Source organism: Crinia signifera, chromosome 5 (assembly GCF_055691185.1).
Source record: "Crinia signifera chromosome 5, ASM5569118v1, whole genome shotgun sequence".
In the NCBI taxonomy this organism is placed as follows: domain Eukaryota; kingdom Metazoa; phylum Chordata; class Amphibia; order Anura; family Myobatrachidae; genus Crinia; species Crinia signifera.
In genome coordinates this window covers 157712290-157851227 of record NC_139221.1, presented here as the reverse complement: position 1 = coordinate 157851227, position 138938 = coordinate 157712290, and the positions used below count along the sequence as shown (strand labels likewise).

Genomic DNA, 138938 nt, shown 5'->3' with positions numbered 1-138938 from the left:
AATATAATCAAATTCAGTCTAATCACTAAGGACCTAACACCATTATCATACTTAAATCTACATATCAAACTAATAATCCCTAAGGGAAACGCTCTATAAATAATAAATAACACAGGGGTCGATTTTAAATCTTTATTATAGATATATCTCTATTTCTTTGTGATTTTATTATATATTTTGCTTAAGTTAACCCTAATAGCCACTTTCTGTGCAACAAAAAGAATAGGATAATTCGCCCTTAATCCATTGTATTATAACTGTGACGACCCCAGGCTCATAATGTGCATTACTTTTGCCTCATGTATTTTCCGCCTTGAGAAAGGCAGCGTTTAGAGCTTTGCACGGGTCCTGGGGCCACACACGATTCTGCGATCACACAGAAAGCACGCAATAGCAAGGTCCAACGGAACCTTTATTACATAGAGACTAAATAAACATGTAAACCGTAACCACACTATGTACATATATATACAGGTAGCATTAACATTAAACACAGTTATGAATCGACCAATATGACTAGAACCACACAAAGCAAGAACCCCTGCCCCAATACCGGGAATATGCACCTCAGGGAATACTTGCGTCTGCTGGATGTTGGTTGCTGGGAGGGCGATGATGGTGTCCTGCTGATCTTGGCCTGCGCCAATCACTACTCCTGGGAGTAGGGCACCCTGCAAAAGTCACCCAGCTCCTGCTGGCACACTTAAGCCAGGCACCTGTGATGCTCTGGTGGGGGCAGTATGCTTGCCTGTGTCCCCATCTACCAGCACCAGGCGGACAGGCTTGGTTCCTGGCAGCCGCCTCTCTCTGCAGTCTCTCAAACTCAACAACAACCCCCACCCCTGGTGCGTGCCCTCTTCAAAACTTCCATCCTCCCAGAATGCTCCGCTCCCCTGGTGACCTCACGGAGTGTCCTGATTGGAGGGATTTCAATCCTGCTCTTTAGAAGGTGTCTCAGAGCTATGTGGAGACCTCCTGTGGTTTTGGAGACATGTAGTCTGCAATGACTGCCCTTAGAACAAAGGCCAGGTAATTATGCTGATAAGGAAAATGTCCCCTTTGGGATTGTATAATGAGCCATGTTAACCCCTTGTAGTCATTTGTGATGTCACAGCCCCCTCAGCTGATTGCTGCTTCCTGTGCAGGGGGGTTGTGAGCGCAGGGGGAGAGGGGGGGTCAGTCCTGGCTTTCCCACGTATCACTCACACACTGGATGGCAGGAAATTGCACACATGCAATAAACAGTACATTACGGAGACAGACATCTATCAGGCTCAGGGGTATATGCCCTGATAGGCACAACACTTATAAGAACAAGGGACTACTTCCCGAAACAACTGGTATCTAATAAAGTCACATTTTATTACTATAGAACACACAGTCCTGTGGATAGCTCCATTAGTGTGAGAGGCACAGCTCCCAGGAGGTTGCAGTCTATGAATTCAGCTAAGAGGGTGTCTGTGTCTCTGGGCTGTATTTAGGAATTTTGGGGTGTCTACCCCCTCATGATCCAGGTGCGGGGGTGCCCAAATAATGGTTCATGACACACCTCCCCCTTCCTAAATCCGGTCAGAGGGGCTAGCTCCGCGATCGGAGCCAGTCAGGATGACCGGGCCCAGAGATCGCATGCGGGCATGATCCCGCTCATCCTGTCGGGACAACCCACAACCCTTTGGGTGTTCCTTCTTCCTCTTGGGTTTGGCGAATCGTCCCAGGGGCTGCGGGTCAGGTATAACCACTACCCCTGTGGCCTGGGCCGACATCACCCCTTTCCCGCCTGGGTCACCCCAAGGTGTGCATATGTTACCCTTGGGGAGGACCGGCTCCTGGTCCGGGTGAGTGGGGTCTGAGGTCAGCAGTTTACCATTTGCAACACACCTTCCCGCATCCCCGTGACCGGGTTTTCCCCTGTCATGTGGAAAGCTTTCCTCCTCGCCTTCCCTTTTGGTTGTTCCTCCTCCCTCCGCCTCTGGCGCAACTGGGAGGGGCCTGATCTGCGCACTCAGACCAGCATCATGGAACCTGGCCGCTCTCAACAACAGTGCTGATGTTGGCTGTAGAGGAGTGGTGGGTACCGACAATGTTCCTCCCTCCAACGCCTTCACATCCACCCCACTTGGGTCGGAAACCTCCCCCAGCCCCGGAAACTGCTGGGCCTCCACTGGGCAACCTTCCATCCCTGTCTGTTCATCCACCTCGCAGGGCTTCCGCACACTCTGCCCCCACCTGCCCCTAGCAATAGGCAGTGGCCCAGGGAATTCTCCTCCACCCCATGGCTGCAGAAGAGCAGGGGGTATCCGCATTCCTTCTCCTGCTCTTCCCTCAAAAGCTTCCCCCTTTGGGCCGAACACCTCCCCCAGCCCTTGGAACAACAACTGCTGGGCCTCCCCTGGGCAAACTTCCATCTTCCCCAGGGTGCACTGGTTCCCCAGCCTGGCTATGAGAGGGACTGGTGGGGTGGCCTTGTACGGCAGCACTGCTGGCATCTCCCACACAGCCCCAGGTGCAAACTCACATTCTCTTGCTCGTGCCATGCTGGGTGGTGAGGTGTCTTCCTCTGAGGCGCAGGGGGGTGATGAGCTATGCCTCTGACCATCCCCTCCATGTTTGCTTGCTTGGCTGCCTGTTTGCTGCAGCGGCTCCCCGGGCACATAATTACAGTCAGTCACTCTTGCAGGGGACTCACAGTAGCGCTGCACCCCAGCCTCAGCTCCCTGCTCTGGCACCCCGGTCACATACCTGCCTTTTGTCTTCAGATCCTCCTGGCTCTGATGGCTAAGTGGGAACAGTCCTGGATAATCCTCCTGGGGGGGTGGAGCGGCGGAGCACACACCAGACACATTTCCTTCCATCTCCCCCTGCTGAATATGCTGGGGATCCTGTGGCAAGATGCCCTCATTCGCTGGGCCGCTGGTGGTCCTGTAAGGGAGAATTACTGCCCCCTCGGCTGGGGCACAATCATTGCAGACCCCCTGGCCGCTAGTTTCAAAGTCTCCATCTCCCACATCTGCAAAAGGGAAGATGTACTGCCATTCTTCCTGGGGTGCCATTTTTGTGTGCACCCCCATCCTTTGGCTAGCCGCTTGGAGCAGTGGCTGATCGCCGCTTTGTACCTCCTGTGGCGAGGACTCAGCAATCACAGTCCCAGCCTCCGAGATCTGCTCTGCTCTGGGGCTATTCTCGGAGGCAGCCCCTGCACTGTATACTGGCACTGCTCCATCTATCACGGGCTCCGTGTGCACCAGTCCATCATCACCATGTGGGGCCACAGTGCCCAGCTCCGCCACACTACTTGGCACAAAGCAGGGGGAATAAATATCGTCTTCCCGATATCCATCTGCCACAATCACAGTCCATGATGTTAGGGCTCCTTTAGAGTCCGGGGTCCCTGGTGCGATATCACAGGGACACTCCACAGCTAGTTCCTCATTTCCCAACTCACTGAATGGGAACAGTTCTGTGATTTCTCCCGGTGTCAGAGGGGAATTTAGTTCAGTGTCTCTGTGCGGATGCACAAGCTGCAGCAGCCGACGTTCCTCTGCCTCTACCCTCTGACACTGGTCCAGCCACTCTGGAGAATTCAGCTGCCCCTGTGCTAGGGCGACTCTCTCTGCATTCTCATAGCAATGCAGGAGACACTGCAACTGCTCCTGGACACTTCTCAGTTCCCCTGGACACAGGACCCAGTTTCTATACGCGCTGAACGCATGTAGCGGGTCCTCTTGCTGCTCGTACACCCATCGAATAAGAGTGCAGTGTGAGCGGCCTTCAGGGGGTGTGCTGCATCGTAGCCTCCATTCCGCAATTAGGTCCTCCAGACTCATTCTTGCTAATGGAGCTCCAGATTCTGCAGGCCACAGATCCTCCGCCTCCCCCCCTGGGATCCCGGTAGTGGACCCCTCGGTCATCCACCCCGGTGGCACCATCAACTCCTCCTCCCTTTGCGTTCTCTTCGCGGGCTCCTTCCCAGGAGCCGCTTTACCCGGTGCTGGCACGCTGGCCTCAGCGACCCGGCTTCTGTGCATTAGCTGATGCGTGGCGTTACTTACTTCTGTGACAAAAGCCTTCCACGCCACCGTATGCAGCAGGTTCCCTGCAGCAGCCTCAAATACATACTGCTCAAATTCATCGGTCAGGTAAGCTGCTTTCTCCTCTGTAGTAGCTCCTGTCCACACATTAATCCACCGACATGCTGCTTCCCAATCATCCCAGAGGGGCTGCATCCTTTCGGCTGGACTGCTCAGGTCCCATTCCTCAGCCAGACGACTCCATGACGATTCCTCATCTATGAGCCTCACTGCTCTGGGCGACTGTGGGCACCTCTTGCCTCTCTTTAGACGTTTCTGTCCTTTTCCTGGCCCCATTCTCCAAACGTGCTGCACTAGTAGGGCTTGGCCAGCGTCACTTGCTGAACCCCCTCACTTCAGCTTCCGTTTCTGGGCCACGCACACTCCGCCGTTCCCACGCTTGCAGGGAAAGTCCCCTGGACAAGCAGGCACTTAAGCGGAATTCTTCCCTCGCTTAATGCCCTCGCACAGGAACCTTTTTCTTCCTCCCCGGTGTTCCAGCTAGGTTTATAAGAGCTCTGCTCTGTGTGGTTCTATACTACTGGGTTACGGACTATTGCGCCTTTAGAGCTTGGCCGCATACCGATACGGACCCCTGGCTCTGCCCGGACGTCGGGCCTGTGTGATCCCCACTGCTTGCCACCAATTGTGACGACCCCAGGCTCATAATGTGCATTACTTTTGCCTCATGTATTTTCCGCCTTGAGAAAGGCAGCGTTTAGAGCTTTGCACGGGTCCTGGGGCCACACACGATTCTGCGATCACACAGAAAGCACGCAATAGCAAGGTCCAACGGAACCTTTATTACATAGAGACTAAATAAACATGTAAACCGTAACCACACTATGTACATATATATACAGGTAGCATTAACATTAAACACAGTTATGAATCGACCAATATGACTAGAACCACACAAAGCAAGAACCCCTGCCCCAATACCGGGAATATGCACCTCAGGGAATACTTGCGTCTGCTGGATGTTGGTTGCTGGGAGGGCGATGATGGTGTCCTGCTGATCTTGGCCTGCGCCAATCACTACTCCTGGGAGTAGGGCACCCTGCAAAAGTCACCCAGCTCCTGCTGGCACACTTAAGCCAGGCACCTGTGATGCTCTGGTGGGGGCAGTATGCTTGCCTGTGTCCCCATCTACCAGCACCAGGCGGACAGGCTTGGTTCCTGGCAGCCGCCTCTCTCTGCAGTCTCTCAAACTCAACAACAACCCCCACCCCTGGTGCGTGCCCTCTTCAAAACTTCCATCCTCCCAGAATGCTCCGCTCCCCTGGTGACCTCACGGAGTGTCCTGATTGGAGGGATTTCAATCCTGCTCTTTAGAAGGTGTCTCAGAGCTATGTGGAGACCTCCTGTGGTTTTGGAGACATGTAGTCTGCAATGACTGCCCTTAGAACAAAGGCCAGGTAATTATGCTGATAAGGAAAATGTCCCCTTTGGGATTGTATAATGAGCCATGTTAACCCCTTGTAGTCATTTGTGATGTCACAGCCCCCTCAGCTGATTGCTGCTTCCTGTGCAGGGGGGTTGTGAGCGCAGGGGGAGAGGGGGGGTCAGTCCTGGCTTTCCCACGTATCACTCACACACTGGATGGCAGGAAATTGCACACATGCAATAAACAGTACATTACGGAGACAGACATCTATCAGGCTCAGGGGTATATGCCCTGATAGGCACAACACTTATAAGAACAAGGGACTACTTCCCGAAACAACTGGTATCTAATAAAGTCACATTTTATTACTATAGAACACACAGTCCTGTGGATAGCTCCATTAGTGTGAGAGGCACAGCTCCCAGGAGGTTGCAGTCTATGAATTCAGCTAAGAGGGTGTCTGTGTCTCTGGGCTGTATTTAGGAATTTTGGGGTGTCTACCCCCTCATGATCCAGGTGCGGGGGTGCCCAAATAATGGTTCATGACAATAACTGATACAAAACTCAAGGATTTATTTTAATATAGATTAATATATTTAATCTATAAATAAAGTATATATTTAAAAAGAAAAATAATTCTGTGAAGGGAGGAGTGCATCCTCTTCAAATTGGTTTCCCTTGCTTTCATATGATTAAATTCATGTTTTTAAAACCTTTGGATAGCATCTATTATAAGTGATATTCTTTGATTGCAACACATATATCAAATATTTATCTCTCCTCATTATCATAATTTCAAAAGATTATCCTGGTGTGGTTGTCCTCTATCTCACAGAAGATAAAAAGCATTAACATAGGATCTGGCTAGGTCACAAGAGGTGTCCAAGATATTAACACAGGCTCCACTCTGGATAGGGGTCTGGTTGAGAGGAAGCAAGCCCTCTGTGGTAAGTGTCACTTCGGATAAAGGTAATAATTAAAACACATTAAGTGTGACTTTTACTTTGGACACTTACCTCACAGAGGGCTTGCTTTAGGTCGTATGGGTTCTACCTCTCAACCAGCTTGTAGGTGTCACCAGTTCATTAACTTCAGTTACAGTCTAATTGCCTTAATCTCTACTATTCCAATACCTAACAGTTCCAGTCTGCTAAATACAGAGATTCAGTATTCTAACACCTGCCCAGTTCTAGCCCACTTACCACTTGGGTTCCAGTCAGGTCACCTCTCTGATTCCAGTCCGGTACATACTCTGGTTTCAGTCCTTTCACCTTTCCACTTCTAGTCTGGCCTCTACAGTCACTCCATTCCTGTCATCAGTCCAGTGCTACCTACAAGAGTTTCTGACTCCAATCCAGTTGCTGTCCTGGATACAGTCATGTTTCATATCCAATCCGGTCTACAAGTCTCTGAGATACTTGTGTATTATCAGGGTGCCCATTGCATACCACTAATTAAGGTATGCGATGGGAGCCGATTTCAGACTTTCACCGGGCTGAGTGTGTTAGGTTTCGGGTGTGACCCCACCGCCGGGACTGCTGTTTAGGACAGCCACGGCCAAACCCTATACTACCTCTGTTGTACCCCCCAGGCTGGGTGACCGACTCCTGCAGGTGTTACTAGGCTTCGCCTGTAGCCGCCACGTTTGAATGGGTAGGTTAAGCCCACCCAAGCTCCGGTGCAGCCAGGTGTTATGAGAGGACAAGGAGCCGGGGACCCCCCTAGGGTACGGTCAAGAGGAAAGCTGACTGAGGGGCCTAACTGAAATTAACAAACGGCGACTTGCCGGGCCCTGGCTAACGCAACTAAGCGCCCGCGACCTGGTCGCCACAACCCGCGACAACCGTCGCCCAGGGAACCATACAAAATATAAGACACAATACCAAAGTATACGAAGAGCAGGAGGGACTGGAAAACCCCAGAAAAACTGGGAGACAAGGGGAGAGAATGAGTGGGAAGCAATGGACCTTCCCAACATAAATGACCTGCCAATGCGGCAGACAGAGAACACAGGTAATGAGTAAGGTAATGACAATAAAGAAGGTGTGAATGAAACTACCCCAAAGGGGCAACTCACGACACAGGAGGAACCAATGGAAGAGGAGACCACGAAGGAGCCGCTGGGAACAGCAGGGAAACGGACCGGAGAGCAGCAGACAGATAGGTCCAAACAGGAGCTATCACCGGCGAGGACTGCAGGGCTGGCTTCCTAGATAAGAAGGCTAGGAGCCAATGAGAATGGAGGCCTGAGTCCCGCCTGTCATAACGAGTCCTTTCCGACACCTGCGGCCTGTTGAATTTCGCGGCTTTTCCTCTCTGCCTAGCAGCGTCTGCCGTTGCTAAGCAACGGCGCTGCCGCGTCTCAGGCGCTGAGAGACGTGAGGAGGGAGGACGGGCGTCACGCTCCGACGCTGCGTCCTCCGGCGTCCCTGGTTGCTAGGCAACCGGACGTCAGAGCCGGAAGGACAGGCGGCTAAGCGTACATGCCGCTCTGTCCTTCCAGAAGCGCTCCCACGGCGCCTAACAGTACCCCCCCCCCTTGAGGAGGGGTTAAAGAACCCCGAAGCCTTGTTTTCTGAGGGAAATCCCGAAAGAAACTTGCTTTGAGGCGTGGGGCGTGCAGATCCCTATCGGGAACCCATGACCTCTCTTCCGGGCCGTATCCTTTCCAATGGACAAGGAAACATAAAGAACCTCGAGAGACCTTGCAATCCAAGATTTTTTCTACAAGAAATTCTGACTGTCCATGGACATTAACAGGTGGTTTACCTAGGTCTGCCTTTCGAGGAAATTTCCTAGACGTGAAAACGGGCTTGAGCAGAGAGGCATGAAAAGTATTGGCTATCTTTAAAGCCCTAGGAATTTGTAACCGAAAGGCTACAGGATTAACTCTCTTAACAATGGCAAATGGACCAATAAATTTTGGACCAAATTTAGAAGTTCCTTGTCGCAATCTGATGTTCCGAGTAGACAACCAGACTTTATCGCCTACTTTAAAGTTGCATGGTCGTCTTGACCGGTCAGAAAAAACTTTTTCCTAAAGAGCAGCCCTCTTAAGAGCGTCGTGTACCTCCTTCCAAATGACCTTTAAACGGGCAGTAGTGGAAGAGCGAACTACTGATCCCTCTGGAGCCAGAGCAGTGGCTTTAGGGTGAAAGCCATAATTGGCTACAAAAGGTGAAGTCCGGGTAGCCGAGTGATAGGAGTTGTTATATGCGAACTCGGCAACGGGGAGGAACTCCGACCAGTCATTCTGAGCTTTGGACACAAAAAGGCGCAGATATTGCTTCAAGGATTGATTAAGGCGTTCCGTCTGCCCATTGGATTGGGGATGATAAGCGGAAGTTAATCTCAACTTGATCTTTAATGCATTGCAAAAAAGTTTCCAAAACCGGGCAATAAACTGCGGACCTCGATCAGAAACTATATCGGTTGGAAGACCATGAAGTTTGAAAACATGAGCTAAAAACAATTTGGCCAACTTATTGGCTGATGGCAACTGGGGCAAAGGAACAAAGTGGGCCATCTTACTGAACCTGTCAATAATCACCCATACTACTCGAAAACCTGATGATAGGGGTAGGTCGACCACAAAATCCATGGCAATATGTGACCATGGTTTGGAGGGAATTGCCAAGGGGATAAGTTGTCCTGTGGGCGACACTCTGGGAATCTTGTGTCTAGCACAATCGGGACAAGACTGGATGTACTCCTTGGTATCTGGAACCATGCTCGGCCACCAGACGCATCGGGAGAGAAGATCAAGTGTCTTCTTGATGCCGAAATGCCCTGCAATCTGGCTGTCATGGAACTCCTCTAAGACCCGTTTTCTCAAGGACTGCGGCACAAATAAATGGCCGAGAGGCATCTGTCTAGGTGCCTGACCCTGGACCTGCAGAAGTAGATCCTTGAGGGTCTGAGTAATGCCAAAATGGATAATTGATGCCGGAAGAATGGGCCGAGGAGATTCCCGCAACCTTTGTTTGGGTAAGAAACTCCGAGACAATGCGTCTGCTCTTACATTTTTAGACCCGGGACGGTAAGAGATAATAAAGTTAAAACGTGTAAAGAATAATGCCCACCGGGCTTGTCGGGCATTCAGACGCTTTGCTGATTCCAGGTATTGTAAATTTTTGTGGTCTGTGATAACCAGAATCTGATGGTTGGCCCCTTCCAACCAATGCCTCCATTCTTCGAATGCCCATTTTATGGCCAACAATTCCCGGTTCCCGACGTCATAGTTCATCTCTGCAGTAGAGAATTTTCGAGACATGTAGGCGCAAGGAAAAAAAAATAAGGACTCAGGATCCTGTTGAGACAGGACTGCCCCTGCCCCTACCTCAGAAGCGTCGACTTCAACGACAAACGGTAGTTGGGGATCGGGATGTCTTAAAATGGGAGCGGACACAAAAGCTTGTTTTAAGGCCCGGAATGCCTCTTCTGCCTGGGGAGGCCACTGGGATGGATCTGCTTCCTTTTTTGTGAGCGCCACGATGGGAGCTACCACATCAGAAAAAGAGCGGATAAACCGCCTATAGTAATTTGCAAACCCTAAAAATCTTTGGACAGCTTTAAGGGTCGTGGGCTTGACCCAATCTAAAACTGCTTGCAGTTTTTTGGGTTCCATATAAAAGCCTTCCGAGGAAATCACGTATCCTAAAAAGGATACCTTAGTAACTTCGAATTCGCACTTCTCAGGCTTAGCAAAGAGACGATGTTCTCTAAGCCTTTGAAGAATTAACCTGACCTGATGGCGATGTTCTTCCAACGAGCTGGAGTAGATCAAAATGTCGTCTAAATAGACCACAGCGAAGACTCCCAAGAAATCTCTAAGGATGTCATTGATGAAATCTTGGAAGACCGCTGGTGCGTTGGACAAGCCGAATGGCATTACGAGATATTCGTAGTGCCCTGTTTGGGTACTAAAGGCAGTCTTCCATTCGTCTCCCGCTTTTATGCGGACAAGGTTGTAGGCACCGCGCAGGTCGATCTTAGAAAAGATCTTAGCGGTGCGAAGCTGGTCAAACAACACAGATATTAATGGTAATGGATACGTGTTTTTTACCGTTATCTTGTTGAGTGCCCTGTAATCTATACAGGGTCTTAAGGAGCCATCCTTTTTGGAAACAAAAAAGAACCCTGCACTTAAGGGAGACTTTGAGGGCCGAATAAAGCCTTTAGCCAAATTTTCTTGAATATAGGTATTCATGGACTGCGTCTCAGGTCCAGACAAGGAATAAAGTCTGGCTTTGGGAAATTGTGCCTTGGGAATTAGCTCAATGGCGCAATCGTATGTGCGATGAGGGGGTAAGACCTCAGCTTCGCCTTTAGAAAAGACATCCTGGAAGTCAGCGTAGGCCGCTGGAATCCCCTCCACGGAAACCATTGCCCCGAGTATAGGCTGCCCTAGGCAATGACTGGAGCAATGATTACTCCAACGAGTTATTTCCCCTGCCTGCCAGTCAATCTGTGGGTTATGAACCCGGAGCCAGGGGTGACCCAGAACGATCGGCACAGTGGCGCATGAGATAAGAAAGAAAGAAATTTTTTCTGTATGAAAAATGCCCACACGTAGGGAAACTGGCGGGGTCTGATGGCGGACCACTCCGTTGACCAACGGGCTGCCGTCCAGGCCTCGCATTATTACAGGTTTTTTCAGAGGGAGCAGGGGGATGGCCAGTCTTTCAGCCAGCAAAATATCTAGAAAATTCCCGGCTGCCCCGCTATCAATAAATGCAGAAACTGACATCTTCACCTCTATACCCTGAATCTCAGTAGGGACTAATAATGCATTGTGAGGGGAAATAAGAAGAGAACCAAAGTGAATCCCCTCTGCATTCACTTGGTTTTGGCGTTTCCCGACTTGTTGGGACAAGCGCGGAGGAAATGCCCTTTGCTCCCGCAATAAATGCATAAACCGGCATTCATCCGGCGAGCTCTCTCATCTGAGGTGATGCGGTAAGCACCAATTTGCATTGGTTCTTCTTCGTCCTCTGAGGGTACAAAGCCGAGGGAAGTAGGCCTCAAACTAGGTCCTCTCTCAGACCTGCGTTCCCTAAGACGCCGATCAATTTTAATCGATAACTCCATAAGTTTATCAAGGGATCCCGGGACGGGATACTGGATAAGGCTATCTTTAATGGCTTCAGAAAGCCCTAGCCTGAATTGGCTACGTAATGCCGGGTCATTCCAGCCACAGTCATTCGACCACCGTCGGAATTCTGTGCAATATGCTTCTGCAGGGTTCCGGCCCTGCCTGAGAGAGCGCAGATGACTCTCGGCAGACGCCTCTCTATCAGGGTCATCATATAGAAGTCCTAATGATTTAAAGAAAGCATCCACCGACGCTAAGGCGGGATTATCGGATTTTAACCCAAAAGCCCAAGTCTGGGGATCCCCCTGAAGCAAAGACATAATTAAACCAGAGCCGGATGACCGGGGTCGCAGCTTGAAATAAAGCTTACAACTTTCTCTAAAATTAAAGAAATCCTTCTGGTTACCCGAAAACCGGTCTGGAAGATTAATTTTGGGTTCTACCAGAACCGGCGGATTTCCTCGTACACCCTCCTCCTGGGTTTTCATCCTAAGAGATAAATTTTGAACCATCTGTGTTAAACCTTGTAATTGACTGGCAAATGCCTGAGCCTGACCCTCAGGAGTGGGATTCATCTTAATAACAGATCCACACCAGAGACAACAAAGATATACACACCCAAAATGCTATCTGTCCAGAAAAACGGGAGAATAAGAAAGGGGAAGGGAGAGAGGGAAAAAAAAAAAAAAATCTTTTTTTTTTTTTTTTTTTTTTTTTTGTATGGCCGGTGATAATGTTAGGTTTCAGGTGTGACCCCACCGCCGGGACTGCTGTTTAGGACAGCCACGGCCAAACCCTATACTACCTCTGTTGTACCCCCCAGGCTGGGTGACCGACTCCTGCAGGTGTTACTAGGCTTCGCCTGTAGCCGCCACGTTTGAATGGGTAGGTTAAGCCCACCCAAGCTCCGGTGCAGCCAGGTGTTATGAGAGGACAAGGAGCCGGGGACCCCCCTAGGGTACGGTCAAGAGGAAAGCTGACTGAGGGGCCTAACTGAAATTAACAAACGGCGACTTGCCGGGCCCTGGCTAACGCAACTAAGCGCCCGCGACCTGGTCGCCACAACCCGTGACAACCGTCGCCCAGGGAACCATACAAAATATAAGACACAATACCAAAGTATACAAAGAGCAGGAGGGACTGGAAAACCCCAGAAAAACTGGGAGACAAGGGGAGAGAATGAGTGGGAAGCAATGGACCTTCCCAACATAAATGACCTGCCAATGCGGCAGACAGAGAACACAGGTAATGAGTAAGGTAATGACAATAAAGAAGGTGTGAATGAAACTACCCCAAAGGGGCAACTCACGACACAGGAGGAATCAATGGAAGAGGAGACCACGAAGGAGCCGCTGGGAACAGCAGGGAAACGGACCGGAGAGCAGCAGACAGATAGGTCCAAACAGGAGCTATCACCGGCGAGGACTGCAGGGCTGGCTTCCTAGATAAGAAGGCTAGGAGCCAATGAGAATGGAGGCCTGAGTCCCGCCTGTCATAACGAGTCCTTTCCGACACCTGCGGCCTGTTGAATTTCGCGGCTTTTCCTCTCTGCCTAGCAGCGTCTGCCGTTGCTAAGCAACGGCGCTGCCGCGTCTCAGGCGCTGAGAGACGTGAGGAGGGAGGACGGGCGTCACGCTCCGACGCTGCGTCCTCCGGCGTCCCTGGTTGCTAGGCAACCGGACGTCAGAGCCGGAAGGACAGGCGGCTAAGCGTACATGCCGCTCTGTCCTTCCAGAAGCGCTCCCACGGCGCCTAACAGTACCCCCCCCCCTTGAGGAGGGGTTAAAGAACCCCGAAGCCTTGTTTTCTGAGGGAAATCCCGAAAGAAACTTGCTTTGAGGCGTGGGGCGTGCAGATCCCTATCGGGAACCCATGACCTCTCTTCCGGGCCGTATCCTTTCCAATGGACAAGGAAACATAAAGAACCGTCGCCCAGGGAACCATACAAAATATAAGACACAATACCAAAGTATACAAAGAGCAGGAGGGACTGGAAAACCCCAGAAAAACTGGGAGACAAGGGGAGAGAATGAGTGGGAAGCAATGGACCTTCCCAACATAAATGACCTGCCAATGCGGCAGACAGAGCAATGTTCGCGAAAACCCGACAAAAAAGTGGGTCCCGGGACTCCTCACGTTTAAAAATTGGGGTCCTACCTGACCTTTTCTGGGTCCCAACCTAAATGAAAATTCTAATATCATCTGACAACTATAGAAGCCTCCTCTCCCCCACCCCCAGCAGAATATACATAGTATTAGTGTTCCACACACCACAATGCCCAGTACATAATGTGCCACACACCACAATGCCCAGTACATAATGTGCCACACACCACAATGCCCAGTACATAATGTGCCACACACAACAATGCCCAGTACATAATGTGCCACACACCACAATGCCCAGTACATAATGTGCCACACACCACAATGCCCAGTCAGTACATAATGTGCCACACACCTGAATGCCCAGTCAGTACATAATGTGCCACACACCTGAATGCCCAGTCAGTACATAATGTGCCACACACCACAATGCCCAGTACATAATGTGCCACACACCACAATGCCCAGTACATAATGTGCCACACACCTGAATGCCCAGTACATAATGTGCCACACACCTGAATGCCCAGTACATAATGTGCCACACACCTGAATGCCCAGTACATAATGTGCCACACACCTGAATGCCCAGTACGTAATGTGCCACACACCTGAATGCCCAGTACGTAATGTGCCACACACCTGAATGCCCAGTACGTAATGTGCCACACACCTGAATGCCCAGTACGTAATGTGCCACACACCTGAATGCCCAGTACGTAATGTGCCACACACCTGAATGCCCAGTACATGGTGTGCCACACACCACAATGCCCAGTACGTAATGTGCCACACACCTGAATGCCCAGTACGTAATGTGCCACACACCTGAATGCCCAGTACATGGTGTGCCACACACCACAATGCCCAGTACATAATGTGCCACACACCACAATGCCCAGTACATAATGTGCCACACACCTGAATGCCCAGTACATAATGTGCCACACACCACAATGCCCAGTCAGTACATAATGTGCCACACACCACAATGCCCAGTACATAATGTGCCACACACCTGAATGCTCAGTACATAATGTGCCACACACCTGAATGCCCAGTACATAATGTGCCACACACCACAATGCCCAGTCAGTACATAATGTGCCACACACCTGAATGCTCAGTCAGTACATAATGTGCCACAAAGCACAGTCAGTACATAATGTGCCACACACCACAATGCCCAGTCAGTTAATATTGTCACACCATAATGCCCAATATTGTTCACTCTAGAAATCACATATCCCCTTCTGCCTGCACCTGACTGCCTTGAAGTAACCTTTACTTTTCCCCAACTCCACCACACACCTCACAGCATCCACATTAGCAGTCCCCACACCACAGGCATTTCCCCACTTATCTGGGCAGATGTGCACCGCAACCAATAGAGTACAGGAGCGGGTGCTGCTGAATAGAGGAGGAGAGCATTGCCCGCACTCCCAGCCCTCTGTTTCCAGAGCCGGTTCCGGCGGGCATATGCTGGCGTGGGGAATAGCCGACAGAGGGGTGCGTATACCCGGCTTAGTGGCGCCCCCCTCACCCGCCAAGCATTCCGCGCTGCAGGGCTAAGGAGGACAGGACTACTACACTGTCAGTCACCGCGCCTCGGGCTGAGGAGGGCGGGACTGTCAGTGCGGCTGGAGACTGCAGGGCTGAGGGGGAAGAGTCCACACGCTGCCGCGCTCAGCAGCGGCATACACTGTAAGTGCAGCGGTGGGCATAGAGTAGACTAGTCTCTGCGCCAGGGCTGAGGTGGGCGGGACTGTCAGTCAGCGTGGCTAGGGGCTGAGTTGGGGTAGTGTTCACACGCTGCCACGCTCAGCAGCATACAAGACTGTCAGCGGGCAGGGAGGAACAGGAATTTGTCAGCGCCAATTAACTGTGCAGGGCGCGTAAGGTACTCACATGTCACGTCCCCATGCGGCAGCCTTCTCCTCCAGCCAGCGCCCGACTAGTCTGTGATGCGTGAGCACGTTCCCTCCTCTGCGGCCTCATCACAGAGGGGGAAAAACAGATCCCTCCACCCTCGCTACAGTTACACAGCGCGCATACCGATGTAACCGGAGCACGTCCCAGGGGACGCAGGCAAAAACCAAAAGTGAGTCCCTGCTGCTCAAAAGCGGGTAAAATACTCGCTATAGCGAGTATTTGCGAACCCTGCAGAGAACACAGGTAATGAGTAAGGTAATGACAATAAAGAAGGTGTGAATGAAACTACCCCAAAGGGGCAACTCACGACACAGGAGGAACCAATGGAAGAGGAGACCACGAAGGAGCCGCTGGGAACAGCAGGGAAACGGACCGGAGAGCAGCAGACAGATAGGTCCAAACAGGAGCTATCACCGGCAAGGACTGCTGGGCTGGCTTCCTAGATAAGAAGGCTAGGAGCCAATGAGAATGGAGGCCTGAGTCCCGCCTGTCATAACGAGTCCTTTCCGACACCTGCGGCCTGTTGAATTTCGCGGCTTTTCCTCTCTGCCTAGCAGCGTCTGCCGTTGCTAAGCAACGGCGCTGCCGCGTCTCAGGCGCTGAGAGACGTGAGGAGGGAGGACGGGCGTCACGCTCCGACGCTGCGTCCTCCGGCGTCCCTGGTTGCTAGGCAACCGGACGTCAGAGCTGGAAGGACAGGCGGCTAAGCGTACATGCCGCTCTGTCCTTCCAGAAGCACTCCCACGGCGCCTAACAGAGTGTACAATTTTAACATTGCGTCCCATCGCATGCCATTATAATGGCATGCGATGCTATAAGATCATGCCCGATTTGGGCTTATTACCATGTTAAATGCCCCCCCAGACCCTATTTTTAATTGTATCCCCACCCTGATGGGTAATGAGTATGTTAAATGCCCCCCCATTGTTAACGCTACCCCACTATCAACGCCAACCCGAAGCGTGGCGAGCGGCGGCGGTACGCGTCCTCTGACCTTTTCATACCAACACTATCCACGTCGGCGTGGAATTGATTTTATATAGTGTGGTGACCCCAAAGTGTGGCGAGTGGACGCGGAATATGAGCCCGAAGCGTGGCGAGCGGACGTGGATTACTTAACCTGTATTCCGCGTCCCCTCACGGGGCTCGCTACGCTCGCCACGCTTCGGGCTCGTATTCCACGTCCGCTCGCCACGCTTCGGGCTCGCCACACTATATAAAATCAACTCCACGCCGATGTGGATAGTGGGGGTATGAAAAGGTCGGAGGACGTGTACTGCCGCCCCTCACGGGTTCGCTACGCTCGCCATGCTTCGGGTTGGCGTTGATAGTGGGGTGGCATTAACAATGGGGGCATTTAACATACTCATTACCCATCAAGGTGGGTGTACAATCAAAAATCGGGTCTGGGGGGGGATACAACTTAAATTCGGGTGCAATCGCATTGCATCGCATGTGATCATATCGCGTGCAATGCGACGCAATGTTTTGGTTGTACAATGCCTTGCGATGGAAATCGGGGGCGCCATGATAATACACAAGTACCGTCTCTGATATTCCAGTTGCTTACCCAGTACCTGCTACTATAGTAGCTGACTCTATTTTAGTGCGTTACTTGGATTCAGACAGGCCTCTAATGCACCCAACTATTCTGACCAAGCTCTTCCAGCCTGTTCCTGTATCAGCCTCTGCTTCTACTGGGAAATCAAGTTAAAGCCTCACTGTTAAATAACGTTACTTCTTTATATCATTTATGCCTGAGGTTCAGCAACTGCTAGAGCTCCAACAATATTCCTAAAGTCTACTCACCTTTATTCCCTATGGTGCCCACTGCAGCAAGGCCACCCCTTCTTCTTCTTCGTGTCCTTTCAAAAATGTCTAGGGGGTGTTACATTTGCCGCATGTTCACACTGGGAGCCAGATTCCTGGCCCTAGTATGAGATATTGTAATGTAACTTAAATGTGTTCATTTGAGAGGATCCTTCTGATTGGGAGAATGGATAGGTTGTGGCAGCAATATGGGTGACAGGATGTTAATAATTTTGGAGGAGTAGGAGAGAGAGAGAGAGAGATTGATTTTACATTCTCACTCTCACCTAGTCATCCCAAGTCAGATGAGGCAGGATCTGACAGATGGTGTCAGGTCTGGGTTTAGTGATGTTCCCGGTGTTGGTGCTTGTGGGTCAGTGGTGGAAGGAAGGATTAGTTGTGGAAGCGAGATTAAGTTTCTGCGCATGTGTGCTGGTATTTATTATTGAAGGTGCAGACAGATAATTTGGCAATAGAGACAATAAAATAATTATAGTACAAGCAAATGGGAATAATCAGCGTGGAAGCAGAGAGTCCGAGCAGTAAGGTGAACAGTATAAGTCCAGTAAATAACACAGGGAATGCTAGTAGTGCTGCAGAAATATAAAAGCAACCAGGTTTGAAGGCTTCCACTTCTGGATACATGCAGGGAGCAGCCTGAGACACACTGTTCCGCTACAGGAGCCACTAACCCGCTACCTACACCGACCACCAGCCCACCCAAACCGCTTGCCAGCAACCATTACCTTCTCACCCCGCATGGAGAAATTCCTGTCCCAGCCGGGGCGCTGATGCCACAGCAGCAGAGAGTAGACACGCGCCAAGCCGAATCCAACATGGCGCCGGCAGCTGATACCGTTCCACTCAACCCTGCTAGCAAGCAGGAAGATCACCGGGTACCATTGCATATACGCAACCCTGACTCCCCCAGTGACCTACAGAGACATTGTAGATGCCATCACTGCCACTATTTCCCCCATGCTTTCTAAAGCAGTGCCGGACATTACACAGCAGCTGCAGCACCTCACCAATAGGGTATCAGACAATGAAAACAAAATTGGGGCAGTGTGCTATGAAGTGCATAAAGGCTCAGAGAGCTATAACTAAACTCCAGAGGGAAAACTTCCAGCTCTGGAACAAAATTGACAAAATGGAGAACAGATCGACAAGCAATAATATCAGATTAGTGGGTCTCCCTGAATCTGTTCATGGAGAGGCCCTGACATCTTTTGCCACAGTCTCCCTACCCACATTACTGAGCATACAGGAGGAATGGAAGGACCTAGTCATAGAGAGAATACATAGAGTGGGTCCACCACCCTGACCAAATGATAAGCTTCCCAGGGCAGTCCTATTTCGGTGCATGAATTACCTGCACAAGGTAGCGTTCTGGAGGGCCTCACGGAAGATACCAACCCTAATGTGGGAGGGACACCGGATTCGTATATATTCCAAGATTATTCTGTGGAACTCTCTAGAATGTGAAAATCTTTCTCGCCTATCTGCTCCAGATTAGTAGCTGAAAATAAATTTGCTCTTATATACCCTGCTCGACAACGTATTTTTACTGCAGATTCTCACTATGACTTTAATACATCAGAGGACGCTCAATCCTACCTAAAGGAAAGCCAGGATGCCGCACAAGATGACGTTTCTGATCCTACACAGGGATAATAGACTATTTGGTTTGTTCCCCACAATCCACAGGTGCACAACCCCAGAGCATCTAAGGGCTGCAAATTTGCAGACATATATTATACTTTTTATTGAATACTCCCAGACACCCTTGCCCCAGTACTTGTATCCGTATACAATTCTATCCTTCTAAACAAATCGATCCCTTCCCATTTTAACTTAGCTTTAATAAAAGTACTCCCCAAGGCAGGCAAAGATCGCTCTAAACCAGGATCATGTAGACCCATTTCAATCCGTAATCCGGACTACAAAATCCTCACCAATATACTAGCCAACAGACTTAACCCAGCTCTACCACATATCATACACCCGGACCAGACGTGTTTTATCACTGGAAGACATTCCGTAAGAAAAATACTGGCAGCTTCTCAAGCGACTTATTCCAATATACCTTCAGATTCTCCAAACTTCCTTTTAGCACTTGACACTGAGAAAGCCTTCGATTTAGTACTGTGGTCCCATTTGCTTGACACTATGAAACTTTTGGTATCCCACCTCTATTCATCTAATTTATCAAAACTTTATATACCTCTCCCACCTCGCAGATTGCCAGCAATGTTCCCAGAACAAGACAGGGATGCCTCCTGTCTCCTCTGCTCTTGCGATTGCCATTGAACCTTTGACCATAGCTCTCCGAACATCTCAAACTTTCACTGGCATATCAGTTGGGATCACGGAATTAAAACTGGCACTGTTTTAATTATGGAATTAAAACTGGCAGGGTTTGTGATAAATAATGTGATATTATTTATCTCAAACCCTCTCCAATCAATGCCTACCATAATGTCAATCATTAACTCATTTGAACCCAAATCGGGATATAAGATAAATATTGATAAATCAAAAATACTTCCAATCACCCTCCCTTCGAGACATCTCTATACTCACCCTACTGTATCCCAATTCCGCATAGAAACATCACAGATAAAATACCTGGGCATAATCATACCTAGAGATCCACATCAAATATACAAATCTAATTTTGCCCCATTACTTTCCAAAATCTCGACCATATTAGAAACCTGGTCAAAACTCCCCCTATCTCTATTTCTAGGTAGAGCTGCTGTATTAAAAAGCGTCATCTTCCCTAAAATCTTTTACTGTTTACAACTGATACCCTGCATACTCCCTAATACTGATAATTTACTATTAAACAAAATTATGTCCAGATTTCTATGGAATGGGAAGAAACCCAGAATGATTATTCTCAAACTAATGAAAACACGATCTGACGGAGGACTACGTATACCCAACTTTCAGTTCACATGCGATATGTCATGGACTGATTTCATGACACATCGAATTTTACAGATAAGAACATTGACAAGGAGATTTTTTTCTCCTCTTTCTCTGGGAGCATTGCTGCACACCCCTATTCACCTAATCCCCCCGCCAATTTTAAATCATATTCTTTTCCAGAGTACTTATGATGCATGGATACGTATTAATAAAAAGATATATAGGAACCCCAACATTACACCATTTATCCCACTATGGGGCAACCCATCATTTCTGCCTTCATTGTCTAATCACACATTCTCGAGATATCTCAAAATATTTGACCCTGGGGGACATGTTTTATATTTTTCAAAACTAAAAGCCACTTACAATCTTCCTAATTCTCAATTCTACATGTATTTACAGGCTAGACAAGTTTGATCAAGCCTATTACTTCAATTTCAGATCCTGACCCTATATTGTCCATATTCACATTATCACACACACAAAAGTTTAAAACAAGCCATATCTATGATATATTACTCATCACCCTCCCCTTCTCCCCTGATTCAGGCTTGGATTCTAGACATTCCAGAGATCTCACATACAGATGACATATTTAAAAATGTTGACCGCGCACTAAAATCCCTCCAATCAGCATACCTACAGGAGGTTCACTTCAAGGACCATTCATAGGATGGATATATATATATATATATATATATATATATATATATATATATATATATATATATATATATATATAGCGGGTAAAGAAGATAGCGGCACTCGCAGTCTGGGTGAAAAAACTGTTCTTTATAAAAGCATCTCACGTGCAAAAAGTGACCGACGTTTCGGGGACAAACCCCGTTTTCAAGGTGCAGAATATACAACAACAGTTCTGCACCTTGAAAACGGGGTTTGTCCCCGAAACGTCGGTCACTTTTTGCACGTGAGATGCTTTTATAAAGAACAGTTTTTTCACCCAGACTGCGAGTGCCGCTATCTTCTTCTTTACCCGCTATCACTTCAAGTATTTGAGGGCACCGCAGCAAACACTTCAAGCAAGGAAACGAGTGCCGGTCCGCTTTTGCACAGTATCTCTTATATATTTAGCCAGATCTGTCACTCAACCCCTGTGGAGAACGTTCCTGTGTAGAATAGTTTCACTTTCATGTGTCTGACGTTCCACCCCCTTGACATCACCTCTCCCCGCCCAGCCAGGGCTACAGTACACGCCCACCATCCACCATTACTCCACAGCCACCATCCACCATTACTCCTGCACATCCCTACCCTCTGCCAGGACCCCCGCGACCCCCCTCCCGCGATTCGCGGGACCCCCCGCGATTTGCGGGACCCCCCGCGACCCCCCTCCCGCGATTCGCGAGACCCCCGTGCCCCCCCTCCCGCGAATCGCGGGACCCCCGTGCCCCCCCCCCTCCCGCGAATCGCGGGACCCCCGTGACCCCCCCTCCCGCGATTCGCGGGACCCCCGCTTTCCACCCTCCCGCGAGTCGTGGGACCCCCGCGACCCCCCCTCCCGTGATTCGCGGGACCCCCGCGAACCCCCCCTCCCGCGATTCGCGGGACCCCCGCGAACCCCCCCTCCCGCGATTCGCGGGACCCCCACGACCCCCCTCCCGCGATTCGCGGGACCCCCACGACCCCCCTCCCGCGATTCGCGGGACCCCCGCGACCACCCCGGTATCCGGACTATTGTTAGACAGCACTTACATCGACACCATTAGTTCGACAGCTCAATAGGTCGACATGGTTTTAGGTCGACATACCATTAGGTCGACATGTTATTAGGTCGACAGCTCATTAGGTCGACAGCTCATTAGGTCGACAGTTCATTAGGTCGACATGTTTTAAGGTCGACACTGCCATTAGGTCGACAGTGTCTATGTCGACAGTCAAAAGGTCGACATGGGTTTTTTCACTGTTTATTGAGCCGACATGTGCCGACAGGCGGTATTTCATGCCCTACTATCCACTAGGGCGTGGTGGGAGAATAAAATAGTGTGCCCGAAGCATAGCGAGCGGCTGCTGGGATACACTTCAAACTGTGTCCATGTCGACTGTGTCGACATTTCGGCCAAAAAAACTGTGAAAAAACCCATGTCGACCTTTTGACTGTCGACATAGACTCGGTCGACCTAATGGCAGTGTCGACCTAAAAAAAATGTCGACCTAATGAGCTGTCGACCTAATGAGCTGTCGACCTAATGAGCTGTCGACCTAATGAGCTGTCGACCTAATGGTATGTTGACCTAAAACCATGTCGACCTATTGAGCTGTCGAACTAATGGTGTCGATGTAATGGCTGTCGATGTAAGTGCTGTCTAATATCCGTCCCAGACCCGACCACCCCCTCCCGCGATTCACTGGACCTCCGCGACCACCCCCTCCCGCGAAACGCGGGACCCCCGCGACCCTCCCGCAAATCGCGGGACCCCAGCGACCCCTCCCTCCCACGAGCCCCCTCCCGTGATTCGCCGGACCCCTGCGACCCCCCCTCCCGGCATTAAAAGGGCCCCCCGCGACCCCCCCTCCCGCGATTCACGGCACCCCCCCCCTACTGTGATTTGCGACCCTCCTCCCGCAATTCGCGCCGCCCCCTCCCGCGAATCACGGAACCCCCCGTAGCGCCCCCCTCCCGCGATTTGCGGGCCCCCTCGGCACTTCTCGCGATTTGCGACCGCCCCCTAATTCACACATTCGGGGACCCCACCTCCCGCGATTCATGCCCCCCTCACGCAATTCACGGCACCCCCCACACCCCCTTCCTGCAATTCGCAACCCCCCACGTGCCCCCCTCCCGCGATTCACGAAACCCCCCCGTAGCGCCCCCCTCCCGCGATTTGCGGGCCCCCTCGGCACCTCTCGCGATTTGCAACCGCCCCGTAATTCACACATTCGGGGACCCCCCCTCCCGCGATTCATGCCCCCCTCACGCAATTCACGGCACACCCCATACCCCCCTTCCTGCGATTCGGAGCCCCCCACGACCCCCCCCTCCCGCGATTCATGCCCCCTCCCGCGATTCACGGACCCCCACACCACCCCCCTGCGCCCACCCTCCCTTGATTCACACCCCCCTCATGCAATTCACGGCAACCCCCCACACCCCCCCTCCTGCGATTCGCAGCCCCCCCCACGACCCCCCCCTCCTGCGATTCATGACCCCTCCCGTGATTCACGGACCCCCGCACCACCCCCCTTGACTCACGGCACCCCACGCGCCCCTCCCGCAATTCACGGACCTCCGCATCCCCCCCTCCCGCAATTCACTAACCCCGACAACCCCCCTCCCGCAATTTGCGGACCCCCCTTCCCACGATTCAAGCCCCCCCGCGCCCCTGCCCACGATTTGCGGACCCCCGCCCCCTCCCGCTAACCGCGGATCCCCACACACCACCCACCCTCCCGCAATTTGCAGACCCCCCCAGACCCCCTTCCGGCAATTCCACCCCCCCAGCGGACCACCGCGGCCCCCGCTCCCGCATTTCACGTACCCACGTGACAATGGGGGATCCTGTACCACCACAAGCAGGTACCGCCCCTAGGTGGGAAATCCGGCCCTGGCTGCCGCACTGCAGGTTTCCCCACTGCCCTCTGCACCAGCGCCACAACTTTTATCAATGTCTTGCCCACATACCACTATTATACAGCCTCCTGCTCTCATGCACGCTCACTCCCTCCCAGTGGGAGGAGACGCTCACCCACTGCCGGGAGCTGCATACTGTCCCCCACCCTCCTCCAGTTCTAGGGATGCCCATCGACCATCAATGATTTTCAAATAATCGATGGTTTATGGCCGAGGTTGAATACTTTTGCCATCAATGTGGGAGGACACTGCCCTGCCTCCTGTTCTCCTGCCCCGTAACTTCCGCCAGTGGAGACCCGCTCACCCTGTGTTGCCCACATTCCCCTATCATGCTTTACCGCCCAGCCTCCTGCTCTCATGCACCCTAACTCCCACCCAGTCGGAGGAGACACTGACTCCTGTATTTCTGTGCTGCCACGCTGGACCCTCACCCACTGGCAGAAGCTGCACAGTGTCCACCACCCTCTTTAGTCCCCCGTATGCCCACACACCCCTATCACTACCCAGCTTCCTGCTCTCCTGAACCGTAACTTCCACCACTGGGTAATCGCTGACGCTGTGTTGCCCACATACCCCTATCATGCCTCATATCCCAGCCTCCTGCTCTCATGCACCCTAACTCCCACCCAGTAGGAGGAGACACTGACTCAGGGCCACCGTCCGGTACTCCTGTGCTGCCACGCTGGACCCTCACCCACTGCCAGAAGCTGCAATACAGGGCATCTTTCATACAATTCTAACCATATTTCTCACAATACAAATGTTCACAAATTAAGGGGCGCAGCCCCTTACGCCGGTGTGAAGAGCGCCCGTAGGGCGCGATGAATCACCTAGTATATATATATATATATATATATATATATATATATATACTGTATATATATTGCCCCAGCTCACAGTAAATATATGTTCCCTGCAGCAACTGGAGAATACCCAAAGTGCCAGATGAGCAGTGCTACATTTTTCCACTGTATGTGGTCCTGTGGCAAGATAAGGAAATTCTGGCGTAAGATATTAGTTTATCTCAATTCACTATTTAAAGCTTCATACCCCCCTAGCCCCCTTAGCATGCCTTTGCTTAAATTTTAAAAACTGGACACAGCCCTCCCCTCGCCTTGCTGCTGTACCCCTTATAAACATTATCTGTACACTAGCCAAAAAATTTAACTCACTGGACCGCAAGAATGATGCCAACATTGTGCGGCTTGAAAGATCGACTATTACAACTCCTGCTATTTGACATTCGTACTGTCTTGACCTCCTCAAATCTTTGGTAGACAGATTACTGCAAAAATGGGTCTTTTATATAGACTCCCTACCATCAAAGTTCACATATACTTAAGCAATTGAGAGTGGGTGAATAACGTATGTGAATAAACTATTGAAGTAAGATGACTATTACTATTTCACCACAGACACTTGTTTTTATTACCTAATTATGTTCATTTTGGTTTAACCAAAAAACTTTGGATTTACCTTTTAAGAATAATCCAATAGAGCAATTATCCCAAGACGAATGTGTATACCACTATACAAACTATTTCACTGATGGTTTAGGCCTAGGAGATTAATATAACAGGACCTCTACTATAATTACCATTATTTTCAGTCCGCTGCCCTCCCCCACACCCACACCCTTTTTCTTGTCTTGTCTTGTGTGTCATATATACTTTTGAAGTGTTTGAGAAGTTTACACAAATTTAATAGATTTATCCTTACTTTACTTCTGAAATAACTGCATAAACCTTGGATTAAGATATTATTATAACTGGTTGTTTTAGTCTAACTAGACAGATAGACAGAAGTATACCAACCTAAGACTAAAGGTGGAATATATTGTACCGTATGATCACCCATTCTTGTGTCCATAAATATACCCTATGTACTTTGTATCATTAATAGTTGCTAATTAATAAAAAAAACTTTGAAATCAAAAGCAACCAGCAGGTTTGCTTGACAGGAGACTTAAGGTGCCCATACACACACCGATTCTGCTGTGCGTTATGTGCTAAATTAGCATTAGCACAACGCATGCAATGCGATAAAAAGACAGTACAAAAGTATGTGCAGCACATACTTTTTGTACTGTGTGATGAGATGCCGCGGGAGCGTGCACCTCATAGCACAAATCGCATTGGCAGAATCGGTACGTGTATGGGCACTTTTACAATGATAATCTTCAGCACCAGATGGGTTAACAGGCTGGAATGCACAGGTTGTCGCTCAGGTGCTTGCTGGTGATTGCACCTGCTCAAAGTCTCTGCTGCACTTAGTAGTGGTAGCTTGTACTGCAGCTTGGAAATGAGTCTGATCGCTGGGAGCAGTAGTTCCACGGAGGATAACTGGAGTAGAGACTCAGGCACTTGGAAAGGAACATGAGAAATAGCCAGCAGGAGATTACTGGAGGAATCACACTGGGAGAACTAGGGAACCGAACTGAGACAGAGCCAGGATACTTGTAGCTGGTAGTGACTTGTCGTCCAAGGCAATGTTATCTTGGAATAGCTGATCTTTATATCAGAGGGTTAGAAAACATTGGATGAGTGTAAGAGGAGAGGCGTGGCCATGCCCAGGATTGAACAGCACCTAAGCAGCAGGGACACTAGGAAGCAGGCAAACTGGAGTGTTCCAACGTGAGAGAGGGAACAGTGCTGTATGCCGGTTCATGACAGATGGTACCTAGCAGTAAAATATTTAATATCACTTAGAAAATAGACCCTGATTTCATGATATTATTGTGTTCAGAAAATACAGAATTTAGAATTTAAATTTTTGGAGTGTGTGTGTGTCACTGTGATACCAATATTAAAGCTCTCCCACATTGGTTAGGCTAGTGTTACAATTTAACCCTTTGAGTGCCAACATCTCTGTGAGAGATGTTCAAAATATCCACCAAAAATGCCAGCGGCGCTCACATTTGTTATATAAATTCAAATAAAAAATGTTGTGTAAATAAATGTTATATTTCCTGTATAAGGTAAAACATTGTTGGTCATTATGATGAATAAAAATGTGTGCTTAGCAATTTACATACCTATTTTGACAAATTCAAAGGGTTAAACCTCCATTGTCTTCACTTCACCTAATGACTAACTTATTATGAAAAGGCTTTTTTATATACACACAATTTCTTTGCAATAAGTAAATATATACAAGTATGAAACTACAAAGTGAACATTTTGGACACCTTAAAAGGGGAAAAAATCAGATGTATTTCAATTTATATATTGTACTTGAAAGAAGTTTTGCTGTGCAGTTGTTTTTAGTTTATAAAATTAAGTGTTTATTTTATGCCTTATCAAACATGGCATTTGACAGCTTTACATATTTGGCATTGGTACTTGACAACCCTGTCCCTATTCTCAATCCAATTAGACTTTATATTCTCCAGATGAAAATTGCAGCTACTGGTGTTACACATGACAATGACAGCTATTGATTACTTGTCACTACAGCTAACACATTCTCTTGTAAGGCCATTCTATCCAAAGCAAACATCCCGAAGTAGTCAGCATTTTATGTACCCTTGAGGCCAAATGGCATATCATATAAAGGCTAATGAACAATATAAAACTAATCTGTTCATAACATTACAATATGTTAAGCGTTCCTGTGTTGTCTTTATATTAGACCTGTTTTTATTTCTTTCTCGACCTGGTTTTTTTTCTCCTTTCTCCTTTCTCTTTTCACCTGTCATCTGACTGGAACCAAATTAAAGGCCAGAACAAGGAAAGTGTTAGATAAGACAGCATGTATTACCCAGGGACACAAATGTCAATGGCTGAATGCAACTGGTCAATATACTGTAAACATTCCAATACCAATGATTCCGCCTTTGCTTTCCTGAAGGCTGCACAATAAAATAGAAAGATTTGAAGGAAGCAAAAAAAAAAAAAAATAATATTAACAGGTTTAAGAAAATAGTAAAATCATGCATTGCAAGTTTTCCAGCTACTGACAAAAGAATTATTAACTGAATAAATGGTTATATGCTGGAAAACGTTACTGTAAGCCACTGCAATTCCTTCATTAAGTGTCCTCAATGCATAGCTAGGATAAGTTGCATACTGCATTACAGTCTTACTTGTTAGGGTTGTTAAAATAAATCATGGTAACATTATTACAGAAATTTAAGAACTACAACATTATCTGCTTTTAATGTCCCTGAAACTGTATTTCTGCTCATTGTTGCCTTCTCAGACTGTCCTTTGGATTCTTTTGTTTTCTCCTGTCTTGACCTTGGCCTGTTTCTGATGGTATCTGGACTGCAGATCGACTGACACCTGATCGACAATACCATGGTTGACCACTAGAGGTTAGTTAGTCGTGTACCTTGGCTAGATAAACGTGTAAACTTGGTCATCAGGCTATAGACAGACAGGGACGGGAGATCGACGGAAGGTAAGCATCGACAGAAACCTGGTCAATGCGGGTTTTTCGCCTTTTTTTTGGTTCCAGTCCATTTGGTTCCTACTCTACTATCCATGTTGACATAGAGTAGGAATATAATAGTGTACTGAGCATAGCAAGGCAGCAAGCCTGAAGCATGGGGAGCGGACACTGTGCACATCAGCTTTGATTTTGAAGTCTATAACCAATATTGTTTGTGTGCTACCACCAGCCTTCACTGGAGTGCACTTCAACAGTACAATCATACAACATACACTTCCAGTCTGTGTAACTATTTGACAAATAAAGAGAGTGATGGAGTAATGACGGGTAATCATCAGGTGACGGGCTCCACAGTCAACTGACGTAAATCCAATAGAGCCAGTTTAGGATGAGTGAGGAAAAGTGCTCAATATATATATATATAAAGGAGGTCATTCTGGTTGACATGCAAAGCTGCTAAATTCGCAGCTTTGCGTGTCATTATAACGCATATACTTAGAAAGAAAAGAAACGGTAGTCCACAAGGGGTGGGCAGCCGTTCACAGACAAGGATTCCTTTTTGGAGGCACACTTTTAATTTGTCGAGAATAATGTATAGTGAATGATTTAAAAATTAACTTTTAATTCCGATTGATCTAAAATAGTGATAACTCTATTAAATCATATGAGGCAAAATTAGCCGTGTAGAGTTAAACAACAATTTAACTATTTCATGTGAACAAAAAGATGGCTACTGATATATTTTAGTATATTCGTATCAGAATCAGTGGCAATTAGTGGTGTTATTCTAAATAGACATGTCGCATAAATTATGCAAGTCTTAATTTAAAAAAAAATTTAAAAAAAAATTAAGACTTGCATAATTTATGCGACATGTCTATTTAGAATAACACCACTAATTGCCACTGATTCTGATACGAATATACTAAAATATATCAGTAGCCATCTTTTTGTTCACATGAAATAGTTAAATTGTTGTTTAACTCTACACGGCTAATTTTGCCTCATATGATTTAATAGAGTTATCACTATTTTAGATCAATCGGAATTAAAAGTTAATTTTTAAATCATTCACTATACATTATTCTCAACAAATTAAAAGTGTGCCTCCAAAAAGGAATCCTTGTCTGTGAACGGCTGCCCACCCCTTGTGGACTACCGTTTCTTTTCTTTCTAAGTATATTGGTACTTGATTCCTGGAGGCACCTCCAACGTTATAATTGTTGTATGTCATCAAATATACAGTTTCTCTAGTTGGTTCTTTAACTACATTTGACCCTCTTTTTGTCCTGTGCAGGATACTACTCCTACTTGTCTCTGTGTCATTATAACGCACCTGCTCCCCACGCGTATGGCCGACCCCCCCCACGCCGATTTGTACTCACGCTTCGAATGGATGTTTAACATAAAGGTGCAGGGACAAAATTATTCAATGACCGCCAACCATCTAATGATTTTGCAGGCGCTCACAAATCTAAGACACCTCTCTGGTGCCTTATGTCTGTGGGCACCATGTACGGGAAGCAGGCAGGCAGCTGACATCAGCTGCCCGCACCCATGTCACCGGAGCATTAGCATGGAAACGCCCATGAAACACTGGGCGCTTCCATGGGTGCAACCCATCACCAATCCCCTTGCCTGCTAGATGTAAACGGGACTGCAAACTAGCAGTTTTCCGTGCCTGCTAGCACCAACCGGCTGCACATGTGCATAAAAGTTTATGCGCATACACAGTTGCTCACCATGTCTCCCCTACTCAGAATCACCCCATAATCTCCATCAAGTCTGCTGAAAAACAACACAGACTTCAACTTGCATGGAATAATAAACATTGTTTTTGGCAAAGGTTCTGACAATTGAAAAAGTCAGCACCACTTTTAACCCTTTGAGCGTCAAGTAAATTTGTCAAAATAGGTGTGAAAATTGCCAAGCAAACATTTTTATTCATCATAATTACCTGTAATTTATACCTTATATAGGAAATCGACAGGTGAGAATATGCAATTATCACGGCAAATTTACCCTATTAAATTGGCTATATCAAAAAAACTTGCGAATTCTGCCTTTTTTGGACTAAAAGTTGAAATATCTCATCCTATTAAAGGTCACCCATAAACTTTTTTACGCAACTTTATTTATTTGGATTTACATAAAACAAATGTGAGCGACGCTGGCATTTTTAATGGATATTTTGCATATCTCTCACTTAAAATGGTTATTTAGATTGGCCACTCCATAAATAGCAAGCCAGGGAACAGATCCTCCATGCCTTGATAAAGGGATATCTATCCCGAAACGTGTAGGAAAGAGGACTTGCTTTCTGACACCTTCTTTGCTGGAAGATTCTGGTATCGTGCCACACCCCAGGAGCAAGGTGGGACTCCCCTATTTTTAAGTGAAGTCTGTGGAATCGGTCTGCAGCTCCGCACTTGGATCCCAACAACTCCGGGGGATGCGAATCGACCCTCTGTCAGCAAAGGGGTTCTTTTTTAAATAAAAAAATCTGCACATTACATGCTATTAGGATTTGCATATTTCATTTTTTATACACTTTTAGAAATATACTTTTTTATAAATATAATACGCTTTTATAAATAAGAACTAGAGCGACAGGAGCAAGAAATTGAAAGCTTGTGTTTAAGCTGGAGCAGCACCATTATAATCACTAATCCCCCTTTTTTTCCCCAAAAATGTTTATGCCAATAGCTAGATTTAAATTTAATGTATCAGTGTGTCATCCATATAAATAGAAAATAATATGTAATACAAATACACAAAATGGGGATTATACAAAATGTAAAGTAGTAACCCCCAAGTATTGAGCAGCGGTAATGTCACAGGTCAAGGTTTCGTGGACCCAGATGCGACCACTGTATTCCAGTGGTGAATGCTGGGTGGTTACCTGAAGGAGTCAGAGGTATAACTACTCGTGTGGCAAATGTCAGGATAGTTGCTCGCACCTGAGAGTTGAGGTACTAGTATGGCAGAATAAGGTGGCACAGATTGATAGGACAGGTTGGGCAGGAGGTGTAGATCCGGAAATCATGGGATGAGTCTGTAATATCCTGGAATGCACTGAATCCTGCACTGGATCCTGGAATGCACTGAATCTGGGTATGTTGGTAAGACTCTGCAAAGTACTGAACCTGGAGATACCAGAATATATCTGTAGTATATTGTTTCTGGGGACCCAGACTATATCTGGAAGCTGGAGATGCCGGAATGTCACTATAATATCCTGAATCTGGGGATGCCTGATATGACTGGAATCCAGGGATGCTGGAATGTCTCTTTAAGATCTTGAATCCGGGGATGCCAGAATGTCTCCTTAAAATACTTAATTCGGAGGTGCAGAATAACATAAATATGCCTCCTTAGCAAAGACAGTGACAGGGTACCGGAATAAATAAGGATGGTCTCTTTGACGATTAACTGGAACAACTTAGGAATGCCTCTCTGGCTATAACTGGAACTGAAGATTTCAGAAAACTTAAACAGGCCGAGCTTGGTGACAGGAAGAGACTCTGGGATGACTGGGGTACACAGCACTCTGAGACTAGAAGGCAAAAGCCCTTGGTACTGGATGGTAACTAGATACGGAGTTGCTTACAGCGTATGGTAAACCGATGTCCAATGTGCTTCGGGATAGGGGCTGAATGGCAAACAGCATCTGGTTAGCTGGTGTTCACTGTACTCCAGAGTAGTGGCTGAATATCAAACAGCATCTGGATAGCCGGTGTTCACTGGTAACCAATAGACTTCAAAACTGAGGGTGACTGAGAAGCTGTAACAACCTGGAAACTGGGCAAAGATTGAAGGACCGGTAGTAATTGGAAGGTACAGGCACAGATTGGATATCAAGCTGTAGTGTAGCAACACAGTAGGTCACTATGGAGGAAAATATTGGTATCAGGAAACAGAATTTGATCATGACATTGCTCAAGGCAATTTCCAATTCCTTGAGTAGAGGTTTAAATCCCTTGCCTTGCGCTGATTGGAAGACTGGCTGAATGGTGCCTGGAATATCAGGAATGGACTCAGCAGCTACTTGATATTGGAACTCTGCAGCTAATTGATACTTGGAGACAGGGACTGCTGTCTGAAATTTCTACAGGTGTGCTATTGGTAATGCAGTCTGTGAGAAACAAGACTGGGGAACTCAGAAACACTGCATACAAGGTAAAGTGCAAGGCATATTTGCCTACCTGACCCTCTCCTTGCGGGAGAAAATGCTCTGCTCCTGGCCTTCCCTGGTAATGCATGATTGCCATCACCTGTGGGGAGCTATGTAAAGGTGTCTCACCACAGGTGATGGAAATCATACATTACCAGCGAAGCCCAGGAACAGAGCATTTTCTCCCGCATGGAGAGGGTCATGTAGGAAAGTATGGTGCAAGGAATTTTTTTAGAATAAGTAGGTTCATGACAGGTAACAGACCAGAGCAAGTGAAAATGAAATAAAAAAAATGATAGAATTGAATTTAAAATAATAATAAAATGAAAGACAATATAAAACATGGTTGCCTGCCTGAGCCTCTCCTTCAGGGAGAAAATTCTCTGGTCCTGGACTTCCCTAGTAATGTATGATTGCCATCGGCTGTGATGAAACACCTTTCTTATCAATTACCTAGCTCCCCACAGGTGATGGCAATAATACATTACCAGGGAAGTCCAGGAGCAGAGCATTTTCTCCCTGAAGGAGAGGGTCAGGTAAGCAATCCTGATATAAAGATCATAAATACAGACTGATAGAACACAATAGACCTGATTCAGAAGTGGTCATTGTGGCAGCATCAGATGCAGGATGCTGATATTTTCGGGTCTGTACATGTAACAAAGCTGCACTACACATGCACCTGATATGTACCAAGATCAGATGCAGAGTGCAATTATATGCAGATTCATTCAATTTTGGTGGATGACCATACACAGACAGCGATGGAATCCAAAGATGACGTTACAATGACCCCAGCATCCATGTTTCAACAGACATTCAGCAGCTTTATGAGGTGATATCTAGAAGTGTGACCGATGGTGTGTCTTTGTTTGCACAGAAGCAGATGAGCAACAGTCAGTGGTCGTCGCAATAACAAAACGATAGCTGTGGCATTAGCAAAAAGAGGCTTTCACGCTGTGGAAAAGACTCAGTTACGGTTGCAATTGTGTGCACCTCTGAATCAGGCCCAATGTATGAGTTATAGAAATGTATATTTCACAAACTTTCATAATAATTTTTTTTTTTTAAAGAAAAGTTATATAGCAGGAATACATTTAAACAAAATGCAATATTGTATTTGCTACCAAATTTCTGTTGCATGCAATATTTACAGTAAACACAAGATGGCACTATTTTATTACAACAGAAAGTAGAAGTTATACTCTGTACAGGATAATCATTATATGCCAAGGCGTTAGATTAACAGAACAATTTCCATTACTTGGACCATGGGCTATAGTAAATGTTTTTAGTGATATGTTCAAACCTTTAGTATAAAAATACATCTTCATAATTTGTATTGGTAATCAATGTCTTTCATTGGGCTTGGGGTCTAATTCAGACCTGATCGCAGGACAAATTTGTTCTCAAAATGGGCAAAACCATGTGCACTGCAGGTGGGGCAGATGTAAGAAGTGTAGAGAGAGTTAGATTTGGGTGGGGTGTGTTGAAACTGAAATCTAAATTGCAGGGTAAAAATAAGCCATTATTTAGATCGGTAACAGAGAGTTAATCGCACAAGACTAGGGTGTTAGCAAGTATATTCAATTAATTTCTTTATAATATATTGGTTCCTAAATTGGTCCTTTTCATGGGTTTGTGGGGGTGTGCTACCACTGCACAATGTTTTAAACAATAAGCATGGAAAGAGGAAGAATTGCCACAGAAGAATTATACTCGTAAAATATAACTTTTATTGTATTATGGTTTATTGATAAGAAATGCAAAGTATAAAAAACACACAAAACAGATAAGTGTGATCACAATGGGGATGTGATTAAAAATGCTGGCGTGGGCGTTTGATTGTGTTAGTTTCTTTATTAAACCTTTCCTGTCCTCTCTTTCATTGTGTCTCAATCACTGAGTTATTATATATAGTTTCGTTCGGTGGTTCCCAAACTGTGTGCCGTGGCTCCCTGGGGTGCTGTGGGACACTTGCAGGGGTGCCGCGGGCTGGTGGACCAATACCAATTCAAATTAAGTATGGTCAATCATTTATGGACAAAACCAGTGCTGGTTACTGATAATCCTAAATATTTGTACAAACAGAAGCAAATCCTGTCCTTTACTATATAACTGAACCTAGGAACACAATCTACTTAATTTAAGATTTTGGGTGACATTCTATGGACTGCGATTAGCGTTTTTTTGCGTTAATTAGACCACAAAATGGCGATATCGCATTTTCCCATTAAATCGTTAATTTAATGGGATGCGCTAAGGGACTGAAATCGCATATTATGTGCGATAAGGTATGCTGATTAAAATTGCGAGATTAATTCGCATTTTTATCGCATCCAGATGTTTTCGTATAGAAAAGTATACAAGTCGCTTATTTAATGCAATGCGCATTTGCACATCCCATTTTTTAGGTGCCTAATAATCGCACTTATTTCAGACCAGGGTCTGTTTGGCGAATGAGCCAGAACCCTGCACAGATCGCAATGTTCTGTGCAGGGTTCTGCTGTAAAAAATAAAATAAAGGGTTAAAATAAAAAAAAAACGAGCGCGGGGTCCCCGCCAGAGCATAACCAGCCCCGGGCTCACTGAGCCGGTGCTGGTGACATAAAATCAGGGTCCCCGACAAATAGGGGTCCCCTTGATTTCATGAAACCAGCACCAGGCTCAAGGTCCGACGCTGGTTCCCAAAATACGGGGGACAAAATGACTAGGGGTCCCCCGTATTTTAAGAACCAGCACCGGACACAACCAGCCAGCAGGGTAATGCCACAGGAAACTTATTATATAAGCTCCTGCGGCCAAAGCATTAACCCCCTGGCTGGTCAGCATGGGCAGGGGTCCTGGGGAAGTGGGGACCCCCCCAATGAAGGGGTCCCCCCCTCCAGGACTTACCAGCCCATGCTGATAGTCCTGGGCTGTCTCCGATGCCCCTGGGCGGTGGGCATCGGGCTGATGGCTTGTGTAAAAAAAAGAAGTACAACTATTGTTTTATACTGGCGAACTATGAGTCCCAGCAAGCCTACCCCGCATGCTGGGACTTGGAGAACCACAAGTCCCAGCATGCGGGGCATTAAAGGGCCCGCTGGCACTTGTAGTTCTGCAGTACAAAAAATAGTTAACAAAATCACACTGACACACTGTAAAATAAAAGTTTAATACACACAAAACACACACACACTGATACTTACCTACCTTGAGCCCGTAGGTCGGTCCCCCGGCTGTGGCATTACCCTGCTGGCTGGTTGTGTCCGGTGCTGGTTCTTAAAATACGGGGGACCCCTAGTCATTTTGTCCCCCGTATTTTGGGAACCAGCGCCGGACCTTGAGCCTGGTGCTGGTTTCATGAAATCAAGGGGACCCCTATTTGTCGGGGACCCTGATTTTATGTCACCAGCACCGGCTCAGTGAGCCCGGGGCTGGTTATGCTCGGGCGGGGGACCCCGCGCTCGTTTTTTTTTTTTTACTTTGCGCTGTCCTGCAAACGTGCGATTTTCAGACATGAAAATCGCACATTTTCAGGACTAAATACAGCGCACCACTTCGCCGCAAATCGCCCCTCTTCGCACTTTTCAGCCTCCAATGCGCATCACATTAAATATGCGCATTTTGACTGAAAAGTGCGAATTGAAAAAAGGCGATTTGCGGCGATGTGGTGCGCGAATAAAACATGTGCATTTAGCGCAAAGCATAGAATGTCACCCTTTGTTTCTAAAAATTCTGATAAGGTGCCATGATTCAAAAAAGATTGTGAACCCCTGGTTTAGTTGCTTCCCAGCAACAACTTGGGAGGGTTCATGTTTATTGTAGATAATGCCTTTTTTTTTGCTTATTAAGTTGTCTGCTGTTGTATCTGATAGATGGTAACAGTAGAAGTTTTGTTGTTCCACTTATATTATCTTGTGAAAATACTTTCAATTAAAGGACACTTCTGCCTCTGTATATGGGATGCTCCACGTCCCCCCCTTGTCGGGATTTCGGGGGTCGGGATTCCAGCGTCGGGATTTTGAACGCCGGGATTCCGACCGCTGGGTACTAAATCCCTGTATATAAACCAGTTGGTAACATATATGTTGCTCTTAGGGAATCCCACACTGTTAGCGAAGTGTTAAATAATGTCCTTGCATTGAAGGTCATGATATGATTGATAATGAAATATAAGGACCTTTGTGTCACCCAGAATCTGATGGCAGCTATCAAATATATTGGTGTAAATACACAGTGCGAGATGTATCAAACGTAAAATGCGGTAAAACCCCGGTTTTATAAAAAATTATATCGCATTGAAGGGTATCGCCACATTTGGGTGGCGATACCCTATAGAAGCCTATGGGCTTCTTTCCGCCGACGCAAGCCCGCCGCCCCGCCGACCCCCCCTCTGGCTTACCTTCCTGAAGGGTCCTCTTGGACCCCGGAAGGTAAACCCCTCCTCCCCCTAGTGAAGCAGCCGGACATCCTTCCGGCTGCAGGGGGGAGGAGGAGGCACCGGGGACAGCCTGCTTAGCTGTCCCCAGCGTGAGGGGAGAGCCAGGCAGCAGGGAGGTGACGGAGACCCCCCGCACACCAGAGTACAGGTATCGCGGGGGGGCTCCGTCACCGCACCGCGATGCCAGCCGCATATGTTAGTACATATGCGCTGACATTGCGGCGCGGGGGGGGGCGCGAAGGGCAGCGATATATTTTAATACATCCCGCCCACAATCTTTTAGGTTGTTTTAGCCAGATTGCAGTTTTAAATATTAGGTGAACAGATTAATTGGATATGAAAAAGTCACTGTATGTCAGTACGAGGTTCCTTTGTGTTAGGAATTTAATTGTGCGCTCTATGTCTTAGTTTAAACTGTCCTTGCAGACACACCGCTGGTGAGAGTGGCATGTTACTGCCTGTCACTTGGCCGGGCAGATACTCAGTAGGTAAGTCTATTCACAAGCAGCATTAGTAATATAAATGTTACTCTTATAAGAAAAGTGCAGGCATTTCAAACATTTAATATAGATTGAGGCACGTGGAATGTCGCACGCCGCTAGGATGGCTGGCACGCGCTTCGCATATGCCTTGAAAAAGCGGCATACTTACTGAGTTTCAAAGCTCTACATGACCAAGGCCCAAGGTATCTTAAGCAGCTTCTATACTGTCCCACCTGATTACTGCGATCTGTCAATTACATTCATTCTATCTATCTGTTAAGCGCCTTGAGTCCTAATAGAGAAAGTGCGCTATATGGATACAATTTTTATTATTATTATTAATATTAAATGTAACTTTCTCAAAACCCTTTACTCCAAAAGGCTGTACACTGAAATAAGAGCTATCTTACTAAACAAACCCATAGTATTTAAGTATGAGTTATAAGTTTTATGCAGACATGATAAATTTCACCTTAATACATCCACTAACTTTTGATATGCAGTCCCTTCAAACATCATGACCCCGCTCACAAAATATTTATAGCATAATGCAGTTAATTTGATTCAACCATCAATAATAGAACATGACTGTGACCTTATATATACACTGTATACACATGGTACAAACATACAGAATATACTGTATACTGTACATGTGATACCTGATTGTAATCGGTATAACCAGAGGAGGTCTGGCTCACGCTACACCAAGTTGCTCCATCCGTACTAGAGCAACTTCCGGCCGAGCGCGGCACACTTGCAGAGGTCCGGAACACGGCATGGAGGAAGACAGAAGGCCAGAAGACCTAGGTAAGCTTAGGGACAGATAGGGCTACCAGGTCTCCGCAAATAGTGCCACTCCATCACTGCCTCAGCACGGACCAGCAACCCCACCCACCAAGAAAGGGCTGTAAACATTGCTTTTACTCTCACCTTATCTTTTAAGCGGCAAAGCACTAATGTCATGTGACATCAGCCCCCACCCCAAGCAGGCAATGCCATGCCTGCCATCCCCTACTCCAGCCCCTTGTTCTCCCCCACGGCTTGAACGGCGCTTCGGCAATGAAACTTGCCGAAACCGTTTGCTCCTGAGGTTTGCACATTTGCATAAATGCGCATACGCAAACCCCCCCACCATTGGACATGGGGCCGAGTTCATCCCGTTATGAGCAGATTTGAATTGGCCCCTCTGTGCTATCTCATCCTGGACATGAATAAATGCCTACTTCTTGTGGAGGTTGTTGTTTGTTGCATACCTCCCAACTGTCCCGGTTACCGCGGAAACGTCCCAGTTTTTGGGGACATTCCCGAGGCCAGCGGTGGTGGGGGGGACAGTTGGAATTCCCCCCTGTCACCATGAATAGACACTATGTGCATAGTGTCTATTCATGCCCCACAGTGGTGGAAATGGGGCGTGGCCTCACGGGATCATTGGGAGGAATGTGGTTGTACTTATCTTTGTGGTGGTTGTCAATGGTTATCCTTCCAGCACACCAGGATAAGCAGTTCAGACACCGCATATGGGGACAGATGCACTAAGCTTCAAAAGGGATAAAATGGAGACTGATGGAAAACCAACCAATCAGGTTGGTTGTTTATCACTCTCCATTTTATCCCTTTAGAAGTTAGTACCAGATGTACTAAGCTTCTAAAGTGATAAAATGGAGACTGTCCCCATATGCCCATGGACCTCTTTGCCATATTTATTGCAGAATTTATAACCGGCATAATTTGTGTTTTAGGACCAAACTGTTGCAGGTTCAATTGATTCCTAGGCAAAGTGTCTTCAAAATGTGTCTCGTAGAAGGTTCCAATAATACAATAATATAGATACAAATTGACAAAATGTAAATACAATATGTTTTGTTTCAACTTTAAAACACCAGATGAAATGCATACTTACATTATATATATATATATATATATATATATATATATATATATATATATATATATATATATTTATATATATATCAAAGTATAAAGTGCAATGTGCCTGACAGTGGGCCACGGGCCAACGTTTCAGTCCACCTTTGGACCTTTCTCAAGGCCCCCACTCTCACCTCCTAAAGTGCATGTATATATATATATATATATATATATATATATTACATTGACAAAAAACCTTACGGTTTCACATGTCCCATTAAGGCTTCTTACACATGATCTGGCATTTCTGAAACCTGTTGTAACTCTTCCACTCAAACGCCAAAAAGCAATGAAATTACGATCATTAAGGCTGACGCCTTAATGGACGTGTTCCTTGCGCAATACAGATATGGTACGCCATCACAGCCTGTGGATAAGTGCAGATTCAGCACTCTCACAGAGTGAGATTGCTGTCACTCACACAATGGTGGAGCTGCTAATTCACAGATTGTGTGCTCATTGGAATACACACATGCAGTCTATGCAACTGAAGGTCTGAGCAGTAAACAGAGCCGAGAGGATGAGGTAAAAGTGGTGTTGATTGGGGTAGGAGGCAGTGTGGTGCAGATGGGGAGGAATAGAAATGCGTAGATGGTAGGAAGGCTAAGCAGCACTGATGGGAGACTAACAAAGCAGATGGGTGGAAAAGAGTGGCACAGATTGGGGAAGGTAAGACAGAGTGATGCAATTGGGTGGGAAACAGAGGAGCAGTTGGAGGAAAGACAGCACTGATGGGGGAGGGGGTTCGGAGAAAAGGGGATAAAGGGAAAACAGAGCAGCACAGATGGAGGGAAACTGTGTCATGGATGAGGCGGGCAGAGCAGCATGGATGGAGGGGGAGACAGAGTATCACTAATAGAGGGGAAGCCAGTGGCACAGATAGAAGGAAACAGTGGCATCTGTGTGGAAAGACAGGGCAGCGCAGATGGGGAAAGACACATTGGTTTGGATGAGGGAATACACACAGCAGTTGGTATCGGGGAAGACAGAGCAGGATGAAGGCGTATAGGAGAAGAAAGTGTAGATGCATAGTAGTTGGGAGTATTATAGTTTTTGCAATTATGAAAGATGTTTCTGGTAACTGTATGTGAATACTAAATGAAATGGATATAGGTAGTGAGTGTGAAAGATGTTGGACCCTCAGTGGGATAGTTTTAGTAATAGTGTTTATTCTAGCACCCGCTATCTTTTAAAACCTAGGCAGTTCCTCTACCCTGTCTGGGGTGTTGCTGTCTGCTGTAGTGTTTCTAGCAAAGGTCTGGTTTGCAGTGCTGATATACAGATCACACTGTGCTAGAAGCACTACAGTAGACAGCTACAACCCAGGCAGGGAAGAGGAACTGCATGGGTTTTCAAAGATGGCAGGTGCTAGAATGAACACTATAGTAATTCAGTGGGCTAGACAGTTTTAGATGATTGCAGGTACTTATTAGGATGAGTGCACCACATAACTGCTCAGACCTTCAGTTGCATAGACTGCATGTGTATATTCCAATCTGTGAATTAGCAGCTCCACCATTGTGTGAGTGACAGCAATCTCACTCTGTGAGAGTGCTGAATCTGCACTTATCCACAGGCTGTGATGGCGTACCATATCTGTATTGCGCAAGGAACACGTCCATTAAGGCGTCAGCCTTAATGATCGTAATTTCATTGCTTTTTGGCGTTTGAGTGGAAGAGTTACAACAGGTTTCAGAAATGCCAGATCATGTGTAAGAAGCCTTAATGGGACATGTGAAACCGTAAGGTTTTTTGTCAATGTAATTTCATAGCTTTTTTCAATTTATTTTTATTTTATTTTAAATTTCAGTGTAAGAATAAATTTTAATTTTTTTAAATGTTTAATGATAACACACCCCTGGCACTGAGACAGCGTACACGTGGGGGGCACTGGGAAGGGGACAGCGTACACGCGGGGGGCACTGGGAAGGGGACAGCGTACACGCGGGGGGCACTGGGAAGGGGACAGCGTACACGCAGGGGGCACTGGGAAGGGGACAGCGTACACGCAGGGGGCACTGGGAAGGGGACAGCGTACACGCAGGGGGCACTGGGAAGGGGACAGCGTACACGCAGGGGGCACTGGGAAGGGGACAGCGTACACGCAGGGGGCACTGGGAAGGGGACAGCGTACACACGGGGGCACTGGGAAGGGGACAGCGCACACACGGGGGCACTGGGAAGGGGACAGCGTACACATGGGGGCACTGGGAAGGGGACAGCGTACACATGGGGGCACTGGGTAGGGGACAGCGTACACATGGGGGCACTGGGAAGGGGACAGCGTACACATGGGGGCACTGGGAAGGGGACAGCGTACACATGGGGGGCACTGGGAAGGGGACAGCGTACAAATGGGGGTACTGGGAAGGGAACAGCGTACACATGGGGGCACTGGGAAGGGGACAGCATACACACGGGGTCAGGGATCAGTGTACACACGTGGGCACTGGGGGGCAGGGAACAGCGAACACACACAGGGCAATGGGGGGCAGGGAACAGCGTACACACGGGGCACTGGGGGGAAGGGAACAGCGTACACACGGGAGCACTGGGGGGCAGGGAACGGCGTACACACGGGGCACTGGGGGGCAGGGAACAGCGTACACACGGGGGCAGGGAACAGCATACACAGGGGGCAGAGAACAGCGTACATACGGGGGCACTGGGGGGGCAGCGTACACACGGGGGCACTGGGGGGGCAGCGTACACACGGGGGCACTGGGGTGGACAGCGTACACACGGGGGCACTGGGGGGGACAGCGTACACACGGGGGCACTGGGGGGGACAGCGTACACACGGGGGCACTGGGGGGGACAGAGCACACACGGGGGCACTGGGGGGGACAGAGCACACACGGGGGCACTGGGGGGGACAGAGCACACACGGGGGCACTGGGGGGGACAGAGCACACACGAGGGCACTGGGGGAGGAACAGAGCACACACGAGGGCACTGGGGGAGGAACAGAGCACACACGGGGGGCACTGGGGGAGGAACAGAGCACACACGGGGGCACTGGGGGAGGAACAGAGCACACACGGGGGCACTGGGGGAGGAACAGAGCACACACGGGGGCACTGGGGGAGGAACAGAGCACACACAGGGGCACTGGGGGAGGAACAGAGCACACACGGGGGCACTGGGGGAGGAACAGAGCACACAGGGGGGCCCTGGGGGAGGAACAGAGCACACAGGGGGGCCCTGGGGGAGGAACAGAGCACACACGGGGGCCCTGGGGGAGGAACAGAGCACACACGGGGGCACTGGGAAGGGGACAGCGTACACACGGGGGCACTGGGAAGAGGACAGCGTACACACGGGGGCACTGGGAAGAGGACAGCGTAAACACGGGGGCACTGGGAAGAGGACAGCGTACACACGGGGGCACTGGGAAGAGGACAGCGTACACACGGGGGCACTGGGAAGAGGACAGCGTACACACGGGGGCACTGGGAAGAGGACAGCGTACACACGGGGGCACTGGGATGGGGACAGCGTACACACGGGGGCACTGGGATGGGGACAGCGTACACACGGGGGCACTGGGAAGAGGACAGCGTACACACGGGGGCACTGGGAAGAGGACAGCGTACATATGGGGGCACTGGGAAGAGGACAGCGTACACATGGGGGCACTGGGAAGAGGACAGCATACACATGGGGGCACTAGGAAGAGGACAGCGTACACATGGGGGCACTGGGTACACACGCGGACAGTGGGGTGGGGGCCGGGTACACACAGGGACAGTGGGGGGACGGATTTACCTGGATGCAGCTGCTCCTCTGATGGTCCGGGTGGCTTCTTTCTGCCTTCTCAGTGGCGGAGGCAACTCAAGGAAGCGCCTGAATTTGGTCCGCAGGCTGTGGAAGCTCCTCAGTCCTGGCGGTGGCATGGGGAGGTCAGCGTCTGGGCAGGAAATATAATAAATAATAATATTAAAGGGCTCAGCGTACACACGGAGGAAGGGGGGGCACAGCGTACACACGGGGGGGCACAGCGTACACACGGAGGGGGGGGGCACAGCGTACACACGGAGGGGGGGGCACAGCGTACACACGGAGGGGGGGGCACAGCGTACACACGGAGGGGGGGGCACAGCGTACACACGGAGGGGGGGGCACAGCGTACACATGGAGGGGGGCACAGCGTACACACGGAGGGGGGGGGCACAGCGTACACACGGAGGGGGGGGGCACAGCGTACACACGGAGGGGGGGGCACAGCGTACACACGGAGGGGGGGCACAGCGTACACACGGAGGGGGGGGCACAGCGTACACACGGAGGGGGGGGCACAGCGTACACACGGAGGGGGGGAGGCACAGCGTACACACGGAGGGGGGGGCACAGCGTACACACGGAGGGGGGGAGGCACAGCGTACACACGGAGGGGGGGGGAGGCACAGCGTACACACGGAGGGGGGGGCACAGCGTACACACGGAGGGGGGGGGCACAGCGTACACACGGAGGTGGGGCACAGCGTACACACGGAGGGGGGCACAGCGTACACACGGAGGGGGGCACAGCGTACACACGGAGGGGGGGGCACAGCGTACACACGGAGGGGGGGGGCACAGCGTACACACGGAGGGGGGGGCACAGCGTACACACGGAGGGGGGAGGCACAGCGTACACACGGAGGGGGGGAGGCACAGCGTACACACGGAGGGGGGGGGAGGCACAGCGTACACACGGAGGGGGGGGGAGGCACAGCGTACACACGGAGGGGGGGGCACAGCGTACACACGGAGGGGGGGGCACAGCGTACACACGGAGGGGGGGGGCACAGCGTACACACGGAGGGGGGGGGCACAGCGTACACACGGAGGGGGGGGCACAGCGTACACACGGAGGGGAGGGGGCACAGCGTACACACGGAGGGGGGGGGCACAGCGTACACACGGAGGGGAGGGGGCACAGCGTACACACGGAGGGGGGGGCACAGCGTACACACGGAGGGGGGGCACAGCGTACACACGGAGGGGGGGCACAGCGTACACACGGAGGGGGGAGGCACAGCGTACACACGGAGGGGGGGCACAGCGTACACACGGAGGGGGGGGCACAGCGTACACACGGAGGGGGGGGCACAGCGTACACACGGAGGGGGGGGCACAGCGTACACACGGAGGGGGGGCACAGCGTACACACGGAGGGGGGGGGCACAGCGTACACACGGAGGGGAGGGGGCACAGCGTACACACGGAGGGGGGCACAGCGTACACACGGAGGTGGGGCACAGCGTACACACGGAGGGGGGCACAGCGTACACACGGAGGGGGGCACAGCGTACACACGGAGGGGGGCACAGCGTACACACGGAGGGGGGCACAGCGTACACACGGAGGGGGGCACAGCGTACACACGGAGGGGGGCACAGCGTACACACGGAGGGGGGCACAGCGTACACACGGAGGGGGGGCACAGCGTACACACGGAGGAGGGGGGCACAGCGTACACACGGGGGGCACAGCGTACACACGGGGGGGCACAGCGTACACACGGGGGGCACAGCATATACACGGGGGGGCACAGCATACACACGGGGGGGCACAGCATACACACGGGGGGCACAGCATACACACGGGGGGGCACAGCATACACACGGGGGGCACAGCATACACACGGGGGGCACAGCATACACATGGGGGGGCACAGCATACACACGGGGGGGCACAGCATACACACGGGGGGCACAGCATACACAAGGGGGGGCACAGCATACACACGGGGGGCACAGCATACACACGGGGGGGGGCACAGCATACACACAGGGGGCACAGCATACACACGGGGGGCACAGCGTATACACAGTATATGCAGTGAGGGGGGACGGGGGACACACGGGGGCAGTGAGGGGGGGGCGGGGGACACACGAGGACAGTGAGGGGGGCCATGCACTGACATGCAGCAGCTGCGGCTCTCATGCCGACGCTGCATCACTGGCACATACAGCGCTGGGTCCCCCCACCACCAACCCCAGGACCAGCCTTGCTGACACAAACCCCACCCACAAGAATACTTGCAGCCGCGGCGCTGCAGACACGGCAGGGGAAGCATCCTTAGTTTGTTTGCCAGTGTAAACACGCAGCTCCCGGCCGCCGCGCGCATACACACACTGACATGAGCGCCGCAGCAGCACGGGCTCATGTCAGTGTGTGTATGCGCGCGGCGGCCGGGAGCTGCGTGTTTTAAACAGGCAAACCAAGAAAGCTTCCCCTCCCGAGGAATTATTCTTGTGGGTTGGTGGGTGGGTGTTAAGTGTCAGCCGCCCATAGCAATCGCGTGCCGGGTGGCTGACTGCAAAAATAAGTTTGGAACCTTTTAGCTCCTGTCTGTGTTGCGCCGACGGTGCTCTCCCCTTGGAGGGATTGCGGGGCTGCAGCAGCGGGACCCCTGTAGGCAGCAGGTCTAAAGTTCTAGCCCCTCGCATCTCCATCGGCCATCTTGGTACACCCAAGTGAGGCCTGTCTGTACTCCCCCTGCTGGCCACACACTGCGCATGCGCAACAAGTTGGAGACTCCTATCTTTATAATGGGGGACATTTCACTAAATTAAAAAAAAACTGTACCTATCTGAAAAATCTAAACCCCAAAAGGCACTCCACTGGGACAATATCTACCTAATAAAACAAACCCCAAGTCTCAATTGTTCCCCTACCCCGAGTTATGCCTTCCCAAAAAAACCCTCATAGACTAACATGGGTGACAAAGTGTCATTTCGCGAGTCTCAGAAAAAAACTGGCAGTTGGAAGTTTAGATCGCTCCCAATTGCTCATTTTTTTATATTTCGCCCTGAAATTTGTCACGCAGCACCGGTTGACGATTCTACGCGAACATGCCAAATTTCAGCTCAGTACGCCCAGTCACTTTTGAGGTGCAGTCCCTCAAACACCATGCCCCCATCCGAAAAGTTCCCTATGGGAAAAATCCGTTCGTTGGATTCAGCCTTAATATAAGGGCACTACCGTGCCCTTATAATATATATATATATATATATATATATATATATATATATATAGACATTGGATGGGCTCTGCACACACTAAATTAACTGATAATAAATAGTGGAGATTTGGTTCATGAATTGATCAATGCATTTAAGCCTGCAGCCCCCGTCAAGGGACCCCACTGTTCTGCAGGTCCTACCACTATCGCTGAAAATGGCTGCAATACACATAGCTATCACATCAATGTTTGATGCCTGGTATCAAACATTGATGTGATAGCTATGTGTATTGCAGCCATTTTCAGCGATAGTGGTAGGACCTGCAGAACAGTGGGGTCCCTTGACGGGGGCTGCAGGCTTATATGCATTGATCAATTCATGAACCAAATCTCCACTATTTATTATCAGTTAATTTAGTGTGTGCAGAGCCCATCCAATGTCTGTTTAAACAATGTGGTCACAAGCCATAGGGCACCCCAAAACTAGGAAAGGTGAGTGCCGATGTTAAGTGTATATATATATATATATATATATATATATATATATACAGACAGGGACGCCCGGCACTCCCAAACGAATAAGTAAGTTCCTTGCTCAGGTGCCTTCTTAGGTCGTTAGACGGCCAATACAGGAACAGGGAATAAGCGGCACTCAGGAGACTTCTTTGCAGTGAAAAAATAGTAGACTTTATTCAAATGTCCAACATGTTTCGGGTACAACCCGTCGTCAGGGATAAAGTGCAATGAATAACATACATACATATATACCCGTTCCAGGACACACCCAGTGATTAAAATTTGACTCACAACAGCCTTGACAAGCCCCAGCCTGTGGTACTTTCAGCCAGCAGCAGCTTTTCTGTGTGCAATTGCTGATGACCTCACCTGCAGGGCGTCAAGTTGTTTATTAGCATCACAGCTGCCATGGTAACAGCAAAACAGCATGGCTTCTGGATTTAAAAAGACATATTAAAAACATTATTACAAATCCCAATACAAAGGTACTGTGCGGCAGAAAAAATCATTAAAGTTATAAAGTATCGGTACACTAAGCCCATGTATCCATCTGCATGGTTGCTTGAAATTTTTTTTTTTTTTAGATATACATATGTGCAACAATAATGGATACAGCGTAAAGCAATAAATTGCAATCACCAATTTTGAAATAGATCACAGGAAACAATTCAACCCCGCATACTCATTTAACCCTTTTGGTGATAGACTGTCCAATTTATGAATCCACATACTTTCACATTGCAAAAGTCTTCGATTCCTGTCACCCCCCCGTATGCTCTCCGGGATATGATCAATGATCTTTGACCTGATGCTGGCAATGGAATGACCAGCCTGTATACAATGTCTCGCTACTGGATGTTCACTGCTTTTGGATTTCAAAGCAGCCCGGATGGTACTGCGATGATTCGCCATTCTTTCCTTAAAGGTAGTGGTGGTCTTACCCACATATACATATCCACACGGACAGATTAATGTATATACGATAAATTTAGAAGAGCAAGAGAGTACATGTTTAATTAAAAATTTCTTCCCGGAGTAGGGGTGATTAAAGGAGTTACCGGTTAACAAGGAGCTGCACGTAGTGCACCCCGTACACCGGTAACACCCTGGACTTTTAGACATGAAGTGGGGATTGGGAGCTGGTTTGTTAATGTTGGTGACATCCAACTTCACCAACCTATCACGGAGATTTTTGCCTCGTGTATAGGCAGGCATCAGATGAGTGCCATACAGTCCTTTTAACTGTTTATCCGTATTAATTATAGGCCAGAGTTGTTTAATGGCTTTATTAGATGCACTGCTGGTAGTGGTGAATTTGTTGACCCATGGTATTATAGGGGCGGTCTCTTCCCTAACAGTAGGTACCAGTGTTTGGGATCGTGGTATATTGAGCACTTTGTGTTTAACCTTAAGCAAATCTTTCCTGGTGTATCCACGTTGCTCAAATTTGTCCACCATATTGTTGAGTGCTGGTTCAATTTTGTCTGGATGATTAACTATCCTTCTCACTTTCAACATTTGTGAATATGGTAGACCAAATTTGAGTGCTGGTGGATGAAAACTGTCTGACCGTAAGACAGTATTTCTGTCGGTGGCTTTGACAAATAAATCTGTGTCGATGTTGCCGTCGACTACCCGAAACATGTACCCGAAACATGTTGGACATTTGAATAAAGTCTACTATTTTTTCACTGCAAAGAAGTCTCCTGAGTGCCGCTTATTCTCTGTTCCTATATATATATATATATATATACAATTTGTCTTTCACATCTCTATAGTGCATGAATCTGTATAATTAGTTTATTCAAAGTACACACAGGTTTACAGATGGCTTAAAATAACGTACCAGACAATGCGGTACTAAACACCGCAGATATAAGGCATAGGCGTGCTGTCTCAGCAGCCGGGTGTTGGAGAGGTTACACTCAAACGGCAATCCGACTTTGCAGCAGCAGCAGCGGTGAAACTCCACACGTCTAAGCGGCACGATATCCCCACAGGTAACTCTGGTCAGAGACGACACTAGGCCACACTCCAACGCGTTTCGTCATAGACTTCGTCAGAGGGCTGGCCTAGCGTCCGTCTCTCACACATTATAACAGGCAACAATCATGGTAACAGCTGATAATTTAACCCATGGTGCTAAACAGCACCATCCGAGTTCTGATTGCACTATGGCCTGTATCCGTGCAGAGTTCTCTGCAGGAACTGAAGACATTTAAATTATGTAAATGGATTGTATATCCTGCGTATATAGTTACAAATTATTTAAAAATAGACATATATATATATATATGAAAACGCTACCATGATTGTTACTTCTAAAAAGGCAACTTTATACAAAAAACAAAATTCTATACATATAATGGAAAAAATACATTACAATAGACAATATAAAAATGAGCATAAATTTACACAATAAAATATAAAAAAAGGATGGTACATTCTTTTTGTAAAATACATCCCCCAATTGATGAAAAAACTCACAATATTCACAACCGCGGTCACAATGCGGATTTTAAAGCAATACATACATACAAAAGTGCATACGTGCAAAGGCATATATAGCATACTTCACAAACCACAAAAGTATAAAGTGGGGCAGGAATCAAAAACGTACATATATAAAAGTGCATATATGCAAAGACAAATATAAATTATGCAAAACTATACCAAAACCTATATTTTCGATTATTCGGCCGATGTTGATGGCTGAAAAACATATAAGGATGATGAAAGCAGAGACGGTTTATCAAAGCAAAACCAAATGGCCAATGTTGATGGCTGAAAAACATATAAGGATAATGAAAACAGAGACGGTTTATCAAAGTAAAACCAAAGGTCAAATATAGATCAAAATAAAAAGCAGAGGTAGATACAATGATACTGGAATGGGTATAAGTCGATACAAGGACACTTTAGAGATGTGCCAATATTACAATTAATATTGATCAGTGGGAACATAATTAATATGAACATCAATATTATCGAGTTGATCAAAGATTATACAGGAGACAGATGTCAATCTAAATAGAGAAGGACTTCTTATTATCCAATGAATGCTGTGATTTCTAACCCTTCATTGAGTCCTTCGGGGCTCAAGGTTCCCAACTGGTACATCCAGAAGGACTCTCTCTTAAGGAGCATCTTATCTCTATTTCCTCCTCTGATGTCCGTGGTGACCATCTCAATCCCTACAAATCTCATGCCAGACGGGTCCCCGTTTTGGCATTTCAAAAAGTGTCGTGGAACACTGTGATTGGATACCCGATTTTTAATATTACGATAGTGTTCCAATATGCGGATTTTGAGGGCCCTTTTTGTTTGCCCCACATACCTCATACCACAAATACAAGTTAGCAGATAGACAACATGCGTGCTGTTACAATTAATCAGACTTTTTATTTTCCATTTTTTGTCTCCCTTTCCACAAATTTCTTTACAACCCTTAAGGCTGTGTTGACACATCTTACATCTGCCACAGCAGAAAAAAACAATGGTGGGTGACATTTAAAAAGCTGAAGGGTTAGTTATGTCTTTTTTTGATTCAATAGGCAAAAGGCTAGGTGCTAGTCTATTTTGTAACGTAGTTCCCCTTTTAAAAACTATATCTGGACGTGGGCCCAGAAAGTCCTTCAAAAGAGGATCCAGTTTAAGGATAGGCCAATGCCTGTTAAGGCTTTTTCTTATTTCCACATTTTGTACATTGAATTGTGTAACAAAGGGACAAAAATTGGTAACATCTTTTCTCCTGTCCTTATATTGTATTAGCTGTTGTCTATCAAGGCATCTAGCTTTAGACAGGGCACAGTCGATCATATTCTGTGGGTATCCCTTGTCCTGGAATCTAGAGACATAAACCAGAGCCTGTTGCTCAAACATGTCCAGGTTGCTGCAATTTCTACGCAGTCTTAACAGTTGCGAATATGGAAGGTTATCCTTCCACTTTTTATAATGGCAGCTGTCATACTTCAAATAGTTATTGCTGTCCACTTTTTTAAAAAAGGTACACGTTTCAATGTCATTAAATCTTTCTCTTTTAACACTTAGTGTAAGATCTAAGAATTCCAAACTTTCACTATTGAAATAATATGTGAAAGACAAATTGTAACAGTTAGCATGTATGTATTCCACAAATTTTTCAAACAGATCTTTAGACCCACTCCACACCAATAGGAGATCGTCTATATATCTTTTAAACAAGACGATGTTTCCTGCAAAGGGGTTATTTTGAAAAATGGATTCATTTTCCCACTCCCCCAAATAAAGATTAGCGAACCCCGGGGCACAAATCGTCCCCATAGCTGTCCCACACAGCTGGATGTAGTAATTACCTAGAAAGGTGAAATAATTGGATTTGAGCACAAAAGTTAGGCAATTAATAATAAATGCTCTTTTGATTTCCGAGATTTCTATATCTCTAGCCAGTACCGCCTCTATACACTCTAGTCCTTTTTCATGAGGGATAGATGTATATAGGGCATTTACATCGACAGTAGCCCAACTGTAATCATTTCTCCACTCCAGAGTCTCGACTGCCTGCAACACAGCTATCGAATCTTTGGTGTAAGAGTCCAGTTTAGGAACGTATATTTTTGCAAGAATTTATCGACATAAGCTGATACCCTGCAAAAATACGTCGATCAAATTCTGTGGGTATCCCTTGTCCTGGAATCTATGCCCTATATACATCTATCCCTCATGAAAAAGGACTAGAGTGTATAGAGGCGGTACTGGCTAGAGATATAGAAATCTCGGAAATCAAAAGAGCATTTATTATTAATTGCCTAACTTTTGTGCTCAAATCCAATTATTTCACCTTTCTAGGTAATTACTACATCCAGCTGTGTGGGACAGCTATGGGGACGATTTGTGCCCCGGGGTTCGCTAATCTTTATTTGGGGGAGTGGGAAAATGAATCCATTTTTCAAAATAACCCCTTTGCAGGAAACATTGTCTTGTTTAAAAGATATATTAACGATCTCCTATTGGTGTGGAGTGGGTCTAAAGATCTGTTTGAAAAATTTGTGGAATACATATGCTAATGCTAACTGTTACAATTTGTCTTTCACATATTATTTCAATAGTGAAAGTTTGGAATTCTTAGATCTTACACTAAGTGTTAAAAGAGAAAGATTTAATGACATTGAAACGTGTACCTTTTTTAAAAAAGTGGACAGCAATAACTATTTGAAGTATACAATATAAGGACAGGAGAAAAGATGTTACCAATTTTTGTACCTTTGTTACACAATTCAATGTACAAAATGTGGAAATAAGAAAAAGCCTTAACAGGCATTGGCCTATTCTTAAACTGGATCCTATTTTGAAGGACTTTCTGGGCCCACGTCCAGATATAGGGGGTTATTCTAGTCCATTCTTTCTGACAAAATCCTTCTTAGATGGACAAAAGCATGTGCACTGCGGGTGGGGCAGATGTAACTTGTGCAGAGAGAATTAGATTTGGGTGGGGTTTTTCTTCAAAGTGAGATCTATATTGAAGTGTAAAATCATGCAGTCAGTATTTTCCCTGCACAGAAACAAAATAACTCACCCAAATCTAATTCTCTCTGCACATGTTACATCTGCCCCCCTGCAGTGCACATGGTTTTGTCCATCTAAGAAGGATTTTGTCAGAAAGAATGAACTAGAATAAACCCCATAGTTTTTAAAAGGGCAACCACGTTACAAAATAGACTAGCACCTAGCCTTTTGCCTATTGAATCAAAAAAAGACATAACTAACCCTTCAGCTTTTTTAATGTCACCCACCATTGTTTTTTTCTGCTGTGGCAGATGTAAGATGTGTCAACACAGCCTTAAGGGTTGTAAAGAAATTTGTGGAAAGGGAGACAAAAAATGGAAAATAAAAAGTCTGATTAATTGTAACAGCACGCATGTTGTCTATCTGCTAACTTGTATTTGTGGTATGAGGTATGTGGGGCAAACAAAAAGAGCCCTCAAAATCCGCATATTGGAACACTATCGTAATATTAAAAATCGGGTATCCAATCACAGTGTTCCACAACACTTTTTGAAATGCCAAAACGGGGACCCGTCTGGCATGAGATTTGTAGGGATCGAGATGGTCACCACGGACATCAGAGGAGGAAATAGAGATAAGATGCTCCTTAAGAGAGAGTCCTTCTGGATGTACCAGTTGGGAACCTTGAGCCCCGAAGGACTCAATGAAGGGTTAGAAATCACAGCATTCATTGGATAATAAGAAGTCCTTCTCTATTTAGATTGACATCTGTCTCCTGTATAATAATCTTTGATCAACTCGATAATATTGATGTTCATATTAATTATGTTCCCACTGATCAATATTAATTGTAATATTGGCACATCTCTAAAGTGTCCTTGTATCGACTTATACCCATTCCAGTATCATTGTATCTACCTCTACTTTTTATTTTGATCTATATTTGACCTTTGGTTTTACTTTGATAAACCGTCTCTGTTTTCATTATCCTTATATGTTTTTCAGCCATCAACATTGGCCATTTGGTTTTGCTTTGATAAACCGTCTCTGCTTTCATCATCCTTATATGTTTTTCAGCCATCAACATCGGCCGAATAATCGAAAATATAGGTTTTGGTATAGTTTTGCATAATTTATATTTGTCTTTGCATATATGCACTTTTATATATGTACGTTTTTGATTCCTGCCCCACTTTATACTTTTGTGGTCGTGAAGTATGCTATATATGCCTTTACACGTATGCACTTTTGTATGTATGTATTGCTTTAAAATCCGCATTGTGACCGCAGTTGTGAATATTGTGAGTTTTTTCATCAATTGGGGGATGTATTTTACAAAAAGAATGTACCATCCTTTTTTTATATTTTATTGTGTAAATTTATGCTCATTTTTATATTGTCTATTGTAATGTATTTTTTCCATTATATGTATAGAATTTTGTTTTTTGTATAAAGTTGCCTTTTTAGAAGTAACAATCATGGTAGCGTTTTCATATATATATATATATATATATATATATATATATATATATATGTCTATTTTTAAATAATTTTTAACTATATACGCAGGATATACAATCCATTTACATAATTTAAATGTCTTCAGTTCCTGCAGAGAACTCTGCACGGATACAGGACATAGTGCAATCAGAACTCGGATGGTGCTGTTTAGCACCATGGGTTAAATTATCAGCTGTTACCATGATTGTTGCCTTTTATAATGTGTGAGAGATGGATGCTAGGCCAGCCCTCTGACGAAGTCTATGACGAAATGCGTTGGGGCGTGGCCTAGCGTCGTCTCTGACTGGAGTTACCTGTGGGGATATGGTGCCGCTTAGACGTGTGGAGTTTCACCGCTGCTGCTGCTGCAAAGTTGGATTTCCGTTTGAGTGTAACCTCTCCAACACCCGGCTGCTGAGACAGCACGCCTATGCCTTATATCTGCGGTGCTTAGTACCGCATTGTCTGGTACGTTATTTTAAGCCATCTGTAAACCTGTGTGTACCTTGAATAAACTAATTATACAGATTCATGCACTATAGAGCGCTCGCTCTCCTTATTTCTTTGTAGACAAGCACCTGTTGGATCCAGGATTACCTCACCTGAGGTGGAGAGCTTGGAGCTGCCGGGTTAAATACCTGAGTGCCTATCATATACACGTGAAGGAACACTGTGTGGTACACTTTGCCCAATTGGACATAAATTGACATTTATAACTCCTTATATTTTTTTGCGCACTGTTAGTTTGTTATATATATATATATATATATATATATATATATATATATATTTCTACACAAACACTAATACCCCTTTCAGATTGCATCTATTTAACAGGTTCATGCCGGTTTGTTGCCGGTTCGACCTGGTAATAGGTGCAAACTAAAAGGGCTTACCAGGTCCAGCAACCCGGCATTACGAATCGGTTAAAAAAGAAGGGTTCTTATCGGTTGTTGCCAGGTTACTGTGCAGTGTGGACAGGTTAACCGGGTTGACCCAGTTCCCATTCACAGTGATGGAGGAGGCAGTGCTTGGAGCAGCTTCAAGTGCTGCCTCCTACCCCACTCCCGATGCTGCTCCGCCTCTCCATCCAACCCCGCATGACGTCAGCCACACGGCAATATTGCTGGGTTATTGATGGGGACAGAGTGAGCAAAATTCAGGGTCGCACCGGGACTGAACCACTTTAAAGTCCTGTGCAACCCTTCATTTTGCGATCTTAAAGCAATATTAGAAACTGCCAGTGGCATAACTATAGAGGGTGCAGGGGATGTAGTTGCTATGGGGCCCGGCGGCTGGGGGGGCCCGGTGCCAAGCAAACATCCCCTGCACCCTTTTAATTTTTAAGTAATGCTGCGGGCAGTGGCAGGCTGCCAGCGCCGCTGTCCTGTGTCCCAGGGACAGCGCAGCACTAGCGGTAGTCTAGACTCCAGACTCCAAGTAGTCGGCCCTGGGTCTCATCATCACTCTGTAGTAGTGACCAGCCCCAGTGGGGATGCAGTTAAAATCCCGGCGGTCGGGATCCCGGCGTTCAGAATCCCGACGCCGGAATCCCGACGGCCGAAATCCTGACACATTCTCCCTCCATGGGTGTCCACGACACCCATGGAGGGAGAATAAATTAGTGTGCCTAGCGTAGCGAGGCACCGGGCCCGCTGCGTGGCGAGCGCAGCGAGCCCGCAAGGGGGGGGCGATCCACGTTCCCCCCTTGTCGGCATTTCGGCTGTCGGGATTCCGGCGTCGGGATTCTGAACGCCGGGATCCCGACCGCCGGGATTCAGTACTGAATCCCCCCAGTGTGACATACAAAAGATGTGCGCCGGTGTGCAGACCAGCGCGGTGATGAGGACTCGGGAGACCCAGCGCCTGTGCAGTTTCCAGCACTGATGTGCAGTGTGGAGACAAGGCGCGGGAGACACAGCGTGGGTGCATCTCCCGGCTTATGATGCAGAGACCCGGCGTGGTGGAGATCAGGTGGCGTGCTGTGGAGCCCCGACAGTGCAAAGACCCGGCAGGGTGAAGACTGCTGCCAGAGGTACCGTCATCTGCCCTGGGGGCTCTACACAGCGGCACCTTTACTTTGTTCTGGGAGGGGGGGGTAGGTAATGGGGTAAAGTAGCAGTTATATAGCGCCATCTTTAGGGGGGGTTGCCTGTCCTGCTTTCTCTCCTGTCTCTTTCTCTCCCCTCTTTCTTCCCTGCTCTCTTTTCTACTGCACATTAGGGCAGAGTGAAAAAACTGAAATTGAGAAATTCAAAATCGGCTAGTGTGGGAAAGTTGTGACTTGACCTGAATAAGAAACGTGCAAAAGCATTTTGATCTGAGTCAACATCTTCTGTTCTGGCAAGAGGCCTAAAGTTTCACTTTTTAGGTGAAAATGACGAAACCTATGAAGATGCTCCAATCTAGTTATAATTATGTCAGGATGTCTTAGAGTGGTTCATTAATATACTTTAGCATAGTAAAAAACAGTACGAGCTTGTCCTAGTGCAAAGTGACTGACTGGCGGGAGAAAAATCCCTAATAATTGACCCATTTTCATGGTCACAATTGTGAATATTGTGTGTTTTCTCCTGAACGTGTTTATAATAGAAGAAGCACAAATACTCTAAATGGAATTTCATTGACACTGTGTGAAATATAACACTGCATAATAGCCCTTAATCAGACCTGATCGCAGTACAATTTTGTTCTCAAAATGGGCAAAACAAATGCTGCATTGCAGGTGGCGCAGATGTAACGTGCTGAGAGAGTTAAATTTGGGTGGGGTGTGTTGAAACTGAAATCTAAATTGCAGTGTAAAAATAATGCAGCCGGTATTTACCCTGCACAGAAACAAAATAACTCAACACAAATCTAAAGGTGGCCATACACTACAGATCGATTGTCAGATCTGGCTGGTTGGAACAAATACCTGGTAATATCTGAATGACAGTTTTTGGCAGTTTTCCAGCATTTCATCCATTACCAGTATTTTGTTCCAAACAGACAGATCGGACAATAAATCTGTAGATGTATGGCCACATTAACTCCCTCTGCACATGTTACATCTGCCCCACCTGCAGCTGCATTACAGCATATAATTATGCCAAAGATAAGCCAATATATTAACAGTTAAATACATTAAAGTGGATTATGCTGTAATAAGTATTGCTGATCAATCCTGCCTAGCAGGGCTGTCTTTTTGTATGGGCTTAATGGGCACTTGCCCAGGGGCCCCAAGCGTATAAGGGCTCTATGTTGATAGCCGAGGATCCCCTTTTTCCAGGGATACCAGAATTTTGAAAATCGGCCCTGGGGAACTGCAGATATCCAACTTCAAAGCAGCAGTCCACATCCAACCTGTTAATTACAATTTCTAGTCATATTTCTCAGGTTCTCTCTGACACTAGCGGCTTGTCTCTATCATGCCCAGAACCAGAGATATCAGCCTTCAAGCAGCCGGTCCCTGCTCCAGCTCCAAACGTCTGGTGTAGTTTTATATTTTTGTCAATGGATTGCTCTGGCTCCTGATCTCTGATACCCAAGTTCCCAGCACCTCCTGAAAGTTGGGACTCTAGATTTTTATACTATTGAAGGCTAAGAAATCTATTTCCAGATAAGGGCGATATCTGCAGTCAAACAAGCTGCCCTTCCACCGGAAAATGACGAATATTAAGCCCACTCCATTATCCAACCGTCCCCTGTGTATAAAACACCCCCTACCTCCCTGGAAGTCTCCCACCACCTGTGCAGTAAAGGAGTAATTAGCAGAAGTTACTGCTCCAGGTCCTACATGTTGAATGGAAGATAGAGCACCCCCTGCCACCCGTGGGACATCAAAGCTGCTGCTGATACCACCCCCCACCCCTAGGAGGGGAGAATGGGTAAGGGCCCCAGTGCATTGTTTTGCCCAGGTGCCCACACTGCTGTTAAGACGGCCCTGCTGCATAGAAATGAACACAGTGATTGGCATATATGTACTGCTGGACACCACTCATAGAATGATTAACCTGTTATTTTTTGAATCAATGTTCTTGTTTTTTTCCCCCTAAACATTAGATGTATTTGTTTATTAATTTATTTACAGTTTCTTATATAGCTCAGCAGATTCCTTTACTCTTTAGAATAGTAGACAGTGATAAAACAAACTGGGTAATGACGGACAGACTTGGGGGTTAGAGGGCCCTGCTGCAAGCTTACAATTTATTACATCATAATACACTTCAACGTATTTAACAGTTAATATATTGGCTTATCTTTGGCATAATTATATGCTGTAATGCAGCCCAATCATGTTCCCAGTATAGGGGATGCAACACTGTTTTTCTGTCAATAAACAGAAGTGATATGTAAAATGATACATTAGACAGTTTACACTTACTTGTAATACTTATTGTAACAGTTACTGTTTTTTCAATAACAGACTGCAACAGTTATTTCTTATTTATATACACAGGATTGTCTATCTTTGTATATGCACTGCAAAGAAAGCAGCATAAATTAAATTTCATGTATTTCAGTGACACTGTGTGAAATATAACACTGCATAATGGCCCTTAATCAGACCTGATCGCAGTACAAATTTGTTCTCAAAATGGGCAAAAAAATGCTGGACTGCAGGTGGGGCAGATGTAACATGTGCAGAGAGATTTAAGGTGGCCATACATCTACAGATTTATTGTCCGATCTGTCTGGTTGGAACAAAATCCTGGTAAAAGATGAGAGCAAATGACAGTTGACCATTTGCTTTGAAATGCTGAAAAACTGTCATTCAGATATTACCAGCTGTTTGTTCCAACCGGCCCAATCTGACAATCGATCTGTAGATGTATGGCCACCTTTAGATTTGTGTGAGTTATTTTGTTTCTGTGCAAGGTAAATACCGGCTGCATTATTTTTACACTGCAATTTAGATTTCAGTTTCAACACACCCCACCCAAATTTAACTCTCTCAGCACGTTACATCTGCCCCACCTGCAATGCAGCATTTGTCTTGCCCATTTTGAGAACAAATTTGTACTGGGATCAGGTCTGATTAAGGGCTATTATGCAGTGTTATATTTCACACAGTGTCACCGAAATTCCATTTAGAGTATTTGTGCTTCTTCTATTATAAACACGTTCAGGAGAAAACACACAATATTCACAATTGTGACCATGAAAATGGGTCAATTATTAGGGATTTTTTCTCCCACCAAAGTCATTCACCTTGCACTAGGACAAGCTCGTACTCTCTTTTACTATGCTAAAGTATATTAATGAACCACTCTAAGACATCCTGACATAATTTTAACTAGATCGGAGCATCTTCATAGTATTCGTCATTTTCACCAAAAAAGTGAAACTTCAGGCTTCTTGCCAGAACAGAAGATGTTGACTCAGATCAAAATGCTTTTGCACGTTTCTTATTCAAGTCAAGTCACAACTTTTCCACACTAGCCGATTTTGAATTTCTCAATTTCAGTTTTTTCACTCCGCCCTACTGCACATCTTTCTCTCATTAGGGGGGGCCCCGTCCAAGATTTTGCTATGGGGCCCACATCATTCTAGTTACGCCTCTGGAAACTGCTAATAAGTTGTAAAAAAAATTATAATAAAACTGAAACAAGGATCTTTTGTGCAGATTTAATTTTACCCCCAACCTTTCTGTTAACCTTTGCAAGTGGGCAAAACAAATACAAGAAGAAGTCATTATATACTTGTACAGATAACAAACACAGAGGAAGCATTGAAAGAAACAATGACAGACTATATCAATTCAGCAGACAAGGAAATATCAATGCAAGTATTATCAGGCCTAAACTGCACTTGGGATTTTACTTGTATTACACATCTTAAAGCAAGGACAGGTGAAAATCCACACAATAAAGGGCCAGTTCACTGTCACCTATGGGACATATGTACAAGTTATAACGGGCATCAGTCAAAAAGGTCGACCACTATTGGTCAACAGTCAAAAGGTTGACATATACAAAGCAAGCTTAACAGTAGCTACAGATGGAGCCAGCCTTAACTTTGCAGGGGCTGGCAATTCTATCGCCAGCCCCGCCAGCGGCCAGTTACCGCCAGGGGCGCGTGCACGAGACGCTCGCGCGCCCCTTGGCAAATGGAGCTTGCTGCCTCCCTCGCTGCCCCAACCCCCCCCTAACTAGGCAGCATCTCCCTGAAGTGGAGACGGGCAGGGAAACACTGCCCAGCTGCCGTGAGCGTCCCAGTCTCTATCGCCGGCGCTCACCATCGCAAGAGATCTGGCGAGCGCCGGCCAAGGATGGCTGACGCTCCATCTGTATCAGTAAAATGCTTGAGTAAATAAGTACGTCTTTAGTCTATTTTTAAAGGATTCTACAGTGGGGGCTTCTCGCACTGTGTGAGGAAGAGAGTTCCATAGAGTTGGAGCAACAAAGTTGAAAGCTCCACCCCCAGATGAATTCAGGGAGATTCTAGGTACTGTTAGAAGTCCTTCTTCAACGGATCATAGTAAATGAGTAGGACAGTAAGGAATCAGCAGCGGCTGCAGGTACCATTTGATGGGTGTCCACCAGCGAATGATTTTGCATGCGCTCGCAGATCTAAGACACCTCTCCCCGCACCTGCGTCACAGGCAAACCTCAATGGGAACGCCCAACTTTTCATGAGTACGCCCATGAAACACTGGGCATCCACGTGGGCATGACAATGGCATGCCACCCCATGCCCTCACTGCTATTTACGAATGGCGTGGCGGGCAGATGAGCTCACACCAAGCGGCTGCACATGCGCAGTCCCAAATCATTGCTCTCCTGTGCGAACTTGCAGGGAAGCATATGGATTAGAATGACCCCCATACAGTGGCGTAGCTTGGTTTGGGGCGCCCCCCGCCGTTAATGGGGGGGCGCCTCCCCGCCAGCCTCCCCACCCCGGCCGCCGGTGCCCCCCCCCCATTGCCGCAGGCTTACCTGTCTGCGCGTCCCGGCTCCCCTCCTGGCTTCAATTAATAATTCTATGCAGACGGACCATGATAAAATGGCCGCCCCCATACCGCAGACAGTTTCAGAGAACAGTCTGCTTTATGGGGCGGCCATTTTATCATGGTCTGTCTCCATAGAATTGATTGAAGCCAGGAGGGGAGCCGGGACGCGCAGACAGGTAAGCCTGTGGGGGATGGGGGACGGGGGCATTACTATAGCACCATATAGTTACGCCACTGCTCCCATAATAAATATTTGTCAACATAAACATTTGTATTCTATAGGTGCCCATACATGGTACAATTACCGAGTTCGATGAGATGCATTGCACAGCACATAAAGTATGTGCTGCCCACTTTTTGAACTAGATTGCATCGCATCTAGTTCAAAACGTAAAGTGCTTTAACCCAATGCATGTGTTTCGAACTATATACGATACAAACTAGTTCAAAATGCATGGTGCCTATCTCACCTCTACTGTATTCCAAATCAGGAGAGGAATCCCACACACAAGTATTTATTTTGCACCTTTTTGCACTATAACGGTTTGTACAGTATCCTGAAAATGTGGGCTTCAAAACATTAAAATAAAAGCACCAATTATTAACTGACTTTTGAGACTCCCAAGTGCTGCCAGAACCATATTTTAAAAGTGCATATTGAGGCTATATGCTCCATAAAGGGGATGCAGTTGAAAACCCAGCGGTTGGAATCACAGCGTTCAAAATCCCGACACCGGAATCCCGACCGACAAAATCCCGACACTTTCATCCTCCGTGGGTGTCCATGACACCCATAGAGGGAGAATAAATTAGTGTGCCCGCTGCGTGGCAATCCACGTCCCCGCCTTGTTGGGATTTCGGCGGCCGGGATTCCGGCATCGGGATTTTGAACGCCGGGATTCCGACTGATGGGTTTTCATACCACTGAAGCAGGCCAAAATTTCTCATAAAGCAGAGTGCTGGATGTTTGGACATTATGTATGTGTGTGTGTGTATATATATATATATATATATATATATATATATATATATATATATATATATATATATATATATATATATAGATAGATAGTTGTTTGGAGGTGCGGCACTCCCCGCAGATTAACAAGACAGGATGCAGTTGTTAAGGCGCCTTGTATGCCTTAACAACTGCATCCTGTCTTGTTAATCTGCGGGGAGTGCCGCACCTCCAAACAACTATCTATTTGATTATTACAGTGGGGGCACCCAGCCAAGTTACATTACAGCGTTTGTGCAAGTGAGTGTGCCGGTCTCCTGCTATCTTTTATATATATATATATATATATATATATATATATTCACCCATACAGGCCAGCACACCTCGTCATCAGCAGCAGCAGCGTTGCCTTCCCCTGGTTTTACGGATAGAATTCCAAATTACAGACACTTTGTGGACGTCACAGGTCTCTACACCATCATCCCACATGATCAAGGGCTGATGGCTGTTAGGAGACTAATCCAAAACAATGTATTGTACAAAGGTCCCAACATTGATTTCTTTTTGAATATGTTGGAAACTGTCTTGACCCACAATTACTTTTTGTATAATGGCAAGTTCTTTATACAAACGTCAGGTTGTGCGATGGGGACGAATTTCGCCCCATCGTACGCCAATATGCTCATGCTCCAAGTTGAAAGTTACCTGTTTTTGTCCAACATCGATGTATCTGGCAGGATTGTGTTCTATGCCAGATACATTGATGACCTGTTTCGGATTTGGGGTGGCGATACTGACGAATTAGCTGATATCATACAGAGACAGAATTCTAGTGCCAGTCCAGTAAAATTGACTTATACAGTCGACACAGAAACTGTTAACTTCCTTGATGTACTTTTTACAGTGAAAGATGGGAAAGTGACAACGGGGGTTTTCACTATACCCACTGATCGTAATGCCTTTTTACATGCGACTAGCTTCCACCCCAAAAGCCTGAAGTTCGGGCTTCCTTACTCACAATTTGTGAGGGCAAAAAGAATATGCAGCAATGAGGCATTAGCTGAAGAAGCCATAGATGTTATGCTTAACAAATTTTTGGTGAGTGGTTATAAGCTACCATTGTTACAAGAAGTCAAAGATAAAGTGATGTGCCTTGACAGAGATGATTTATTGAAATATGGTAAAAAAACAGAGGGCTCAAAGAGGTTTCCATGGGTAACACATTTTAATACACTAAGCCCCGTAATTAGCAAAGTAAGTAAAAATCTCCGGCCTATGGTTAAATCAGATCCTACACTAGGACTTGAGAATGTTAATATCATGAACTGCTATACTAGGGGTAGAAATATTAGAGACCTCATTATGAAAATGGATTTGACCAATTTGCAACAATTGACCAGTGAACAGTTCCTTAGACCCCGTAAGGGATGTTACAGATGTTTTGACTGCACTGCTTGTCGGTCTACAGGTCCTTATTTCTTACACCCGAGATCCAGCAAGAAATTTTTCATTCAGCATCGTGTCACGTGCACGAACAAGTTTATCGTATATATGTTGACTTGTCCCTGTTCCCTTAATTACGTGGGTAAAACCGAAAGGACCCTTAGGGAAAGATTAGCGGGACATCGATCAGCCATCAAGGCTGCTTATGAGAATGGTGGTAGTGATCAGCCTCTTGCACGCCATTTTTTTGAGGCGAAACAGGCTTCATTAAAATCAATTATCATTGACCATATACCTACCTCATTGAGACGAGGTGATCGTGCCTCCAAACTTTTGAGAAGTGAGGCATGTTGGATCCAAAGACTAGGGACATTGTCTCCCGGTGTCTTAAACAAAGCGCATGGGTTACATTGCTTCCTATAATTTTGTGTACTTTAATTGTTCTCTATTTTAGGTTAGCAAAAGTGGTTATAGTATGAATTGCATTAAACCTTAGAGTTACATTATACTCATCTAAATCAGCATGCTACCGTGAACCGTAGATAATGTTTTTTCTTTTAATGTGATTTTTCTTTTAATGTGATTTCTCTAGCAGTGTTTATGTTTCTTCGCATATATCTGCTATAATACATTGGATGCACTTTTGAAATTTAAATATTTGTTAAACATTGCTTCTTGCGTATACATGTCTTTTTGATGCCTGAAATGTCTTAAGTGTTTATTTAGTAAAGGTAACCTGGGCAACCTGACGCAGGTCGGTACTGCGTGACTGACGTGTCATTCGCATGCCGTGTACGGCGGGTTGCTGTGACAACGGATGCGCTTTGATGACGTCAGTACACGGAGCCGCTGGCGTCAGTGGATCCTGGGCGTCCTCGTGCACGGTGATCTTGGTATGTATAAATATGCTTGTTTTTTGTATGATGTTTTATGTCCTGATGACGGAGTGTTATTAAAAAGCTCCGAAACGTAGACCTTAACTCCATGTGTGAGCGTATTTATTGAAGCGAGTGCCGCCCCACGAAGTGTAGTGATGCACAGAATGAAACTTGTTGCAAAATCAAAGTATTCTTTATTGGCCCATCACAGGTGTGTGTAAGGGATGAGTTAATCTAGAAAAAATAAATGTAAAATCTGTCATGCGCCAATAATTTGATTGAGCAACTTCTGTTTTGTGCACCATATATGGGCTCATTAGCTAAAAAGCATGCTGATCCTTGTAGTGCCATATTGGGGAATCATGTGTGCCTCCAGGTGATTTGGCTTTCAATTTAGAAATAAATGAATGTATGACACCAAGTGGTGATTTATAATGTAGTGTAGATCTTCCAGAGCAGAGATGCCATGATGGCTGATGGCACATGTTTGCAAATCTGAATCTCAAAAACGAAGATTGAGAAGTGTTCCCATGTGTAGACTCTTTTAGATAAACTATACTGTAGGTGATGGCCTCATACCAAATATAGAAAAATTCAGTGCTTAACTCCAGAGCCGGCCCTAGCCTAAATGACGCCCTAGGCAAGATTTTAGCTGGTGCCCCCTAGCACCCGCATTAGTTTTCACTGGGATTCGCCGAAAGTGTATTCAATGCTAGGATGGCGAATTGATTTCTCCCTGATTTTTGCCGTAATTCACCATTTTGCATTCGACAACTTTTTAAGGTGAACTGGAAAGTGATCTTTTAAAATAAAGTTTTTTGGGTACTTGTGAGTTATCTGGGCTGCCGATTTTTTGATTGTATGCCTTAAGTTAAGGCATACAATCAGATGCGATGCGATGCGATATCGCATCGCATCGCATCGCATGCGATCATCGGATGCGATGACCCGATTTTTCCATAGGAATCAATGTTAAAATGGACTGAGTCCATTTTAACATGGAATTCAATGGGAAAAAGGGGTCCTTTTCATACCCCTACTATCCAAGTGGGCATAGAGTTGGGTATAAACCTGTGGCGAGCGTAGCGAGCCACCGAGCCCGAAGCGTGGCGAGCGAAGCGAGCCCCGCGAGGGGACGGTATTCTGTGTCCCCTCGCGGGGCTCGCTACGCTCGCCACGCTTCAGGTTTATATCCAACTCCATGCCCACTTGGATAGTAGGGGTATGAAAAGGACCCCTTTTTCCCATTGAATTCCATGTTAAAATGGACTCAGTCCATTTTAACATTGATTCCTATGGAAAAATCGGGTCATCGCATCGCATCGCATCGCATCCGATGGTCGCATGCGATGCGATGCGATGTGCCCGATCCGACCCGATTTAGAAATCGGCAGCCCGGATAACTCACAAGTACCGTTTTTTGTTTGTTTTTTTGGTGTAAAAAAAAATCAGATTTTTTTTCTGTGAAGGGGCATGCTATTTTTAGTCATGTGCTTGAAGCACATTATTACATATTCAATTTTTTTTAACACATATATATATATATATATATATATATATTATTTTTTTATTATTATTTTTTTTTTTACACTTTCACCAGCAGGGGGCCGGGAGCCGCTCATTAGATATTCATATATTCACTTAACTGTGGTCCCGACTTGTTACGTGCGGGAGCGGCACCCTACCCCTGTCCCGTGCCAGCATTCCCCGGGGGCAGCCTCTGCCTGTGCCCCGGGAGCCCTCCCCCACAAATTCTGGGTCAGGCAGTGAGGCTTACATCTCCCTGCCTGCGAGCCCCTGCTGCATTGAATAGGGTGACAGGGAGGGCTGGCAGCGAATGCCAGCCTAAACAGTATTCGCTGCACATGGAGAATAAAAACATTGAATACTCCCCTATAACTGCCCACATTGTTAACACGTTGTTTCCTTCCAAGAGTTTAAATCAATTTAATTTAACATGTCATGGCTTTTTACAATAACATGTTTTATCTATGCCTCTTAATACAGTTGTATTAGGAGCAGGCCAGGTGACAGGGGGGTCAAGGGGACCCCAGTTTTTTTTTATTCTTAAAACGGAGTGCAGCAGTGGCTTAGCTCCGGCTCCTCTCTTCAGTCACTTCAGCCTCAGGTCTCTCCTGTCCATTCAGCATGCAGGGATGAAGGGACAGTTAACAAACTTGTTGCCACTTTACAAGTGTAATCAAACACTGCTGATAGTGATTACTCTTGTATAGCGGCAAGCAGTTTGCAGACAGTCCCTTAATCCTAGCGCACTCCTGTGACCCTACAGGCAGAGAAAATGCAGTGTGGTTCCAGCTGCAGTATCCAGCATGGTAAGTTATTAGAATGGATGTAATGGCCAGTGTGGAGGCTATAAGGGGAGAGGGTGATCTGTCATTCCGTGTGTCTGTATATGGGCAGTGGCATCAGGGCCAGTGTAAGGCTTCTCAGCACCCTAGGCAAACTTTCAACCACTGTCCCCCATACTACCACCAATACCCACTATCCAACCCCTTAAGGTATACTTGCCTAACATTCTGGAATGGCAGGGAGACCCCACAAAAATTGCTTGGTCCTCCCAGCCCCCCGGGAAGGTGGGCAAGTCCTCTGCATTCCCATCCCTTTGAAACCGACAACAGAGTGCAAGGAGAAGGGGGCAGCAAAGTAGGGAAGTATGCCTCAAGGGAAAGTATGGAGGCGAGGTCTTAGATGTTCCACAGCAGCCACCTGCATTAAATACAACAAGGATCCTCATAGACACCCTACATTTTTTGATCGGCAGACCTGTGGCACCCCCCCCCCCCCCAGTTCCCGGCACCATAGGCAGCTGCCTAATGGTAGAGCCGACGCTGAGTGGGATAACTAAGATACCGAAGACCCCGGCAGGGTCTGTGGGGAACGCTGCCATCCAGGATGCTGCTACACCAGGTGCAGTCTCTCTCCCTTAGCCAGGCCAGGATGCATACATACAAAACATAGATGATTCCCGCACCAGTCTTCAGGTTGGTGAGACTATCTTATCTCCTCTAATATAGACGTTTCGTGGGATAATTTCCCATAATTATGGAAAAGGAGGTATTACCTACTACTTAGTTAGAGACACACATTTTTAACAAGAAAAGGTAAGCATGGTATAGGTGCACTGAAAGTCAAAATATTACTCATAAAATGTAACCTTTAATGATATTCAGTAAAATTAGTGAAATATCAAAATATATTAGAAAGAAATAAAGATAAGAAAAGTGTCAGATTTAAGATATGAATGACCGCTACTCCACCCTGTCTTAAGGCCCCCAGACATTAGGCCGACTTGTCCTAAGGACAAGTCGGACCCAATTCTCCTCCGAGCCGCCCGGCAGCTCCCCGGGAGGCTCACATACAATTTAGGACTTGATGTGCCATTTTTTACATGTGATAAATCGCATGTGATTTATCACATGTAAAAAAAATAACGGGGAGCTGCAGGGCAGTGAGGAGCAGTGGGGGCAGGCAGCGGCGGCTCTCAAAAGAGTGGCCGGCTGGGGAGGAAGCAGTGGGGCCGCAGCGTTAATCAGATCAGTGCTGGGGCGGGTGGCAGTGACCAAATCATCAGTGTCCACTGTCCAGCGCCGCAGCGGGCGGGCAGCGGCGACTATTACATCTTTACAATAATGTGTCAAATGACTCTCCGGCTTTTGATTGGCTGAGATAGAGCACTCTCAGCCAATCAGTGGCCGTGGAGGGAGGCCACTGATTGGCTGAGTGCTCTATCTCAGCCAATCATTAGCCGGGCAGTCATGTGACATGTTATTTTAAAGTTGTAATTGCCGCTGCTGCCCGCCCGCTATGGCGCTGGACAGTGGACACTGATGATTTCGTCACCGCCGCCTGCCCCAGCACTGATCTGATTACCACCACCGCCTGCCCGCGGCAGTGACAGAAAGCTGATCACGGGACCGCGCATCGGATCAGTTCAAATGTCAAACACATGCAATTTTGGGCCGATTTCACCTGATTTATTGGCCCAAGTGCTCAAATCGCGTGGAATCGGTCCAAAATCGCATAGTGTATGGGGGCCTTTAGACTTAACAGGGTTAAATTGTCCCTGTATGCTTCTAATGTGTCTTCTTATGCACTCTCTCCCTGTATTTTATGTCAGGAAGAGTTACTTTTTTTGTGCTTTTAAATGTTGCAAACTACTTATGTGCTGTATAGATACAATTGGTGTCAGAATCTCTGTTTCAATATTGATATTCAGCTAATTGTATTTATTTCAAAATGCCAGCAGAACTGGGGATACTGTTTTTACTTTAATAACTCAGTCAATCCTCTCTTATCTGGTATTCACACTTCTGACACAAATATGTAAAAGGTTCACATATATCACTGATTGATTTGTGTGTTTTATTATAATGTCATCCAACAGTGATAATTATTTTATTCTGGCAGACAGACACCTAATATTCCCTTAAACCGAACTCAGTCTGATAAACCCCAGACTGTCAATCTGAATATGTGATTACTGACATAAAACCACGCTAGCAGCCTCTGTAGTGCTGGGATAGCGCTACAGAAGCTGTGATCTGCGCAGGAAAAAGTCAGCTCACCCCGCTGTCAGTGTGGGGTGAGCTGGCTCTGCAGCAGCGAGACCAGCGCTGGACCCTGGATTGGTAAGTATGTTGGTGTAAAAGTGAGGTGTGTGTTTGTGTGTAATAAAGTTATACTTTTCTGTGTGTGTGTCTTTTATTTTAACATTCTTTTTACAGGTGGACTACAAGTCCCAGCGGGCCCATTAATGCCCCGCATGCTGGGACTTGTGGTTCTCCAAGTTCCAGCATGCGGGGGAGGCCTTCCGGCACTTGTAGTTCACCTGTATAAAGCAATGTTAGGAATGTCTGATTTAACCCTATTAGGCTGGCGTCCAATGCCCTTGGATGCTGGTGATCGCCCCGGGCTTCAGCCCTGGATGGGTGAAGCCTGGGGGGACCCCTTTATTGGGGGGGTCCCCAATACTCCAGGTACCCGGTCCAAGGCTGACCAGCCACAGTGCTCATGTTTCTGCTGGGGGACCTTATGTAAAAAGTGTCCCCCGGCTGTGGTATGACGCTGAGTGCTGGTTATCCTCAGATTTTTTCTTGTCCCCCGTATTTTTGGAACCAGGACCGGTCCAAGCGTCCTGGGCTGGTTTCAGAAATACGGGGGACCCCTATGCTTTTTGTCCCCAGTATTTTTGGAACCAGGTCCAGGTCAATGAGCCCGGGGCTGTTTATGCTCAGGAGGAGGGACCCCATGCCATTTGAACCTGGGATGTTTAAATCCAGCTCAATAACTCCAGGCAGACACCAGTACAATGCTTTCATCCTGACAAAATGTTCAGTGTTCTAAGCTCCCGCCTTATCCATTTGGATTAGCATCCTGTAGTTCTTTTATTCTTCATCTCCGTTCCAGGTTCCTGATTATTCTCCGTATCAAGTATTTCTTCTATTCATTGTCATTCATATTGTCGGCAGTCCAGTCCACTCAGCCTGGTATACACCGCATCAAGTTGTCAGTTCTTTATAATTTAGTCCACTCATCCAGAGACTTCTATGCTTTGTCTTTAATTACAGGTTTCCTGTCCAGTCCACTCAGCCTGATATACACCAGATCAAGTTGTCAGTTCTTTATATTGAAGCTATTCTACCCTGCCAGGGTATATGGTCATTAGGTCGACCCATATTACTGTAGGTCCACTATTGAAGGTCAAAATATCTTAGGTCAACACATGAAATTGGTCAGCATGGCTAAGGTTGACAGGGTTGGAAGGTCGACACAAGCATTAGGTAGACAATGGCAGGTCAACAGTCAAAAGGATGACATACATTTTTTTATATTTTTTAAGATGCAGGCTTTATTTTACACACTACCATCCATCCATGCCGACTACGTTGACACTCGGGACAAAAAATTTTGACCTTTTGACTGTCAACCTTGGCATTGTTGACCTAATGCTGGTAGATCTTGTTGAGATAGTGTGCTCAGCACCTGTCTCCTGTTAGCATCAGTATCAGCCACAGCCCGCAGGCTATTTGTCCCATTTTGCTCCCCGTCCCCTTGTGTGGGAGTTCCCAGTGTAGTCACGCGACCACCGTGTCCATTGTTAGCAGAGCGCGCACTTTTCAGTCAGAGGGATAGCACACCCTTACTGTTAGTGTCAGCGCGCCTTGTCAGTCAGGCTGTGTCCCGCGTTGTGCGCTGTGTATGAGATGGAGCCCTGCAGTGTGTGTGACAGGATGGTGCCATTAACCCATACAGCAGGCCCTGAGTGCCCGCTATCTACCCCGCCGGAGGGAGAGCGGGTGCCTGTCAATCACCGCCTCAGTGAGATTCTCTGTATAATGCTGCAGCACTAGAGCCTCACAGAGCCTCAAGTTTCAAGTCTGCAGGCTGTGCAGACTTCTACTCTATGAGAGACCTCCATAATCCTCCATCGCAGCTACAGGAACGATAAGTTCAGTACCTGCACCATACACCTGTGTAACCTGCCTATTATCTACTGTATACCTGCAAGGTAACCCTTTCACTGAATGTTAACTCTGTGCATACCACAAATAAACTACATTCCTGGTTAAGCTTGTCTAACAACACCACAGGCACCGCTATATACTCTTCCAACAGACCTAATATGGATCAACCTATAGTAATGACTCATGCCACAGACTTTTTAACTTTATCCATCTTTAGCTGGTTACTAGTGAGATTCTGTCAACTGTGAGTGGGCCCAGGTGAAGGGCCGCTAAGTCCACACCTCCTTGTAGTGGTTCTTGGTGAAGACCTCCTGGCGTTGAGATTATATTCTTCCAATTGAATAACCCCTGAAAAAAACAGAGGTAGATTGGGCGCTGATTGACCACACAGTAAAAAAGTATATAATACAAAGAAGAAAATATATTAAGCTGCAGTTCTCAAAAATTGTACTAGTGTCAGTACAAAAAGAACTGCATATGCCCACAAGTCAGATTACTAGGAATCTGACCGTGGGAGTATGCAGAAAAGAATATTTGATTCCTGAAGGGAACGGAGGACTGTGCTAATATTTAAAATAATCTCTCCTGTGCCATGTGTGAGCTCATATGATCAGAAACAACGGAGACTGTTGCAATTTAAAAGCAATAGTTTGCAATTTATTTTTGTATAAATGTTAAATAAGAATATAATATATAAAAATACACATATAAATAGGCGGCCACCTATAGCAATCAATGTACTAGTACATTATATCAATATACATTGAATGGACATCAAAATAAAGAATGACAATAGAAATGAAAAATAAAAAATTGAATAAAATACAATACAGTACTTTTGAAAAATGAGAGAGCCACGAGACTTCCAACAGATATATGTATATATTCCACACTGAGTATTTATAATTAGAGGAGCCGGCTTTAGCCCGCTAATTTAAAAAAAAGTGTCAAATAGCCATTGTTTCTGATCATATGAGCTCACTCATGGCACAGGAGAGATTATTTTAAATATTAGCGCAGTTCTCCGTTCCCTTCAGGAATCAAGTATTATATTCATCCAGCAATGGTTACAAGTCTCTAATAAAGAATTTACGAATCATCTAGCCTAAGTCAGATCCAAGATTTTTGCTGCAAAAAATCCTTGTGGGTCTCATGTCCAATTTTGGATTACCATGGGTACATGCACCCCTATTGGTACACAATTTTTTCAAAACACAGAGTTCTCTACTTATACCCCTTTCCTACTACCTGGGAAGTTAAACTCGGTTCAATCATGAGTTTTAAAAAATCCTGGGTCCATTGCAGGTGCGCAGGACCCGGAATTTAAGTCGACTAAAATCGCGTGTAGAGCCCAGAGGCGTAGCTAGGGTGGAGCCGGCGGAGCACAAGCTCCGGACACGGACATGTCACCTGGCGCTAGAGCTCTGCCGCAGGCTCCCTCGCCCTGCTCACCTGCTCCTTGCTGTGCATCAGTCAATGGGGGAAAGTAAAAACCCGGCGAGTGCTCTCACTGCGCATGCACCAGTTTGGGACACCCCACTTGGGCTGCCAGTACATGGAGCTATGACAGCAATAACTTTCCAGCAGGAAGGCATTCTGTGCACATCACCAGAGCTACAGTGCTTCCATGGGCTGCTTGTGACAAAAAATTTGCCCTTCACCTATTACAACGCACTATAAATACATTACTTCCCTGATTCGGGTTGAGGTCTGGTATAGTCTTTCTGGATTTCTCTTGATTAGTATATGGAAAACAAGAGAGAGAGAAGGCTTCCAACCTTGTGTAATGCTGATATAATTGCTTACAAATTCTGTTTCATCATTTCAATAGTATGACTAATCAACAGAGATATGAATTTGGGTAACTTCCCCTTTCAGGGTACTCACACTAATGGTGCAGAAAGGTGCAAATCAGGAGTTCTTTTGTTCTCCTGCAGGTCAAAATAAAGGTAGGTTTCCACTACAGATATATATATATATATATATAAAAGATGATCCTTTATTATAAATGGGTAATAGTATACAATAAAAAGATAGTTAGGGTACTCATCTCATATGTTCAGGATTTCCAGCAGTCCAGATGGTATTCTCCTGGCAAACCATAAATCCTACTTGATGAGGTCTGCTGCTCCCCTTGTGCTGGGTCCACCAATGCGTTTCAATCCTATATGAGGATCTTTTTCAAGGTGCTTAAGCCCAGCATTTAATGGGGTTTATATACCCCTCCTGATTGGTCTATCATCTGCACGTGTGTCTTAATTATTTCTACCGTGAATAAATTATAACCTTCCCCTTTGGTTTCCTAAATCAACATATATCCTATACATGTTCCCAATCGCCGGTATCTCCTAATTATTTCCGGTGCCGTGGCCATCTTGTTTCCGCCGTACGTAACCCGGCGGGATGTTGCGGCTGCCAGAAGTGACCCGGCGAGATGTAGTTATTATATCGCGGCCATCTTTATCCTCCCGCATCTAAATCCTTTCACGGCCATCTTTGTACTCCCGGAAATAGCGCTGCTAGATGGTATCATTGTGTCTTTCTTTTATAGTCCGATATCTCGCGGCCATCTTTGTCTTCCAGTTTCTTCATCCTCTCGCGGCCACCTTTGTACTCCCGCATCTTGGTCCCGCATATTTTTTTTGTCACAAACGTATCTTTTGGTTGGTGATCCCTTTTCTGCTCATATTCACCTTATTTTCTTGCGCTACAGAAATTCCATCTATCCTTATTTCTATTGGTGTTCCATGGGCTGCTGTCTGTGCAGTCCAGCAGAAGCAAATCCTCTTCAGTGAGAATGCCCAGGCTTCAGTGTGATGCAGCTGAAGGAAGTAACAGTATGCATTGCAAAGGTGCATGGAAGTTTTTATATTTTTATAATATTTGATCCTCTGTGAATAATATTTATTTAAACTATTATTTGTGAGTAGATATTTAATAGGAGTATAATTTTCTGTACTTTAATTAATATTAAAGTTATTTAAAGTGTGTATTTTGCTCTGTACCTGTGTGTGTGTGTGCATAAGGGTACATCATTTGTTTAAAGTATATGAACAAAAACACTGGTACAGAGCAATCACAATCAAGGTTACTTTATTCCATAGTTTAAGGTGATTTAAAGTTGAGTATCTGTATGTTGTGTTCTGTTTGCAACGAACAGTACCCAGGCAATTGCAGCCCCCCTTAAGTCTAAAGGCAGGAGCCGCCACAGCCCCAGACCCATCGAAAGCTTTCCTGGTTTCATTAAAGTCCCCCCCCCCTTCGAACCATATAGTAGGCAGCAGTCCTTCCCTGACAACAGTACTGTATGAAGCAGAGAGGAGGAAGCTACTGGAAATCAAAGGTGAGCTGCATTTTGCTGTTCATGGAATCACTGTGGTGCCAAATTAAACATGCTATTGGTAAGTGTGGAGCCCTTAATGAGTGGAAATTGCTATGAGAAATGTCAGGTATGCCCATCGTTGGGTTAACCAATTATAAGTAGCTCTGGTCAGGGCCGTTTCTAGAGGCAGACAAGCCGTGCAGCAGCCCAGGGTGCCGCACAGCTTGTCCGCCTCTATTAAACAGCCGGGGCACCCGGCAGCTCCCCCAACACCGCCTCCCTTCCTCCTCCTCTCCCCGTCCACACAGGCAGTGGGCACAGCTGATTTTCCAGGGGAGGGGAATGCATCGCGCGTATCTCCTTCCCCTCGCTCACTGTGTCACTTGGCTGTCAGCCAATCATAGCTCGCAGGCCGGCAGCCAATCAGGAGCCAGCCTGCGAGGTATGAATGGCTGACGGCTCAGGTACATAGTGAAGGGGAAGGAGAGACGCGCAATGCGCTCCCCTCCCCAAGGAAGCAGCAGCAGCAGAGGCCGGGGGGCAGGGGCGGATTGGGGACTAAAAGTGGCCCTGGAAATTTCCTGGAAGTGGCCTCATGTAGGCGGCAACAAATCAATAATAGGTGGAGCCAGCATAACAGTAGACGGCATTACTACATCACTATTCTTAGAGACACCGATGACAGGCAAGACTAAAGCATCAATAGTGTATGGAACTATACAGCACACATTGCAGCACCCTTTGACTGATTTGGCACACTTAACAGCACCCTTGCAGTAAGAAAAAAAATATATCTTTTTTTTTTCTTTTAATTAAAAATAAAATAAAAAGCCAGCTCCCCTGGATTGAAACGGCACACATGGAGCACCCCTGGAATTATATAACACACCTACAGTAGCAGCACCCCTGAAATTATACAGCACACATTGTAGCACCCTTGAAATTGTACAGCACACATGGCAGCACCCCTTGACTGATATGGCACACTGATAACAGCAAACCTGCAGTAAGAAAAAAAAAAAAAAAAACATTTTTTTTTTTTTTAAAGACAGCTGCCCTGGACTGATACGGCACACATGGCAGCACCCCTGGACTGATACGGCACACATGGCGGCACCCCTGGACTGATACGGCACACATGGCGGCACCCCTGGACTGATACGGCACACATGGCGACACCCCTGGACTGATACGGCACACATGGAGGAACCAGTCAGACACAAAGAGAAATATGTTTAGGGATGCAGAAGAGCCAACATCATGTGCATACATACATTTCTACACCACCACCCTCATACATACATACATTTATACACCGCTACCCTCATACATACATACATTTATACACCTCCACCCTCATACATACATTTATACACCGCCACCCTCATACATACATACATTAATACACCGCCACCCTCATACATACATACATTTATACACCGCTACCCTCATACATACATACATACATACATTTATACACCGCCACCCTCATACATACATACATACATACATTTATACACCTCCACCCTCATACATACATTTATACACCGCCACCCTCATACATACGTACATTTATACACCACCACCCTCATACATACATACATTAATACACCGCCACCCTCATACATACATAAATTTATACACCACCACCCTCATACATACATACATTAATACACCGCCACCCTCATACATACATACATACATTTATACACCGCCACCCTCATACATACATTTCTATACCGCCACCCTCATACACACATTTCTACACCGCCACCCTCATAAATACATTTCTACACCGCAACCCTCATACATACATATATTTCTACACCGCCACCGTCATACATACATACATTTATACACCGCCACCCTCATACATACATTTATACACCGCCACCCTCATACATACATACATACATACATTTCTACACCACCACCCTCATACATACATACATTTATACACCGCCACCCTCATACATACATACACCCTGCCTCTCTCATACATACATACACCCTGCCGCTCATACACACACCCGGCCTCTCTCATACATACATACATACATACACCCTGCCGCTCTCATACATACACCCTGTCACTCTCATACACACATACACTCTGTCGCTCTCATACACACACATACATACACCCTGCCTCTCTCATACATAAAGAAACACCCTGTCACTCTCATACACACATACACCCTGTCGCTCTCATACACACACATACATACACCCTGCCGCTCTCATACATACACCCTGCCTCTCTCATACATACACCCTGCCTCTCTCATACATAAAGAAACACCCTGCCTCTCTCATACATACATACACCCTGTCGCTCTCATACACACATACACCCTGTCGCTCTCATACACACAAACATCCTGTCGCTCTCATACACACATACACCCTGTCGCTCTCATACACACATACACCCTGTCGCTCTCATACACACACATACATACACCCTGCCGCTCTCATACATACACCCTGCCTCTCTCATACATAAAGAAACACCCTGCCTCTCTCATACATACATACACCCTGTCGCTCTCATACACACATACACCCTGTCGCTCTCATACACACAAACATCCTGTCGCTCTCATACACACATACACCCTGCCGCTCTCATACATACATTCATACACCCTGCCGCTCTCATACATACATACACCCTGCCGCTCTCATACATACACCCTGCCGCTCTCATACATACACACATACACCCTGCCGCTCTCATACATACATTCATACACCCTGCCGCTCTCATACATACATACACCCTGCCGCTCTCATACATACACCCTGCCGCTCTCATACATACATACATACACCCTGTCGCTCTCATATATAAATACACCCTGTTGCACATACCACCACTTTTATACATACATACACTGCTGCTCTCATACATATATACATACACAGATGGTGTCATATATATATACATACATGCACCCACCACCACTCTCATCATACAAATATATGCAAACATACACGGCCTCTCATATATCCATCCAATCATACGACACACCTCCTCCAGCTCCATAAATAAATACAACCCCCCACCCTCCCGAGTCCCCAACAATACAACAAATCCCCAGTGCAGCCCCATACGCAATTGCAAACACCAACTCCCTCTTCTCCCCCCCCACCCCTTATTATTACAAACTATAGTGCGGCGCCATATGAGTATAGTAATCCCCCACCCCACTGGCCACTGACCACATTCACACTGACACCACCTGCCCCGGGTGGTGACTTCATCAGCCACCACTACTCCAGGGCGGGCCTCAGTTCGCAGAAATGGCTCATTACTGTTACCGCTGGAAGCCTGCAGTGCTACCATCTTCCTGCTTCTTATTGCACTGCCGCTGCTGCTTCTTCCGATGGGGCACTGCTTCCGGCTCCTTAGTCCCGCTGGACTGTTCGGCGAGTCGGAGCTCCTGCCGCGGGGGCAGCAGTGGAACCTGCTGTGCCTTCTGTGTACTGTACTGACTGCACACAGGAACCCGGGCCGCGGTGTGGCGCACATCAAAAATGTGCAGTGACAGGTCGCTCTCGCTTGATAAATTGCGGGCCCCCAAAAACGGCTGGGGCCGGCCCAAATTGCTGAAAATGGGACTGGCCTGGGGGGCAATTGTCACCCGGCCCAGCCCGCCACTGGGTGTCAAGCAGAGCAAGAGACAGTGTCAGAGAGGCCCTTATTCTGATCGATGCGGATATTCCCGCTTGCGTACGCGCCGCCGATGTTTATCTACTGCGCATGTGCAGAGGTCACTCTGCGCATGTGCAGGCGAATTCGCCGCAAGGATTCTCTATACGCCGCACAGGGGGCGTAGAGGGGCGTGAGGGGCTACTTATCCTCATTACTCTATGCATACGCCCCGCGTTTTATGGGCGTTCCCATGCAAACGCGGGGCGTATGCATGGTAATGAGGCCGTGACGCGTGGGTACGGGGCGGGCATCTGACATCGCCGGATGTCAGCTGCCCGCCCCCATACAAGATTTCACACGGACAAGTGTCCGTGTGGTCTTGTGTTGCGGGACCTGGTGGAGCGTGCGGCCCTGCATTCGATGTTCGGCGACCATCGAATGCAGGGGCTGCTCCCACCATGGAGGAGGCGTATCCCCGTCCAATTTCATACGGATCGCCACATATCCGCGTACGGACGGCAGGTGGCGATCCGTATGGAAGGCGGGGATTCGCCTGCACGGTTGCGGCCGCATATTCTGATCGGGCCGCACCAATCAGAATAAGGGCCAGAGTGAGACAGAATGAAAAAGGATGTTAAGAGGGATAGAGGGAGGGAGAGAGAGAGAGAGGGGGGGAGAGAGAGAGGGGGGGGAGAGAGAGAGAGAGAGATAAAAGAGTATAGATTGGGGCATGGAAAGAGAGTGAAAAAGACAGGAGAGAGAGATAACCAGTAATTAGAGTGGGGAGGGGGATAGGGGAATGGAGAAAACAGAGGAGAGTAGGGGATTTAAAAGTCTTGAGACATCAATTTATGTACCATATATTTACAAAGATTCCCTCCCCCTCCTCCTCCGCAGTACTTGAGTGAATTGTGTCCTCTTTCTGTTCTGAATCTGTACACTGCGCAGTGCGTACCTGTCCTGAAGCAATGGCAGAGAGTTCCTAGTCAGCAGGCTCACGATTACTGGGTCTTCACCACGTTTCCTCACCAGAGCAAGCACCTTGCCAGCGTCAGCGGGGTGATCATCATCACGGGAGTGCGGCGCTGCTCTGCTGGTGGGGTGCGCACTGGAGTGGGGTGCAACGCTGCTGGTGGGGTGCGCACTGGAGTGGGGTGCAACGCTGCTGGTGGGGTGCGATGCTAGTCTGCTGGTGGGGTGCGCACTGGAGTGTGACGCTGCTGGTAGGATGCGACGCTGGTCTGCTGGTGGGGTGCGCACTGGAGTGCGACGCTGCTGGTGGGGTGCAACGCTGGTCTGCTGCGCACTGGAGTGCGACGCTGCTGGTGGGATCAGCGTGTGATGATGAGGTCAGCATAGCCCAGGACCACGCTGCTGGTGGGGTGATCATGCTTGCTGGGGAGCTGCGTAGAGCCGGACGGCCCCGCCCCCTCTGACTGGATAGAGCAGGGGTGGCCAACCTGCGGCTCATTAAGGAGAGAGACGCAGATTGGCCACCCGTGCTCTATGCAGTCAGAGAAGGCGGGGCCGCCTGGAGACACGGGCTCGGGCTGCTGCCTGCCACCGCGTACGAAGTGTAATGAGGGTCCCGGCCGCAATTCGGCCTCAATCTAATCGGCCTCCCGGGAAACTTCCCGGTCAGTTTAATGGCCAATCCGCCCCTGCCGGGGGGAGACCCAGAGACAGTGAGTTGTGCTGCTTCTGGCACTTTGGGGGCATATGTGTGGCACTGTGGGAGCATATTTGGCACTGTGGGAGCATATGTGTGGCACTGTGGGGGCATAGCTGTCACTGTGGTGGCATGTATGTGTGGCGCTGTGGGGGCATATTTGGCACTGTGGGGGCATATGTGTGGAACTGTGGGGCATAGCTGTCACTGTGGGGGCATATTTGGCACTGTGGGGCATATGTGTGGCACTGTGGGGCATAGCTGTCACTGTGGGGGCATATATGTGTGGTGCTGTGGGGGCATATCAGGCACTGTGGGGATATATATGTGTGGCACTGGGGGCATAGCTCTCACTGTGGGGGCATATATGTGTGGCACTGTGGGGGTATATCTGGCACTGTGGGGGCATAGCTATCACTGTGGGGGCATATATGTATGGCACTGTGGGGGCATATTAGTAAACGGCATCAGTTGTGTGGCAGTGGCGCGTGGGGCATAATGTGTAATCGGCATTATGGTGTGGGGAGTATTGTGTAATTGCCATCACAGTGTGGGGTGTAATGGGCATCATGGTGTGCGACATAATGTGTATTTGTCATCATGGTGTACGACATAATGTGTAATTGTCATCACGGTGTGCGGTGTAATATGTAATTGTCCTCACAGTGTGCGGCGTAATGTGTAATTGTCATCACGGATAAACAGTGTATAATGATTCAAGTAGCCTGTCATTGTTTGGCCTTGATCTGTGAGGCGTACTAGGTCACTGTGTGGCCTTCAGTCATTTTTTTTTCTTCACCCTGGGATCTAAATAGTCTAGAAACGGCCCTGGCGCTGGTGGTTAACCTTGAGTCAGCAATGGTTTTTCCCTGATGATGGTCCCCTCTGCTCAATTACTCACAGGCCACATGCAAATAATGACACTGTTGACCCTAATTCAATAGCTTTCTATGATGGATTCAATGGCTAGAATTTTACATTTTTTTTACAACATTTTGGTGCCATATTTCCTGTATTTTTATGTTCTGCTGGTACAGTAAAGCTATGTAACAGCTTGCTAAGTAACAAAAAGTTATGCAAACTAAACCAGTAATGCAAAGTAAAAAAAGTTCTGCAAAATAAAACTAAAAGCAAGAAATAGATCACACAGAAGCAATGGTATGACTCTGGTGGTGAGGAACAATATACATTGGGTAAGCTGCAGCCCCCTATCCAAGGAATTGTGTACCTCTGTAGCTAGGACAAACAAATAAACAAAGTTTCCATTTCTTTATTCAGAATAAATACAAATGCTTGGTGTAGTGTATATATGAATATATATTTGGGTTTCTGAAAGATATGTTGTGTATATGTGCCTCTAGTCATTGCCAGTGTGGCCCGCACAGATCGCGCAACACACATCTCTGGTACACTGCATACTGTATGTGCCAGCGATGTGTGCTGAATGATCAACCCTTTTGTGTACGGATCTTTGGGGCAGATTTATTAGTTATTAACAGTTTCTTATATAGCACAGCATATTCCGTTGTGCTTTACAATAGGAGACAGTTATACAACAAACTGGGTATTTACAGACAGTAAAAGCTATGAGTGACCTGCTCGCAAGAAATCTACTATATGTATTAAGCCTGGTGAAGGGCTAAAGCGGAAATAAAGTAGGAGACAGATAACTCACCAGCCAATCAACTCTGTTTGAAAAATTACAGATGGGTGTTGATTGGCCGGTGCTTTATCTCCTTCTAGTTTATCTCTTCACCAGGCTTCATACATCTGCCACATTTATTGTCACTGTCACACTAGTGTCACACAGTTCCCAGCCGCAGCTTTAAAGCCTCCCGCTCTGCCCGGCCGTATTGGATGGGAGGTCACATGGTATAGAATGACCCCGGTCATGTGACTGTGATGTCATCAGAATCCTTCTCCTCCTAGTCGCTAGATCCGCTCTCTACCATCCGGAGAAGGAAGCCTATGGTCCGGGCTGTGAGTTGCAGAGTAGCCGTAGCTCCACCACCAGGCATGCTGACTAGGAGACACGCCATCTTCCTTCCGCTGAGCGATCCGGCCTGCGTCCTAGTCCTGCTGGTGAGTGTCCTTCCCGCTACCAGGGCACAGCTATGCCGCTGTCCGGGCTCTGTACCCGGCGTTGGGCTATAGGGCAGCGGCTGCAGCTGGGCTACACATGGCGGCAGGTCTCTCTGTGATCCCCAGTGCCTGGCTGCCTCTGTGCCCACGTCCCCCTGCTAAAATCTGAGTTACTATTCCTGTAGCAGTACATGCAGACGCCGTGCCCCCTCGCTACATCATGCCGCACTGTGCCCCTGCCTAGTGCTCCGGCCTGTCCCGGGGGCCGCTCCCCGGTCTCGCTTTACTCATTCGCCCCCAGTCTCCAACCACTTTCCGGCTCTCTCTGCCCTATGTTGTGTCTGCCTCTGATTGGCTGAGGACCCGGAACTCCTTGCTGCTGCTGCACCGGCTCCACACAGCCGGGCCGGGAGGGTGTGTGTGTGGGGGAGGTGTGAGTGCACAAGGGGATACTCCTTCTGCTCTGCTGTGTGTGTCACCGCTGGCATCACCTTGTCTGACTGCACCTCAAACTATATAGATCCCAAAGTAACACACACACACTCATTTGTATTATATTCATTAATTTGTATATAGCAGCATAACTCTAGATTACATCTCGATTATGTTATTATTCTTGTTGCTGATAAGTTAGAAAAGTGCTTTGTTTTAAAAATGAATAGATTTTTATGAATGAGTATACTTTGCGTATAGCAAGCTATCTGCTATCTTTATATTTTGTTTCAGTATGCTGATGTACATCACACTTTTAACATTTTATTTTCCCCAGGGTAATAGGGAATTGTCCTCCTTTGAAAAATACAAATACGTTGAAACAAAATGTGTAGTTAAAGGGACCTACAAATGGGGTGACTGTGCTGAGCGATGCTAGATTACTCAGCGATTTGTCAGCAATGTGTGCTGACCGTTGTTCTGGTGAGAACACTGGCCCTGACTGGAGATAGCTAGCTTAATTCTGCATGCAGGATCTTAATTGCATGGCAATAGAGATGCGCATCGCTATGGCCCCTACACACGGATCAATGTAGGGTTATTTTCTTAGCGATCTAGTGAGATTGATTAGAAAATTGTCTGAAATTGCCCCGTGTGGAGGCCCCTTTACTGCAGAAAGAGGTATCTGTTTTCCAGCTGTGGTTTACCTGTTGATATTGTATACCGTCAGCACAATAAACAAATGCCAATGTAGTGGGGTTAGTTCAGTTAAAGGGGAGCTGGCAATGGAATCTGGATACACTTGTTTTTGTATACAGCTCTGAGGCTGCAAACAAAAAATCTGCAAGTAAGTGGTGCATTTACGCACAGGCTCGAGAACATTGTCCCTAATTTAAGTTTTGCGTATGTATGTATATGTTACTGTAGGTGCTAGTGTGGGTAGAAGTGAGTTTGCGCAGTGTGTGACAATGGAGGGATGTTGCCACTTCATCCCCAATTCTCTTCTTGAAAAGTTGCTATCAAGTTGTACACTCTGGATTTTCAGAGCAGTATTAGTTGGAGCCTACTTACTGCTTCCAGCCAGTATAGGATCCATTAAACATAGACATTGGCAACCGATAAGAACTGCTTGGCCCATCTAGTCTGCCCTTTTTTTTTTTTTTTACCTTTTGGTAACGGCTACCCTATTTGATCCTTAGTTCTTAAGGTGCCCATACACATACCAATTACCCGGTACTTTTTGTGCTAAAGTAGCATTGCATCGCATGCACAACGATGCTATTTTAGCACAAAAAGTACCGGGTAATTGGTACGTGTATGGGCACCTTTAGGATATTCTTAAGGTGCCCATACACGTACCAATTACCCGGTACTTTTTGTGCTAAAATAGCATTGTTGTGCATGGGATGCGATGCTATTTTAGCACAAAAAGTACCGGGTAATTGGTACGTGTATGGGCACCTTTAGGTCTATCCGAAGAATGTTTAACCACTGTACCTTTTTTGCCTCTGATGGGAGTCTTTTCCACTTATCAACTATTCTGTAAACTTTTTTTTTGTTTCCTTTTAAACCTACCAATACAGCATTTTATACCCCTTTTACTCCCAAATCCCAGATCCGACCCAGCATTTGGAACACGGATCCAAGCCAGATTGGATGCGGGATTTGCACCATTTACACTGTGGTGTCTACCTACCGCAGTGAAAATGGAGGTGGCACTTGGAGATGACATCATCTCCAAGCGCCGGGACTGCCGATCGTTGCGCTGGGGGCAAGCCCAGCACCAAGGTAGGCTGCTGGGCAGCCCCCAGCCCCCCTCCACGAGGTGAATAGATGTCACACACAGGCATTCATTCACCTCCTCCCTGCCTCTGCTGCTGTCTGCAAAGTACAGCAGACAGCAGCAGAGGCTGTGTGTCCCCCTCACCACTGTCGTCCAACCTGCGGTCTGGAGGTTTCTGATTCCCCCATTGATGTAAACGGGAGCCTGGTCGGTTGACCTGGCCTACCCGTTTACACTGCCCTCTACTCCGGTCCTGCCTGTGTTCTACCCTGGTCAGGACCTGGGTAGAAGTCCCGTCTAAAGGGACATGGGTTAACCCCTTTTACACTGCCACTGACCCGGGTCCACAAGGGAAAAACCTGGGTTTTTGCGGCGGTGTAAAAGGGGTATAGGTTGTCATTCTTTGTTCAGTCTCTTAGCCTTTTGGAGATATGGCCTCAAGAAGTGAACACCGTACTCTAGATAAGGCCGCAACAATTTAAGAAAACTTGTGTATTTTAAAGAATAAACTATTGCCGCTATTATTTATTTAGGTACTTGTGAGTTATCCGGGCTGCCGATTTCAAAATCGGGTCGGATCGGGCACATCGCATCGCATGCGACCATCGGATGCGATGCGATGACCCGATTTTTCCATAGGAATCAATGTTAAAATGGACTGAGTCCATTTTAACATGGAATTCAATGGGAAAAAGGGGTCCTTTTCATACCCCTACTATCCAAGTGGGCATGGAGTTGGATATAAACCTGTAGCGAGCCACCGAGCCCGAAGCGTGGCGAGCGTAGCGAGCCCCGCGAGGGGACACAGAAAACCGTCCCCTCGCGGGGCTCGCTTCGCTCGCCACGCTTCGGGCTCGGTGGCTCGCTACGCTCGCCACAGGTTTATATCCAACTCCATGCCCACTTGGATAGTAGGGGTATGAAAAGGACCCCTTTTTCCCATTGAATTCCATGTTAAAATGGACTCAGTCCATTTTAACATTGATTCCTATGGAAAAATCGGGTCATCGCATCCGATGGTCGCATGCGATGCGATGCGATATCGCATCGCATCTGATTGTATGCCTTAACTTAAGGCATACAATCAAAAAATCGGCAGCCCAGATAACTCACAAGTACCTTTATTTATTTACAGTTTCTTATATAGCGCAGGAGATTCCGTTACGCTTTACAATAGTAAACAGTGATAAAACAAACTGGGTAACAACAGACAAACTTAAAGGTAGGAGGGCTATAAGATATTAGTGGTAGTAGTCCCATGCAACTTTTACATAATCATGGAATGTCTAATATAACGGAAAGGTTCTTAATAAAATAAAAAATGAATTGGTTTTAAAATTCCTGTGTTGTGGTAAAGGTAAAATACCAGCACTATTATATGTCTAATGTGAACTGAATGTGTAATATTGTAGGATGGAAATACCGAACAGTTAGTTGTGCATTGTAACTGCAGCACCAAAGAAGTGGAAAAACTCCCCACAAAAATGAGCTTATTAACTAGTTTAACATGTTGTTTTTATTGGGCAGCATTGCTTCACTGGAATAGTTAACACTAGAACACACATTATTTCTGCAGGTAGTAATTTCACGTTTCTTTGGGGTATTTATATTACCCCTGAATGTGTCCTGGGGTTAATATTCAGTGCTGCAACTGATTATTCTTAATACATTGGCAGGTATTCAATGAGAGAACTCTCCTGTTTCCAATTCGCTGCACAATCGTCGGGTTCCGGAGGGCTGTTGCATTCACTGCCAGCCCTCCCTCACCCCCTATTCAATGCCTCAGGGGCTCGCTGCCCCTAGCGGCAAATTTTAACCCTGCCCCCCCCCAGCAATGCCGCAGGGGGCCAGGAGGACGGCTCAAGGCAGGGAGATGGAAGCCTCCCTGCCTGCGCCGGACACTGGAGGGCTGGTGGGGACACAGGGAGGGCCCCGGGAGAGCTGTCAGAGGGAGCGCTGCTCATTACATATGCACGAGCAGGACCATCACAGCACAGTGAATATCTAATTAAAAATTAACTATATATTCATGTGCTGCAAGCACATGAATACAAATAGCATGCCCCTTCATAGAATAAAATCACTGATATTTTTAACACCAAAAAAAACCAACCCCTTTATTTAAAAAAAAATCACATTCCAGTTCACCTTTAAAAAGATGTTGAATGCAAAACGGTAAATCATGGAGAAAGTACTTCTCCATCCTAGCATTGAATACACTCGTGGCGAATCACAGTGAAAACTCCAATGAAATACACCAGCGAATTGCAGCGAGCATGAACCTGAGAACTGTCCGACATTGCACATTGAATAGGGTGAATCAGATTTTCAATGGAAAAGATTCACCGCAAGGAGTGAAAATAGCCCGATTTGCCGGAAAAAAAACGGTGAATCGGGAGCATTGAATACTGCCCATTGTATTAATTTGGGGACACACCTAAAGGATTTCTGTCCAGTTTGTCTGGTGAGAGCCAATATCTGTGTGAGTGCTTGACAATCATTTTCTTCCAAATGCTGGAAAATACAAAAACAATTGTTTGGATAAATGTGTTACATTAAATGGATTTAACCTATCTATCTGAATAACTGTTGTCCGTTTTCCAGTGTTCAGGAAAAAAATGGTTGGTTGTCATTTGCCTCCCATACATTAGACAGACAGAACATATATTTTTTTTCTGTGTACAGTACACCCAGCTTAATCATTTCAGGACAAAGCTTGCTTTTGTGACCTTCCGAGAAAGAAGGGTAATTAAATGTTCCCATTTTGTCGGAGGGAAACAGAAGGTGGTCATCTTCCTTTTATAACCTGTCTTATTAGTAACATAAGAAAGGAAGCGGACAGTGATTCAAAGTGCATGTGTATATCCAAATAAGTAGTTTTAATTTGCTTTCTGATGACTAAATATTCAGGTGTGGCTAGCTTATGGGCCAGATTCAACTAGGCTTCATACTTGCCATGTGTGGAAGCTGCTTAACAGCATTGGATTAAAGCTTGGTACGTACACACACAAAGATTTATCTGTCCGGTGGGAACAAAAATCTGGAAATGTATAGGAGCAAATTACAATCAACATGTACTCCTAAATGCTGAAAAACGGACTAAAACTTATTATATCAGATTGATTTGAACTGTTTGTCTGACTGACCATTGCCTGTTTTCCAGTACTCGGGAACACATTTTTAAAATGTGCTTTGCTCCCATATATATATCCATGCTTTTGTTTCCACCAGATAGATTGGACATATGAATCTGTTGGTGTGTACCCTGCTTTATATGCCCTGAAGCTATTTGATTCCATGCGAAATAAATTTGTGACTACACGCATCAACCTATAGATTGCGGGATAAGTTTCTAGAGCGAAGAAAGATGTTTGGCAGCAGTGATAAGGGCAGAAAGTCCTGTTTTTTGTGCTTTTCTGTTTGAGCATTGGGGACAACAATCGAATAGCCCAGGGCACTGCTGCAAGGCAAATTCTTTCTGACCTTGAGTGTTAAGTGGTACATATTTTCTTATGCAAGTTCACCCTGACCAGTTAAATTATCCATCACCGCCTCTATGGTTAACAAGCTGGATTACAGAGATTTAACACTGCGCTGGACTCCTCTGATGGAGGGTTGGTTTATAGAAATTAAATAAAAGAGCCGCTCTATTGAAATAATGGGTGAGATTTAATAGGATGAGATTTTCAGAAAGTGAGAGATTTGGTAAGAAATCTCCAGTTTTTTTAAAGCGGAAATCATTTACACTGCAAAAATCAAAATGGTTTTGCAGTGTAAATGATTGCCGCTTTAAAAAAACTGGAGATTTCTCACCAAATCTCTCACTTTCTGAAAATCTCATCCCATTAAATCTCACCCCATATGTCTTAAGTTGTAGATTTAAATTAAAGCGCTGGAAATTAAAAAGAAAAATACATTATCTATTTTTTTTTCAATTTCCAGCGCTTAACTTTAAATCTATAACCAGCTGGATACACGACCCTGTTAATCTCTCAATTATTCTTGCTTTTATAGCAGAAATCAAACTGGTCTTGCTGAAGCATAATCACTTTTTTGTAGAATGGTGAACAAAATGTATGTGAGTCAGATTACATATGATACTATGTTTGTTAGTTTACAATCTGAGAAACTAAACCAGAATTACAAGTTGAGGCAGTTAGCTTGTAACACAATTAGTTTTGGATGTAGAGGTTAGCGTGTTGGTTATACATTTTCTACATAAGATGGGGGAAACTTCAGAGCAGGGCCGGTGCTAGGGTGTCCGGCGCCCTCCTGCAAACCATACATTTTGCGCCCTTTCACATTGCCATTGCAACAAGCTGCAGCCCGATTGTGGGAGTGTATGCAACATGCGATCCTATGGAGAATCTTGGGTGCATGTATGCATACACCATCTCAGTGCTGTGTCCGCAAAATGTTGCAGGCACTAAAGGTGCCCATACACGCTGCGAGTATCGCATAAGTTATGGGTTAGATTGCATAGCACGGCATGCATGCAATGTGTGTGCGATGCGATCCAAAAGCAGTACAAAAAGTATGTGCAGCACTCGTGACTGAGGAGAGAAGGAGGAGATGGAGGAAGAGGGGAGGAGATAGAGGGGGCGGAGTGTTGAGGACTGGCAGCGGCACTGGCACAGCACACTGAGAAGAGGGAAGGAAGGGGAGGTGGCGCTGCTGCCTGTTCGTCACTTGATTGACAGCTGACAGGCACAGGGAGCAATGGGTAGGGGGCGGATCCGGACATGACATGTCATCCAGGCATTCACAGACAGCGCTACATGCCTCAGCGCAAGTGTCCGTGAGGAAGAGGGGGCAGGTCGCAGGAGGAGGACAGTGTGTGTGCGGTGCAGGGAGCTGCTCAGCCTCTCCATACTTCCGCCTGCTGTCAGACAGGCGCTTCGGGCGGTGTCCAGGAGGCAGTGACAGTGAGGGCTGAGGCAGCTGTAGCAGAGCAGGGAGGGAGACAGCGCCTTTTCAGCATGACGCCTCCCTGCTTTGCAGGAGCTGCTGAGTGGGTAGCGCCGGCCCTGCTTCAGAGAATAGTATTTGTAAGTAACTTGATATTTGTGTATCCTCTTAGGGCCCCAATACACTTTACATTATTTGTAATCTGGTGAAATCCTCCCAAATTGCATGTGTTGGCCATTCCATGCGCATCGGATCGGAGGTTGGACCTGCCTGCATGTCTGACCTCCAACTAGACCCCTCCTGGCAGTGGGGAGCGGGGTCACAAGCGATACATCACATGTGAAAGGACAGCATGTGATTTATCGCATTCGATGCTGCCGCCTGAGAAGGTCCCGTGCGGCTCAAGGTGATCAGCTGGCCATACACTGCTAGTGTGTAATTACTCGCTATTGTTAAACAATCAATGTGTTTTACAGTAGTATTGTTTTAGGTGTTTGTTAAATTCTAAGCATCGCCATAGTCCGAGATGCCTGAAGGAAGAAGGTGTGTCTCCCTTCTGTTCTCTGGCCCATGTACATCTAGGCAGGAGGATTTAATCTTTGAATCTCCCATTTAAAAAAATATCTCCAGGAGATTGCTTCAGGATCGTTGTACACTCTGCCCACAAATCAGGTTAGTAGGGTAGTCCAAACAAATCCAGTTATACCTCTTTCACACCAGAAATGCAGAGACCAATCCCAGGAATTAAATTCCCGGGTTGGGACCCATTCACACATGCTTTTGAAGCAGGGAAACCCTGGGTCGGCACCTTTCACACTGAACCCGGGATGACCCTGCATTTCTATGAGAATAGCATTGAAAATGTTCTTTTTTTTTAGGCTCACATTAGATTATTAATAATGAAGACACAAAACATTTGTAGTGTTTCAGCCTTTGTTTACTTGTATAAAACAAATTAAAAGGCATATGAAAGCATCTTCCCCTCTAATGATTAATAGCTCTCTCGCCTCCTCATTTCTAAGACATGGCACACATTGCAGGCTTTCAGGGGTAAAATGAACGTCTGTGGTGCTACAGAACATGCACACGGTCTCCCTGCATGCTGAATGCTGTCTCTGAGCGTGTCTGTGAGTGTCCACCACAACAGGAAGTTGCCCTGCTAGCAAATCAGCACTAGCAGAGGCAACGGGGGAAGCAGGGACATGTCCCTGCACCTTTCACACCAGCCAGTAACCCTGTAAGGACCCGGGAGCAACCCTGCTACCTAGCAGGGTTGAATTGTCGGCAAATTAACCCAGGAATTTGTCCCTGAAACCTTTCACACCAGAGCTAGTCCCGGGTTGTTCCCGGACCCAACCCGGGAATTTAAGCTGGTGGGAAAGGGGTATTAGTGGTGTGAAAATCAGCTGACTGGAATTTCACTAAAATATAAGTGAATGCTGACACTCTCCACCTCAACCCTCTGCTGTACTATACCTGCTCACAGGGTTTGGAACATCTGTAACACATTTCAAGATACATTTATATGTTATATACATTTTTTTAAAACCTATTTCTGTTTATTCTGTGTTCTGTAACATTATTTTATTTATTTATTTACAGTTTCTTATATAGCGCAGCAGATTCCGTTGCGCTTTACAATAGTAGACAGTGATAAGACAAACTGGGTAACAACAGACAGACTTGGAGGTAGGAGGGCCCTGCTGCAAGCTTACAATCTATAGGGATATAGGGGGGAAACATTACAGTCCTATTCACTACTACAATAATCCAAAGCACAGGCTGAATGCTGAAATACAATACGACTCTCCAGCACTGGAAAGGTACATGCCTAAAACTTGTCTGACACAGCTGTAGCTAGGCATTCCCTTACACACCCATTGAGTAAGCACACATCTGGGAGGAGCCACAAAGATGGTTATTCTGCTATCCTCAGAATTATTAACCAGCATAAGTATAACCCTAATAGGTGATTATAGGTGAATTATTTATGTAGAAATGGCAGTTTATAATAATTACTGTTCTATACTTGATAAATGTGTTAATATAATAGAAAGTAGTTTCATTAGAACAGTCCTTATGCACCTAAATATAATCTGAAATTGTAAAAATTAGCACTAATAGGTATGTAGTGTAGATTAATAATAAAAAATGTAAATAAAATAGTTTAAAAAAAAATAGAAAAGGGATTAATTATCCATGTTTACAGCTTATGTAAGGTTGGGAAGTCCACTGTTCTGGAGCAAAATCTAGCCTGACCCTACCTCTAGGGTGCCGGGCGTTAGTGGATGGGACCAGCCGCAGAAGGTGCTGGCTGTGCAGCGGCTAGATCGCAGATGTCTGTTCCCGGCGCTGAAGCAGTAAGTGCTGGGCGGCTGGCTCGTTTAGGCTATTTCGCACTCTGGACGGCAAAACAGTTTTGATTGGTTTCCAAAAAGCCAGACAAATTCTGTCCAGCTTTTTGCCTGACAGTGGTGCCTTTCACATGCATTGCCTCCATAAACCGGTGCTGTACAAATTTTGGGGTGTGGAATAGCGATGACATCAGGTTGGGGGCGGGGGAGAGCTAAAACAACACACCAAACGATTGGTGAGTATGTTACGCTGGTATGTTAAAACTGGACAGCCATGGGTTGGGCCATGACCAGCATGTGTGAAAGGACACAAAAGTTGTTCATTATTTACATGTATTGTGCAGCTTTTAGCCATTCTGCGTTTTGCCACCCGGACTGAGCCGTAGCGTGTGAATTAGCCCTATCTGCTGTGCGGGGCTGGACAGCTGGCAGCTTCTGTTGTAATTCGGCATGTGGTCCATCTGGGGGAGATGCGTTTTGTGCATTTGGTGCACTTTTTCAAGACAAAATAGGTTTCCTATTTTTGTCATTATATTGAGCACTTTATAAAAAAAAAAGTTGATTTCAAAAGTGAAAAAAGCCGGAAGTGGTCATAAAAAATTTGCTGTTTTAAGGAGCCCCCCAAAATAAAGGCTGACATACAGATGCACCAAACAAGGACTAAATGTAAAATTTTTCCGTTTGTGCCAAAAAATAAACAAAATAATAAGAAAAATGTAATTAAAAACAAATATAGATAAGAATGGCAAAATAAAGAAAAATTAATTATAAAAATGAGTGGATATGTGAGTAGGTAAGGATTTGATAAGTTTAGAGAAATGCATTGAACTCAACATCAATATTGAGGGGTAGATGTATGAAGCAGAGATGAGGGAGGAGAAGTGATAAAGTTCTTTATCACCGGCCAATCAGCTAATGACTGTTCAGTAACAGTAGCTGATTTGCCGGCGATAAGGGTCTTTATTCTGGTTGACTTGCAAGTCCCTAGGTGCTGCCCGCAGGCATCCGCCCCCGTATCCCCGCAGGCATGCAAATGGTTTATTTGCATAATCATCCATTCGCAGCCCTATGGGTGTGGGGGAGAAATCATTCGATGGTCGGCAACCATTTAATTATTTCTTCAGCGCTTGCAAATCTATGGTGTCTCAGACCTGCGAGTGCCCTGTGCGGGAAGCTGATGTCAGCTACCCGCCCCACATGAAATGCTGGGTGTTCCCATATTCCAAATTCCCCGGCCTGCCCCTCCACACTCCCCACCGAGACTTCTGTGGGCGCTTGCACAACGCAGCTATGCATGCGCATAAAACCTATGCACATGCGTAGTCGCAAATAATTGGTCCCCCGTGCAAATGCGTGGGGGATCGATTGCTTTAGAATAACCCCCAAAGTACCAAGCGCTTTATCACTTCTCCTCCTCCCTTATCACTGCTTCATACATCTACCCCTGAATCCCTTGGGTTCTAGTGTTTGTAACTCAGATGTAGTTTACTCCCCCCTCGGTATGATGTGGACTGTCCTGTTTTTACCCCATCCCATTTTACCACCTGAAGAGACCATAATCTCTCCATGCTCATTTCCTGATTTACTGTCTTGACATTGGAATCCCCAAAATCCCTGCAGGTCACCAATCTGCTCCAGTCCAGTGGTTAGGGGAGAACTGCAGCTTAATGGTCTTGATGATGACTACTTAATATGACTTAATCTCCTAACGCCAACGCTGCACCAGCTGTATCAATGTTGCCAGTCAGCACAGCAGTGGGAAAGGGATAAATATCTGGTCTGATATGACCGTGATCCAAATCCTGGGACAGACTCGGGACTTTGAATTAAAAAGGGGTATTATTGGACCGATAACTCCCCAATCCACAATGGATCTCTCAAGCTGCATGTTGAGGTCAGTGTCCCTATGGAATCTCATACTGGATATTCAGTTGATTCTGATGACCTGTGCATTATAGTAACCTCACTGGCTGTGTACCGGTGTAGGAATTCATCAAACTAAACACAGGACGCATCTTTGCAGCAAGGAGACAAATTGTCAGAATATTATTAATTTAAGAAGCCGCACCTATGAGCATGGTGACCTGGCTGCAGAAAGTATGATATGTGTACGTACTCCGTTTTAGTTTCATGTATGTTAATTAACCCTGTAATACACTGCCTTTTATGAGTGTAAGATAGTGGTGCTGCTTTCTTTTTAAGTGTTTCTGACATCCTTCTAAGTTATTCTAGATCTGTCCTCTGGGACTGTGTACAATTACCACTTTAGCTTCGTGAGCTAATATTATAAATGTATGCTTCCTGTAGCCTGCAAACCTTATGGCAGTAGTATACTAGTGGCAGATAACCAGAATACCCATGGGATGAAAGCAAACCCTGAATCCCATAGGGTTGGAGCCTCTGGTGAAAGAGATAATGTCAATCTGGATTAGAGGAAAGCTAAAGAGGTTTGTCAGGCATGAGAATCATTTTCTTATGAAAGATAGTTGATGCTGGCTGCTGGCAAAGTTCCTGCTACTGAAAGTAGTGAATGTGAGTGAGCCTGCATAGCATTTTACACACGTTTTTGAGCAAATTGCAAGGCTGAGTAGATTCTAATTAGTAGTAATATTTCCAGAGGGTAAAATAGTCTAATTTCTTTGAAAGTTACATGAAAGTCGTTGCAATTAAAATGATCATTTATGAGCATACACTTTTTTTCTTCAAAATATCTGGTCCAGTGTTACGATGTCAGAACCAATGTCTGTCACTCAATTGTTTACCCACCTTTAGGGGGGTATTCAATGCCGGACGCTATTTCCGACCTCCGCCTATTTAATGCTGCCATTTCCGACAGCATTGAAGACAGATTTCTCGACCAAAACAGATCTGACTTTAAAACAAGTCAGATTTGTTTTGTCAAACTGCAGCAGCTTGTCGGATCGGTTTTTGCAGACACACCCACTTTCCGACCTTTGAAAGCTGAAACCATGAATTCCAGCTGTCGAGTTGGGCGAAATCAGCCTGGGATTGAGGACTAAAGTGGTGTACCCACAGAGTGATCCGTCTAAGCTATTTTGACTACATCGTCAAAATTGTTTAAGTTTGGAAAGATCGCTGTCAAGGTTAGACAAATCGCCTATAATATAAATTAGTAAAAATGAGATGCCAGCCAAAAATATTTTGATTAGATCGCTGGCTGTGTAGTCAAAATTGTTGGTATTCATTAAGCGATCTGCAATTTAATACCAACCGTTAAACACTGAGTCTTTCTACTTAATGTACATTTACTAGCACCAGTACCTGCAGAAAAGCTGACATTGGCTTCACAAACTGCACCTAAAAACTGCTTTTATTTTTTTCCTCTCCTTTATTTCTTTGTTTGTAAAGTAGGTGTGAAGTATTTTGGCACATAGTTATGTTTCTCTTTAATTATAAAGACACTGCAGAACACACAAGAATTTTAAGGTTAATTAACATAAGCTTGTCTGTGGCAACTGTTAGCCGTTTCAAATTTTCTGACTAGGAGAACACCTTTTCTAACTTCATGGTGCACTCGGGGCCTAATTCATGCTTGTAAGTAAATCAGAAAATCAAGCAACTGGGCAAAACCTGCTGAACTGCAGGTGGTGCAGATGTAACGTGGAGAGAGAACTAGTTTTGAGTGGGATGTGTTCAAACTTAAATCTAAACTGCAGTGTAAAAATAAAGCACTGTAACATTAGTGGTACATGTAAAAGTGTTTACAGAAAAGGTCTCTGCACGTTACAATTTCCCCACCAGCAGTGCACATGGTTCTGCCAAGTGGCTTTTTTGCTTTACTTACCAACATGAGTTGTGCCCTCAGTCCAGTGTATCATATGAGAGAGAAATTTTCATAGAACCTTGGCCCTTATTCTGATTCACTTTCAGAGGCAAATTCTTTCTTAAATGGACAAAACCATGTGCACTGCAGGTGGGGCGGATTTAATGTGCAGTGTGAATTAGATTTAAAAATAAAGCAGTCAGTATTTTCCCTGCACAAATAACTCGCTCAAATCTAAATCTCTCTGCACATGTTACATCAGCCCCCCCTTCCAGTGCTCATGGTTTTGTCCATTTGAGAAGAAATTTGCTTCTGAGAGTGAACCAGAATAAGGGCCATAGTTAGTGCCTTTTTATAAATTATATCATATTATAATTATTTTAATGTGGTTTTCACATGCATTATCTTCAGTTTAAGCCGGGTACACACTATATGATATGCCATCATGATACCTTTGCCTGCTTTGCATGACCATTGAGTAAGGGTTACCACCTACTAGGGTTACCACCTCATCCCTTTAATTCCGGACACACATTAATTACACATTTTCTGTGGCTGTTTAAAAAAAAATAAAAAAAACCTGTTGAAATGGAGTCTTGAAGTCAGCCAGCCACAGAACCTGTGTAATTAATATGTGTCCGGAATTAAAGGGATGAGGTGGTAACCCTACCATTGAGTAAGGTTTGCTCAGTCTGTCCTATAACACACCTTTCATCGCGTTGTCCAATGTTATGTGCTCCGCGTCAGATTAAACAATGTCATTTAATAACCTTTGCCGATCACAATGTTTTATAATATTGTGATTTGCGCAGCACTTACACACCTGTATCAGCGGGTCACTAGATATTCTGGGACTTGCTGGGCGCTTAGGTTTGTTTTGCAGAGAATCTAGTAGGCTGATGGTTAAGGAAGAAGGGGGAATACTATATTTTGAATAGTACACAGAGTTTAACCAATATAAGTTGCCATAGCACTGCTGCTGACCATCCTGGGATTCCTCAAAGTATTTGGCATTCCTTTTTTCTTTTTTATTTGTTACCACCATTGTGGCTTGGACTCCTATATTTGTGCTCAAAACTCCCTAAAACCTGCAGTACTGCAAGTGTAGCAAATAGTTGCACTTTGTGGGGGGTTAAGGACCTTGCTTCTACTTGAATTCCACCAAAAAGTCTCTTGATAACATTCATTGGGGGCTGACTGAATTCTGCCAGGTAGCCTTTCACCCTCCCGTATCCATGGCAACAGAATAGCTCATAGAGCAGAGGGGTTAATTGGGAGAACAAATTGACTAAGCCGGTATCCTACACTCTTGACTTGAAGTCCTAATCAAATGTTGTGATGCCTAAGGTACATACAGATATTCATTACTACAAAGGTCTTTATTGCTGCATTCTGTATTCATTAAACTTTGCCCTGATGACTCCTGCATCGCATACCTTTTTGTTGCCAGATTTATATGTCACCAACATGCGTTCCATTTCTTATGAAGATACAGTGGCAGTCACATGCTGAATATAGACATTCTGCATATCCTTTTAATCAGCAGAAGTGCTGCAGTAGAAGGGCTATATACAGTATAATGCTAAATGAGGCTAGGTGTACGTGTACACCTCTGTATGTGTTTGTCATCAGTGGAATACATTCAGAATGTCTAATTAGCAATCACCAATTGGTAATTACAATAAAAACTTCCTTGACCATTTCGAGGACCTCACGGTGATCTGGTGGACTGACAATCCCTGGCATCTGTACGATAAGTTGGAAATGTTTTTTTTTTTTAGATTGTGTATTGGTTACATGGGGCCTTCAACACTGCTTGCATGCTCTATTTTCTACCCTGCCTACATGTTATGTCAAGTACAAGATTTATTTATTGTGATTTTTAAATAGAACACGTGTCCATATAATATGCAGCTGTTACTAGTGTCCTTCCGATTGGGCACCTTGTGTGCTATTGACAACCTGCATTACAACAATGGTAAAATAAAGGTTCCCTTTAGAAATTGATTGCTTGGTTATTTGGTTGTGAGATAAAGTTATGTGGTAATTACAGATCCCAACGTGATGAGAAATCATCCAACCAACGGGATGATTGGTTGCTATGCGCATCATCCCATCTCATTAAATTGCCAATTAGAAGCTTCTTTCCATATAAAAATGTATTCCAGAATCTCCAGAGAAAATGGATTTTTTTTTAAATTAAATCAGATAGAAATTTTATGGACTCCACTCTCTAATACCCCTTTCACACCAGCCCGGATTGGCCACGGGAACAACCCGCGACTAGCTCTGTTCCTGGGCCAAATTACCGGGAAAGTTTCCCAAAAATTCAACCCTGCTAGATAGCAGAGATGCTCCCGGGATAAAGGCCGGTGTGAAAAGTACTATCCCGGCTTGCTTCCAGCAGTAGATGGCGGCATCCGATCTTTACAGAGGAATCCGGGTGGCAGGGTCCAGACTGCAGGGATCCGGGCAGTGGCAGTTGGGTGCTTGTAGGGCTATTTGAGGGGCAGCGGGGTGGGAAGCGCTGCTGTATTTGAAAAGACTGGCCGGACGCTGATTGGCTGAGAGCGTCCGGCCAGTCTTTTCAAAATCTCCCACCCAGCAAATAGCGCTACAAGCACCCAGTCACCACTGCCTGGATCCCCGCAGTCTGGACCCTGCTGTCCCCCCTCTCACCACGGACTAGGCCGGTGGGAAAGGGGCCAACCTGGGAATGTCCCTGCTTGAGCCCTGGACTGTATTCCCGGTTAAGTCCCTGCATTTTCTGGTGTGAAAGGGGTATACAACAGTGTGTAGATATTGTACACAAGTGTTTCCCAACCCAGTGCACAGGGTCCCATAACAGAACATGTTTTCCAAGTCTCCGCAGTATCAGTAATGAAATAAATGATTCCATCTGTGTATCCTAGAGGTGTAGTGTACAATTCCTTTTTTTCTTCATAAAATTTTGCATCACTGACTCATTCACTCAAAGTAAGTGTACTAGAGTTGCTGGGCTGTAGCTTTAACAAGTCATTCATTTTAAACACATACACACAGATGAAGCCTAATAGAATGTAGGGTAAGAAATATCCACAGCAGATGCATCGTAGCACTTCAAAAACTAATTCAGATGGTCTGACCTTGATCAGTGTAATCTAGAAAAGTAGTTTTTGTCACTTCCACACGGTGCAATTAGAGGTTCTAATTTTGACTAATCACAATCGGAAGAAAAGTTAGCGCAAATCACACAGTGATCCTCTGAGGGATCAGCATCGTAGGAACAAAGACTTTGCAGGCAAGCCAATTTTGTCTATATTGTATCCAGTCTAGTGTTCTAGTATAGACAATCATCCATAATCAAAATATCATGTAAATATAGTCAATATTGTATGGTTCTGAGCTCGGGGGAGTTCAAGGGAAATCACATAGTCAAAATCGTACCATGTGTATGCACATTTACAAATCAACTACATAGGTATGTGCATTGTCCATATCCAGTGTTGCATCTAAAGGTGCAAACCGCATGGTGCGATTTCCCTTGAACTCCCCCAAGCCCAGAACATACAATCTTGACTATATTTATTTGAGAATTTGGCTGATTTTGACTATACTAGAACACTAGATATAGAACAAAATAGAGTCAAAATTGGTTTGCATGCACAGTTTATTTTTTCTTACTTCGGGGATGAGCATTGGCATTGTCAAGCTGTATACACACTGCGATTGGTGCTAACTTTTGTTAAGATTTTGACTGTCTATATTGTCAAAATTGGAAGCATAAATTGCACTGTGTGTATACACCTTTTTAAGAGTGTGTATATATAATGTGGCCGGTTAGTAGCAAGAAGTGTAAACAGTATGCACTGGTCACTGATCTAAACGTAAAATAGTTTTGAACTGTTGATTCCACATCCAGTAATAGAGGACAGTGCAGAAATCCATAACGGAGAACATGTCTTGTAACATGACCGTCCTTCATAAAATGCGAACGGGAAAAAATAAGTTAAACCTTTGTACAATAAGTTGGTGCTTCCAAGTATCATTTTGAATTATAATTTATAGATCATAAATTCATAATCAATTTGTAATCTTCATCCCTGAGAAGAGTCCATGTAATGTTCTTACTATAAGGGCACAGTTTTAAAATACATACATATATTAATATAAGGTACAGCTGGCAGCACGCTAATAAGTTCATATGAGCTGTGAGCATACCATACATTCCAGTAGGCAAATTATTTTTGGACACCGCTCTCATGTTTGGAGGTGTGTGTGTGTGTTAAACTTGCACTTTCAGTTACATTTCTTCCTAGTAAAGTTACATGTTACTGTATGTTGTATTTTATGAGCAGGCTGCAAAGTTCCAAGAGTGTAGCCACATATTTACTATATAAAAGTCTTATTTTCTTTTTTCCTAGCCACATTGTCTGTCTCTACTTTAAAAAATAATAATTCACAGACCATAAATCCTTATGGAAACTCTTACAAGGAGGCATACAAATAATGTTTGGTCTTCCATGTGTAGGATTTTACACATAGGTTTAATGCTTCAAAAACCATTCTTGATTTAATAGAGCAATTCTATACCATGCACTATAGCAGATAAACACTTCTCTTCTAAAAAAACCACTGTTCATAAATATCTTCTGCAGAATTTACGGTACTTATGTATTATCACGGCACCCGATTTTTTTTTTCCATCACGACGGAAAAATCGCATCGCATGCGACCAACGCGATTTTTCCATAGGAATCAATGTTAAATGGTTCCAAATGTTCCCTGACACCCCATTTCACATTAGGGTCAATGTTAAATGCCCCCAGACCCCCCCCCCCCAATTAGGTGTATCCCCCCTCATTGTTAACGCCACCCCACCATCAACGCCAACCTGAAGCTTGGCGAGCGCAGCGGTACGGGTCCTCCGACCTTTTCATACCCCCACTATCCACGTGGGAGTGGAGTTGATTTTATATAGTGTGGCGAGCCAACGAGCCCAAAGCGTGGCGTTCGCAGCGAGCCACGTGAGGGGACGTGGAATACGAGTGGCGAGTGCAGCGGATTACTTAACATGTATTTCGCGTCCCCACGCGGGGCTCGCTGCGCTCGCCACGCTTCGGGCTCGTATTCCTCGTAAGTACCGAATTTACTGTATAACATAATGTAGTCAGTGGTTCCCAACCTCTGTCCTCCAGTACCCCCAACAGGTTTCCAGGTTACCTGGCAGGTGCACTCCTTATTCACGGACACATTTGAAAAGATCCACAGGTGGAGCTAATTATTTCGCTTGTGATTCTGTGTGGAGACCTGGAAAATGTGAACTGTTGGGGTTACTTTGGAACCACTGTAGTAAGTGATTTCCCTCTTATTACACTCAATACTTTTTATTAGAGTCAACCACAAGAAAATATAATTTTCTTTCATCCAGCCAGGGCCTCTGAAGTCCATTACAATGGGTATAGAGCGTTTTAAACCCACCTACTACCCACCATGCCTCCAGAGTCTGGTAAAATGTGCCCTAGGTAGCTGGTCATGCTGGACCTGGCTCCAGTTTTTTAGCCTTTATTTTATTTTTCGATCAAAATTACACCCATACCCAGTAGTATTTTAGGAGTAGGGGTCCGGGTGCCTAGTACCCTGAATTTTATCAGGACAGTCAGTCAGGATTTACACCTAAAAGTCCCTGACTGGGTACCTGCAGCCTCTCACCAAGGGGTGTGTCATACCCACACTGTGACCCTGCGAGTGTCTCTGCTGAGTGCTGCAGTTGTCTCTCCAAGAAGGAAGACTCCACACGGAGTACACATACTGCAGGGAATTCAGTCCTGCGGGCCTTTGGCCTTTTCCTCCCATGGGTTCCTGTCCTGCTATGCCGGGACAGGCGGCTACACAGGCGGCTACACAGGCTCTGCCCAGCCCGCAGTGTGATCTGCGCTCCCAGTGGCCTTCACAATAGAGCTGTACTGCAGAAATCTCCCCTGCCCTTCTCACGGTGCTGTGAGGGGAGAAGGGGGACTTCCCTAAAGGTCCAACAGACAGATAGATATATTTAGCAACAGCTGGCCCTGTGGGTATGCTGTGTGCATAGCTGCCCGGTGGGAAACCATTATTGTAGTACACTGTGCACTGGGCTCCGTTATGGGAGGAGAACAGGGGCGGAACTTCACCATAAGCCTGGACGTGGGCTATTCGGGTTAAAGCAGGATTAATCCAGTTTCCTGCAGCAGCTTCCCTGTAACTCTTCTATACAGACTGCGGTCTTGTGCTGAGACTAGCTGCAATTTAGTGCTACCGGGTTCCTGCTCCTGACCTACATCCCATATTCTTGCTACAAGGACAGTGATTTGCAGTGGGGGGGGTTTGGGTGGGAAAAGGTTCCTTAAGATCAAGGTGAATTTGGCTCTCCCCCCCCCCCCCCCCCCCCTCTGCTGTTATATCACCCCTGGTCTCTTCCTGTCACTTGTTTTCAACCCTTCACATTACTGTAAGTGTGGATCCATGTAACAATGACTGACTCAAATGTGCCACAGAAGCTATTTACTTGTACTAAATGTACTCCAAATCCTAAAGGCAAAGCCACCCTATGTGACACTTGGTCAAACCCTGACCATACAGGGTGTGGGGAGCCATCGGCTACACCTGTGTGGGCTAAGCTGTTAGTTGGCCCTATCCTCCAAATAAGGCAAGGCCCGCAGAACCTGCATCGGTGTCATGCCTATCTAGGTATGTGGACCATTTAATTGTGCCTATTAGAGTTCCTCCTAAGACTCCCTTGAGTACTTCGTTCAGGATCAAAAGACTGTTGCCACCACTTTTCCTATCTGACAACTCATAGTTCTGGCACTACTAGAATTTGACTTTGGTCTTCGGTTCGACGCTTTTGTAATGTTCTGTAAGTTTCACACTTTTGCTTCTTCAGCTGATCACTTTGGCCATTTTGTGGTGCAGGATTGTCAGAGCTGTTTCTCCTGTGGGAATAACTTAGAACCTCCCCTTTGTAATGGAATCCAGTGGCCCTGCTGGATGAAAGAGAAAATTCTTACCAACTGGTAAATCAGTTTCTCTGAATCCCCAGGGGCCTCTGGTTGTCCTCCCTGCTCTGTGTCATCTGTCAGTTTTTGTTAAAAAGCTTGTATGTGTTTCTTGTTCCGATCTCCCATCTCCTCTCAGTCTACGTTTTTGTAACTGGATGCATGATGGGTAGTAGAGGGGGAGGATTGCTACTCCTATAAATTTAGAGGTACTTGTTTCCTAGCACGGCCACACCGATTTACATCGGGGTGGTCGTGTCGGAAAAATCGGGTCGATCGCATGCGATTTGGTCGCATGCGATGCGACCGACCGATTTTGGACCCGATTTTTTTTTTTTTAATGAAATGTAAATCGGGTCCCTGGGACCCGATTTTACATTGAATTCAATGTAAAATATTCCCAACCCCCCCAAATGTCCCGGCGTACACCCCACCCCACGATAGACGCCAACCCGAAGCGTGGCGAGCGCAGCGGTGCGCGTCCTCCGACCTTTTCATTCCCCTACTATCCACGTCGGCGTGGAGTTGAGAATAGAATAGTGTGGCGAGCGCAGCGAGCCACCGAGCCCGAAGCGTGGCGAGCGCAGCGCGCCCCGCGAGGGGACGCGTATAACTTCACAGGTATACGCGTCCCCTCGCGGGGCTCGCTGCGCTCGCCACGCTTCGGGCTCGGTGGCTCGCTGCGCTCGCCACACTATTCTATTCTCAACTCCACGCCGAAGTGGATAGTAGGGGAATGAAAAGGTCGGAGGACGCGCACCGCCGCCCCTCACGGGCTCGCTGCGCTCGCCACGCTTCGGGTTGGCGTCTATCGTGGGGTGACGACGGGGACATCTATAATGTGAAATGGGTCATATTGGCCCATTTCACATTTTTCACATTTTTTCAAGATTTCAATGTTAAAAAAATATTTTAACATTGAAGCCTATGGAAAAATCGGGGGCATCGCGTCGGGACCAATGTTAATGGTCCCGACCGACGCGATGCCCCCGATATTTTACCTTTCCCGACAAGATTTCAATGTTAAAATATTTTTTAACATTGAAGCCTATGGGGAAATCGGGGGCATCGCGTCGGTCGCGTCGGGACCATTGTTAATGGTCCAGACCGACGCGATGCCCCCGATATTGTCTCCTAGCCGGCAAAATGGACCTGATTTCAAAGGAAATCGGGTCCATCGTGTACCTTAACTTAAAGGTACACGATCCATACGATTGTGGCCGTGCTAGGAAACAAGTACCAATTTAGAAGTGCCCAGCTCCCACCTCAAATGCCCATTGTAATGGACTCTAGTGGCCCCTGTAGATTCAGAGAATCTGATTTGGTCTTGAAAATTCCCCCTGTGTGTGGCAGAAATGAATTACAATAAGAAAGTGTTTCATTAAAAATATTCTTTGCTGTGATTCCTGCTTGTGCGCTCATCACCCATTACGGTATTGCTGGCACTGCAAGTTGCAAAGCCAGTGATTGCAATGTGCCGTTCCAGAAAGACACATTGCTTCAATGCACAGGGGGGCTATTCCTCTCCACTTAAAAGATCACACAAGGAAATAATTCACTTAAGTGAGTTACCTCTCAAAACTAGATACACAACCCATTTTACTGTATTGCCAAACTGCCCTGCATGTTCAATTAGTTCACCGATTCAGTAAATGAATATGTAACATTTGTTAAAGCGATAGAATCTTGATTTAAAGACCGGCTAGAGTTTATTAGTAATCAGAGTACTACGCCCTTTCCCATACCCTCCAACATGACCCATCCCATTAGGTACAAAATGCTCTGTTCCTGGACTTCCCTGCCAGTGACAGTTACAGATGTGAGCCTACAGCACAGTCCAATATTCAAAGAGGGGGGCTCACATCAACTCTCAGTGATGTTTGGGATGGCAGCTGGTGTGGCTCCCCTTTTTGAATATTGGACTGTGCTGCAGGCTCACATCTGTAACTGCCACTGGCAGGGAAGTCAAGGAACAGAGCATTTTGTACCTAATGGAATGGGTCATGTTGGAGGGTATGCCTTTCCCAATGGGATTGTCATCCAATCTGGCTTGTATTTTATTTATGACTGAAGAACATAGTATGCAGTCATAAGTGTTAGTGTTGTTTGTGTATTTAAAACCTAAACCTATGTTGACATATAGACTACATTCTTAATTTCAACATTTTGTACCACACCCATAGGTGGAAATATACTAAGATGTGTATTCTACGTCACATGTGACGTTGCTATGTGCAACCAATCAGATCCGGTCTATCTTCTAGAGCTGGGGTAGCCAATCCTTGTCCTCGAGAGCTAACAACAGTGCATGTTTTGCAGGTCTCCTCACAGAATCACAAGTGAGCTAATTAGCTCCATCTGTGGATCTTTTAAAATGTGTCAGTGATTAATGAGTGCAGCTGTGCAGAAGCTAGATTGTCTGGAAAATGTGAACTGTTGGTAGCTCTCGAGGGCTAGGGTTGGCTACCACTGGTCTAGAGGACGCAGCTTCGTTGGATTATGTAGCATGTTTTTTCCTCAGTCAACCTGAGGTGTTACTTGGATGGCCTATGTAAGGCAGGTGATGTGGTGCGTCCTTAGAAGCAGGAAAGGACCATTAGAAGTCAGCAGGATTAGTGTGTTCTCACACATTCACTGTGTACAAAGGTGCAGCAGCTATTCGATTAGCATACATCTCTGAATCAGACTCTGTTACATTTTACAGTCTGAACCTTGATTAAAAAGAAATTCGAATCCCAAATTTGCTGACTTATAATAAATATTTGAAACATGGTACTCTGATTTGTTGGTTGGTCATAGTTTGTGCGACACCTTGAGCATGTCTGTGCATCGGCTAGTAAGGGCAGAGGTGTTTATCATTCTGGGGTCTGGAGCATGAGCATCCGGGTCTCTGGTCGATAATCACATTAAAATAGTGGTCCTACTCAGGGGGAATGGGAGGAGATATTGTGCAGAATATCCTAAATTTAGGAGATTTATTTATTGATCTTAACATATTCAGCAGCGCTTTACAAATGAATGCGGCAGTGGCAGTGAAGGAGGAATTAATGCAACAGCAGCAAAATTAGTCTTCTGATTTTTTTCACCTAGACCAAAAAAGAAAAAACAGGACTAATAGATTAGCTGGCTAATGGTATTCACTAATCGCTTCAGGACCTTATAATTCTGGATTTACAAATGGGGTAACTGCAAGTTTAACACGCTGTTCCTGTGCAGAAACACAGCACTGGATGTTTTTATGGTCTCCAAAAAGTATTACAATATTGGTCTCCCATCTGCACATTTAGGGGGGTATTCAATGTCAGGGTCACGGCAGTCGAGCTTGCTCGACCGCCGTGACCCAGTCCCGTTCTCGGTCAGCTCGACCGAGAACACGCAGACTGGATTCAATGTCCCGCCTGCCGGGGAGCGAAAAGGGGGCGTGGCCGCGAGTTGCGGCCGGGAAGAGGCGAGCTGCAGCTGGCAGCTCGTCACTTCCCGGCTGTTCTCAGCAGAACGAGCCCGACAGCTAGTGATGTCAGGCTCGTTCTGCCTAGATACCCTGCTCAATGCTGTCGGGGAAGACCGCATTGAATAGGGCTCGGCGGGTATCTCCCCGATGGGAGGTGCTCACCGGAGATTGAATATCCCCCTTAAACTGCCTGCCTGTATTACTACATTAGAATAGTGTACCATACTACTCGAATTTACTTATTAGGGGATATGGTTTTACATTAATTTGTGATAAACTGTATAATTTTAAAAAAAATGAGTCCATGGTCGTAGCTTGCCTATCTAGGGGGGTTATTCTAGTTCATTCTTTCTGACAAAATCCTTCTTAGATGGACAAAACCATGTGCACTGCGGGTGGGGCAGATGTAACTTGTGCAGAGAGAATTAGATTTGGGTGGGTTTTTTTTTCACAGTTAGATCTATATTGCAGTGTAAAATAAAGCAGTCAGTATTTTACCTGCACAGAAACAAAATAACTCACCCAAATCTAATTCTATCTGCACATGTTACATCTGCCCCCCTGCAGTGCACATGGTTTTGTCCATCTAAGAAGGATTTTGTCAGAAAGAATGAACTAGAATAAACCCCTAGATGTGGTATTTGTAATAGCGCTATCTTGACTGAAGACTGAAATTGGGGAGATAAGGTCATCCAATGACTCAAAATAACCTTTCTTTCACCTGTTACAGTAATTGTGAGGAATGGGACAAGTCCGGTTTTGCGTCCCTGTAAATCCCAATTAGAGAAAATGCGCACAAAGAATTACCAGCATGTTTATAGTTATTATAATTATTATAATTTTATTTATAAGGCGCCACAAGTGTTTCGCAGCGCCGTACAAAGGAACAATACAGGGAGACAAAGCTTGGCATAACATTGAATAAATAACAAAAATACAGTACAAATAAAGAGCGCCACATATCAATACACATTACAGCTTAAATGTAAGTAGTGAGGACTCAATCAACATACAGCTAGAGGCTTGAGGCCAATAGTTAACTGCAATTGACATACCCTATTAATAAAGGACATCACCTTATCCCAAAATGTTCTAATCCCTTTCACAATCCCTCATGCTATGGGAAAAAAATGGATTCAGATCCCTTACATTTTAAACAAAATATTTTCTTTAAACTTGGGAAATATCGGTGTAAGAGTTTTGATACGGACTTCCTCTAATCCAGCAGCCTTAAAGGAGTTTTAGGAAGCCAGTGTTTTGTAAGCACTATTCTCTTCTAAATTTGACCAGTTTTATACTTTCTTACCCGTGCCAAATGCTCAGTATACAGCGCAGGTCATTGTGACCAATAATTTATATGTTCTTTGTTTAGTAGTATAGAATAGGCATTTGTGGCTGAGTGCATTTTTCTCTGCAGAGGAATCTGGTGCAAGGAACTTTTATCCTAAGAATAGTATTCCTATTGTAAGTGCAGTATCCATGGGTTATTTTTTTTTTGTAAATGAACTTGCAGAGTGTACTAAGGCATGATGACCACACCATATTTGTATCCTTCTGTGACAGGTTTTTTTTTTTTTTAAATCTGTTCAGATCTCTGGTAAGGGTATAGTGTTACCTTGGCAGCCATGGCTTAACTATTTGATGATGGAATAATCGGACAGTGCTTATCCATTTAAAATATAAATGGATCGCTGTATGCATGCACAACATATATTTTTGTGTTTATTTTTTGGGGTCATGCACAACCAAACCGCCATTTGACAGGAAGTGGTAACCTGGCGTTTTAGGGGTGTGACAGCAGATCTGGCCTCTATCAGCCAATTTCTATTGCAGAGTTGTGGAAATGATAATAATTTGGAGAGTGAGTTGCATATGGATTTACAGTGCTCCACCGATCAGCGAGATTTTAGCAAGGCATTTGCAGACTTGCATGGGACGGAATTTCACTCTGTCTGGACAGTGGCAATCTGATTGCAGAGTGAAAACGCGTCCCATGCAAGTACATAATAACTTGAATTTTTATCTTCTGAAGAAATGGGTGACTGTCATATATTTCCATATATTACCAGATTTTTGTTATCACCAGACAGATTGGACATAAATCTGTAGGTGTGTACCCAGCATTACGTGTCAAATGGCTTGATCTGGTATAAGCCTTGTTTTCATACATTAAAGCTTAATCAAATCTAAGCTTTATTCATAATTCTCATTAGAAAGGCATATCACCACTGTTGGTGGAATCCTAATAGGGATACTCCTTGATCCAATCTGCTTTCAAACCTAGATGTAAACAGTGGAAGTGTGCTCCACAATCCAAATGACTGAATTCTAGCAGAAAATAGTGTCAGCCTGTGTTTTTTTATCTTAAAACTCATCACTAATCAATTCTTTCTGGCATTGAATACCAAATCAATAAGTGTGTGATTAACCCTTATGCTGCCCATACACATGTGAGAGATCGCATGCAATCATTCAATATCAGCCACATCTGGGCGATAAATCGAATGATTGCATGCATTTTTAAGGGTGCATTTGATGCGATTCACAGGCATACCGTCAAATGACGCATCAATAGATATGTGCTGCACATAATATTTATCGAATTAAATAAGCAATTGCATGTGTTTTTTTTCGGGAACCAGAGCTGGCGCTGACAGGGAAGTGGGTGCGTACCTGACTGGCCGTGGAGCCTGTGAAGAAGCGCTTTCAGGTGGCTTAAGTCAGCAGCGGCAGCAGATGAATTTGAAACACTGGATGGCCCTCTGATTGGCTGAGGCCGCTGATAGAGATCTCTCTCAGCCAATCAGTGGCCACCTTACATAGATGTCCTTTTACTTTTATTTTGATTAAACCATTAAATTAGTGCATGAAGTGGTGATAGTAAATGTATTGCTAGATTTTAAAAATGTGTTGAATGCCTTTCTAACAAGACCAGTATCTGTAGCCATATTTAGTAGTGGATGCTCTGGGAGCTGAGTCAGGGAATCTCCTGGGATATGATTGCTGAGAGACCATATCCCCATGCGTCGCTGGTCTCGGGAGCATGCTTCCCTGGCAATCAGCTGTTTCCCTCCTTTTTCACTGATGAAAATGGGACACTGAGCAATATGATTGCGGAGCAATTTTAAGCCAATATTGCTCAGCAATCCTATTGCTGTGTGATGGTTTTGATTGTATAACCATCTTCCAAATATAACTGCCCTAATGTCCCATACACGCTGTGCTACTCATGTGAAAACTCAATTTTCTCATCTGAGCAGCTTTCAGCATGAAAGCCGCCCAGTGTGTACAGTGCAGCGATGAGCGCTGCTGTGCGCTCCTGCATCATCACTGCCGGCCGCCACTCATCTGCTGTTATTACCTGCAGATGAGCAACGTAAATTACAGCTTTCCATTGCGTCCTGCTATGGAAAGCCATCCACCCCCGGGGAAAATGGCTGGACAGCTGGAAAAATGCTCAGTGTGTACTGTGTGTACTGTATGTACTGAGCATTTTTCAGCCCAGCTATTTTCCCCATCATCATGCACCATGCACGCTGTGCATAATCTCCCAGTGTGTATGGACCTTAAATGTCTGGCATGATTTATGTATTTTACATTTACTGCAGGATTTTGCAGGTCCAGGCTGAAATGTTTCTTTTCATTTGCAAGTTGTTTTGGTACTTGTTTCCTAGCACGGCCACAATCACGGCCATCGGGGGTAATTTTTAGTGGCCTGCGACCGACGCGATGCCCCCGATTTTTCCATAGAAATGCATTGAAAACCGTAAAAATCGCGTCGGTCGGGTCGTATGCGGCCAAAACTGCTTAAATGGTCCACCCGCGATGGCCGCGATTTCCCCATAGGGAACAATGTTAAATGCCTCAATTTACCCGCGATGACCCCGATTTCCCATAGGAAACCATGTTAAATGGGTCAATTTACACAAATCATCATAGGGAACAATGGTAAATGGGCCAGAAACCCCCCAAAAAAACCCTGAACATTGACATGTCCCCCCAAAAGTAGTTAACGCCACGCCGCCATCAACGTGAACCCGAAGCGTGGCGAGCGCAGCGAGCCCGCGAGGGGCGGCGGTACGCGTCCTCCGACCTTTTCATACCCCCACTATCCACGTCGGCGTGGAGTTGAGAATAGAATAGTGTGGCGAGCGCAGCGAGGGGACGCGGATACCTTCACAGGTAAACGCGTCCCTTCGCGGGCTTCACAGGTGTCCGTGTCGCCATGGACACCTGGGAAGCCCGCGAGGGGACGCGTATAACTGTGAAGGTATCCGCGTCCCCTCGCGGGGCTCGCCATGCTTCGGGCTCGCTGCGCTCGCCACACTATTCTATTCTCAACTCCACGCCGACGTGGATAGTGGGGGTATGAAAAGGTCGGAGGACGCGTACCGCCGCCCCTCGCGGGCTAGCTGCGCTCGCCACGCTTCGGGTTCACGTTGATCGCGGGGTGGCGTATAGTACTTTTGGGGGGACATTTTAATGTTATGGGGTGTTTTTGGGCCATTTACCATTGTTCCCTATGATAATTTGGGTAAATTGATGCATTTCACATTGTTTCCTATGGGAAATCGGGGTCATCGCGGGTAAATTGAGGCATTTAACATTGTTCTCTATGGGGAAATCGCGTCTGGCCCATCGCACCCGATTTTTTAGTGCATGCGATGCCCCCGATGCCCGCGATCATGATCGTTGTGGCCGTGCTAGGAAACAAGTACCGTTGTTTTTTTCTGGTTCTGACCTGCCTGCAAGTAGAATAGAAGATACAAAAATCAGTTGGTTGCATACATATGCGTAGGGGAACATATTCTGCATGGGAATAAATATAAAGATACTTTAGCAGGTTTTTGATCACATACAGGAAATAATGTAATTGTAGGCATTCTTTTTATTGTGTTCTCATGGTGGTTTCCTCCCCTCATTACTTGCAGGCAGCATGGGCTTGCACTCCAGCAAAAGGTGACATCATAAATCTAGAAAGTGGCAACATAGATGACCTTTTAGGTAAGTCTTATTTGTTAATGTGAAATTCTTCCTATTTGAATAGTTCTAAAATCTTCTTCGTCACCATACCATCTCCTAGCACATCCTCTATTTTTCAGTTCATGCTCTTTTTTTAACTCAATAGTCATTATACAGTAAGGATCCGCTACCATTTACATTGTTTCTAGGCCCCTAATGCTGCTTTCACATTGCCTAAATGTTTAAGACCTGGTATTTAAAACAGGTCTGAGCCACTAAACCCTTTTAGGGCTATAAAAACACTTTCATTTGTTTGAGGGCTCTGCCTTAATCATTCCTATGTGTACTAGTTCATTTTATGGTTTCAAATCCTGTACTCTGATAAATATACTACTACTTGGTACTTCTATATGTAAATGTTTTTCCTTTTATTTCCTTTTATTTCACATCACTAATCCAATGCATAGCCCATTTGATTCTAGCAATTGTTTTTTGTGGAGCTATCTGTTTTTGTAATAAGTAATTGTCATTACAGCCACCTTGGTCCCCAAAGGCGGATTTAGGGGTCAGGACACCCATAGGCAAAACATTTTGTGCTCCTCTACAAAAAAAAAAAGTGACCAACCCAGAATTTAGAATATATGTGCCTATACATACATACATACATACATACATACATACATACATACATACATACATACATACATACATACAATATAGGGCGGTGCCTCCCTATAGTAAAGAATATGAAGTGCCTCCGCGCTACCTATAGTATAGATTAGAATATGACACTCCCCTTCCCTGTAGGTGCTGTAATTTACCTTGCCTCTGCTTGTCCTCTTCCTTGAGCAGCTTTCCAAGGTTGTCATCCCACAATCGGGGTGCACCTGGTCTCCTGCACTACTGACTCCAGTCCAGACACACTGACTGCTGGCCCAATATGTTTCATTACATGTGCCACTTTGATAGGGGGGTGATGGCTTGACAGTTGGGATTCCGACTGAACATATGCCCGACAGTCGGGTTCCCAACCGACAGGTTATTTTCCCTTGTGGGGGTCTGTAACTTGAGGCAAACCTATAACACTTACATGCTGTTCCAAATCAAGGTCCTGTATAGCCTAGTAGTAGTAGTAGTACGTTTATTTATAAGGCACCGCAAAGTGTCCGCAGCGCCGTACATAGCAAACAAAAAACAAATTACAAGGTAACGTACAGGGTGTGTTGAAAAATACAGTATAAATAGGGGTATAGCTGGTAGAACTAAAATCAGCATCAGTTCAGAAGTAGGTGTCAAAATTGTCGAGGAGACTGAAGATGAAGTAGAGGAAGGGAAGAACAGGACAGGAGCACAGGTGAGGTAAAGAGGTAGGGTGAGTACATGAGGAAGGAGGACCCTACTCATAAGAGTTAGCATACTAAAAATAGGTGGGTGGACGAACGAAAAACAATAGGATAAGTAGGAACGGAGGGAGGATAGGAGGATCAAAAGAGGTTAGGAGGAGGGATAGGCTAGTCGAAAAAAGTGGGTTTTGAGGGAGTGCTTGAAGGAGGTAAGGGAATCAGAAAGCCTGATGGGTGGCGGGAGGTTGTTCCAGTGCAGGGGGGCAGCGCTAGAGAAGTCTTGGGAGTGGGAGGAGGTGATTAGGTGAGAGGTCAGTCGGCGGTCAGCGATGGAGCGAAGAGGACAGGAGGGAGTGTGGATAGAGATCAGTGAAGAGAGGTAAGGAGCCTAGACCAGGCTTTCCCAACCACGGTCCTCAAGGCACACCAACAGTGCAGGTTTTAGTGATATCCAGGCTTCAGCACAGATGGTTTAATCTGAATCACTCAGGTACTAATTAAGTCACCTGTGCTCCAGCCTGGATATCTACAAAACCTGCACTGTTAGTGTGCCTTGAGGACCATGGTTGGGAAAGCCTGGCCTAGGCCCTATGCTATCCTACCAGTCAGAGATTGGTTAGTTTCCCCTGGGTCTGTCTAGATCCGGCATATCCAACCTGCGGCCCTCCAGCTGTTGTGAAACTACACATCCCAGCATGCCTTGTCAGAGTTTTGATATTAGGGAATGCTAAAACTATGGCAAGGCATGCTGGGATGCATAGTTTCACAACAGCTGGAGGACCGTAGGTTGGACCGGCCTGGTCTAGATCGACCAAAAGGTCAACATGCGCTATGAAATGTTGCCATGAGGCTTTTAAAAAATGTTTTTTTCCATTTTAATGTAACCTTTTTGCTTGTGTAGCGCTGTGTCTGTTGCATTGTGCATATCGACCTTTTCATGTTGACCTATTGACTGTTGCCATAAGTATTATTTTTCTTTGCATGTACAGTAGCTCAATTGTGACTACTTGCCTGAGTAAGGTCAGACTTACTCAGGCTATGATGGCAGATGAACATGGCATATGCAAGCCTTAAGCTGTGTACACACGGGGGAGATATATTGCCCAGTGTCCTCTATTCATCAGCGACCAGAGATGGTCACTGATGAAAGGGAACCTCTGCCGGGGGAGCCGCCGGGGGGATCAGCTGGTCGCAGGAGCTGCAATCATAAGGGGGGCTAAAAACGGGAGTGCGCACCTGGCGATTTATCGCCGGTGCACACTCCAATCGCTGGCAATATGGTCGCATAAGCCCCGTACACATGGGAGAGATATATTGCTCAGCCATATATTGCTAGCAATATATGGCTGAGAAATATATTGCTCAGTTTCTCCTTTTCATCAACGACCAGAGATGGCCGGGGGAGCAGCAGAGGTAAACAGCTGCGATCATAAGGGGGCTAAAAACGGGAGTGCGCACCCGGCGTTTTATCGCTGGTGTGCACTCCAATCGCTGGCAATATTGTCGCCAGCGACCATATTTCCAGCGATTTTAGCCCCTATCACCCCCGTGCGTACACAGCTTTAGAGACCATATTGCCAGCGATAAATGCCCATGTGTACGAACCTTTACTGAATGAAGCCAATAGTTATGTGCTGTTAACTAATTGTCTTCCATTTCCGTATACAGGGTTGGGGTTGGTCAGACGCACAGGGCAGGAAGATTTGTGTGTAAATATAGGAGAAAAAGGCCCCCCGTTGGGTGTATATAATTACAGTCAATATAAGACCATGGGGGTGTGCTACCACTGGACAATTGAATGTAAGGTACAGAGAGAAGGCAATATTTGTCACAGTCGTGGTGCACCACAGAGAAATTATAACACTTAAAACTTAATAACTTTTATTAGTATATACTAAAAAGAATAGCTGCGAAAATATGACAATACTACATATAACATAAAACAAAGACAAGTGAAATCATGTGCAAATTAAAACTAGGGCTCATGCGGCGTCCCTTAGCTCAAGAATCCCTTAAATTCACAATTTTATTAGGGTTCTGTTTAACTTGATATTGTCTTTCCCTGCGTGTCGGCTGTGTTGCCTGAACTACGCCTAGGGGACAAATCTGTTTACAGTATTAATACCCAATGTCTTTCCTGTCTGTGCGTAGTATTGTATTAAAAGATATATATCAGACTGTGGTAATCTGTGTTTGAACAATAGTTTGACAGCGCTGCCTCACAATGCCAATTGGTATGGTTACACCCAATGCCGTAGCTAAGGGGTATATGCGTATATAGCGGTGATCGTTACAGCTGTGTAGCGTATGGGTCACCCAGATAGTGAACCCCCACAACTGCACACGATTCTTATATGAGTTTTCAACCAATATCGCTTGGTGTGTACCCTCACTTGGTGAAAATCGCAAGCGTTGTGGGCTGAGTAGCCCTATTATCCTTGCGTGGGATAATCCCTTATTATGTGCGCATGTGCTAGTATTGTAAATATAGTGGTATACAGACAGCAAGTAAGCTGAGCTGCATAGATCACCACTTCTTATCAGCGCGTAACGGCCAGTGAGATACAGTCTCAGTGGAAGGCAAAGTACGTCAAGCAATCAGTCAATAATTGTCTGCAGGTAGAACCAGCAGATATCGTCTGGTGTGTACTCTCGCTATAGTAAAACAACTGGACTGAAAAGTCTCGCTATTATCCCTGCATAACAACCATTCAAGCAGTGTTTTAAAACATCGGGTAGTACCCTTGGAGTTGTTCAGAGTTGGTTATGCGGGTATACAGGGGCTAATGAGGCATATGTCCTACGGGCGAGCTGGGCTGCACATACAACCCACTCCACCAGTGGAGTGGTCAGCGAGAGACAGCGTGACCAGGCGGCAAGGTGAGTATAGTATGCGGCTGGAAAACACAATAAATCACAGTTTAAATCTAAACATTAGAGTCCTGAAAAGGACTGGAAATGCAATGAGACAGGAGTCGGGAGAGCTAAGCGAGCGGCCGCACGGCTAGGAGGCCGGCGTACGCTTCGCAGTTCTTCGTCAGGGCAACCAGTTGCCCTGACGAAGAACTGCGAAGCGTACGCCGGCCTCCTAGCCGTGCGGCCGCTCGCTTAGCTCTCCCGACTCCTGTCTCATTGCATTTCCAGTCCTTTTCAGGACTCTAATGTTTAGATTTAAACTGTGATTTATTGTGTTTTCCAGCCGCATACTATACTCACCTTGCCGCCTGGTCACGCTGTCTCTCGCTGACCACTCCACTGGTGGAGTGGGTTGTATGTGCAGCCCAGCTCGCCCGTAGGACATATGCCTCATTAGCCCCTGTATACCCGCATAACCAACTCTGAACAACTCCAAGGGTACTACCCGATGTTTTAAAACACTGCTTGAATGGTTGTTATGCAGGGATAATAGCGAGACTTTTCAGTCCAGTTGTTTTACTATAGCGAGAGTACACACCAGACGATATCTGCTGGTTCTACCTGCAGACAATTATTGACTGATTGCTTGACGTACTTTGCCTTCCACTGAGACTGTATCTCACTGGCCGTTACGCGCTGATAAGAAGTGGTGATCTATGCAGCTCAGCTTACTTGCTGTCTGTATACCACTATATTTACAATACTAGCACATGCGCACATAATAAGGGATTATCCCACGCAAGGATAATAGGGCTACTCAGCCCACAACGCTTGCGATTTTCACCAAGTGAGGGTACACACCAAGCGATATTGGTTGAAAACTCATATAAGAATCGTGTGCAGTTGTGGGGGTTCACTATCTGGGTGACCCATACGCTACACAGCTGTAACGATCACCGCTATATACGCATATACCCCTCAGCTACGGCATTGGGTGTAACCATACCAATTGGCATTGTGAGGCAGCGCTGTCAAACTATTGTTCAAACACAGATTACCACAGTCTGATATATATCTTTTAATACAATACTACGCACAGACAGGAAAGACATTGGGTATTAATACTGTAAACAGATTTGTCCCCTAGGCGTAGTTCAGGCAACACAGCCGACACGCAGGGAAAGACAATATCAAGTTAAACAGAACCCTAATAAAATTGTGAATTTAAGGGATTCTTGAGCTAAGGGACGCCGCATGAGCCCTAGTTTTAATTTGCACATGATTTCACTTGTCTTTGTTTTATGTTATATGTAGTATTGTCATATTTTCGCAGCTATTCTTTTTAGTATATACTAATAAAAGTTATTAAGTTTTAAGTGTTATAATTTCTCTGTGGTGCACCACGACTGTGACAAATCTTGCCTTCTCTCTGTACCTGTCTTCCATTTCCCCAATGTATTTGGTGTTGGCAACAAGCTTCTCTAAACCATTTGTACTCATGTTGTGTCATCTGGTGAAGGATCAGTAGCTTCTAGAAGTTGAGATCCTTGCTCATGTTCTCGAGAAACTCAATTAAGATAAAGGAGTCCCTAAAGGCGATTTATCTAAATTGCGATAAACTCATGTTTTCCTTTTATCATCCATTGTATGTTCAAAGGTTGGGCTACATATATAGATTTGTCCACATACATCTAGCCTCCTTGTGCGTTAAATGGCATCACTCAATAGTGCTGAGTTTGTGTGCTGCTTTTTTCAATACAATGAGTGTTGATCACAGAGCTATGTAAATTTGGCATACAAGCAGCTTTTGTTGATGTGTGACTGTGCATGTATCTGCATATGGAATACTATGTTAGTGATTCTTATATCTTCATTTTGTATGCAGATATGCCCGCAGTCGCACACATTATATAGGCATGTGTCATAAGTAGAGACAGGATTATATGCATTTGCATATTTTTCCTATTCCCACTGGTTATTGCATATTTTACCTAAAATCTAGTGATGGTGCATATTTTAGGCCCCACCCTCTTACCACCCACGAGTCACAGCACTGCTTTGCCCTGCTGCTGCTGGCCAGGTAGTAGTAGAGTGTGCAGGCTGGGGCAATATGTGCGCAGTGTGGGGAACCTTGGGTGTACGCAGTGTGGGGATCCAGCCTGACACTGCTCTAGGCTGCCAATCCATGTAGATAAGTCAGTCGGGGCGGATGCCATTACGAAGCTCCTGAACCTTTGCCTGCCCCTGGCCTGGGACTTTACACCAAGAGACAGACTTCTGCAGCAGAGGAGGTGGGCGGAAGGGTTGGCACATCACGCGGTGCGGAGGAAATGCTGTGTCACAGTGAGTATGTGGCACAGGGCGGAAGCCTTCCACTGCGCCGCCCTCATGCGCTATGCTGACATTTGATCCTTCGGCGCTGGAGATGAGGGTCCATGTAGTTGATGCAAGAAGAGCTTTGGACACTGCAGTATGCTGTAGCAGCCAGGAAGAAAAAAAATCCTGTATACAGCACTAGACATCTGCAGATGCTGTGGGCCTATTTTTGAGGTTTATTTGCAACTAATTGTATGTTAATTTTTAAATAAATAAGTTAAAAATGACTCTTTTTATTTAATGTAGCATATTTTAACACTTTTCATGCATATTTGCATGCATATTTCAAGCTATTTATGTTGCATATAATCCTGTCTCTAGTCATAAGCTATGAGTCCTATTTGCCCCATGTCGCGATTGAGGCACCCTGTAATGGAATTAGATGCATGCAAAGAACCTGTGCTATTAAGTCATGTGTTGTGTAATGCAAATTAGAGTGCATGGTTGGTGTGTGTGTGTGTGTGTGTGTGTGTGTGTGTAAATTATTTTTTTTTTAAACTAGCTTCATTTTGTTATATTCTATACAATGTATGTATAGGTATGCAATGTAGTATGGGATTATAGAACTGTTCCTATTCCTTCTCATTCAGGTGTGCCAGCCTTTGCTGCTCCCATACACAATTATTTTTCTTTTTATTTTAAACATGAACATTGACAATAGCAAATAGCCTAATTTAAAGAAAATGCGCAATGAAAGCTTCACTGGTGCGTAATTTCATGAGTACATTTTCCAAACATCTTTAGAAATTCTAGTTGAAAAAGTTCGGAAAAATAGTAGCTGAATATACTTAAATTGCAAACAGAAAAAGAATACTCGCCTTGCCAATATTTCTCTGCATGCCAATTTCATATGGTTTTCCTAGATGTTGGGATTACTCTCGGTGATCCTAACCACATGTTTTAAAATTGGGAATATGTTGTCCTGCATGTATCTGTTCACATATTAATCTATGAAATTCTGAAAATATTGACTACAATAATATATTTTTAACAGAATTTATAATACGCTATTTTCCCCACCCTCTCACCTTTTTTTTTTTTTTCTCTCCGTTTCAGGTAATGCAGATGTCGCTTTAGTTAACTTTTATGCGGACTGGTATGTTTGTTTCTATTTTAAATGTATATTATTTAAATTGTCATGGTCTTAGTGTGGTAAAGAGTCATCGGGGTTTAGACCCTCACTCAACCTGGCTGAGTTAGACGCGCAAAGATTGTTGGCAGCCGTTAGAGTGGCCATAACTCTAGTTAGACGTCGGCAGATCCATGGACGACGGTCACATGGTTGACAGGACTTTTTCAGTATTTTGTTGGTGCCAAATATCAGAGGTACACTGCATGGCTCGCTATGCTTTGGGCATGGTGCCTTGCTGCACTCTGCACGCTAAAAATCTGAAAAAAGTCCTGTCGACCGTGGTCCTGGCGATCACCTGCTGGTGTCTAACGTTACTGACTAAAAGCATTGTGAGCTAAAAATGTATGTTAACTTTGTACACTGGAAACCATTATTTTGTTCTGTTTCCTTTAAAATATTTTTAAGACCTAATTTCTTTCTATAGGTGCAGGTTCAGTCAGATGCTGCACCCTATATTTGAGGAAGCTTCCAATATAATAAAAGAAGAATTTCCTGATAACCATAAAGTTGTATTTGCCAGAGTGGATTGTGATCAGCATTGTAAGTGGCTTCCGTTTCTTCCAATCTGTCATATACCTGTTTATTATGGGATTGCCTGCTCCTTTTTTTCTTTTATCAGGTTTAATAGCTGGATACACCTATCGTTTATTACATTACAGCAACGGTTTAGTGAATTTAACATGTGCACAGATCTTTACCTCCTCTTCTAGCAACATCCACTGACAATACTTTTAATAAAGATGTTCCTTGAAATATACTTATTCTACTGATTAAACTTTGTCCTGCTTCTTATTCACCATTGTGCTTCCTGCATGCTATCCCTACCATGTCCAGTCTTCCAGCAGCACTTACTGCCTGCTGTCCCTACCATGTCCAGTCTTCCAGCAGCACTTACTGCCTGCTGTCCCTACCATGTCCAGTCTTCTAGCAGCACTTCCTTGTTCATTTATTCTTTTTTTTTTTCTTTTTTTTTTACAGTGGGTTTAGACACTGCGAGGCACGATGATGGTAGCAACAACTTTTACTGCTGCTTAATTAACCTCTGTAGTGCACATTGAACTGCCTACTATCATATATGCAGAAGAATTTACCTTCACACCCCTTAGAGTAGCTACACTTATTAAATGTAATCCTCACGTTTCCATAGACCCCGTTACTGACTATAGCTGTATGTAAAATTGACCATTCTTTGTTCATCTGTATATTTTGGTGATATATTTATAATGTATGCAAGTGTTTTTTCTGTATGTGACAACACTGAGCCTGGGGATATTAAATTAGATGCTAGGCTTTTTGACAGTCGAAAAAATTGTCATTTTAAACGTTTTTAGGTCGCACTTAACATTCGACCTATTCAAATGAAGTGCTGTTTTTTTTTTTCTACTGTCCAAAAAGCCAGTACGGTCATCAACCACGTGGTTCGAATATTGGTTGAATTTGTGGGTGGTTCAACCACTTTTTGGTCTGTTATCAGACCCCCCCCCCCCCCCCCCCCCCCCCCCCTAAAAGAAGCTGAAAAGACATGGACAACATTGTACTTTAAGGAAGAAAAAACTTCCTCATAACTTGAGTTAAGCCCCATACACACTGGACTAGAGCATATAGTAAAAGATATCGCTCAAAGAGCTTTGAGTGATATCATTTTTCTCTGTATTTCTTTTTTTTTGCAATATCCTCTTGTGTGTACACTTAATCTCGTTAATGATGCGCTATTTATAATATTTTATATTAAAGTTAATGTTTACATTTTTAAAGCCATGTTTTCAATAGTTCACAATGTGTTTTATCAATGACCAATCCTAATGTTCTCTTCCTTATAGCGGATATTGCACAAAGATATAGGATAAGCAAATATCCCACATTAAAATTGTTTAGAAATGGAATGATGATGAAAAGAGAGTATAGAGGTCAGCGCTCAGTTACTGCAATTGCAGACTATATCCGACAACAAAAAAGTGATCCAATCCGGATAATTGAAACCCTAGAGGAACTAAAAACTATGGATGTGAGTATTTTATGTATGTTTTAATATCCTACATCTACAATGCCACTACTGTATTTGTGGTTTGGGTTTCATGGAACCACTCTTAGGGGGGTATTCAATGTCAGGGGAACGGCTGTCGAGGAAGCTCGACAGCCGTGCCCCTGTTCCGTTCTCGTTTTGCTCGCCTGGAGCTCGGCAGTCGGGATTCAATGTCCCGGCTGCCGAGTGACGAGAAGGGGGCGTGGCCGCGAGTTGATGACGAAAATAGACGAGCTCCGGCCAGGAGATCGCCTATTTCTGGCTTTTCTCGTCAGAACGAGCCCGACAGCTTGTGCTGTCGGGCTCGTTCTGCGCAAAACCCCTGTTCAATGCTGTCGGGGAAGACGGCAATGAATAGAGCCCCGCAGCCATCTCCCCCGTCGGGAGATGGCTGTGGGTGCACGACAAAGATTGAATACCCCCCTTAACCTCTGTAACAGCCTATTGCTGACTCCACCCACTGCGAAGTGGGTTGGTATATTTTTCAAAATAAATGCAGTTGTTAAGGTATTGTGTTTTAAACATTGCTTTATTTTATTTAATATTTTTAGTAATGCTGCTTTATTCAAACTCTATGGATTGATGGGGAAGAAGTGACAACTGATCATGTTGAATATGTCTTTTATAAATTTATTAACAATGACCTTTTAACCCTTTGTCGTGGTTTTTTTTTATGCTTGTGTATTGTACTTACAATTTCCGGTTTATGTGATTGTCAGTGCTGGTCGTTTTGTAAACTAATCGCGTAGTGTTGCATTGTAGCAAATAGCCCACAACATGAAACGGTTGACTGAGTTTTTCCCAGTGTTTTATAGTGAGAGGTTTGGGTATGTATCAAATTTTCAACCATATGCAACGAAGGGTTAAATTTAGTAATATTTCACAACTTTAGCTATGGTGTAAGTACTTATTAATGGCTTGTAATTATATTTAACTGTAAAGCTTTTTTTGACTGCACAAATTATTAATCAAATGAGTTGACAACAAAACCTTGTGCAGCTTTGTCAGGTGTCTAACATTGTGGTTTTGTTTTTCATTACAGCGCAGTAAAAGAACAATAATTGGCTTTTTTGAAAGCAATGATTCTGACAACTACAGAACATTTGCAAAAGTAGCAAACATTTTGCATGATGATTGTGTCTTTCTTGGTGCTGTGGGGTAAGAGCCATATTGTACAGTATTTGTTGTGGTGGTGATATATTTAATTCATTGTACTTACGCAGAATTGTTTTTCACTCACACTTTATTTTTTTCTACATTCTTCTCTCCAATCTTTAGGGATATTTCAAAACCAGAACGGTATAGTGGAGATAATGTAATCTACAAGCCCATTGGAGTAAGTGTGTTCCTTAATTTGTAATGCAAACTCAGAATTGCCTGCATAAATTAATTTTAGAATGTTAGGGCCCCCATACACTGTGATTTGGGCCCGATTCGGCAGGTCCGACCAGCTGCACATAACATTTGCCTCCGGGCAGGGGACGCTGCGAGGCAGCTAGTAGGAGACGCTGCGAGGAGGGCAGAGGCGGCGGGCGGCGGTAAGGGGAACAAAGCCGGGCAGGAGGAGTAGCAAGCAAAAAACCCAATACAATTCAATGGGCAGCCAGTGATTGGCTGAGCACTCTCAGTTATTGCTGACTGGCTGAAAGAACACTCAGCCAATCACTGGCTGCCCATTCATTTGTATTGGCTTTTTTTTTTCTTTCAGCACTGACCGCTCCCTGCTTTCCCTGCCCGGCTCTGTTACCCTTGCTGGAGCCCACCGCCTCGGTGTCCCCAAGCCCGCTGCCTCTGCCCTCCTTACAGCAACCCGCACCAGCCGACTTGCAGCCACCTCGATGGCCTCTGCCCCCTGCTCCCTCTACCTTGCAGCGCCACAGGAGTTGCATTGGATAAATCGCATGCGATTTATCATATGCAAAACTTGGCTCAATTGCCTAATTGTGTGTCCCCCTCCAAGGGTGTTGCCGGGGAAATCAGGTAAGACTTGTCCTTAGGACAAGTCGGACTAATGTATGGGGGCCTTTAGGCTAATCCAGTGGTTCCCAAACTTTTTTGCATCACGGCACCCTAGAGTATCAGAATATTTGTCACGGCACCACTAGGTGGTACCGAGAATTTTTTAGAAAACAATATTAAATTAAATATGTTGTGCTTATATGTCATTCTTAGGTCCAGTTATGTAGATTCACTTCTATTTATCCACATATTTTAAAACTGGAAGCCACAAGCACTGATTTTGTCTAATACATTGACCATAAATAATTTGAATAATTTCTGGACCACCAAAGCAAGGCACCCCTGCAAGTGCTCCGAGGCACCCCAGGGAGCCTAGGCGCACAGTTTGGGAACCCCATGGCTAATCATTAGGTTTAGTTATTAATGAAAAATGCTAAAATAAAATGTAAGTACTTCTAATTATTGTATTTATGTAGTGCTTTTTTTTACCATCAGAACTTTCTTTGCAGACCTTAAGTTTGTTTTTACAACAAAAAGGTTACACTAAAAAATAACAAAGCCAGAGGGCAAAAAAACATAATGCAGGCTGCTGCAGACCATTTGGGCAACCAATTGGGTTACTAATTCTGTAACCTGAATACAAATTAAGAAAGTGTGTGTGCTCTTATTTAAACTAGGATGTCATTTTCCATGATTATATTTGGAGTTTTTTAGCGAACACACATGGCAGGTACATAATGTAACAAGATATTTGACTTATTTTATTAGTTGTATTCATTAAAGTGTGTATTTATAACCAATTTCCTAGCTTCTCTAGTTTTACCAAGTTTGCCATACACTGAACTCGCACTGGTTTTTTGTAATAATCTGAATTCAATTGGTGTTGGTCATTTTGGTAATTGATGTCTGCAGAGGACCACTACCAGTCGTTTGGAGCATATGCATCAATGCGTGAAGGGAGATAATGGGCTTAATTCAGATTGGATCACAAAGCACATTTTTTTGTCTAATGGACAAAATCCTGTTCTACGGCAGGTGGGGCAGATGTAACATGTGCAAAGATTTAAATTTGGGTGGGGTGTGTTCAAACTGATCCCTAAATTGCAGTATAAGAAGAGTTCAGCCAGTATCTACCCTGCACAGAAACAAAATAAGTCCCCCAAATCTAAATCGACTCCTCAGTGAGGGGGTGCAAATTTTCTACAAAAAATGCGATCTGGGATAAGAGCATGAAATTAAAGGAGACCTTGCTGGACCCCAAAAAGTAACAACTTTTGTTAGCAGAATTATATAGGATGCATTTATTGGGCATAAGGAAAGCATTTGAGGTTTTTTTTAAAAGCTGCTACTTACAACACATTCTCAGCAGGAGACCTACTTGGCAAAAGATCACCGCAGAGGGACTGCTTGACTGCCCTATATATATATTTTTGATTTCCATAGGGCGCAACCCTTTTTTTTTTTATGCCCAGATTCTTATAAATGTCATAAGTGTAGTATGACCAGCACATTTCTCTGTTTTGGTGATGTGTACTATAATTTCCTTTGATAACATAATGAATTATGTTTGCAGGAAAATGCTCCAGATATGGTGTATTTGGGATCCCTTACCAATTTTGACCTAGCCTATGCTTGGACGCAAGATAAATGTGTACCTCTTGTACGAGAAATAACATTTGAAAATGGAGAGGTACGTGATCCAAGCTACATATGCATCCTTTTGAATGTGATCTGATTTTGTTTTCCTTTTCTCCTTATCCCTCCCTTTTTTTCTACATGCTTTATTCCATGTTCTAATCCTCTAATTTTAGTTCAAACTGCATAAAGTGTGAGAACTGCAGACTGTTCTTACGGGATGCAGTTGAAATCCCGATGGTCGGAATCCCGGCGTTCAGAACCCCGGCGTTCAGAACCCCGACCGCCGAAATCCCGACACCTTCTTCTCCATAGATGGAGAATAAATTGGTGTGCCCACTGCGTGGCGAGCGCAGCAAGGGGTCCGTGTCGTCGCCGCCCCCCCCCCCCCCCCCCCCCCCCCCCCTGGCCAATCCCGCTCCGGTGGCTGGGCGCTGGGACCCTGCCTGTCTCCGCTTCAGGGAGACGGGCAGGGTTAGGGGTGGGGGTCAGGCGGCCGGACGGCGAGTGGGACAGTCGGCGGGGATCTGTGGGTTGCCACGGGGCGTGCCAGCCCCTGCCTGAATAAGAGACATTACATCTGTTATAATCAGTAGAAACACCTACTCATAACAGGACCATATTGAACTTGGGCCCTGATTGTGGTTGACTCGGTAAGTTGCGAAACTTGCAGCTTATCGAGTGCTGAATCCCTGTCGCCGTATCCGCTCACAACCATGCAAGGGAATTTGTCACGAAGACACATCTCGCATGTCCCGATGGTAGAGAAATCATCCGATGGTTGCCGACCATCTAATGATTTCTTCAGGCAACGCAAGTATAAGTCAGTGGAGACGGGGGGAGCGAATGAAGCAGAATGACCCCCTTAGTACTAACAAATAATATGGATTTAGGGTCCGATTCTGGTTCACTATTAGTGAACTGAATTTGGTGGCCACGGCGGTGAGAGGGTGAGCACGCACGCGAGTGAGCTCCCCAGGAGAAGCATCCTGTTTGTTGCCTAGCCGGGGATGCTGGAGGCGAGACCGGGGAATTGGCCTCGGTGTGGATAGCGAGGTTCATTGGGCCTCCATACGTGCTGCTGGACGCTGCGGTGGGCTGTGGAGGAAACCTGCGTTTCGGTGACATATAGCAGGAAAGTCTCTTCCGGGGTTGTGACCCGTGACGCCGGCAGCATCGCCGAACGAAGAGGCGAGCAGCTGTTCGGTTAAACCCCGCTGCACGACCAGGTGGGGACGCGTACCGCGTGCAGGGTGGATGCCGCTTTACACAGCCCCTTGGAGAGTCTGATCGAGGGCCGAGTCACAGGAGCAGGGGAACCGGTGCATGCCGTCTACGACGCGGACGGGTAAAGTACAACCCCGTGTCTGTTTGGAGGTGCCGTGCTGTTTTCTCCATATACGTTTGTTCTCTGAAGTAAGCTGCTGGAACTTTTACGGAACTGACAGTGATAGTGTGGAGGTAGAGTGACCTGTACCCCTGGAACATTTTCCCACCCCCTTGATAAATTGACTGCCTTGTACCTAAATACCCGGTAAATGTACATTACTGCCTACCCACTCCACATATAACTTTAACTACAGTCAAGCCCCGATACCTAGCTCAGTTGAGCAGGGGAGCGAGCCGGGCATAAGCAGACGCTATACTACACAGCCTTTCGGGAGAGACCGGCTGTGAGCCAGGTAGCAGGAGTGGGGGTTGGGCTACGTCTTTGAGCAAGCTACTGGAACCCTGGAGTGCTGAAAGCTATGCTCTAAAAGCTCACGATAAATCGTCACTATATCGGGACCCTTGTTTTATATCACTATATCGGGACCCCCCCCTCCGGGAGATATCGGCTGGTGTGTACTCAATATCTTGGCAGATATACTGTATATACCCATTCCATCTGTAACTGCTAGTACTGCCTAGAGATATGGGCAAAACGGGAGCAGCGGCAGCGGCCCGCTTAGAGAAATACGCCCGTACGCAGAGTAATGCAGCTCAGACCCCTGATTCCACCCCTCAATCTACGCCTTCTAAAACCAAAGGCCCCCAACCATCGGGCGAGACAACGCTTCAGCAGATACTAGAAGCTATTGCCAATAGTGAGCAACGTATCACTGACCAAATAAGCGGGGTTCAATCCGAAATAGCATCCGTTAAAACTGAGTTGAAAGCGACCAACGACAGAATAAAATCAGTGGAAGAGCGTATATCAGCGGTTGAGGATTCAAATCAACGTTGGGTGGCCAAGGTTGACTCACTTGCACGCCAACTATCGGATATACAATATAAGCTCTCAGACGTTGAGGGCAGATTAAGGAGGAATAATCTGAGATATGTTGGCCTTCCTGAACACTCAGAAGGCACAGACCCGGTTAAGTTTGTGGAGCAATGGATGCTCAAGGAATTTGATAATTCAGCCTTTTCCCGTCATTTTGCGGTCGAACGGGCCCATCGGGTCCCTACAAGGCCCCTTCCCCCGGGCGCACCTCCTCGGACCTTGATAGTGAAGTTTTTAAACTTCCAGGACAGAGACTCTATCCTTAGACAGTTGCGCTCCAAAGGACGGTTGGAATTCAATGGCTGCAAGATTTCAGTCTTCCCGGACTATGCCCGGGAAGTCCAGAAGGAACGAGCCCGGTTTAACGATATCAAGAGACGGCTTAGGGAGTGTAATTTGAAATATACAATGCAATTTCCTGCAAAGCTCCGCATCATTGCGAACGGGGAAACTATTTTTTTTTCTAGGCCTGAGGAAGCCGCAGAGTGGCTGGATAAGAGGGCCCCGGGTCCCCGTCAGTTGTCAGCCAGTTAGGCACTTTTTTTCCATTTTTTTCCCCACCAATATGTCTGAAAGGCTGGGGAGCTCACCTCACCATGGTGGCCAAAGGGTTATTGCGGAATAGCCCCCACGATAGTTCCTTTTTCTTTTTTTCGTTAATAGCTTTTTTTTTTTTTTTTTTTTTTTTTTTTTGGAGGGGGGGGGGGGTGGTAGGGAGTTTAAGGTATGCCGACTAGGGGGGGCATGCAGGGTGGGGGGAGGAGGGGGGTAAGGGGGGGATATATGTTGTTGGTACTGTCTGGTATATGGCACGGGCAGAGGCCTAGTGGAATGCCCGGATTATGTTGTTAACTATGCAGCAGGCCTTGGGGACAGGGGGCCTGAGACTCCGCGAGATGGGAGCAATGACGCATGCAAGGAATCCACTGGCCTGATAGCTGATCAATGATTAATGATTAAGTTAATTTTCTTGGAACGTTAGAGGGGCCAACGATAAAATTAAGCGCTCCCTAATTATGGGACAGCTACAGAAGATGAAAGTGGACATTGCTTGTTTAATCGAGACACATTTGGTAGGGGGGAAGCTACAGTCATTAAAAAAGGCCTGGGTAGGAGCGATGTATCATGCGCCATTTACGTCCTCATCACGCGGAATCTCGGTCCTGGTAAGGAAAAGTATTGTGTTTGATTGCAAGAGGGTACAGATTGATCCAGGAGGCCGTTTTATCTTTTTTGACTGTAAAGTTAATAATTAGCCATGTTATTGCTGTTTGTATACATCCCCCCTCCATTTAACTTTGAAGTCTTGGTTAAGGCTGCAGAGTTCGTCGCCAAGTCACCCCAGGTTGCAACAGTATGTATGGGCGATTTCAATTGTGCTCCAGATGTACAGCTGGACAGATGGAGACACCCCCATGCGGCCCCAAATAAGGGTAGCAGGGGGTTGTACACATATGCCCAGGACCTTGGGTGGACCGATATTTGGAGGGCTCGGAACCCAGGGATAAAACAATATTCATGTTACTCGACATCGTACTCGTCATTCTCGAGGATTGACTTGGCGTTCGTTTCTAATAATTGTATATCTCAAGTTTGAGGGGGTTGAGTACAGGCTAGAGGGGTTTCTGACCACGCCCCGCTGATACTTACGATGAGAGAGGAAGCGGATAGGGGACAAAATTTTGGAAGCTGGATCAAAACTGGTTACAACGATTAGGGCAGGAAGGATTGCTAACCGCCCAATGGGAGAATTTTGGGGCCTAAATCAGGGATCCACCTCAATAGATATGGTCTGGGAGGCTTATAAAGCTTTTATAAGGGGCACATTAAAAAAAGTGTGGGCGATATAAAAAAAGAGGCGAACCGTAAGAGACAAGATCTGGAGGAGAAAGTTATAGAACTTGAGGCCATATTTTTTATCTAGCGGGAATGATGCCCATAAGCAGGAGTGGTTGACGGCCCAAGGGGAGTGGCGAGAGTGTATTAAAGAAGATAATATCAAATCTATGACCTTTCGTGAGCGTAGACATTACCAGTGTTCTGACCGCCCGGGTAGATACCTAGCATTACTAGCAAGAGCGGAAGCACCACCTAACACTATCAATTGTATTAAAAAAGAGGACGGCACCATGGCCGTTACCTCGGCTCAGATAGGCTATGAAATTATGGAGTACTATAGGGATCTGTATACTTCTAAACTTCAGTATACGGCTTCTGAAATAGAACAGTATGTATCAAATATAGATTTACCTTCCCTAAGCCAATCAGAGGCAATGGAACTCGATGCCCCGCTCAGCCTCGAGGAAATCAGGGGGGCGATTAGGGATTTGCCTAATGGCAAATCTCCCGGCCTAGATGGCCTTCCGGCTGAGCTGTATAAGAAGTTCTCAGAGACCATCGCCAACCCCCTATGGGAAACACTGACTTCCTGTTATGCTGACAATATTTTACCAGCATCAATGCTAGAGGCAAAGATCACCACGATATTAAAGCAGGGCAAAGATCCATTGTCTCTAGACTCTTATCGACCAATATCGCTTCTTTCAGTTGAAGCAAAAATATTGGCTAAAGTGCTGGCCACTCGATTAAATAAGTACATACTAAAAATTATTCACCCAGCCCAATCGGGTTTTATGCCAGGCAAATCTACCAGCTCTAATCTTCACAAGTTACAGTGTCATTTGCAAAACCCTCTTAATGAAGGAGAAACCTCAGCGATAATATCATTGGACGCAACAAAGGCCTTTGATGTTCTTGAATGGCCCTTCTTGTGGGTCACACTTAGAGCCTTTGGTTTAGGGTCCAAATTTATTAGGTGGATCCAATTGTTATACTTGGCCCCTACGGCTCGCATATCAGTGAACGGTTGGATCTCCCCGTCTTTTCCGCTAGCCAGGGGGACGAGACAAGGATGTCCTCTGTCCCCAGTTCTCTTCGCTCTTGCGGTCGAACCTCTTTCTTGTATATTAAGGAAGCACTCCAATATTCGAGGCTTTCGGGCCGGGTCAGATAGTGATATTGCATCCTTATTTGCAGATGATATCTTAATATACCTTGCAGATTATAAAGTTGACCTCCCAGTGGTATTGCAGAGACTTAGCGAATTCGGTAGCTACTCGGGCGTAAAGATTAATTGGGAGAAGTCTCATGCTCTCCAGGTCACCAGATCAGTCACTTCGATCATGCCGCATCCACTCCCCTTGAAATGGACTCCCACTTTTAGATACTTAGGGATTTGGATTTCGAAAGACCCCCAAACCTATACCACTCTAAATATCGATCCTTTAGTGGACCAACTAACTAAGAAATGTAAGAGCTGGAATCGTCTTCCCCTTACAGTTATCGGCCGTATTAATTTGTTAAAAATGATAATTCTACCCAAATTCCTCTATGTACTCCAACAGGCTCCAATATACCTCCCCAAAGCCTTATTTAGGAAAATAAATGGAATTATGTCCTCTTTCATATGGCATAATACCAGACCCAAGGTACAGCTTCAGATCTTGATGAGGGATAAGCAAGAGGGGGGTCTTGGCCTACCAGATCTGAGATTGTATTACCTAGCTGCCCAACTAACTCAACTAAGGCCCTGGATAACCCAACAGGGAAATGTCGAACAGGCAAAGAAGTTGATAGAAATATCCACTCCAGGGAAAACCCCATGGATGAGATTATTCGATGGAAAGAGGAGAGCCAAAGATCCACCTATGATCTCCCAGGCCATTAGAATTTGGAGGGAAGCTCATTCCTTGGTAGGATATGGAGGTATAGATCCCGACCTCCCCTTTGAAGGTTTGTTAGAAACGGAGACATCCAAAATGTTGCAATTGGTAAATGCCTGGGGTATCTATTCAATTCGAACTTTAGGACAGGTATATTTTGGTGGGTTTCTAAAATCGTTTGAACAGCTAAGGGAGGAATACGGGGTCCCGCAAACTTATTTCTTTCGGTATCTGCAATTGCGAAGCCTGTTGAATACTGTTCTTCCCCCTCCCCCAGTACATTTAGAAGAATCCCCAATAAAAAAACTATTAAAGAAAGGGAGCAAATATTCATCTATCTCAAAACTTTATAAACTTCTTAGTCACGAACGTACATGTGAAAGTATGTCTCGATTAAGGACAAACTGGGAGATGGATATCGGTCCTCTAGTAGATGACGAATGGCAAACAGCCATATCTTTAACAGTGCTAAATATAAATTCCGTTAGGACTCAGCAAGTCCAATTATTTGTACTACACCGGGCATACATGTCGACTAGTCGGCTAGTAAAATTTAAAGACGGTGCTACTCTACTATGCCCAAAGTGCAAGCAGCTACCGGGATCCTTTTTCCACCTATTATGGGAGTGCCAGGAGATTGCACTCTTCTGGCGACAAGTAATAGATATTATGGTGGAGACAGGAGTGCCGAGAGCGGCACTCACTGTTAAAAGTTGTATTCTCAATATTATTGCTGTAGACAGATTGGAGCCAGGCGTAAGCAAGTACCTTATTAATTTGGTAGCATTGGCAAAAATGGCAATTGCTAGATCATGGATGGCCGCCAATAGCCCTGACATAAATGGATGGATTGGCCTGGTTAACTACACTGCGGTTCAGGAGAGACACCTTCATTTAAGTAGAAATACACTGGATAAATATAACACAGTATGGGAAAGATGGAAGAAGTCTAAGTTTTGGCACTATAGGGATGTATAAAATTTAGTGTTGCTATGTTTGGATTATTTATTTAGATAATAATGTAGGGAAGGGGGGAGGTATTGGGAGGGAATATGTTTGGGGATAACTGGATATAAGTAACACTTAAATCAACATTCGTTTTATGAAATTAAGATTTTATTGTTTTTTTGCACAATATATGATATAAGCCTTTAAGAAGATGATCACACGAATTACTAGCGTTATCTAGGCACCCCCGTTTGAATTTTATTTATTTACCCACTCACTTATAGATTCACGTATCCATGGTATTTATGAATTCCTTGCTTATCTATTGTCCCTTCACTTCTTTTCTTTTCCCCCCCCCCCCTTTTTTTTTTTTTATGCATTATCAATAAGAAATGGGCCATGTAACTAGGAAACCAGTGCCATAATCTAATGCCTGACCATCTATATTGTACGTGTCGTAATGCTCCAATCTAAGTATACGGTACACCCTCTCTTCGTCATAAGCACTAGAAGTGATAGAATTTGTTTATTCATGGGTATATGTGCAATCTAGCTTACTGGGGAATACAGTTATAAACAGGGTCAATTTTCCTGCCTCCATATTTGTTCAAGCGCAAGGGTTCTTATTAAACCGAAACCCCCGTCACCTTAAGCGCCTAGTCAATGGTTAGGATCTGTCCCTGAGGCTTAAGCTGTAGTATATGAACCTGTTTCTATTTGTTTGCTGCTAGTAATCGCGACAAAAAGTATATACTTCTATGGGTATCGTGAGGATGGGCATTATCACAGCTCGACCCTGCCGATTAAAATATAAATGTGTAAGCCTGCATTTTAATACCAGACAATGTTTAATGTTTGTACGTGTAAGTATTGTTATTTTATATGTTTATACGTGAAATGAAATAAAAATTATTATTAAAATAAATTAGTGAACTGAATTTGCCCCGGTGGTCTGTATTTGCGAATGCACATTTCTGCGCATATGCAAACCCGATTGCGAGCAGCCTCTGCGATTTTACAATGTTGCTGGGCTGTGGCGGCGGCATCCGCTGGGCCATGGGAACTGACTTTTCAAAGCCTTTGGTACTGTACCACATAAGAGGTTGATCAACAAAATGGAGGAATTATGTCTAGATGTAAAAATTTGCAGCTGGCTAAGAAACTGGCTGTAGGATAGAGAAAAGAGTGGTAAACAGTGCATTTCCCGGCGTACCACAGGGATCGGTGCTAGGGCTACTTCTATTTAATATATTTGTTATAGAGGAGGCAATACTAAGCAAAGTATCCAATGCTTTTTTTTTGGGGGGGGGGGGGGGGGGTTTGGGCTACACTAGTTTGGATTCTTGAGCATTTTCAATATCCTTTTGTGGATCCGAATTTGTATTTCTGTTTAGTCAGTCATATTTTATTATAGGTGAATGGCGTAGTGTGTGATTATATTTAAAGGCGCCCTTCCCAGCAGCCAAGTTCCAGGGAAATCCTCACTGGTTCAATCAGCCAGTATTGTAGTAGTACAACAAAATAGGAACACACAAACAAAGGGCAGTGTGTATATATGACATATATTAAAAAACAAATGGCAACAATAAAAAGAACATCTGTTCCAATCCCAATGCTGGTATATGGTAGAGGCTGTTTTTAGCGGCTTTCAGCTCAGTCACCCAGTGTGTATGGGCCTTTAGACCCCGTTCATACTGTACCTTAGACCCAGGAAATTCCTGTGTCTGACCCTGGTCTGCCCTGCCAACAAGTGTGTGGAATATTATAGCAGCTTTCATTGTCTGTTGAAAAACTAGCTGTGATTGGTTGTTTAGAAAGCAGCTTTTATTGGCTGGCTGAAGATGTCATTTAAAGAGGCCTTTTTTTTCCAAGCACACTGCATTGCTGGAATCAAGGCTGACTAGATACTACGGAGTAGCTTGGAGTCCCTGATGTTTTGCACTATTTTGCTGTTTCATGCAGCAAACGAGTGTTGTAATAAACTGTGGAGTCCTTCACTGTGCCAGTTACTTGCTTTTTAATTTCCTCTTCTCCTCTTACAGCAAGCAGCTCCAACACTTCCTCATCCCTCCAGTGCGACATCTCTGCTCTCTACGCAGCAGACATCACATGTCACCTGATTTCATCCCCCCATGAGCTTGAATCTTGTGTGAAAAACACGGGTCTGTGCTGTTCAGACTGCCGTACACCTGTGTAATTCCCAGGGGAATAATACCCGGGAATTTCACAAAGACCCTTTCACACTGAGACGCGACACAGGAATTTACTGTTCGCCCTGCCAAATACATGGGTTTTTGCGGCAGTGAGAACGGGGTAGAAATGTTGTATTTTGATTGATTAGGTTTCTTTTTCTTGATTGCCTGTTGGTTCCCTTACTATATATATATTTTCTTTCCTTAGGAGTTGACTGAAGAAGGAATTCCGTTTCTTATACTTTTCCATATGAAAGATGATTCCCAAAGTCTAGAGAAATTCCAGCAAGAAGTTGCCCGACAGCTAATTACTGAAAAAGGTAAGTATCCCTTCATGGTTTTTTAATGTAATACCTAATCTTCTATTAAAAAGAAGCAGTGGGTAAACTCTAGAGCAGGCATTACCAACCAGTCCTCAAGGCACACCAACAGTACAGGTTCTAGTGATATCCAGGCTTGAGCACAGGTGACTTAATTAGTACCTGTGTGATTCTGATTAATCCGTCTGTGCTGAAGCCTGGATATCACTAAAGGTGCGTACACACGGGGGGGGAGATATATTTCTCAGCAATATATTGCTCAGTGTCTCCTTTTCATCAGCGACCAGAGATGGTCGCTGATGAAAAGGAACCTCTGCTGGGGGAGCCTCAGAGGTAATCAGCTGGTCGCAGGAGCAAGCTCCTGCGACCAGCGATTAGAATGGGGCTGAAAACGGGAGTGCTCACCTTGCGCTTTATCGCCGGGGCACACTCCCATCACTGGCAATATGGTTGCCAGCGATTTATAGCCCATATCACTGCCGTGTACATGGCTTAAAACCTGCACTGTTGGTGTGCCTTGAGGACCGTGGTTGGGAATGCCTGCTCTAGAGCATGAACTGACCGTGCGGTAAATTACCTAAACCAAACCTTTTGGAGACCTTTAAGAAACAAAATCTTCAAAAAGGGAAAGCTCCCATTTTGGTTTAGAAGTTTTCTGGTTAAATGCATCCCCCCAGATTCACCAACGTTCCAAAATCCTATTGCTGCTCTTATACAGAAAACCCTTGTTCTTACCTGAAACTGTAAATTCTGCAGACGTATACAATCCAAATAAAAGAGCAGTGCGTCATATGACAGTATATTTTGCTTTATAGAAGAAAGTCTCACATAAATTGTCCTGCTATGGAATGCAATGCCCTTTTCTCTGGCAGGCTATTTTTAATTTAAAATTGAATAAATTCAAATAATACAATAGCAAAAATGTAACTAGTACCATCTTCTATAGCTGCTGTGCAATTCATTATATAAATCTTATTTTATGTCTGCTTTATACAGGAACAATAAATTTCTTACATGCGGACTGTGACAAGTTTAGGCATCCTCTCTTGCACATTCAGAAAACTCCTGGAGACTGTCCTGTAATAGCAATTGATAGCTTTAGGCACATGTATGTCTTTTCAGATTTTAAAGATTTATCGTAAGTATCTTTTTTATTTTTTACTCTGGTCATGTTTTTATTCTAAAAAAAAACTAATTTCCTTGTATAAATTTCACTGGCTATATCGAATGCCCATACTTGCAACAGTTTACTTCCAATTTTTTCCCCATATCTCTGCATGTGATTTTATGTAATTTTAATACGTATCTGATTGGCTTGTAAATCCTATTGGCCAATCTTTATTGCTTTTTGGTTCACACTGCATTATGAAAAATGATTCTCTGACTAGCTGTTTCTGGTGTATAGGTCAAGTATGTCATGGTGAGACTGAGTATGAATGCTTAATATAGAGGTGCTATAGAAATAAAAATAAAGTAATACTTTGGGGGTATTCAATGTAGTATCACGGCTGTCGATCCCTCCCCTGGACCGTTTGTGGTCAGCCCGACAGCTGAACGACAGGCAGGATTCAATGTCCCGCCTGCCGATCGGCCTAAAGGGGCGTGGACACGAAAACAGCCGTGGATTGTCGTTCTGCACCGGGGATCACAACGGTCCACGTCAGTTATTGGCAGAACGGGCCCGACAGCTTCTTAAGTCTGGCCCGTTCTGCCGTGATCCTGCTTCAATGCTGTCGCTAAAGACAGCATTGAATAGGAAGCCACCACTATTTCCCCTGTCAGAAATAGTGGCGGCAATTTGAATACCACCCTTAGGTGAATAACATACATTTATATTTTTCTATTTTTGCCTGCTTGCAAAATTTGTAGCTAAATATTTTGAATGAAATGAAAATGATAATTTTGAAGAAATCTGATTTGTTTAGTGTTTTTTTTTATTTCTGAAAAATGTTGTGACAAATTTAATATTGGTTACTAATAAATGGTATCCAGCACAGGGCAGTATATGGCAGGTATTCAAAGCCCTAATTTGTCCTGTGCAGCGAATCCTATTTTGGATTCGCTGCACAGTCACCGGGTTCCGGAAGGCTGGTGCATTCGCTGCCAGCCCTTCCTCACCCCCTATTCAACACCTCAGGGGCTCGCTGCCCTTGGTGGCGAATTTTAATGCCGCCGGAAGACTGTGGCAGGCAGTGAGATGGAAGCCTCCCTGCCTGCGTTGGACACTGTGGGGGTGAAGGAGGGCTGGCAGGGACACAGGGAGAGCCCCCCGAGAGCTGGCAGGGGACTGGGATAGTAGCCGCTGCACTCACTGGTCCCGATCCTGCATTGAATACTGGCCTATGTTTCAGACTGTAGGAGTCTCAACCATATACTGTGGGCCTGTTTTGTCATATTTAATTGCCTCATCTGCAATGATGTCATACATCACCCCCACAGCACTAAACTAAATACTTTTATCTTGAAATTCCATCATAGACCTTATTAACTGGTTTACTTATTTTTGTTAGATGTTATTATACATAGCATTTTTTTTATACTTCACTTATCAAGTTTGTAGAATGTTTTTTACTTGTTACTTGATCACATGAGTGATGTACCAACTGTATGTGAGTTTTTTTTGTTTAATAATTATCCCTCTATACATTCCATGCATTAACTTACTATGCATAGGCCCAATGTATGTGTTCTTCTTGTGTTTATTGTATTTATCATTATTTAAAAAAATTAGAAGCTGAAAACATTTAAAATGCAATTCTTTTCCCCCCCAGAATTCCCGGTAAACTTAGGCAATTTGTTTTAGATTTACACTCCGGAAAATTGCATAGAGAATTCCACCATGGACCTGACCCAACTGATGTATCTCCAGGACAGGTATTTTTTTTTTTTTGTCCAATATATTCTAGCACAAGACTTGGTAAATGACAAATGTAAACCTGTGCCCTTCATGTAGCTTAATTATTGGACTTGTCATGTGATGGTGAGACAACTATTGAGGTTTGAAAGGTAATGGAGATGGATCTGGACCTCTGACTGGCAAAAAAATAGGCATACCCAAGAACTACATAATTTGATCATGTCATAGTAGTCAATAGACCAATCACAGTCAAAGCTTAACGTTGTTTGTACAATATGGAGGAATATTTAGTTCCTTCCCATCATGGTATGATCGGAAATCATTAGTGACATCACTAGAACATTTCTTCTGGTAGCCATGTCAGAGTGACTAACATAAGTAAAGATAGGCAGATGCACCAGACAACATTTTGTGGTACTTGTTTAGTTTCACGGCGACCGATATATGGGATGTTATATTGGCCGATCCGATTTTTTTTTTTTTTTAACCTGTTCATAAAGCCACTATCCAATACGCATGGAGTTGATTTTATATAGTGTGGCGAGCCACCGAGCCCGAAGCGTGGCGAGGGGACACGTATCGCTGCGCTCGTCCATGCGTAGTGGATAGTGGGGTTATGAACAGGTAAAAAAATTGCATCGGATCGGCCAATATAACATCGGATATATCGGCCACCGTGAAACTAAACAAGTACCCATTTTGTTACTGGCAAGCTCTGGTGGATCCTCTTTGCTGTCTCTGGACATGGAGGGCATGCATTAAAAACTACATTTAGCCCAGCCAATGCCATTCTATACATTATATTACAGGTTGAGTATCCCGTATCCAAAATGCTCGGGACCAGGAGAATTTTGGATAACGGATTATTCCGTATTTCCGAATATTTTAATATTTCAATGATGTATTTTGAAGTATCTTGCATGTATGCTGTATAAACACATAATATACACACAAATATATTTTGGGAGGGGGGGGGGAGGGAGAGAATTGACACATGAGTAGGTTGACACAAGTTTTTATTTGGTGTCTGTGTCGACATCTGAGTACGTGGACCCCTAATTAGTGGCACTTTAATTTACATGCTTCAGGTCAGATACTCTTCAGAGTCTATCTGGATGGTAAAATCAAAACAAATTGGTAAATGAATCTTGAAAAACTAATGTCGACCTCAAATATGATTGCTTTAAGTTCAATTCACCTGAAAGTGTCTAGTTAGTTGTGCCTCAGCGATGTGATAACTGTTAAGTAAAACCGAAATAATTTCTGGCACTGCTCTTATAAGTGCATAGGTTTGCCGGCTGCGTCATAGACCTTTCCTTTGCTAACACGCGTTTTGCCAAAAACAAAGAAAATAGGAAAGCTGTATACTGTGTATTCATTTGACCAAGTCTGAGGCAGTGACTGCACCCTCGCACACCGTTCTTCTGGCCTCCGCTTCATAGTTGCGTAGGAAATTCTTAGCCACCAAGCTTATGGTGTGACCCATGTGTCCGATGCTGTGCCCTTTTGTATGCAAGGGGCAGATCTGAGAAGCTGGTAGTTAGGGTTTCTATACAAATCCAAGCGGTTTGCCTATGACTGATCCCCCTGCATACCAAGACACAGCAGCAACAAGCATTTCTTCCATCTCTGAATCTATGTCCAAATAACGTAAAGTATCATGACTCATATTCATTTTTGCACCACTGGGCATTACTTTTGTCAAAAAATATCTTTTACATTATTATATAGTAGTAACTAGGGTGGTAGCAACGGTGCTCAGCACATATTGCCACTATAATGAGAGTAGTGGTGCGCTCAGTTCCTTTTCTGCCGGCTTACCGTTACATACTTTTTACTGTGGGCATTGAAGAAAAAGTAATCTGCACTACTGTGCGGTGTGAATGTGACATGGTACTATTCTGTGACCATGCCCCTTCTCCATGAAGCAACGCCTTTTTATTTGAATATCTGGTGCACCAGTTCTCTTTCTGGAACTGGTCACCATAATGTCAAGTTACGGCAATGTGGCCATCTACTTGAATAATATCGAATGCCAGTGGTATTTTATCCCTTTACATATTGAGCACACAATACCATGTATCTATATTGTGAGTTTATGCAAAACACATTTTTAATGTCGTAAAAACTTCAGTCTTGCAAAATGCCTTCTATTTGTATAGTTATGTGACTGTCAATCTCTTTTACTACAGCAAACACAAGATTTGGCAAGTAGTCCTCCGGAGAGCTCTTTCCAGAAATTAGCCCCAAGCGAATATAGGTACACCATACTGAATAGGGATCGTGACGAGCTTTAATCCATTCGATCTGCATTGGAAGCCTTAACAACATACTATGAGAGAAGTTCAGTACGGTTTAAAAAATAAAAAAAATTAAAGTTAGCCTATATTTTCATAATTGTATTTTTTATTTGGGAATAACAAACAGTAATGAATGGTTTATTTTTATTTGCTCCCACTGTTTGTAAATATGTATGTTTAGTGGTTTCTGTACAATCTTTTAAATGAAAAGCAAGAAAAAGAACGGTCCTGTTTCATAACTCATACAAAAGTGTCATGACAATATGCATAAGCTGTTCAATTGCACTTCCCTCATTAAATTGGATTTTTGGATGTTTTCTGTGACGTTGATGCCTTAATTCCAATTCAGCATAAAATGGAAGTCTGATGTGTAGAATGTATTTTCATACACTGAGTGAATGGGTTTGTGTACAGAGAGATTTGTCTATTGACTTTCAGGATATTTGCTAAAATGGATTGCTGGGGGAAAAAATAAAGGTACTTTTTTAGTTTCGCGGTGGCTGATATGATGCGATTTTTATTTTTTTTATTTTTTTTAACCTGTTCATAACCCCACTATCCACTAAACATGGAGTTGATTTTATATAGTGTGGCGAGCCCGAATCGTGGCGAGCGGATTACTGCGCTCGCCACACTATATAAAATCCACTCCATGTGTAGTGGATAGTGGTGTTATGAACAGGTAAAAAAAATCGCATCGGTTCGGCCGATAGATCTGCCGCCGTGAAACTAAACAAGTACCAAAGTAAATATATAGGTACTTGTTTCCTAGCACGGCCACAACGATCATAATCGCGGTCATCGGCCGCTAAAAAATCGGGTGCGATGGGCCAGACGCGATGCCCGCGATTTCCCCATAGAGAACAATGTTAAATGCCTCAATTTACCCGCGATGACCACGATTTCCCATAGGAAACAATGTGAAATGGCTCAATTTAGCCAAATTATCATAGGAACAATAGTAAATGGGTCAAAAACACCCCTGAACATTGAAATGTCCCCCCAAAAGTAGTTGACGCCACCCAGCCATCAACGTGAACCCGAAGCGTGGCGAGCGCAGCGGTACGCGTCCTCCGACCTTTTCATGCCCTACTATCCACTAGGGCGTGGAGTGAGAATA

At 45.5% G+C, this 138938-nt stretch overlaps 1 protein-coding gene across 1 annotated transcript; it reads left to right on the top strand.

Moving 5' to 3' along the window:
* Nucleotides 1–80993: 80993 nt before the first annotated feature.
* On the top strand, nt 80994–138135 carry ERP44 (endoplasmic reticulum protein 44). Its single transcript, XM_083188171.1, has 12 exons — nt 80994–81202; nt 109859–109931; nt 117521–117560; nt 118021–118136; nt 119417–119601; nt 120662–120777; nt 120898–120955; nt 123152–123268; nt 132550–132661; nt 133658–133799; nt 135433–135535; nt 137711–138135. Exons 1-12 carry the CDS (start codon nt 81089–81091, stop codon nt 137813–137815), a joined length of 1281 nt encoding a protein of 426 aa, XP_083044297.1. The 5' UTR covers nt 80994–81088; the 3' UTR covers nt 137816–138135.
* The last annotated feature ends 803 nt before the right edge of the window (nt 138136–138938 follow it).

What these genes read in the sequence shown, in the direction of transcription:
- ERP44 (XM_083188171.1), top strand. Translation starts at nt 81,089, where the DNA reads ATGGTCCGGGCTGTGAGTTGCAGAGTAGCCGTAGCTCCACCACCAGGC. An exon ending in TAACATTTGAAAATGGAGAG is followed by an intron (nt 123,269 to 132,549) that starts GTACGTGATCCA and finishes TTCTTTCCTTAG; the next exon opens with GAGTTGACTGAAGAAGGAAT. An exon ending in ACAGCTAATTACTGAAAAAG is followed by an intron (nt 132,662 to 133,657) that starts GTAAGTATCCCT and finishes TGCTTTATACAG; the next exon opens with GAACAATAAATTTCTTACAT.